This window comes from Aotus nancymaae, unplaced genomic scaffold (assembly GCF_030222135.1).
Source record: "Aotus nancymaae isolate 86718 unplaced genomic scaffold, 86718_ANA_hifiasm-v0.15.2.pri h1tg000076l, whole genome shotgun sequence".
Lineage (NCBI taxonomy): Eukaryota > Metazoa > Chordata > Mammalia > Primates > Aotidae > Aotus > Aotus nancymaae.
Genome location: NW_026988491.1, coordinates 11,517,904 through 11,644,457, shown reverse-complemented (window position 1 = coordinate 11,644,457; position 126,554 = coordinate 11,517,904). Strand labels below are relative to the sequence as shown.

General features: G+C 55.7%; 3 protein-coding genes across 7 annotated transcripts; 2 read left to right on the top strand and 1 right to left on the bottom strand.

The window, feature by feature from the left end:
• Nucleotides 1–24,800: 24,800 nt before the first annotated feature.
• Nucleotides 24,801–49,118, top strand: IL2RB (interleukin 2 receptor subunit beta). The gene is made up of 10 exons (XM_012476384.3): nucleotides 24,801–24,908; nucleotides 30,728–30,848; nucleotides 31,273–31,387; nucleotides 32,390–32,468; nucleotides 35,869–35,974; nucleotides 37,340–37,488; nucleotides 38,757–38,922; nucleotides 40,933–41,047; nucleotides 43,035–43,119; nucleotides 47,020–49,118. Exons 2-10 carry the CDS (start codon nucleotides 30,761–30,763, stop codon nucleotides 47,770–47,772), a joined length of 1,656 nt encoding a protein of 551 aa, XP_012331807.2. The 5' UTR covers nucleotides 24,801–24,908; nucleotides 30,728–30,760; the 3' UTR covers nucleotides 47,773–49,118.
• A 17,293-nt stretch (nucleotides 49,119–66,411) lies between these two features.
• On the top strand, nucleotides 66,412–109,953 carry TMPRSS6 (transmembrane serine protease 6). The gene is made up of 18 exons (XM_021676248.2): nucleotides 66,412–66,481; nucleotides 70,992–71,188; nucleotides 75,386–75,519; nucleotides 76,953–77,020; nucleotides 77,870–78,054; nucleotides 78,345–78,386; nucleotides 84,631–84,835; nucleotides 87,303–87,439; nucleotides 88,842–88,954; nucleotides 89,330–89,439; nucleotides 100,913–101,058; nucleotides 101,477–101,575; nucleotides 102,567–102,680; nucleotides 104,752–104,868; nucleotides 105,157–105,325; nucleotides 106,463–106,734; nucleotides 108,452–108,588; nucleotides 109,160–109,953. The coding sequence occupies exons 2-18, from the start codon at nucleotides 70,993–70,995 to the stop codon at nucleotides 109,316–109,318; spliced, it is 2,403 nt and encodes an 800-aa protein (XP_021531923.1). The 5' UTR covers nucleotides 66,412–66,481; nucleotide 70,992; the 3' UTR covers nucleotides 109,319–109,953.
• Nucleotides 109,954–111,954: 2,001 nt separating this feature from the next.
• On the bottom strand, nucleotides 111,955–126,092 carry KCTD17 (potassium channel tetramerization domain containing 17). Of its 5 annotated transcripts, XM_012476399.2 has the most exons (9): nucleotides 125,883–126,092; nucleotides 124,662–124,770; nucleotides 118,813–118,904; nucleotides 117,770–117,865; nucleotides 115,871–115,996; nucleotides 114,418–114,517; nucleotides 114,166–114,237; nucleotides 113,713–113,803; nucleotides 111,955–112,821 (listed from the first exon to the last, which is right to left on the bottom strand). In XM_012476399.2, exons 1-9 carry the CDS (start codon nucleotides 126,090–126,092, stop codon nucleotides 112,752–112,754), a joined length of 966 nt encoding a protein of 321 aa, XP_012331822.1. In that variant the 3' UTR covers nucleotides 111,955–112,751. The 5 variants fall into 5 exon arrangements, with proteins under 5 accessions (XP_012331822.1, XP_012331823.1, XP_012331824.2 ...); XM_012476400.2 differs by lacking the exon at nucleotides 114,166–114,237; XM_012476401.2 differs by lacking the exons at nucleotides 114,166–114,237; nucleotides 114,418–114,517 and having other exon boundaries at nucleotides 125,883–126,090.
• Between the last annotated feature and the right edge of the window lie 462 nt (nucleotides 126,093–126,554).

Here is a 126,554-nt window from a genome sequence, read left to right as displayed (position 1 = left end):
AAAACAGGCCATGCTTTATTTCTCTGAGTAAATTTCGCTTTCATTAGGCATTTCCATGGGCTGAAGTCAAAGAAATGTGGTTTTGGCCAGCTGAGATTCTTCCCCCCTCCCCCTGACATTTCCCTGCGGCTGCATCTAATTGCCCCTCCCTGCCAGCGGGAGGAGCCGGGCACTCCATGTCCACGTATCCTCTGCTGAGTTTGGCAATGTCCCGTCTGCTCTGGGCTCCGGGTCCTGCTCCCATACCTGCTGAATCATGCTCACTCCCACAGCACCTCCTGGGTCCTCATCCTTCTTGGGATACCCGAGTGCTCCCTGTACACAAATTCCTTGGCTCTCTGAGGGCTGTCTGACCCAGCCCCATCTGCCCGGATACACTCTGGGGACATTTCTTCCCTGGGGTCTCAGCCACCTTCCTAGGTTCTGCCCAGGAAGAGAGGAATGGCTCCTCTGAAGCTCAGATATCCCGAACCCGTTGGGGGTCAGCCTGGGGAAGAGGGAACAGGATCACTTTGGCCAGGAATCCCAATCCTAACACATTTCTTGTTTCCCCTCTGCACCTCCCCACCCCATCATCCAGGGGCACCTTGAGCTCCCCTGAGTGTCGGGAGGAGGCTCAAGGCAGCCTCACCCAAAGCTTCTGGAGGGACTCTCCTTGTTCTGAAACCTAAGAACCGCAACCTTTCCCCCTCTGCTTTTGGCTACGTAGCCCTCTGTATTTGTTAGGATGCTTCTGGGTGCAAGGTACACATATTCAACCCAAAGCAGCAAGAGAGAAAAGTCTCCCTAAGTCCCAGGTAGGGCGGCTTCAGGGTAGGTCAATTTGGCAACTCAGCAGCTCACGAAGGACCTGGGTCTGCCCTGTATCTCCACTCTGAGCACTACAGTTTTGCTCGTAGGCCAGTGACGTGCTCGGGCTCTGTGTCCCCGCCCGAATCTCATCTTGAATTGTAATCCACATTGCAATCCCCACATGGTGAGGAAGGGACCTGGTGAGAGGTGATTGGATCATGCAGGCGGTTACTCTTATGATAGTGAGGCGGTTCTCCTGATAGCGAGCAAGTTCTCACGAGGTCTGATGGTTTCATAAGAGGCTCTTCCCACTTCACTCTGCACTTCTCCCTCCAGCTGCCATGTGAAGAAGGCTCCTGCCTTGCTTCCCCTTCGCCTTCCACCGTAATTGTAAGTTTCCTGAGGCCTCCCCAGCTTCGCAGAACTGTGAGTCAATTAAACCTCTTTCTTTTCTAAATTACGTAGCCTCAGGCAGTTCTTCACAGCAGTGAGAGAACGGACTAACCCAGCCAGCTTTCCTCAGGGCCACAGCATGAGAGTTCCACGGTGGTGGCCATGAGATTTCTGTTCTGGGTCCAGGTGTCACATCTGGGTGTCACCCACCAGGTCCCGTTCTGCCAGTGTAGAGTCAATCACTGTGACTTGGGTTTTGCAAAAGAGAAAAGATTGATTCACAAGGCTGTCAAGCAAGGAGGTGGGAGAACAGAGTTCAAATCTACCTCCTCAAAGATAAGGTTTAGGGATATGTATGGGTTAGAGAAATGGGCCTAAGGTGTGGGGAAAGGTGATTGGCAGTGGGGAAGAATGAAGTAACTGGTTTGTTCTGTACAAGTGTAGTATTGGGATGCGAGATTAAAATAATTCACCAAGACAAAAGTATGCCAAATTGCAGGGTCTTTATTGCCGGCGACCGCGGAGGACTCACGTCTCTCTAACCCGCGGCCCCGAGGGGAGAGTGTCAAGGCTTTTTATACCTGAAAGACCACCTTGGAAGTGGGGTTGAGGAGCGGGGAGGGGGATCAACGGGCCCCAGACATTCCGAGGGCTGGTGGATTCTGTAAATCATCTCCTGGGCAGGGACGGGGGTGGGGGCCTCCGGACATTCCGAGGGCTCCGGGGCTTATTGTCACTTTAATTGCTACATAAATGATTCGCAAAAGTCAAGACAAACATTAGTTTACATATTGGGTACCAACAAAAGTCAAGATAAACGTTAGTTTACATATGGTTTGGGTACCGGTGGAAATTACAGATCTTAGTTCACAGGGGCCAAGATGAGATTAGCTTGGGCTGTGCATTCTGATAAGCAAAGGCCAGCAATTCTATCAGTTACTGATGAGAAAGGTAAACAACTTCACCTGGTGGACATTATCCAGAGCAGACTAGCAGTCTTATTTACAGAAACCAAGTCAGCAGTTATTGCAAGGAGAATGGGGCAGTTATTGCAACTCATTTTTGGAGACACAGCTTTGTCTTATAAAATGGCGTTGCTCAGGTTCTGGCTCCAGGCCAGCTATAGCACACAAGCATAGTTGGGGTTCATTGCACTTCATAGGACACGTACAGAAACAGAGGCATTGGCCTGATCAGAGGGTGGAGTTTTTGGCCTCCAGTATCAAAGGCCATCTCTTCAGCACATATACAGGCCCAGTGGAAGATTCACTAGTCTCAACAAGTTTCAGCTGGCCCGATTCCTGAAAAACAACTGACACCACCATTACCATGGTGACCTACAAATTTTTTTTTCTTTTTGAGATGGAGTCTCACTCTGTTGCCCAGGCTGGAGTCTTGACTCACTGCAACTCCACCTCCCGGGTTCAAGCAATTCTCCTGCCTCAGCCTCCCAAGTAGCTGGGATTACAGGCACAGCACCACCACATCTGGCTAAGTTTTGTATCTTTAGTAGAGACGGGGTTTCATCATGTTGGCCAGGATGGTCTTGATCTCCTAACCTCATGATCTGCCCACCTTGGCCTCCCAAAGTGCTGGGATTACAGGCGTGAGACACCGTGCCTGGCTCTATGAATGTTACCTCTGAAATAGCCAATGAAGGTTAAGTTTCAGCATTCACTGGCAAGGCTTTCAGCTCCCTTGGCCCTCAGCTTCATGGAAAGAAATCACAAAACCTAGAGATGACGAATCCTTCCGTTTCATGGATATGGCAAGGGTGGGTGAAAGAGAATCAGAGATTCTTCTGTCCAGCGGCCTCCCCTCGCTTCTCGTTGGCCAGAACTGCTCACATGACCCTACCTAACCCAACATCAGGGAAGCAAGATTTACCCCTGAACCCTGAGGGGCTGAACTGGACCTCCAGGCAAGATCAGAGTCCCACCCACAGGTTGGGGTGGGGCAGGGAGACGCTGTCCAGAGTCCAGTTGGTTCACATGTCCTAAAAGCTCTCTGGCCATGTTGTCAGATGTGGGTACTTGACTCAGCCAGGGTGTCTTGGTTCCAGGAAAGCCTCCCAGATGTAAGAGGCAGCTAGGTCCCTGAGCGTGTCCTGGTTATAGTATCTAGCAATGGTTGCCCCTGCTTATGAGGCTTCAAGCTCTTCAACCAGGGCTGGAGCAGTGCCACTGTTACCACCTCTGGGACCCCTCCCCAATCCCCTTCTGCAGCTTAGTGTGTGGTTAAGGCTGAGGCTGCTGAAGGCACTTCCTAGGTTCAAATCTGAGTAAATTAGGGCAGGTCACTGAACCTCTCTGTGCCTCAGTTTTGTCACCTGTAAAATGGGGATGATATTAACACTATCTACCCCACAGGGCTGTTGTGAGGATTAAAGGAGTAAGTGTATGTAAAATACTGGAGCGCAGGAGGTGCTCTATAAATGTTAAACATTATTTAAGGTAGACACTTTCTTATATTTATCTTACAGAAGAAGAAACTGTGAAGTACAAAGAAACTGATTAATTTCCTTCCTTCATGTGTCATTTGTTCATCCAATCAATAATTATGGACTGATCCCTATTCTATAGGCTTGGCCCTGTGCAAAGCATGGGGGGCAGTGTGGTGAGCCAAAACCCCACAGGGTCCTGCCCTCATGTGGCTTCCAGTCTAACAGGGGAGACAGACATTACACAATCACAGCAGGGCTTCAGTGTGGGCTAAGTGCTGTCAAGGGAGAAGCAAATTTGGGAGGGAGAAGTGGTCAGGGAAGGCCTCTCTGAGGAAGGGGTGGTTCAGCTGAGACCCAAAGATCAGGGAGAGATGCAGCGCAGCAGGTAGAGGGGCCAATACAGGTCAAGGCCAGGAGGTAGGAGGCTGCTGAGCCCCTCCCGGGAACTGAAAGAAGGACCCAGAGCCCAGAAGGAGTCAGGTTTTGCAGGACCTGGGATACTGGGTCTTGTCCAGTGGGCAATAATGGAAGGAAGGAATGGTCCCTGAGACAGAGGAGAGGCTCAGCCGGGACCTGAGCTATGACTTCTCAGAGGACGGCTGGAGGATGGGACACGCCCTCAAGCTCTTTGGGTGGTTCTCATGACAGGGCAGGGCTCCTTACAGGAGACGATGAGGAGTCTTGTGTCCTCAGCCCCATAGCCAGTGGTGGCTGCAGCCAGCTTGCACCAGAGCTGACTGCGGGGACGTCTTCCCAGCCGCAGGTTCACAGACATCACGATGCTAGCCTGAAATGGGTCATAGAGCAGGATATATACTCCTAGAAATTGGCAGATGTTGCAATTTGCTAATTTCTAAAGCATTTAAATTTTTTTTTTTTTGAGACGGAGTTTTTCTCTTGTTGCCCAGGCTGGAGTGTAATGGTGCGATCTCGGCTCACTGCAACCTCCGCCTCCCGGGCTCAAGCCATTCTCCTGCCTCAGCCTCCCAAGTAGCTGGGACTACAGGTGTGTGTGCCACCACGCCTGGCTGATTGTTAGTAGACATGGGGTTTCAACGTGTTAGCCCAGATGGCCTCACTCTCCTGACCTCATGATTCACCTGCCTCGGCCTCCCAAAGTGCTGCGATTACAGGTGTGAGCCACCAGCCTGGCCAGCATTTAAAAATTCATACAAAACAAGGTCTTCATTAGAAATGTGTCTTGGGTGGGATCTGGGCCCAGGAAAGAAGACACTTTGGCTGTGGCCCCAGGCTCACAAGAACTACTCTTACAGGGACCCCTCACTACCTCAGCCCCTTACCCCCCTCTCTACCTCATTCTGACTCCTATTGGGTGGTTGATGGCTCCAAGGGAGGCCCCAACTCTAGCGGGGAGGCTTGAGTCTTGCTCTGCGTATTTGGGAAGCAGGATCACAGCCAGGAGCTGATGGAGCTGAGTGCATTAGGAGGAAGAGCCAGGGATCCAGGGCACAACAGGCCACAGGGTCCTGGGGCCACCCTGGCTTGTCCTTCCTATGGGTTTGGTTGGGTCTCTAGCCCCTTGCCTCCATCCCCAACATCTCTCTCTCTCTTTTTTTTTAACTTTACCTTTAGCTAATACGAGTTGAGTTCTCTTGCTCGACCAAAGAGCCTCAACTGATACACCAAAGGTCCCAGAAATGCAAACCACCTGCTTGAGAGGGAGCATTAAAGCAGTAACAGGTTATTTCAATTCTGACAACGTCAATCACACGTTGGTCCTAGGAGCTCTGGGGATCCATAAATAGCTTGAGCAGGTCAGATCCCCTTGTGGGTTCTCAGTCCCGGGGAAGGCTCTGACCTGCAGTAAAACGAGGGAGACACCGTGTATTGGGGCTAGAAAAGAGGTTTATACAAGGTGCAGGCACAGGGAGCTCAAAGGAGGAGCATCCAACTCTGCCCATTTGTGTTTGGGTTTTGAAGTCTGGGTAGGAGTTTTCTAGGAGGAAGGGTGAAGAAGAGGATTGTGAGCAGCGTTCTATTCCATACAATCGCATCTATAAATCCCATCAATAGTCTTTGAAAGCAAGTCAAGCAGTCTCTTCTCACGTGACACTTACAGGCTAGCGTGGGCAAAGGCATGCACTGGGAATCGTGTGGCACATTTCAGGGAGTTATAAATTGCCTCATATGTTCAGGAAGTGTTCCATAGTTTTCATCCTTCCTCCGGGTCTGCCTGGCTCCCTCCTTCCTTCAGATTTTCCCATCGCCTTCTCATGAGGTCCATCTACTCTGATGGCTGTGTTTAAAATGGGGCTCCTGATTCTCTGTCTCCCATTTTTTCTTTTCTGATAGCATATCATCATCTTTCAACCTCCTATGAAACTTAGTCCTTATATGTTTCTTGTCTGTTTCTCACCCTATGCCCCACTAGACTGTAAGCGTCACAAGGGTGGGCGTCTTTGTTTTGTTCATTGTTGTGTCCTAAGCACCTAGAAAAAGAGGTTGGCACAGAGTGGCTCCTCAATAAATATTCTTTGAATGAAAGAGCATGAGGCTGGGTGTGATGACTCATGCCTGTAATCCCAGCACTTTGAGAGGCTGAGGTGGGTGGATCACCTGAGGTCAGGAGTTTGAGACCAGCCTGGCCAACATGGTGAAACCCTGTCTCTACTAAAAACACAGCATTTAGCTTGGCATGGTGGCTGCGCCTGTAGTCCCAGCTACTCGGGAGGCTGAGACAGGAGAATTGCTTGAACCGGGGAGGTGGAGGTTGCAGTGAGCTGAGATCGCGCCATTGCACGCCAGCCTGGGTAACAGAGTGAACCTCTGTTTCAAAAAAAGAAAGAAAAGAAAAGAAAAGAAAGAACGTAAGTCCTAGAATTTCAGAAAATCCATCCTCATCCATAATATCAGAAATTACACAGGCTGGCATCCCACAATGTGCCCGACTTCCAACCAGAGAAAGGCGCTTCCTGGATTTTGCAGGATTTCTTTGGATTTGCTGTGTGTTTATCTTTGAGATTGCTTCATCTCTTTGGAGATCAGCAGTAAAGTCCTAAAGGCAGCAGGAATCTGTGTGTTTGTGGAGACAAGGAGGAAAGGAACGGGAGGGGGGTGGGAGTGAGTGCGGCCCATGCAGTGAGGTGGGGAGGCCATGAGCCACATCAAGACGTGACTTTGTGGTGGAGGACCCCACATGGGGCACTCTTGGGACTGAGAGGTGGCCAGAAGCGGCAAGCCGACTCCTATAGTGCCTCCCCAGTGAGGGATGAAGGTTTGGTTTCTAGACTCTCTACCCCCAAGAGGCCATGCTTGTCATTTCCCCAGCCCCTGGGTGGCGCTGCTTCCCCCGTGGCAGACATGCATCTCTCCACGGCTGGAGGTAGCGGGGACAGCGCAGAGTCCACCCCCACTGCTGGCCTAGAGTGGAGCTGTTGCTCTTGTCAGCTGCTCGCCTGTTAGGTCCTGGGACCTGCATCTTCTGTGATGTGGCCACCACAGGGTGCATGGCCTGGGGCTTGCATGGCAGGTAAAACATACCCCATCTCCTCTGCAAAACAGATAGCTCATCTCACCCTCAACCTTGGTAAATGCCAAACTTCCTGTAGCGGCTTTGGCTTTCTTCAGGGCCTTCCTGCTGTGTTCTGGTCTTCCTGAAAGAATCTTGTTATTCTGTCCATCCATATCCACTGTCTATCCATCCGTCTCCCCCACTAGATTGTAAGCGTCACAAGGGCAGGCATCTTTGTGACATGCCCTCGAGCTCTTTGGGTGGTTCTCACAACAGGGCAGGGCTCCTTAAAGGAGTCTATGAAAAGCCTTGTGTCCTTAGCCCCACAGCCAATGGTGGCTTCAGCCAGCTTGCACCGGAGCCAACTGTGGGGATGTCTTCCCAATCACAGGTTCACAGACATCACGATGCTAGCTTAAAATGGTTCATGGTGGCAGGATATGCACCACTAGAAATTGGCAGATGTTGCAATTTGCAAATTTATACTTAAAGCATTTAAAAATTCTTACAAAACAAGGCCTTCATTAGAAATGGGGCTTGGGTGGAGACTGGGCCCAAGGAAGGAGGTGCTCTGGGTATGGCCCCAGGCTCACAAGAACTCCTTTTTTCCAGGGACCCCTCACCACTGCCCACCCCCAAAACTTCAGCCCTTTACCCCACCTCTGGGCTCATCTCTCTACCTCATTCTGACCCCTATTGGGTGACTGATGGTTCCAAGGGAGGCTTGTTCATCCATCCATCCATCTGTCCATCCATGCATGCATCCATCCATCCATCCAACCATCCATCCATCCTTCTCCCCCATCATTCCTTCTCTCCCTCCATCATTCCCTCCATGATCCCCCATTCATCCTTCTTCTGTTCATCCATCAATCCATTTTCCATTCATCCATTAACCACCCTTCCATCCACATCACAACCACTAAGCACCTCCTATGCTCCAGGCTCATACCAGGCAGCATAAAGAAATACAAAACGAAAGGGACTCAGGTCCTGTGCTTGGGGAGCACCCACTTAAGTCGGGGAAAGAAGCAAGGCCTCTGGCAGGTATCTAGCCTCATCAGAAAGCAAGGATCAAGGCCTGGGAGGCTGCATAGGGGATGCGACACCAGGGACCTGAAGGAAGAGGAGGCTGTGGGGTAAGAAGGAAAGGAAGCATGCCACATGCAGGGCAGGGAGGGGCCAAACCCTGGGGGGAAGGGGAGGCCTGCGAGTCATTCCCCTTCTGTGTGGCCATAGGATTGGATGAGTAGGGGGAATCTTCAGGAGGGGGTGCGGCCTCCAGTCAGGGAGGGCCTTGAAGCCAGACTCAGGAAACTTGGATAGGGTCCTGAGGGCAGTGGGGGCCCCTGAAGAGCTGTGTACGAGAACTGCTCTGGCTGCAGAAGAATGATATGGCAGGATCCTGTCAACAAGCATAAAGCCCTCTAAACAGAACCCCTCTATAAACGGAACCCTCTATAAATGGAACTCCTCTCTAAATGGAACCCTCTGTAAACGGAACCCGTCTGTAAACGGAACCCGCTGTAAACGGAACCCTCTGTAAACGGAACCCCTCTGTAAACGGAACCCGCTGTAAACGGAACCCTCTGTAAACGGAACCCGCTGTAAACGGAACCCTCTGTAATCGGAACCCGCTGTAAACGGAACTCTCTGTAAACGGAACCCCCTGTAAACGGAACCCCTCTGTAAAGGGAACCCCTCTGTAAACGGAACCCGCTGTAAACGGAACCCTCTGTAAACGGAACCCCTCTGTAAACGGAACCCGCTGTAAACGGAACCCCTCTGGCCCTGGGCGTGGAGAGAAGGAGATAGAGCTGGAGAAATATGAGGCTCTGGGTTCTGGTGATAACTGCTGTTTCCTGCCTGCCTTAGTTCGCCTACTCTGTGCCTTGGCTCCTGCAGTTCCCTCTGTCTCGGGCCCTTTCTCTGGACCCATCCCTGCCTATGGAACACTCGCCCCTATCCTCCCGGAGAAGAAGCAGCAGCCAGCCTTCCTCAGGTGTCCTCTGCATGCCAGGTACTGTGGGACTGGCTTCTATGTATGCACGATCTCATGCCGTCCCCATGAACCTAAGAGGTGGGGAGTAGTCCCATTTTTGAGATGCGGAAACAGAGGCTCAGAGAGGTAAAGGAGCTTATCCAAGATCACACAGCTAGGAATTGGCCACCGTGGGATGGAGCGCAGCCCTCGCTGCCTTTGCACACTGATCCACTGCCCACAGCACCGATGCCACACCCTCCGGAACCTCCCCTCTGGCTCCAGTCAAGCCAGGCTCTATTTTTGGATTTGTGTTTTTGTGTTTTGTTATTTGCATGTATTTCAACCTGGGCATGCTCTGTGCCTCTCATACTCATTATAAACACATTTTCTTCTTTTTCTTTTCTTTTTTTTTTTTTTTTGAGACGGAGTCTTGCTCTGTCGCCAGGCTGGAGTGCAGCTCAGTCTCGGCTCACTGCAACCTCTGCCTCTCGGGTTCAACCGATTCTCCTGCCTCAGCATCCCGAGTAGCTGGGACTATAGGCGCATGCCACCACGCCTGGCTAATTTTTGTATGTTCAGTAGAGACGGGGTTTCACCAGTCGATCTCTTGACCTCATGATCCACCCGCCTCGGCCTCCCAAAGCGTTGGGATGACAGGCGTTAACCACCACGCCCGGCCTATGACCACATTTTCTAAAGACAGAATTGCACAGACAGCCTGCAAAAGTATTTTTTCTGTTTCGTTACTTTATTTAATAAAGCCGTAGCCGGTTCAGAATCAAATCGCATGCATTTGAGTCTACTCTTCTCACCTGATATCAGGACTGTTCTGGAAGCTCAGGCCAAGGGTCACCACACTGACATGATTTCCTCAGTTAGAATCATTTGCATATTTGTCCTACCACCATATTAAGAGAAGATACCTTGAGTTAGAGTTCAAACCCCACACATCCTCACCATTCCCACAGTGGCCAGCACGGTACTGCAGGCAGGTGATCAGTAAATCCTTACTGAAGTCACACAAGGGGGACAGACACCTCAGCCCAACACCAAGACTGCCCTTCCTCCCTCCCGTGCCCCTTCCCTTTGTCCCTTCCTTCCCATCTTTCAACAAATGCCGTTTGAATGCCCACCCTGAGTCACACAAAGCTTTAGGCTCAAAGAAGCTGTGGGACTCCGTGCCCTTCACCTGTGGCCTTGAGGCGCCGCAGTCCAGCCAGGAAGACAGACACCAGGCAAATCCTCCCACCTATGCCCAGTGGATTGGGAATACGAGCACCTGCTCTGGGGATGGGCAGAGCAGGGCAGTGCCCACTTTAGATGTGTGGGGGGCTGGGAAGGCTGCCCTGAGAAAGTGACCCGGGGCGGAGAAAGTCTGGGGCAGAGAGAACGCAGGCAGGGGACCGAGGCAGGGTGGAGCTTGGAACCTTCCAGGAATTGCCAGGCAGCCAGGGGCCATGGGGCAAGGGAGAGAAGAAGCCAGAGAGGCCGCAGGGCTGGGCCTTCCACGGTGAGGAGAACTGGATGCTGCGTAAGTGCAGCAGGAAATGTGGGGGGTTCTGATTTTCCCTTTACAAGGGTAGTGGCTGGGGCTGAGGGCACAGGACTCAAGGAGGGACTCAGGAGGCAGAGAGATGGCAGGACGAGACTGAGGTGCCGACTGGGGCTAGGGCAGAGGACTGTGAGTGCTTGGCACTTGGTGGCAGTCAGAGCTGGTCTGGGCAGGGGCGCCATCACCCATGGCCAAGGAAAGAGATACAGGAGGGGCAGAAGGCAGGCCGGAGGCTGTCCTGGAAACTCTAAACATGGGTGCCAGGAGAAGGAGGTGAACCGGTTTCTGATCTATACCAACTAAGGGGAAGGTGAGAAACTGCTTGGGTGGAGTGTCCTTCCCTGAGTCTGGGGCTTAGGTGAGAGATGAGGAGACCTGAGAGGCTGGAGGCCAGAGTTCACACTCCTGCCCTCTGTGTGACCTGAGGCTGAGTACTGCCTCTCTCTGAGCCCAGATACATCATCACCTAGGCCCCGAGGAGCTGGATCTGAGAGCCTCCGAGACCCCTTGCAGATTGGCTGGTCTCGGCTGTCTTTCCTCGGGCTGCCCTCATGCTGTCTTCCCAGAAGCCAGGGCCCAGCTTGCTTCCCCTGCTTGTCCCTGTGGGCACTTGGGACTTCCAGGGAGGCAGCAGACACTGTCCAGCGTGGCCACACTCCTGGCGCGACCTCACCTCCCTCCTGCAGAACAAGCCCGGTGGAGGCTGGGGAGGAGCGCACACTGCCCTCTGCTGGCAACTTCTGGGCACACCGGTCGTGGTGCCCTGCTGCTTTCTAACTCAATTATTCTTAAAGCGATGATTGAGTTCCTTCTGCATGCAAAGTCCTGAGGTAGGCATGATGTAGGTGGGCAGTCCAGATGGGGGAGAAGGCATCCTTTATGTGGAGCCCAGAGCATGACTCTACGCGTTCCTGATCCCTCCCAAGGCCTGGGCACCCTCCCCCCACAGTGGGAATGGAACAGCAGTGGGGCAGAACTCCTGTAGCTGCAATGAGGGTTCAACGGCTGAATGCGTGGAGTGCATCTCAGCCTCGCTTCTGGCACAGGAAGCACAGGCTCTGTGTTTAACACACGCAGCGGCACAGTGCCTTCAAAGGGGGCATGTGGCTGTCTGCGTGGATGCGCCAATTTTGGGCTTCCTCTCGGCACGGGGTTGGGGGGGCGGGGAGGCTCAGGTGCTGAGGGGCCCCTTTCCATTGTGGTCCTTTGGTGCAGTGGAGGGTCCCCCCAGTAGCAGGGGCATTTCCAAGGATCCAAGACTTCAAGGGCCTAAAGGTGGAGGAGCCCTGTCCAGTGCAACAGAGAGACCTTGAACCTATGCGGGAAGGGGATCATCTCGCCCTGCCTAGCTATCTGCTGAGCAGGATCTGCATGGCCCACGTTTGTACAAAGGAGGTCCACTTGTACACAGGCGTTCTGGAAAGAACACACCTGTGGCACAGACACACACACCCGTGCACACCACACAGGTCATGGGCTCGCTCCTCCAGCAAGGCATGAGTTCCCTGCCATAGGGAGAATTCAGGGGAGTCTGGCACTGTGGGGAGAGGCTGTGGAGGGGAGCTGTGGCTGGGTGGCTTCAGGATGTTTTCCGCTCCAGGTGTCTGCTTCAGGCTGTTCTGCGTCGGCGTCCTCCCTGCCTCTGCCCCTCTGGCACTTGCCCTAGGTTGACCTGGCTCAAAGCCCTCTCCTCCATGAAGCCTGCCCTGAAGAGTCAGCTGCCTAGGGATTGTTGGCACATCTCATACAAACTTTAGCTGCGGTTACATTGCATTTGTTCCCATGCCTGTCTCTGCAACTTGACTCTGGGGTCCTTGAGGGCTGTGTGGGGTCTTGGGCATCTTTTGTGGCCACCATCACTCCCAGCCCTGAGCCGGGATAATACAGATGCTTGACGAATGCACCATGCTGACTGGCACGTGTTCCTACCTTCAATGCCTGGGAAAATCATGATTCACTCTCCCTGGAGAGGCCAGGGTCAGAGAAACAGTGGGAAGAACAGAGTGGGTTCTGGAAGGCCAGAGCTGCACAGCCAGAGCAGGCACAGATGCGGCCAGTCGTAGCTCAAATTCCCATGGCTCTCTTCTTCCAGAGGCAGTAGCAGCCTGGCAGTTAGGAGCGTGCACTTAGGAGCTAGATGGCCCAGGCCCATATCCCACCTCTGACACTTATCACCTGTGTGGCCTTGGGTGAGTTATTTAACCTCCCCGTGCCTCGGTTTTTTTCATCTGCAAAATAGGATGAAGGTCCTTGTCTGCAAGGGTTGTTGTCAGGATCATTGAGATAACACGGAGCCTCTCAAACTTCAGCGTGCACTTGAGTCTCTTGGGGATGTGGTGAAAATGCGGATTCTGACTCAGGGGGTCTGGGCTGGGGCCTGGGCATCTGCATTTCTAACCAGCTACCAGGGAACGCTGATGCTCTTGGACCTCAAACCGCACTTGGGATAATTGGGAATTAACACATGTACTTAGAATAGGGCCTGGTGCATAGTAAGGGCTAGAGGAGTTACCTAGTACCTCCCTGGGAAGGCTATGCTTCTAGAACTTTCTGCCCTATAGCATTCTGCCCTCTGCATCCCTGGCGGCCCTCTGGTCTCTGAAACCTTGGGATGCTGGAGCCTCTGAGGTCTCTGAGGTGGGCTGTTAGAGCCTCCTTGGTGGTCTGCATTCTGGGCCTGAGGGGACAGACGGGAGGTGAATTTTAAAAACAGGAAGATGGCCCAGTGGGGAGAGGTGACTTGCCCGGCCCACTCACTTGAGCGTCCAGGCTTGATGTGAGCTTCACAACCTAAGCCACACATCTCATAGCTTCCACCATCCGCCTCTACTGTGCCCCCCGCCGACCCCTGCCACTCTGCCCCTCACCCCTCACTCCTGCCACACTGCTTCCTGCAGGAACAGCACAGGTGACTTCAGCCAGAGTGTCAGCAGCACCTCTGGGCTGGAACCACAGGCCTGAAGCCACTGACCACATCCTCCCGTTCAAAGAGCCCCCGCACTCCCTCCCCACTCTGCTCCCCTTCTCTGACCCCTTGTGTGCTGGCCAGATCTCTTCTGGTCCCTGACACCTGGCTTGGGGAGGAGTGAGGCCGGGTTTCTCAGGTACTTTTGGAGAGGTGGAGGAGGTTGGGGGTGAAGTGGAGGGGCCGAGGGGCAGAGGGTGCAGAGGGAGAACCTTGTGTTGAGGACTGTGTGGCTGAGTGTCGCTTTCCACTCTGCTCTGCACACTGCCTCTCCTCACGCGCCCTCACGTGTGGGGGTGACAGTCTCAGGGCTGTTTCCAGGGGTCCCATGTGCAACCTACAGAAAGCGATGTGGGAACAGCAAAGCACCTTTGTGGGTGAGCAGTGGCCGTGGCACCCCTGGCCTGTGCTCCTGGCTGCCACCTGAGCTCCAGTTTGGGGCCGTTTCTTGCAGAGCAGCTCCAGGCGCTGAGGAATGAGCTGGTCTGTTTCCTCCAGACTAGCCCAGTGAGAGAGTGACAAGCTTGGGGCCCTTCGTCCCCTGCTGCTTTCGGATTTGCTCATGAGTTCCCGGAGGCCCATGAAATCAAGGTCACAGGCTCATGCCCATGTGGGTGGTGGAGAGGAGCGTCCCTCTGTTCCACTCAGGTAGCAGCCCAACCCTGCCTGGCTTTCTCCCGAATGGCGGGCCTCAGGGTGGGATGTAAAGCATCCTCATGCCAGGAGCCCCTCCCAAGGGCTGAGAAGAGTCTCTCCTCTCTTGAGGGAGGCAAGGTGCCCAGTTTGGATTCCTCCAATCAGAGGATGCCTTTCCTGGAAGAGCTTCTGGGATCATCCAACCGAAGCCTGTCCTTACGGGGCAGGGAGGCCAGGCACTTTTGGTTCCTGCTTGCTCAGCAGGCATCTGGAGCCTGCTTCTAGAAGCGGCCCCCCATTTCTCTTTGGGGAGCTACCTTCCTGCATTTGGTGAAGTCTTGGTTGAGCTGTCAATCAAAGTACCCCACCCTTTCCAGCTGGAGGGTGGGCATTTGACCTGATCTTAGCCAGTGAGACTCTTGGAATGCTAGGGAATAAAACCAGGAAATGGCTGGAGGTTGGTGCCTCAAAGGGGTCTCTGCAGCTGGACCACACTGAGCTGTGGGTGTGGCTGGTCTGCAGTCCGCCCATCCCTGAGGTCTGGGTTTTCAGCTCCCTCCAGAACCTGAGAGCCACTGCAGATCCTTTAACTAGTCCTGTTGGGCTCAAGCTACAGTGTGTTCCTGGGGTCTGCAGCTCCAGAGCAGTGACGACTACAGGGAGGTATCCTAGTGAGTTGATGGCACTGCTAAGGCTCCAAGTTAGGCTGCAGATGCTCAGTCCAGTGCTCATGCCCCTTGGGGAACCTCTGGCCTGGGGACAGGGGTGGGACTAAAACGAAGTGGAACTGAAGGGAAGAAATGAGTGTTCTCATGGTCTGAGGCTGGGGTGTGGGTGTTGGTAGTTTGACTGTGGGGCAGAGTGTGAGAAGGTGTATAGAACTAGGCAGGCAGGGGTAGGATGGGGTCAATCAGAGAGGTGACCTTTGGCCCTCACGATCCCCTGCCCCCTCCCCAGTACCCCTGACATGTGGTAGGAACTCTGATCTGGAGTAGAGGGGGTGGGGTGGGGGTCAGAGATGCAGGGTCCTCCAGGGAACAATAGTTTAGTAAACAGAGCCTGTGCCTGAGCTGATTCAGAGTAACCAGAGCGGGTTTGTGACTGTGTGGCAGAGGATTCACACTGGGACTGTCTCTAACTCACTTTGAAAGTGAAACCAGCCACTCACCAAACATGGGGGCCCCTGCTGGTTCCGAAAGCTCTGGCAACCCCTTCACTCATCAGCCACCCAAAGTAGAAACCAGTTAGCAAGACAGGTTCAAGGTCAGCCAGCCAACTGGTGTGTGCATGGGCCTCACCAGGCCTTCCAAGTGGGCATTTAGGTAGCCTTCTTGCAAGTCATTGGGCTGTGAGCTCAGGGTCAGCTCTCCCCCATTTTTGGGTCACCTACTCCACCAGTACACTAGGCAGAGGAGGTTTTTATCTTAGACCTTCTGTGCTGTCCTTGAGCATCCAGTGCCCAGACTGGCACCAGGGCCTGTGGTACAACACTGCTCCTATTCCAAGGCCCACAGAGAGAAAACCATGGGGTGGGCACACTTCCCCTTGCTGCCCTCTCACTCTGTCCACATCACCCAACATGGTCAGTCCTTGCTGTAATTAAAGATGACTTTAAATTTGACATCTGCCCTAAATGCATGCGTCCTGTGCTTGGCTAAGGCACCTGTGTCAGCTAAGAATTTCAGTTGCAAAAACTCTACTGCCTACTGTTGTTAGAAAAGGAATCATTCAGGATATTCTGAAGCTCAGGAATCTCTGGCAGGACCCGTGAGTCAGGCTTAGAGGAGCTTGGAGAGGTTTGGAGAACTGCTGCGTCTTGAACACGGTGTTCCCATGCCACCCTCACCAGCCTCGCAGGCCTGGAGCTGAGGCTTCTGACTGGGGGAGCCTGGTCACCTGCTTGCTTTCCCAGCCTGTGGTCTGGAACCCAGGCTTCTGATTGGGGGAATCTGGTCACGTGATCTCCTAGCCTGAGGTCTGGTGCTGAGGCTTCTGATTGAAGGAACCTGGTCACATGTTCACTTTCCCAGCCTGAGGTCTGGAATGTAGGCTTCTGATTGGGCAGCCTGGTCACATGCTTATGCCCTAGCTGCAAGGGAGGCTAGAAAAGCAGTTTGAGCCTACTGATTGGGGTAGGAGACTTCTAAAGAAGAAGGTGCCTCCAACACGATAAAGGTTTGCAAAGATGCAGTGCACCCATGATGTAAACTAGACATCCAGAACAGCACCTGAGAAGAAACAGGCCTGGCAGAGGGTCCCTTTGTCAATGCTGCCCTCAGCTTCGCTCCTCCCTCTGAAAGTGCCCCTTCCCCACATATGGCCCAGCTGTGGTGGCAGAGTTTTATTGCATGTTTAAGTTAGAATTAACGGCCACAAACCTGTATACATAGAACTGACGTCGAGAGAATCATGTTTTAAACTTGGCCAGGCACCTACGTGAGCAGACAGGTGGGGAAGGCTTTGGGCTGCAGACGCGGGGCCCATGGGAATAACAACAGGAGGCCCCCAAGCCAGCACCCCTGAGTGTCCCCCACGGTTGGGGGGTCCTTCTCCATAAATCCTTGTCACTGGCCTGTCACTTTTGGAGGCTTTGCCCTAATCCAGGTCTTCCCTTTCTGCAGGCTCAGTTTGCCCCTTAGTTCTGGGGAGGTCTTCTCTGCATCCTCACTGTGGTGTGTTTCAGGGTCTGCCAAAATGCAGCTGCCTCTCTCTTCTCTCGGCCTCACCTTGTTTAGACTGCTGAGATGGTAATGGAGCACAAATGCTAGGACTTTAAGAGGCAGAGACCCAGAGGCAGAGGTTTTACAGTTTCTCTCTCTACACGTTGTAGGGCCAGGTGATATCCAGATTTAGCCTGTCTTGCTCCTTCCCCCTGCCTGAAATGGGCATCTTTCTTGCTCGGGGGAGTTCAAGGTCTCCTGTTCTCCGGGGGCCCAGCGAGGCTGGCTCCTGGAACCAGGCCTGACTGGGGGCATCACCACTCCTGAGTGAGACCATGTTTTTGACCCAGTTTTTTGCTTTTCTCCAAGCAGATGTTGCAGGCAATGGTGACAGGCAGGCATCACCTTCTTAGAGGGACATTTTAATTTTTTCCAATTCTTTAATAAAAACACGAGAAAAAAAAAGCAAGCAAGCGTTACTTCTCGATAGAGAGGAACTTCTCACAGACACTTTGCAAATATCACACGTCCTTTTTCCTCACAGCAACACCTAGATTGCCTTCTGAGAAAGATCGCAGATTTTGGCGAAACCTGCCGAAGAAGAAGAAAAAGCAAAGAGAATGTTTTCACTCTACCTGTTTCCCACGGGAAAAGCAGAAGTCACTGTGGGTACTGGGAGAGGGCCTTTGGGGCTTTTTTGCCTGTCCCCGTCACAGGACGCTGGCCTGACTGTGAGGAGTCCGTCTTGCTGCCAACACAGTGTTGCGGCTGTGGACAGAATCCTCCCCTCTCTGGGCGCTCTCCGAATAGCGAAGAGGGCAGATGGGGGGTCCCACGGGTCTGGTGACTCGGGCAGTTTCAGGTTAGGAAGCTGACTGGAGGACTTGGCTGCTAGCAGTCTCCAGGGGCTCTTGGCAGAGTGGCTCAGTGCAGGTATGCAATAGTTCACAGATACGCTCCCACGCCCCTTCACAAATGCACACCACGCACAGGCCCTCACACACAGGCAGGCTCGCCTTCACACACATACGCTCCCCTTACCCCCTCTATGTTGACCTGAGTGGTCAACAGTGAATGGCGCCCCCAAACCTGCTCTCCCCTGCCTGTGTGCCCTCTACTTATATCCGGCTGCATCTCCCAGCCTCCTCTGCAGCTTGGCTGGTCATGTGACTCAAGCGTAGCCAATGGGAGATATGTTAGAAGTGTCAAGAGCAGCTTTGGGGAAGGGTCCTTAACAGGCAGAGGCGAGCCCTCCTTCTCTCCTTCCTCACTCTTCCATCTGCAGGAACGCAGACGTAATGGATGGAGCTTGAACACCTCTCTTGGTCTATGAGGAGGCGGGAGAACGATATTGAAGAGGCCCCAGTAGCGAGACAGATTTAGCTCAGGATCCTGACATCATAAAGCCACCCCACCTACCCTGGACGGCTTGCCTTTGGACTTCTTTTACGTGAGAGAGAAATAAAACCCTCTCTTATTTTAGGTCACGGTTTTCTTCTTCTGTCCTCTTTGGACACACACAGCTGAACTCCATCCTAACTGGGACACTGTTGTAGAGTGAAAGGGTGATGGGAGCAAGGGGGTGGGCTGAGGCGGAAGTTAAGGGGCCTGGGTTAACACAGGGCAGAATGATGGCAGGGTGCAAGTGTGGGCCTGGGCGTGGGACTGGTGTGGAGCAGATCGGAGGGAACAGGAGCGTGGAGGCCACAGCTCGGACCCTGACATCTCCCAGGAGGTGGAGTGGAGAGGAAGGCTGAGCGCAAGGGCCAAGCACTCCAGTGAGCAGGGAGAGGGACGGTGGGGCGTTTGGCAAATACAGGTCTGAGGAGGATGCGGTCTGGCTTGGCCCCCAAAAGGGGCAGCCCCGTGGTGGGGAGAGGAAAAATCACAGTCAGCATTGGACATCAGGGCAGCAAGACCCCAATATGTGCTTGTCCCATGGCCCCTATGAAAGAGGGGTCTGAGTCTAGCGGTGGTGAGGCTGGGTGCCTGGAAGCAGAGGGTGTGAGGTGGTTTGTTCCCAGCTGGCCGCATGAGGATGCAGTGCAGAGGGTCAGGTGGGGATGTGGAAGACGCAAGAGAAATAGTTATAGGAACAAGGCAGGGGCCTCCTGGAGGAGACTGGGTCCAACCCCCAGCACTCCTGAGACCCAGACCTGGGCAGGCCTGAGTGGGCTCTGTCAGGGCCCAGCCATCAGAGAAGCTTCTGGATTACATCTCAGGTTGCCTTAGAGAGAATCAGATGTCCTCTGGGACAGACCCAGGTTCTAATCCTGCCTCTGCCACTTTCTGGTAGGGTGACTCATGAGCCCTGGTTTCCTGGCCTATCAAATGGCAAGGAAAGAGCAGGCTCAGCACGCACAAAGCCCTGACAGAGCAAGAAAGCACAGGAGACAGGGTCAGAGATGAAGGTGGGGCAGCCCCTGCAGGACGTGCGGGTCAAGACTGAGAGTTTGGATTTTACTGTGAATGCACTGGGAAGGTTGAGTGTGTGTGATGGGGTGTGGCTAGGGGGTGAAATGACCTGATTTGGGTTTGGGAAAGGTTGCTCTGGCCACTGAGTGGAGAACAGAACAGAGAGTCCGGAGTATTAATAGAAACAGGGAGACCAGGGTGGAGACCACCATGGGCCTGCTGAGGTGGGAGATGACACGGCTCCGAGCAGGGGTGGGGGCGCTGAAGAAAGCAGGCGCACCTCTGCGCACACCCCTGCTGGTCACCCAGACCTCTGGGCTTCTGCTGGCATTCCGTCTCACCCCTCCTCACCTGGTTTCAGGTTTAGCTTTGGCACCTGGGGAACAGACTATATGAGTCAGAGAGAACGGAAACAGCAGCCCCTAGGGCTCAAAGGCCCAACAGCAAAGTTTTATTTTTTCACTCAAGTAATAGCCCAGTGTGAATTGTCTGAGGAGGGTGAGGGCCTGTCCTCCAGGGGACTCCAGCCCCTCTATCCAAAACTTCTCTGGATTCTGGCAGGGGAGGGGAGAGAGAGAAAGAGATAGAGGGATTAATAGACACAGGAGAGGTTTTTGTTTTTGTTTCTTGAGACAGAGTCTCACCCTGTCACCTGGGCTGGCGTACAGTGGCGTAATCTCAGCTCACTGCAACATCCGCCTTCCAGATTCAAGTGATTCTCCTGCCTCAGCCTCCTGAGTGGCTGGGATGACAAGCATGCGCCACCACGCCTGGCTAATTTTTTCTGTCTTTAGTAGAGACGGGCTTTCACCATGTTGGCCAGGCTGGTCTTGAACTCCTGACCTGGTAGTCCGCCTGCCTTGGCCTCCCAGTGTGCTGGGATTACAGGTGTGAGCCACTGCAAAGGAAGATTTTCTTTAGGCCTAGAACTAGAACAAATCACTTCCTCCCGCACCTCATTGGCCAGGCTCGGTCCCTGAGCCCCAGTTTACTGCAAGGGAGGCTGGGAAGCGGAGCCTAGCTGAATCCGGGAGGAAAGTGCACATGGAGGCCTGGGAATGCATTCCACCAGATTTCCCTCCTACATGCTCCCACAGGCCACGAGGTGTTACGTAGAGGATGCAAAGGAAGATTGTTCTCTGCATAGCCCACTCCCTGCCATTCCACCTGAGGCGTTCTGGGCTAGGACCCTTGGCAAAAGAACAAACCCACTCCAACCGCTGTCACCTGGGGCGGGAGACTCTGTGTGTGTGGGCTGTGCCCTTCCACATTGTGCTCCCCTTCCCTGGCTGTTAAACATTCCAGAGGCACGAGGGTGGAGAGAGCCCTGGCCCACTCCCCTGGCCCTACCCCACTGGCCTGGGCTGCCCGCCTCAGGCTTCCCATGTCTGGCCTGGCCTTTAGGGCATCTGGGATGCTCAGTAAATGTTTGTTGAATTAATAAAAGAAGGAAAGCAGGATGAGGAGGAAGAAGAGTCCTGGGCAGCATGTGCCGGGCAGATGGATGCCATCTCATGAATGAAACTGCTGTACGCAGCTACTCCTTACAAGCTGGGTCTGTGACGTCTGGCTTTGGCTGGGGATGCATTTTTTTCTTTATATATGCTTTTAAAGTTTTAACTGAATTCATTTATTTGGGTGCAGGAAATATGTTCACGCCATACAAAAGGGTCTATAGAGAAAAGTGTCCTTCCTACCCCTTCCTCACCTGGCTCTCCTCCCTGAGACAAGCAGTGTTCCTAACTTCTTGCAAAGCTTCCAGAATATTCGATGCTTAACAGATGTTGGCTATTATTCTCATGGTTGTGGCTGTTGTATTCAGTATCCTCTCCTGCTGCCAGACAGCCTTAGTCTAGGGGAGAGGGCAGGGCAGTGTGGAAGGAACAGGCCCTTAACAGCAAGCCTGTGGGCATGGCCACATTAAGTGTGTTATGCGCACCTTCTTGTCTGATTCTGCCCCTTCATTTTATAGGTGTGCAGACTGAAGAACAGGGAGGCCTGGGGCACAGCCTCGATCTCTAGTCCTGCTTCTCCTGGTGGTACTCTTCCACGCTTCTCCTTTTCCAGTGCCAGCCTTGCATATGGGAGTTGGGCCTGATTCTCTTTTTAGAATCTTGAATTCCGCTTTCTCTTGTTTGCAGAACTGCCCTCCCTGCTCTTCTCTCCCCTGAGAGAGGCAGCAGGCTGGGCGCGGTGGCTCATGGCTGTAATCCCAGCACTTTGGGAGGCCTAGGCGGGCAGATCACCTGAGGTCAGGAGTTTGAGACCAGCCTGGCAACATGGGGAAACCCTGTTTCTACTAAAAACACAAAAAACTAGCTGGGCATGGTGGTGCATGCCTGTAATCTCAGCTACCTGGGAGGCTGAGGCAGAAGAATTGCTTGAACCTGGAGGTGAAGGTTGCAGTGAGCTGAGATGGCACCACTGCACTCCAGCCTGAGTAACAAGAGCAAAACTTCTTCTCAAAAAAAAAAAAAAAAAAAAAAGCCCTGAGCTGAGCTCCCACACCACCCTTCCCGCCACCAGAAAAGGGGAAAAGGGTTAGCAACCATGACTTGAGAGGAAGATGAAGGTTCTAGAATGTTTAATAAGTGGCCGTCAAACTGTTCACAAAGTCCTGATAGTCATCTCTAGGAAGTGCTAGCAAGAGCAAACAGACAAGAGAAAGAAGGAAAGGGCATCCAAAATTGGAATGCCTAAAGACTCCACCAAAAAACTATTAGAACAGATAAATTCAGTTAAGTTGCAGAATACAAAATCAACGTACAAAAATCGGTAGCATTTCTATGCACCAACAGCAAAAAATCTGAAAAAGAAATCAAGAAAATAACTCCATTTGCAATAGCTACAAATAAAATAAAATACCTAGGAATAAAAGTAACCAAAGAAGTGAAAGATCTCTACAATGAAAGCTATAAAACGTTGATGCAAGAAATTGAAGAGGACACAAAAAAATAAAAAAGATATTCCATGTTCATGGATTGGAAGAATCAATATTGTTTCTTCTGCCCTTCCCTCTGCCCTAGACTAAGGCTGTCTGGTGGAGACAGGTCCACACTACCCAGAGAAATATACAGATTCAATGTAATCCCTGTCAAATTACCAATGACATTCTTCAAAGAAGTAGAAAAAATAATTGTCAAATTAATATGGAACCACAAAAGACATAAGAGTAGCCAAAGCTATTCTAAGCAAAAAGAACAAAGCTGGACGAATCACATTATCTGACTTCAAATTATACCACAGAGCTACAGTAACCAAAACAGCATGGCACTAGCATAAAAACAGGCACACTGACCAATGAACCAGAATAGGGAACCGGGAAACAAATCTACTTACCTACAGTGAACTCACTTTCAACAAAGGTGCCAGAAACATACCTTTGGGGAAAGGAGGAGAGTGTTTTCAATAAATGGTGCTGGGAAAACTGGATATCCATATGCAGAAGAATGAAACTAGACCTCCATCTCTCTTCATATACAAAAATCAAATTTAAATGGATTAGACTTAAATCTGAGACCTCAAACTATGAAACTACTAAAAGGAGGCATTGGGGGAAACTCATTAGGACATGGAACTGGGCAAAAATTTACTGAGCAACACCCTACAAGTACAGGCAACCAAAGCAAGAATGACAGATGGGATCACATCAAGTTAAAAGTCTTCTGCACAGCAAAAGATACAATCAACAAAGTGAAGAGTCAACCCACAGAATGGGAGAAAACATTTTCAAACTAGCTATCTGACAAGGGATTAATAACCAGAATAGATAAGGAGCTCAAACATCTTTATAGGAAAAAAATATAGCAATCCCATGAAAAATCAGGCAAACAATCTGAATAGACAGTTCTCAAAAGAAAATATACAAATGGCAGACAGGTCTGTGAAAAGGTGCTCTACATCATTGATCATCAGAGAAATGCACATCTAAACTGCAATGAGATGTCTCATCTCAATTAAAATGGCTTTTATCCAAAAGATAGGCAATAATGAATACTGGTGAGGATGTGGAGAAAAGGGAATACTTGTACACTGTTGGTGGGACTGTAAATTAGTACAACCATTATAAAGAACAGTTTGGAGATTCCACAAAACACTAAAAATAGAGTTTTGTCTTTTGTCAAATTTATACGGAACCACAAAAGACACAGAGTAGCCAAAGCTATTCTAAGCAAAAAGAACGAAGCTGGACAAATCACATTATCTGACTTCAAATTACATCACAGAGCTACAGTAACCAAAACAGCATGCACTAGCATAAAAACAGGCACACTGACCAATGAACCAGAATAGGGAACCTAGTTCTAAAAATAGAACTACCATATCATCCAGCAATCCCACTGCTGAGTATACACCCAGAAGAAAGGACATTAGTATCTGGAAGAGACATCTGCACCCCAACGTTTGTTCCCGCACTGTCCACAATACCCAGGATTTGGAAGCAACCTGAGTACCCATCAACAGATGACTGAATAAGGAAAATGTGGTACATATATGCCATGGAGTATTATTCAGCCATGAAAAAGAGTGAGATCCTGTCTTTGCAACAACATGTTCGAAACTGGAGGCCATTATGTTAAATGAAACAAGCCAGGCACAGAAAGACAAAATTCACATGTGCTCACTTATTTTTGGGAGCTAAAAATTAAAGCAGTTGAATTCATGGAGATGGGAAGGGCAATGGGGGAGAGGGGGAGTGAGGATCCTTGTCTCTTACAAAAATAGAGTTAGAATGAATAAGATCTAGTATCTGACAGCATAGCAGGGTGACTTTAGTCAACAATAATTTATTGTACATTTAAAAATAACTAAAAGCATAATTGGATTGTTTGTAACAAAAAGAAAGGATAAATGCTTGAGGTGATGGATACTCCATTTGCCCTGATGTGATTATTACACATCGTATTCCTGTATCAAAATAGTTCGTATACCTCATGAATATAGACATTTACCACGTACACACGAAATCAAAAATTAAAAAAAAACCAGTCGTCTCTTAATGCTAAACGGAGTAAGGGGCTTCCTGGAAGGCAGGGTAAAAAGGGAATCTCCAAAGGATGGTGTGTTGCAGGCTGGGAGGAGGGTGAGGCGCTGGAGTCACCTAGAGGGACGGGCTTGTGTGAAGCCTATGTGTTAGTGGGTATGTGTGTGACCGGATGGCGGTGCCAGAAGTGTGGGGTAGCCTGTGGGAGTTGGTGTGGAGGTGATGTAGGAGGGGAGAGAGGGAGGGTCCAGGTTCCCTTGGCTTCTGTGTGCAGCTAGGCCCCTATTTGAGAGTAAGTGAGTGTGTGTGCCTGTATGTGTGTGTGTGTGTGTGCGCGTGTGTGCCGCCCCCAGCGTAGGAGGCAGATCTTTATCTTGGCCCGGGGTGCTTGAGGAGTTTCAAGCTTTCTCATAAGCCTCATCTCCCCGCCTCTCCACCCCAGGCCTTGCCCCTCTATGCTCTCACAGGAAGTGGGCTGGCCCTGGGCTTTTAGTCTTTAGCCGCAGCCTTCTCCTGGGCCAGAGCTGAGCAGGGCCCTGGGGAGATGGCCACGGTCCCAGCAGCGGGGAGGACTGGAGAGCGCGCACTGCCACCGCCCCATGTCTCAGCCAGGTGATGCCCCCCTCCTCCCTCCCGGCCCCTGTGGACCAGCCAGGGGGCTGGGAGTGAAGGTCACAGAGAAGACTTTCAGCTCAGACTCAGTTCACCCAGCAGTTTCTGCCTGAACTCCCATCCCCCAACTTTATCTTAGAATTCCCCTGGGGAAGGAGTGGGGCCAGCTCTCAGGGCTCCTGGCTGGAGAAAAAACCAGTCCCCAGTCCCAGGTCACCCCTCCTTCCCAACCCACCCAGGGGAGGCTAGGCACTGCTATGGGATGAGGGGCTTCCCTGGACCCTGTGTGCTGGACCCCCACCCTGGAGAGGTGGAGGAGCGGTGGGTGGATAGCCAGGGTGCCCTGAGAGCGTGCTGAGTATGGGGCGGGACAGGCGGGAGCCCCTCCTGACCTCTCTGGAATGGGGCCCATATACTGGGAGAGGCATCTCTGTGTTGAGCACTCATCAGGAGGCTGGTGGGATAAGCGGGGAGAGGAGGGTCCCCTTGGAGAGCCAGCTATGAAATGAAGTGTGCTGCGTGGCCTCTGTGAGCCCCAGGCTGGAGGCAGAGCCCTGAATTTGAGTCTGGGTTTGTCCCTTCCTTGGCTGCATGACTGGAAAGGTCAGTAGCAACTCCAGGCATTGGGGATGGGACCCCATCTTTGGGGCTGCCTCGAGCTCATGCTGTCTTCTCTCCTGGGGGCCGAAGCCTCCCACCCTTAACTGTGTTTGTAGCACCTCGGGGGACGGGGGGATGGAGTGAGGGGCTGAACTATCCCCAAGGTCCCCTTCCTTCCCCCACAGCCAGGGTCCCGCACCCAGCTGGGAAAGCCCCTGAAGTTAAATAGCAAGAGACAAACACAGTGTATGGGGGCATCGGGGTGGCAGGTGGAGGTGGCCAGAGGGGACGAGGGTACATGCGCCCCATCAAGTTCAGAGGTCAGGTGGGACGCACCATGGGCTCCCGAGCTTTACCACCCTGCCCCAGCCACCATGTACTCCTGATGGCAGCAGGGGCCCCAGACTGCATCCGACCAGGTTCAAATCCCAGCTCTATGCTCTTCTTGCCTGGGCGAGAGGCTGACCTGTGCCTCAGTCTTCTCATCTGGCAAAAAGGAGGAATACCAGAGCCTCCACATAGGGCTGTTGGGGGGTGCTGAATGCTGAACTACCCCTGAGAGCTCAGGACAGAGATGGAGCGGGCACCAGTCCCTGTCCGCAGCAGCATCTCACTGGCAATCAGATGGCTGGGGTCAGCCGCTCCGGGCTTCAGTTCTGGCATGGATCAAATTGGGAGTCGGGGGAGTGAGACCCACCTTGCAGGGTTGTGGTGAGGACATAGGCATCAGTGGGTGTGACCGGTTTTGAGTCATGAAAGACAGGGCATGTGTGCGTGTGCTCGAGGACCCAGGCGAGGGAGATCTGGACTTGAGGTCCTGTGCTCCACTTGCTGTCACCTGAGCCTGGGCTCCTTGCTGTGCAACCTTGAGTGGGTTCCTTGGCCTCCCTGAGGCTCAGCTTCCCCTTTGCAGAATGAGGGTGCAGCCTCAGTGACTGCCAGGCACCCCCTCAGCTCTGAGCCCCTCTGGCATCCCCAGACTGTCCTCCCCTGGACTTTGCTCTGTCTGTGCATCGCTGCAGCCCAGGCAGCGGGAAACAGACTCCAGACAGCACTTTCTCTGCCTGCCTGGCTGCCTCTAGGCTGGGCCTGTGGTTTGCCCCTAATCTTCCTTTGACCTTGTGCCCCTTTGTCCCTCGCCACCTTCCTTCCACCCTGGGGCTCTCTGAAGGTCCTATCCTGGGCATGGGGTCATCCTGAGGCTGGGCCCTACCTGGGGCAACCAGGGGGACCCCCACACAATACACTGGCGGTGCCCTTGCCCAAGGGCCAGGCTGGTGTGATTAAGCATGAAGGGGCACAGGGGCTGTGGGAGTTCGTCCCCTGGTTGGGCTCTCAGAGGCTGTGGGAGTCCCCTGGTTGGGCTCTGCACTCTTTGGGTTCCCAACTCTGTGCCCTCTGCTACTGGAGGATCCCAAGAAAGAGGTGAGCAGCCTCCACCCTGGGGAGATCATGCTCCCATGGAGATGATGGGCCAGGCCAGGGCGGGCCCATGGTACCCAGGACATGCACCTGCTGGTCTGTCTGTGCCCTGCTGGGCCCTGACTCCCAGGGCAAGGAGGGTGGCAGCCTTACCTTTGGGACCAGTGTCTGGCAGAGTGGGACAGCATGAGGGAGTGAGCCTGGAATCCCTGCTCCACCTCTTGCTGTGTATGTAATCCTGGGCAAGTTAGGGGCTTGGAGTCTTGGTGTCTTCATCTGTGTAATGGGATAATAAAGCCATTGGGCAGCTTATGTGAGGCCGTTGGGCATATGTGAGGCACTTGGCCCCAGGCCTGGCACAGAGTAAGTGCTCAGTGCGTATGACGAGTATTAGTAGGTCACCAGTGCGTGTTTACCGTCGTGTGAGCTGTTGTGGTGGGAAGGCGCGTCCGGGAGTTCCCAGGGGGAGGATCCCTGCCTGGGAGCCAGGCAGTCTGCCCTGGCTCAGATTCCGGAAGGGCATCTTATCCGCTGCATGACCTTAGGCAATGTACTTCACCTCTGTGTGCCTCAGTTTCCTCATTGGAAAATGGAGATAATAAGAGCATTGCCAGCAGAGGTCCTTACTGCAGCATTTAAAGAGATTTAAGTGGAGTCTGGCATACAGTAACCTGTCAGCCAATGGTTTTGGTGTGGTGAAGGGGGTGCCAAGCAGCGTGGAGGGGGGTTCTGATCCCAGCTCTGTGCTGGGCTCCTGATGTGACCTTTAGCAAGTCTGTTCCACTGGACCTCAGTGTCCCCAAATGTAGAACAAGGGACTGGGCTTGCTCAGAGAGCCTTTGCAGCTCTGACGATGTGTGGGCCTCTGACTCATTCCTGTGACATCTGCCTTAGGAGATGGAACCCATGGCTCTCAGGGCCAGGGTGAGGGTCCCTGCTCCATGCTGGCTACAACATAAGCTGTGAGACTACCCAGGGCCACCCAAAGCGCTCTGCTTTTTTTTTGCAGTACTGAGGCCACTGAGGCCTCTGACCACACGCATTCATTTTACTGCTTTTATTGAGCACCAACTGTGCACCAGGCCCTGTGCCCAGCAGTCCTTGGAGCGAGTGCCCTGCTGGGCCAACCCCTGGCCAATGCTGCCCTGCTGCTGCCAGCCTAGAGAAAGGAACAAGGCGCTCAGAGGAGCAAGACCTCATCCTCCATTGTGGAAATCAGGGAGGGCTTTGTGGAAAAAGGCATGAAGGGCTGTTTGAAATGGGTTTGAAGGATAGTAGGGTCTGTAGGGGACCCGGGGAAAGGATAGACTTGGGAAGGACCTTTGGAGGATGAGCATCGGTCTCCTGGCCACCTGGAGCCACTGGCTCGTGCAGGCGGGTAGGTGCGGGGTGTGTGTGCTTCTGCTTGGGCACATGCCCCTGCTTCTGTGAGGGCAGTGCCTGGAAGGGTTCGCTGTTCTTGTCCCGGTCCCAGAAAGCCTCGAAAGCGGGAATTTAGGCTTTGATTGCAACAGGGCCACTGCCGGTTTCTGGGCAGGGAGGTGGGTAGATGGGCTTCAGGGAAGGCAGGTGACAGCCTGCCGATGGGGTGGTGCCATCGCCTAGGCTGGTACAGCACGGGGCTGGCCCAGTGAGGGTGAGGAAGAGAGAGCAAGTTGTCATTGGACTGTTCTCCTGTGTATGGAGTGTCCAGGCTGGCTAGGTATAAGGACAAAGTTTCCCTGGAACAGGAAGGGTACAATTGTCCCAGACCTGAAAGTCAGACAGGAGAAAAGCTGGGGTTGAGCTGGGTTTTTGCTGGGCACAGGAGCATCCCCTGTGAGGGGGTCCTGCAGACCATCAGGAGAGACGTGGGGGCTTGGGGTTGAGCTGGAGAAAGACCCTTGGCAGCTGAGGGCTGAGGCCATTGAGAGACTGAGAGAGAGAAGGGAAGGGGAGTGAGAGCTTGAGGTGGGAGCCGCTGGAGAGGGAAGAACAGGAGGCAACAAAGCCCAATGCGTAGGGGCCTTGGAAGCTCTCAGGATGGGAGAGCAGGACGGAGGGAAGGACGTGCCACCTCCTCCCCAGCTCTCAACTCATCTGCCCCTTTCCCCTCTGCCCCTGCCCCTCCAGCTGGAGCCATCCTCGTCTTTCCCTGGAAGCCCCCTCCCCATCTCCCTGCCTCCCCCTTTGCCTGCTCCAACCAACTCTGCTGGCAGCAGTCCCCTCACCTTCCCGAAGTGACCGAGTGCTCACTTTCTCATTCCCCTCCACACGCCCAGCCCCTGCAGGGGTGGGAGCAGACACATCTCTTGGTTGGCCGTTTCCCCTGCGACAGTGGTGGTCGCCTCACCTGTGTGCTGAACGGAGCTTCCACGGTGGGCTAGGGGTTCCCTGAGAAGAGGCACTGGCAGACACTGTTTCTTATTGGGCCTCAAATATGGGGGCCCCTGGAGGGGCCTCTCTGGAAGTCTCCTTGGCAGGAGAGCAGCATCTTGGCTGAAGTGGGAAGGTGGTTCCCCAGGCGCCAAGGGCCATGGCGGCAGGCACTCTTGGGTGCAGATCCTGGAGAATAGGAACAGGGAAGGTGACCTGGACTGATGCCTGTAAAAGCACCGGCCAGGCCAGCCTCAGTGGCTCACGCCTGTAATCCCAGCACTTTGGGAGGCCAAGGCAGACGGATCACCTGAGGTTGGGAGTTCGTAGACCAGCCTGACCAACATGGAGAAACCTTGTTTCTACCAAAAGTACAAAATTAGCCAGGGTGGTGGCAGGCACCTGTAATCCCACCTACTCAGGAGGCTGAGGCAGGAGAATTGCTTGAACCTGGGAGGCAGAGGTTGTGGTGAGCTGAGATCGCACCATTGCACTCCAGCCTGGGCAACAAGAGTGAAACTCTGTCTCAAAAAAAAAAAAAAAAAAAAAAAAAACAGAAAGAGAAAGAAAAGAAAAAGCACCAGCCAGGGGCCAGTGTGTAATGGACACTCTAGGAAACTTAGAGATTTCATGTCTCTTTCCTCCCTGGGGAATAACCTGGGTGACCAACCTGGTCCTGCCTCCAGGGAGCTTCCAGGCAGGTAGGGGAGTACCAGCATGTACAAGGTCCTCCATAAAGGCTACTGCAGCTGCAGCCCTCTGTGCCTCAGTTTCCCCTGTTCTCTAGGGCTCTTCAGTCTTGAGGTCAGAGCTCCTATCTGCTTTTCCGCTTCTCTCAGTTCACGTCCCGATGCCTTCACACCATTGCCTCAACTCCCTTGAGGGAGAGCGAGGGGCAGAAGCAGGCGCTAGCCTCGGAGCCCTCTGGAAGCCCCTCTGCCTGCTGACTTTAGCTTGCTCTGTTTTTATTCCATCACTTGTTTGTTCAAGAATTTTTTTTGCCAGATGCCTACTATGTGCTGGGCACTGTTCTAGGAATTGTGGACCTTGCAATGAACAAAACATAAAAATCCCTGTCCTCAGTGAGCTTACATGACTCTGTGTTTGTGAAGAGAGAGAGAGGAAAACATAAATCAGTCAATAAACAACAAATAAATAGTGCCGTGATGAAAATGGTAGGGTATAGTGAGTAGGGTGCTTCTTCATGCAGTCTAGTCAAGGAAGACCTCTCGGAGGAGGCGGCAATGAAGCAGAAACTTGAAGGAAGGCTGTGAGCATGTGTGGGGCAGTGGAACGAGCAGGTACAAAGGCCTGGGGCTGGACTGAGCTGGCACAGGGCAGTGCAGACCACGCATACTGAGGGGGCAGCCCAGCCTGCCTCTGGGGTCAGCAAGGCCTGGGGTGTGTATTTACGTGGGCTCTCTCTCCCTCCTCTCCCCCAGGGCTTCCTTCCTCGGCTCCACCCTGTGGATGTAATGGCTGCCCCTGCTCTGTCCTGGCGTCTGCCCCTCCTCACCCTCCTCCTATCTGTGGCGACCCCTTGGGCATCCGCAGCGGTGAACGGTAAGGACCCTGGCATTTGGACAGCTGTGCTTTCCCTAGGGGAGGTGGCTAAGGCCCTGCTAAAGCCTCTTCCCAGAAGGAAAGGAGGGAGAGGTGATGGGACTGCCTCCTGCCTCACCCTCTGTCCTGGAGCCCCACCCTGACACATGTGCCCGAATACACACACACACACACGCCTCTCCAAGCCACAGGCACGTGCTGCTTTCTGTCCCTGCCCTGCCTTAGCTTGCCTATGGGAACTTGCAGGCTCTGGGGCTCCATGTCCTCCCCTCTAAAGTGGGCCCACAAATCCCTTCTCCGCTAGTCAGAGTTACCCGCCTCCTCCTCCTCCGGCAGATGTGGGGGCCAGGTGCAGGGGCAGTGGGTGTGCCTCGGGGGTCCGTGGGCACTGCAGTTAGCACTTACACCTTCCCTTGCCCGACAGGCACCTCCCAGCTCACATGCTTCTACAACTCGAGAGCCAACATCTCCTGTGTCTGGAGCCAAGCTGAGGCTCTGCAGGACACCTCCTGCCAAGTCCAGGCCAGGCCAGACAAACGGTGAGCGTGTCCTCCTGGCCGCACTGCAGAATCTTAGGATGGTGGGAGCTCATAGTCTGGATCCTATGCATCGGACTCCATGGAGTCCGCATTTACAGAATCTTGGATTAATAGGACCCACAGACACTTCGAATCACAGGAGGTGGGACCCAGGCCTGGAATCAAGGGATTGTTTAAGAGATTTTTTGGGAGTCAGCTATTTAGACTTCTAGTACCTGGGTGGAGTCCAGGCTGCAGTAGAGGGGCTGGGGATGAGCTAGACAGGGAAGTTTGGGGACATTGAGCTACAAGCCTGCTATGCCAAGGCTGGACTCCACTTTAGAGGCAAGCGGAAAGGAAGTGGGGAGAAACGGGGGTCCCCAAGCATTTTGGGTAATCTCAGATTTTGAGAGACCCTGTGGGCAGCCGTGGGGACAGGGAACCTGGGAGTGGCTGGGGTGCCTGGGAGCTGGGGGACAGATGTCATTGTGATATAAACATCCAGGCGGCCAGTGAGTGAGGGACTGACCCCAGGTAGGCTTGATGGGGTCAGGGAGAAGAGGAAGGCCACAGAGAGGGGGCTGGGCCCAGGTGGATCCCATGGGGTGTGGGGTGGGGAAAATGGGAAGGGAGATGGAGGGGCGGGGCGGGTTGGGGGTCCTGGCTTCTGGGTGAGTGGTGACTCCACAGGGCTCTGAAGGCCTAATTAAGGACCTAAGCCTAATTAAGGGAGCTCTGGAGGGCTCTGGGTGGGGAGGACCGCCTGTGCTGACCTGGTTTGTTTCAAGATGACTGCAGGTGCCGTGGGACCAGGCTGGGGTGAGGGGCAGGACAGGCGCCTGTGCGGGAGGAATACCGGGAGACAGAGGGGGAGGTGGTGCCCCTCATGGAGGTTGGCACAGGGGCCGCAGACCGGCCTTGCTACCTGGAGCCACCCTGGCAGCAGAGAGATCTGAGAAGGTGGCTTGGGCCAGCTCTGTGGGTCCTTCCTGTTCTTCTAAGGAGGTGCTTTTGCCTTGAAAGGCCGTGGAACCAAACCTGCGAGCTGCTCCCTGTGAGCCAGGCATCCCGGGCCTGCAACCTCATCCTCGGACCCCCAGATGTGAGTAGCCCGCCCAGGGAGAGATTGCAGGGAGAGGGCAGCCTCCCAGCTCCAGGTTGTAGTCTCAGGGTGGGCCCAATGCAGGGGAGGAGCTGGGGCCCAATGGCTGGGACTGAGGCCAAGCAGAACGCCCAGCACGGAGGAGGAGGCGGAGAAAAACACGTGACACCCCAAGGTGTGGCCTCAGGGCTGCCCCAGGGGCCGAGGGAACCTTCGTCTGTGAGGCATCCACCACTCTGCCTCTGCTCCTACTGTCTCCCCTGCGCTTTGTGGGTCCTATGACACTTGTGTTCCTTATCAAGTAAGATGGCCCCCGGTAACTAATAATGACCACACCTGCTCTTCCCGGAATCTTGGCGGTGCAGCGCAGTGTGGGGGTGAAGGCTGCAGACTCAGGAGCTGGATGCTCCAGCCCTGACTTCACCTTACACCAGCTAGGTGACACTGGGCAGCCCCTGTGCCCCAATTTCCCCTTCTGTAGAATGGGCATTATAATGGTACCTACTTGCTTGGGTCAAGGCCCAACAAAGGCTTTGTTGTTCAGGACCTCCCCAGCCTGAAGGTGGGAACTCACCAGGGACCCGCCCCCTTCTGCCCAGGCTACTCGGGCCAGGGGCACCTGCAGGCCAGTGCCAAGCTGTCCCCAGTGCCCCCTTGGCTTCTCAAAGTCCGGGGGGCAGAGGGGGCGAGTCAGCCAGGGCCAGTGAGTCAGTGCTGCCCTAAGCTTTTGCATGTCTGGCCTGGCTGTGGCAGCGCCTGGGCTTGGCCTTGCTCTGAGATTGGAGTGGGCACAGAAGCAGGGAGAGGCCAGACAGTCGGAGCAGATACCCCCAAGCCTGTGGGGGCAGCGGGGGTCCTCTTGTGGACCCTGAGAGCACAGAGATGCCTGGGTCCAGGCTTGGGTGGCTGCGGCTGCACCAGGGGAGCTCCTGGCTACTTTGGAAGGGGCGGGGGTCCCTCTTGTCCCCAACTTGCACTGGATCCATGGAGCGTGCAGCCCCGGCTGTGCCTCCAGGATCGGATCGGGTGCCAGAATCAGGGAAGAGGCCAGACAGTGGGAGCAGACACCTCTGAGCCTGCGGAGGCAGGGGGGATCTTCCCAGCCCCTGAGAGTGCAGGGATGCCTGGGTCCACAGCGACTTGGGTGGCCGCAGCTGTGCCCAGGAGGGCAGGTTTCCTGCCCAGTCCCTGCTTGCAAGAGCACCTGGAGGCTTGGGTTTCTACCTGGTACCCTGAGAGTGCAGGGACGCCTGACTCTGCAGCTGTGACTTGGGTGGCTGCAGCCGCACCCAGGAGAGCGGGGGCTCCTGCCTGATTGCAGCCCCCAAGAGCACCAGGAGGCCGGGGTCCACAGCCAAGACTTGGGCAGCTGCAGCTGTGGCTGGGAGGGCAGGGCTCCTACCTGTTCCATGGAGCGGGAGGCGCCAGCTACACCTCCCCACTGCAGCCAGGGTTTTAGCAGCGGCCACTCCAGACAGGCAGCTGCTGCCATCACCTGCAGCCCCATGGGCGAACATCAGCACTGTCCCCTTTTTACCAATGAAGACACTGAGGCTCAGAGAGGGATGGTCCCTGCCCAAGGTCACACAGCCAGGAAGTGCAGAGCTGGGATTGAACCCAGGCCTGCGGGCTCCCAGCTCGGGCTTTTGACCATTGCATTAGGCTGCCTCTTGCCTCTTTCTCAATACCTGTCCATGTCCGTGTGGGTGTACATCAAATTATTGTCTGTCAAAGCCTCCTGGGCAGCAGCGGGCTCTGAAGACACCCAGACCACATCTTCCACCACCGTCGGGTTATATGTATTCTCGAGGGGCAGGAGAGTGTGGAGATGGAGTCCCACAGTGGAGCTGATAAACTCAGCCTCTGGAACCCGATGCTGTGTCCAGGCAGGGAGCTCTGTAGGTGGCCTGGTTTCTGATCCTGGCTCCACTATTTCTTAGCTATGTGATCTCGGGCAAGTCCCTAAGCCTCTCTGTGCTTCAGTCTTCTCAGCTATAGGATGGAAATAGTAACAGTGCCTGTGCCCAAGGGTGTTGAGAGAATTAAATGAGATAATATATGTAAAGTGCTCTAAAGAGCGCCTGGCACAGTGTGAGTGCTCAGGAGAATGTGTGATTGGCAATATTTTTACAACAATGATAATAGGAATAATAATGATGAGACCATATTATCTGGGAAAATCTAGCCCCCAGAGCAGCTATAAGAAGGCTAGGACAGGATCTATGGGGTGGAGAGGAACTGGCCAGTTTGCGGAATTCTAATGACCAGGTTCAAGGTTTGCTCATCGTGGGTCTTACGCAGGTCAGAGGGACTGTGCCCATGCTCCTGGCCCTGAAATTGGCGTCCTGGACCTCAGATCCTGACAGGCCTGCATTAATGCTTCTCAGATCCAGGCCTCTGGTCCAAATGTGGCTGTGGACCCAGGCGTCCCTGCACTCTCAGGCTCTGGGAAGATCCCCCCTGCCTCTGCAGGCTCGGAGGTGTCTGCTCCCACTACCTGGCCTCTTCTCTGCTTCTGGCACCAGATCTGATCCTGGAGGCACAGCCAGGCCTGCATGCTTCATGGATCCTGCACTAGACCTCCCCTAAGCCACTCACTCGGCAGCCTTCTGTCAGGCGTGATGGGCCAGGACTGCGGAGATGCAGTCATGCTGCAGGACACAGAGGGCCTGGGTTTAAACCTGGGCTCCCCTGCTGTCCAGCTGCATGACCTCAGGCAGGTCCCTTGACAGCCCAAGCCTCAGGCTTCCCACCCACACCATGGGATGGATGCTGTGTGCATTGAGGGGCTGGGGCATCTGAGCAGTGCCTGCTCACAGGAGATGCTCAATATCTGGCCATTTTCTTCCAGAAAATTCAAAGCGTAGGGGTGGGGAGAGGTGGGGGAGGAGAGGGCCTTTCACAATCAAAAATGTTAAACAGGTATAATTCCAGACCTGTACCTTTGTGGTGGCTTACCAGCTTGCACGCCTCCTGTGACAGGGAGTTCACTCCCTCTCAAGGTAGTTTGAGGTACCTCTCAAGGTAGCTCAAGACCTAACCTGATCATTTTAGATCAGGTTTTGGTAAACTACCTTGACCCATGGGCTACATCGAGCCCACTGCCTGTGTTTGTAAATAAAGTTTTATTGGAACACGGCCCTGCTATTCATTTATATGTTGTCTGTGTCTGCTTCACACTACAGTGGTAGAATTGAGTCATTGTGACAGAGACCACATGGCCTGTAAAGCCAAAAATAATTGCTATATATGGCCTTTTATAGAAAATGTTTGCTGCCTCTGCCTTGGGTGGTGGGGGCGTGTGGAGAAGCTCCCGTCCTCCCCTGGTCATCCTGGTGGCCTCCCCCTTCCCCCACACCCAGCTGCCAGAAGCTTCACCCCTGCTCTCCTTCCCCTGCAGTCTCAGAAATTGACCTCAGCGGACATCGTCAACCTGAGGGTGATGTGCCGTGAAGGGGCGCGATGGAGGATGATGACCACTCAGGACTTCGAACCCTTTGAGAACTGTGAGTGAGGAAGCCAGGCTAGGGCTGGGGCAGGACTGGGCACCTCCTTTCCCCAGCCTCCTCTGGGATCCTCCCTGCTCCAGCCTCTCCCCCGCAGCTTCCACACCTACATCTGACCACCTCACTGCCCACTGTTCTCAGGATGAAGTCCTGGCTCCTTACTCTGGCATTCAAGGCCGCTCAGGCTCCAGCCCTGGGCCTCCTCCCTCGCACTCCTCTTGAGGCCTGTATTTCTGCTACAACCAAAGGCCTTCTCTCCACACCCACCTTGCCTACCCATGCCTCTGAGCCCTTGCACATGCCAGTCCCACTGCCTGGAAGGCTCTTTACACCTGGAAAATTCCCTCTCATGCTTCGAGGCTTAGTCGAGAGCCACTTCCTCCAGGAGGCCTTCCTAGACTCCCCTAGCTCTTTGTACCTCCTCTTTCAGGGACTGTCTGTCCTGGGTTGTCACTGCCTAATTGTAGGTCTGTCTCTTTCACTGGGCTGTGAGCACCCTGAGGGCAGAGTCTCTGCCACCCCTGTGTCTCCTTGCCAGGCACCCAGCACTAGGTCTCATCAGGACGGCGCTTTGGGAAGGTTTGTTGAATGCCCGAGTGCCTGCCTGATGGCCTTGGGAGCCATATCCAGGGAAGCAGTGGGGTAGAGAGTCAGGCCTGAACTGGATGCAATCTGACTGGCAGAACGTCGGACCTGTCTGAGCCTGACTTCTGGGGAGAATCGGAGTCATCAACCCCACAGGCTTGTAAGGCATTTTTGAAACAAGACATAGAAACTGCTTACCATGTAGTCAGCACTCAACATCTGCTTATCACTTACGTGGTTCTACAGAGTCTCCGAAGTATAGAAACTGAGACTCAGTTAACTTCAGAATCACACAGTGTTATAAACATCACATTTCAAATAAGTGAGATGATCCATGTAAAGCTCTCAGGTCACTTCTAAGTGCAGAGAAAAGCTGCCGTGAGCCATTCATTCAGCAGATACTGAATCAAATACCAGGTAATATTCCAGGCGCCAAGGACACAACAGACAACCAAGTCCCTGCCCTCAAGGAGCTCACAGTCTGCTGGGGGAGACAGAAAGTGAATAAAGAAACCAAACCACCTATTTCACAGGGCAGGTGATGATAGATGAGCACTGGGAATAAAGATTCAGCAGGCGAGGGGGATGCCGGGTGGGGGATGCTCAGGGAGGGTTTCTCTGTAGAGGATCCTTGAGAGGGTCCTGGAGGCAGGGAGGGAGCGGGCCCCGGGGCTCTGGGCATGGGGGTGGTAGGACATGCCAGGAGGGGGGAGTGGCAGGTGCCAGGCGTGAGGTGGAGGTCATGCCTGGCTGCTCTTCCTTCCCCACTCTTGTCTCCAGTTCGCCTGATGGCCCCCATCTCCCTCCAAGTCGTCTACATGGGGACCCACAAATGCAACATAAGCTGGGAGATCTCCCAAGCCTCCCACTACTTTGAAAGAAAACTGGAGTCGGAGGCCCGGATGCTGTCCCCAGGCCGCACCTGGGAGGTGAGAATGTGACCCAGTCCCCAGCTGCTCTGATTCCTCTTTCCTGTCCTGGTCCATGTCCTGTCCCTTTGTCATTTCGGCAAGATCCCTTCAGCCTCAGGTGGACGGACGGTGAGTGACTGAGTCCAGCCCTGTGCTCTTTCTGCCCTGCCTGGGGCGGCCTCCCCTCCTTCCACGTCCTCCTTATCTAGCCCCCTTAGCCCTGGGGATCCGGCTGGCAGCAGGTTCCAGGCTGACACCAGGGAAAGATTCAGACACCCAGGAGGCAGGCAGCTGCCCAGCCCCATGGGCTTTCAGAAGCCCGGGAACCACCCTCCGTGTGTCATAGCCCATCTGCTCCAGGTCCATGTGGGTCTGTTGCTTATTCATTCACCTTATACTCATGTCTTTATTCACTCAATTGCTCACTCAACAAATATTTGCTGAGCACATACTATGCGCTGGATGATGGGGAGAGAGCGGAGGGTGAACTCAGCAAACTTCTACTCTCAGGAATCTCATGCTGAGGCGGGGCAGGCAGGCAGTCAGCAGATTCATCAACAGGCTCTGGGATAGTGACTGTATGGGGTAGTGACAAGTTCCATCAGGAAAACCAAATGGGGCAAGGTATTTGAGAGTGACAGGCCAGGCTATTTCAGAGTCAGGCGACCAGGAAAGGCCTCTCTGACACCTGGGGATCCAGAAGAGTTGACCTGCAAAGATCTAGGGAGAGTTTTGCAAACACAAGGACCTGCCACGCAAAGGCAGGATGGCGCTGTGTGTCTGGGGAGCAGGAGGAGGCAAAACGAGTGACCCAGGGTGGGAGGGCTGTGTGGAGATGCCCTGCTTTCTGGTCTTCTGGAGAATAGACTGCAGCGGGGCATGGGTGGGAATCAGAGAGCAGCTGCAGGTGTGGGAGAGGGAGGCAGCTCAGGCCTGGGTGGGTGCAGCGGGGAGAGATGCGGATGGTTCTGGAATGGCTCCGGGGGTGGAACCAGGCTCTGGGGGTGGAACCGGGTTCTGGAGGTGGAACCAGGCCCTGGGGGCAGAACCAGGCCCTGGGGGTGGAACGGGGCTCCGGGGGTGGAACCAGCTGATCAGCTTGACGGCTTGGGCTTTAGGCGATGAACCTGGGGTTTGAAGCTCCAGCAACTGGGTAATGAGGGGGCTTTGGGTGGGAAGGGAGTGGGGTGGAGCTGGCAGGGGACGAGGAGGGTGCTGCGGTGCTCAGCCTCCTGGCCCTGCCATGGTTAGTGAGGTGGGCACTGACAGTCCTGTCTCTGCCCCAGGAGGCCCCCCTGCTGACCCTCAAGCAACAGCAGGAATGGATCTTCCTGGAGATGCTCACCCCAGACACCCACTATGAGCTTCAGGTGCGGGTCAGGCCTCTACGAGGCAAGCACACGACCTGGAGCCCCTGGAGCCAGCCCCTGACCTTCAGGACGAGGCCTGCAGGTACTGGCGGGCAGCAAGGGTGGAGGGGGCTCAGGCAGGAGGTGTAGGGCTGAGGGCCCCACAGGGTCGTGGGGTGAGCCTTATGCTGTGCTGAGGCGCAGGATCCGAGAAATAAAGAGACAGGACACAGAAGTACAAGGAAAATGCAGCTGGGCTTGGGGGACCACGCCACCTATAAGCGGAGTCAGGCAAGGCCCCGAATGTCCAGAAGCATGAGTATTTATTGTGTATAGGTTAGGGGGCAGGGCAGTGAGTGAAATCATCTTTAAGGATTGTGATAGGGTCGTGAGCAATAAAACATGGGGTCCACCCCCATTAGGTCACCTAGGCCAGGAGGTGGACAGTGCGCAGCAAGGGGCCCTTTCCCACGAAAGCAAGGGCCGTGTGCAGTAAGGGGTCCACCCCCATTATGTCACCAAGGCCGGGAGGTGGACAGTGCACAGCAAGGGGCCCATTCCCATGAAGGCAAGGGCCGTGTGCAGTAAGGGGTCCACCCCCATTAGGTCACCGAGGCTTGAAGGTGGGCCGTGCACAGTGAAGAGGGTGCAGTGTGCAATACTTCTATCTATGGGCAGACTACTTCTAAGAAGATTTATAGGAGGATGCTTTAAGTCACACAGCAGTGACAGAGCTGTCAAGGTTACCGCCACCTTCTGGCAGCTTCCAATGGGTTCTATGGGAAGATGCTTTTCAAGCAGCACAGTAGCAAGAGCTGATAAAGTTCACAGTCACCAAGGTGGATTGCCGGTCTGAGGGCAGCCTTCCACAAGAACTGGAGCAAGGTCCTACAACTCCTTTATCAGGAGGAGTGGCTCTTGCCCCAAGCCTGCCACACAGCGGGTATCTTTACGATACTGAACGCTGATGCCTAGGCCATGGATTCTTGTCCTGGTATAACTGTTTTCCCTTAAATCATGCTCTGCACTGTGTCCACTCTAGGCATTCCTCCGATTATGAACTAAGATATAATTATAGGTATATATGTAGGGAAATATTCTTTAGGCACTCATACTATCAACTATTATATGATTATATATAGAGGATTATTTAAAGGGATTCTTCAAGCCCTAATTCTATAAACTAATATATGATTATGTAAAGGATTATATAAAAGGAAATAGCTGAGTAGTAACACTATAAAGTGAGATATTCCTCAAGCCCTAACTGTGTCAGAGTTCTGCTTAGCTCTCATTCCTCGGTGCTTATATGGGGGGTTACCCACAGGAGGGGTGGCTGGGGATGGCCCTGGGGGCGGCTGGGAGAGAAGCTGCTCCATTCTTCAGAGGGTACAGCGGTCAGCTCCATCCCTCACTTGCTGTGACCCTGCAGGGGGCCCGGTTTTCAGATAGGAACGGGATTCAGTGAGGGGACTGGGCTTGCCATGGGCCCTGTGAGTTGGGGAGGGGTAGAAAGTCTCTTTTCACTTCTCTCCACCCTGAAATGTCAAATGCCCGGTTTCTGCCGGGGCTGGGGGCAGTTGCTTTCACCTCTTGGCCTCATCTGTGAAATAGGTACGGTGGCAGCGAGGCAGGCCTGCTGTGAGGAAGGCGTGCAATGCCCTGGGAGCCTGGACCTCAGCAGGTTTGCTGCATGCCTGTCCCTCATCGCATCACATTTTGAGTTCAAGTGCAAGCAAGACCTGGGGTCCTTTAAGTGGTGCTTGGAGGGAGGTGGAGGGAGGTGGAGGGAGGTGGAGGGAGGTGGAGGGAGGGGTGCAGCCAGGTGGAGCTCAGGCTGCCATGGGGGCAGTGGGGGTCTGTGGGCTTGGCAGGTGGGCCCATGGGATCCGTCTGGAGCTGAAGAAGCTCTTGGAAGGCCACCGTGTCATTTCTTTTTAGCATCAGATCTGGCTTCCCAGAGAGGACAGGCTTAGCAGAACCCTGTCTGTCCCCAGCTCCCCAGACGCAGGCCTGCCTGGCAGGGCCCTGGACCCAGGTGTTGGGGTGACCCAGGGTGAGTGGGGGCGCTTCTCTAACCCTTCTCCTTGCTCTTTCTCCCGCCCCTGGGCAGCCCCTGGGAAGGACACCCTACCTTGGCCCGGCCACCTCCTTGTGGGCGTCAGCGGGGCCTGTGGCTTCATCATCTTGGTCTACTTGCTGGTCAACTGCAGGAACACCGGACCATGGTAAGAAGGTTCTCCTCCCCTTCCTTTGTGCTCCCACCCCCCAACATGCACACACAATGCACATGTACACACAAGCACACACATGCACACAGGTGCATGCACACACATGCACACACAAGCACAATGCACGCACACACCCATGAACACACACATGCACACACACGTACACATATTCCCACCCAACACGTACAAACGTGCACACACACACATGCATGCACATGCACATGCACACACAATCACACACATGCACACAGGCACACACACCCATGAACACACACATGCACACACATGCACACACACGTACACATACTCCCACCCAACACGCACACATGTGCACACATATGCATGCACATGCACACAATCACATGCACACACATGCACAATGTACACACACACTCCCACCCCAACACATACATGCACACATGTACACACATGCACATACACATACACAAACACATGCACACACACACGTACATGCACACATGCCACCTTACCGGGTCAGATTCTGGACAGCCTCCTGCTCTGATACACTCCTGCTTCTTCTTCCTTCCAGAGAGTCCTCCCTGTCCAAAACCTGGCCTTTCCCTGTGTCCGGTCCTCACAGGGGAAACCTGTGGAACCAGCCCAAGGGGAAGGTGGGAAGTGCAGCCCTCCAGGGAGCGCCCCCGGGGTCCTGCTCAGAGCGCTGCTCTCAGGACTGGGGATGCCCACGTGCACATACATGTCGGCCGTGTCTGTGTCTGAGTCCCCGCCGGTCCATCTCGGTCTGACTGTCATTGACTTATTCCCATATGCACTGAGTACCAACTGCATGCCAGGTGCAGCTCAGCATGCTGGGAATGGTGTCAGGCCATAGGCGTGTGCCGCAGCTCCATGCAGCTCACAGCCCAGAGGGGAAGGCAGATAATCACACACTGGGGTCAGGATGGCAGAGGAGGGTGCCGAAGTGTTGCCATCCCTCAGGATCCATGGGGAAGTGGTTCCAGGACCCCCCCTGCCCCGCAGATACCAAAGCTGGTGGATACTCACTCAAGTCCCTGAAGTTTTTTTTCTTTTTGATGGAGTGCTGCTCTCCTGACCCCCATCCTGGATGGGTGGTTATTAGCGGTGTTCGGAGCCCGTTTCCCCTTTCCTCCCAAGAAGACAGGCATTCCTCCACCCACCCGTCCCCTCCCCCAGCTCCCTGCAGGCTTTCAAGGGAAATGATGTCCCTGCAGGGTGAGAGGTCCTCTCCCAGGCGTGGGTTCAGTGACCTCCAGACTGCCATCCTCCTTGTCGTTCTTGCGCCCCTTCAGTCCTTTCTTGACCATGTCATTCTCCTGTTTAATGCTCTTCAGAGGCTGCCCATTGCACCGAAGTACACCCCGGCCCCTTGAGGGCCTCCACCAGCCATGTGGAACCTTTGTGCAACTAAAAAATGGTGCCTCTTTCTTCCAGGCACTCAGCTTGGCAAGCAGAACATGCGCTACAATTCAGCCTCACTCACCACCACCTCTCCTACTCCTGGCCCAAGCCTAATGCCCTTGGGCAGTGCATAACCTGAACCACCATCCATGGCAGCCCTGATAAGGAAGCTTCTCTCTTCTCTCCCTCTTCCTGGTTCACTCCACTTTTTCTGGCCATCTCCCTCCCTGACCCTCTCTCTGGCGTGTGTGTTTGCCCCCACAGACCCCCACCTCTCCATCTCATGTAGCACCCTGCTCTGTCTCCACAGAACGAACGGTGATGTTGCACACATGCTTTGTATCTGTCTCCCCATCAGAATGTCGGCTCCTTGAGAGCAGGGACCTCCTTTGCTGGCCATTCTTGCCTCCTCAGTGCCCAACACAATGTCCTCCCACAGTGAGCACTCAGTTGGTATCGGCAGAATCCATACGGAAGTAAATGTGGCGTGGCTCCGTGCCCTGCATCCAGAGCTGTGGTGCTGACAGCAGGTCGCCATGGCCCTTCCCATTCTCACCCTCCTTCCCTCCTCTCCTCTGTCCAGGCTGAAGAAGGTCCTGAAATGTCACATCCCAGATCCCTCGAAGTTCTTTTCCCAGCTTAGCTCAGAGCATGGAGGAGATCTCCAGGTAGGAGGCCAGGGTGGGGAGGCAGAGGAGGGCAGGGGTGTGAGTGGGATGAGGGGGTGGCAGGGGAGTAGCTAATTTTGTGTTTTTCGAGAGGGGACAAAACGCTGAAATGAGCAGCCTCCTGGGTGGGCATGGGTCTTTTCTCCAGCTCTGGCACTTTCTGTCTGAGCTGAACCGCCTGGGTTCTAATCCCAGCTCCACCACTTTCTGGTTGCATGACTTTGGGCCAGCTATGGAGCCTTTCTGGGCCTCAGTTTCCTCACCTGTTAGATGGGGAGAAAAACAAACAGTGTTACTATGTGTCCTGCCCTGAGAACATGGCCCGGTGCGCAGTAAGTATTCAAAAGGACCCTATCTGGTATTACCGTTGCCAGTCTGCTGAATGAACAGAACCTGTCAGTGCAAGCTCTCTCCACCCTACGGTCTGTGCACACGTGCCCCGTGTTTCTCCTGTCCCTGCCCAAAATTCCTGAGCAGGCTCCGTAACTTAGCTCAGATGCTAACAAGTCTTCCGGTCACTTTGAGTCACAAAACACCGACCTCACTTTTTTTTGAGACGGAGTCTCACTTTGTCACCAGGCTGGGGTGCAGTGGCACGATCTCGGCTCACTGCAACCTCCGCCTCCCAGGTTCAAGTGATTCTCCTGCCTCAGCCTCCAGAGTAGCTGGGACTACAGGCATGCACCACCATACCCAGCTAATTTTTGTATTTTTAGTAGAGACAGGGTTTCACCATCTTGGCCAGGATGATCTTGATCTCTTGACCTGGTGATCCACCTGCCTCAGCCTCCCAAAGTGCTGGGATTACAGGCATGAGCCACCTCGGCCACACTGGTTAGTTTTTTTTTTTTTTTGGAAGAAAGAAAGAAAGAAAAGAATGAAGAAGAGGAAGAAAAAGGAAGAGAAAGAGAGAGAGAGAATGGGAGTATTGCTTTCTTGCCCAGGCTAGAATGCAGTTTAGTAATGGGTATTGAAAACCTCTTTTATACCAATTTAATGATGTAGACAGGAAGGAATAAGGGAAGAAAATAACAAACAAGCAGCCAACCAATATTTCATTTAAACCTATGAAATGCTATGCAATTACTGAGGAGTGATTTACTTCCAATTATGTAGTCACTTTTGGAATAGGTGTGAGGTGGTAATGTATGTTTTGTGTATTTGAAGTGGTTCATTTTTAAAGTACCGGCTCACAGAGCAGTAATGCTCTGAACTCCGTTTCAAATTCAGTTGTCGCCTCTTCCCCAGCCCATGCCCCTTCAGACAGGAAGCTTCAGGAGTGAAGGGGGACGTGTGGGGTACTTTTTACCACCCTAGTTCCACTCTAGGCTCCTAAGATTGGGAGGTGGCGATGAGGTAGGGGCAGAGGGAGGTCAAGAGGAGTGGTGGGGAGGAAAGCCACGCTGGACCAGAGCTTTCAGGCCTGGCTTTGGAGCTCTCTATCAAGGCTGACCAAGGGCCCCTTCTGGAATTCCTTGGAAAACTCCCAAGACGAGAATATCTTAGTTGCAGTATCTTTTTTTTTTTTTGACATGGAGTCTTATTCTGTTGCCCAGGCTAGAGTGCAATGGTGTGATCTCAGCTCACTGCAACCTCTGCCTACCAGGTTCAAGCGATTCTCCTGCCTCAGCCTCCCGAGTAGCTGGGATTACAGGCACACACCACCATGCTCAGCTAATTTTTGTGCTTATAGTAGAGATGGGGTTTCACCATTGGCCAGGCTGGTCTCGAACTCCTGACCTCAGGTGATCCACCCACCTTAGCCTCCCCAAGTGCTGGGATTACAGGTGTGAGCCACCGCGCCTGGCCATCACTTGCAGTACTCTTGGTATGCAGGAATATATCTCCTTAAAATTCTTCCCCCAGCCTTGAAGGTAGCAAGATTCCCATCTATAAGGTACTCAAGCAAGCCATGGCTGCCTGTGTGTCAGAAGCATGGTGGAAGAGAGTCCCCATTGAACCGGTCGGAGGCTGGACTAGCTTAGCTGCGTGCTCAGATCCTTTCTAGCTTCAAGTCCTGATTTTATGGGCCTAGGACATTGTGAGGTGGGAGGGTCCAAACCATTCCAGCCGAGGGCATCCTTAGGTCTAGAAGCCTGCCTGGGCCTAGTGTGTGGAGCGCACTAGGAGGAAGGCATCATGCGGCTGGGGGTTGGGGTTGGGGCTGGCCAAGCGGGCCCCACTTCTTCTGCATCTGGGTGAGAGACCTACCCCTATCCTCTCTACCCCAGGGCCCACAGGGGCCATAAAGCCCACACCCTGCTTCCCAGGGGATCCTGGAATGTGTGTGCGAGTGTGGGAGTGTGTGTGTGGGGCATGAACTTCTCCTGAAGCGGCCTTCAAGGCATTGTGGGCAGAGGACAGGCCCGGGAAGTGGCTGGCTGCAGGCAGTGGGCCTGGCTCTCCGGCGCTGGCCACAGGCCTGGCCAGTGCCTCTCTGGCTGCTCACTCATGGCTGCTGCCCGGCCCCGCCATAGTCCCAGGTATCATGAACCTCCCCCGACCCATGCTTCTTCCTCTCTGCCCAGCCAGTGACTCCTCTTTGCCATCTTCAGTTTACCCTTTCTGTCCCTCTCGGCCTTTTCTTTTGTGACATAACTCCTGGTTGCGGGAAGGGGGCAGATTTAATTGAGTGATATGTGCATGTGTGCATGCATGTGAGTCTGTGTGTGTGTGTGTGTGTGTGTGTGTCTGTGAAGCAGCTGGTTCAGCCTCAGGGACTCCCCCTGGAGAGGAGAACTGGGCGTTCACTGCTGGTTCATTAATTCATCTGAAATAGATCCGTGAGACCTGCCAGCCCCGTGCTGGGCATGGCCCCTGTGCTTAGGGGGCCATAGTCCAGCTGCTGAGGGCTCCCGGGATGGAGGGTTGGCAGTGCCCCCAACTCACCCACCCGAGGTCCCTGCCACATCACCGGGAAGTCCCACTGTCCCCCACTCTGCTGTGCAGTCTGCATCTTACCCCGTTTTGGGTGTTTACATCTCCATTTGCTTACCTGACGTCTCCCTGGTGACCTGATGGGTGACAGCGAGGAAGTCAGGAGAGACGTGGCTAACTGTTGTGGAAACTGAGGCCCAGAAAGGTGCAGGAGCCTGCCCAGGGTCACGCAGTCAGTGAGTGCCAGGACCAGGGCTAGAACCCGGGTCTCCCCACTCCTTGCCAGGGCTCTCTGGATTCCTGAGCAACTGAGAAGTGCTCTGATGGGCACTTTCCTCTCTCTGTGTAGGGAGGGGATGGAAGGCAGAGGGGGTGGGGGCTGCAGGGAACTGGGGGAGAGGCTAATCAGGAAACCATCAGCTCCCCCAGAGACGTTCCCACCACAGTGTGAGCCGGGCCCCTGGGTCCGTGATGGGGCCAGGGCATGTCCCCTCTCTGGGCATCTGTAAGGTGTGAGTGGGGATGCCTGCTGGTCCATGATGGGGCCAGGGCATGTCCCTCTCTGAGCATCTGTAAGGTGAACAGGCTGTGCTTTCAGTGCCTTTCTGCTTTGGCATGGGTGGATCGATTCACACACTTGTGCTTGTGCCCGCTGGCCAGTCTGAGGATTCTCTCCTTTGCTGTGTCCCCAGCATCTAGAATGCCAGGCTCACTGCAGGTGCTCCATAAACAGTCACTCTTGAGCAAGTAAATATTCCTGGGCACGACTGGGAGCCAGGCAGGCCTGTGCAGGGCTGTGGGTCAGGCAGTCTCCCTGGGCGGGTGGCCCAGGGGGCTCCCCAAGCCAGTGGGTGGGTTGAGGGAGTGCAGAGCTACAGTCAGGGAGGGCTTCCTGGAGGGGGCAGCCCTGGGTCAACTGCTTCAGGAGGACAAGGAGGAGTCACGAGCTGTTGAGAGTCCAGAGGAAGGGGTGGAGGGTGAAGGACGCCCCAACTTACCCACCCCTGGCCTTTCTCCCACCAGAAGTGGCTTTCCTCGCCCTTCCCCTCATCGTCCTTCAGCCCTGGCAGCCTGACGCCTGAGATCTCACCGCTGGAAGTGCTGGAGAGGGACAAGGCGATGCAGCTGCTCCTCCAGGAGGCCAAGGTGCCTGAGTCCACGCCCTTAAGCAGCAAGCGCTCGCTGACCAGCTGCTTCACCAACCAGGGCTACTTCTTCTTCCGCCTCCCGGATGCCCTGGAGATCGAGGCCTGCCAGGTCTACTTTACTTACGACCCCTGCGCGGAGGAAGAGCCTGATGAGGGTGGGGCCGGGGCGCCCACGGGGTCTTCCCCCCATGCCCTGTGGCCTCTGTCAGGGGAGGACGATGCCTACTGCACCTTCCCCCCTGGGGATGACCTGCTGCTCTTCTCCCCGAGTCTCCTCAGTGGCCCCAGGCCCCCAAACACTGCCCTTGGGAGCAGCGGGGCCGGTGAAGAGAGGCTGCCCCCTTCCTTGCAGGAGAGAGTCCCCAGAGACTGGGACCCCCAGCCTCTGAGGCCTCCCACCCCAGGAGTCCCAGACCTGGTGGATTTTCAGCCACCCCCCGAGCTGGTGCTGCAAGAGGCGGGGGAAGAGGTCCCTGACCCTGGCCGCAGGGAGGGGGCTGGTTTCCCCTGGGCCAGTCCTTCTGGGCAGAGCCAGGTCAGGGTCCTTAATTGTCGCCTGCCCCTGAACACCGATGCCTACTTATCCCTCCAAGAACTCCAAGATCAGGACCCAGGTCACTTGGTGTAGACAGATGGCCAGGGTGGGAGGCAGGCAGCTGCCTGCTCTGTGCCGGGCCTGAGCGGGGGCCTGTTGAGGACTCTGTACCCAAGCCTAGTCCACTGGTGAGGACACCCGGTGTCCAGTTGCCTCTGGATGCCTCCACCCAGATGGCCCCCACCCCTGCACACTTGGCCCATCCATTTCCAAACCTTCATTGCTGCTCCCTGGTCCCACTGCCTGAGCTGGGAACTGTGTGTGTTGCTGGGGGAGGTAACACCCCAACTCCCTCTTCAATCACCCAGTCCCATGAGTTTAGTCTCTGAAGCATCGCTCCTCTCCAGCCCTGCGGCTATTCCCCATCAGTCCCCGAAGCTCTCCAGGGCTCCTCGCCCTACCTCTTCCCTGGGTTTTCTACCCCAGCCTCCTCCCGTCTCCTACCCCTCCATAGGGCAGCCTGAGCATGCTTTCCAAAACCCAAATATGGTCATGCTCCTCCCTGGTTCAAAAATCTTGCATGGCTCCTGCTGCCATCAGCCCCGCTCCTCAGCCTGGCACCTGCACTCAGCCTGGCACCTGCACCTCCCGCATCATGTGAGGACAGTCCCTTCGGCAACGCTCCCTACAGTTCTGAGCTGCTCAGAGCTCCAGCACACCCTCTCTGTCACACCTGCTGTGCCCTCCCCCTCATCTAGGTGACAAACTCCCCTGGAGGGAAGCACTGCCTCCCTTAATCTGCCAGAAACTTCTAGCATCAGTGCTGGAGGGTGAAGCTGTCAGGGACCCAGGGCGACTGGAGAAAGAGGCCCTGTTACTTGGGATCTCTGAGCCCTCAGAATGCTTGGCTGCTGCATCCTTCATGCTGGGCCCCAAGTATGGTCACAGGTCCCCCCACAAAGTACACGCCTGCTGCATCTTCCCACAGTGGCTTCACAGACCCACAAGAGAAGCTGCTGGAGAGTAAACCCTGGGGTCCGAGACCCAGGCAGCAGCCCCTCCTGGTGCTGGGCCCTGATGCTGACAGGCCTGGGACCTCCCACTCCCCCCTCCACCGGAGGGGTCTCCTCTGCAGCTCTGCAGGGGTTGGCACACTGGTCTCAAAAGGGCAGCTCCACAGGGCAGGGTCTCATTATCTTTTCACTGCCCTGGACACAGTGCCCAGCACCCCATCATATACCTTGGATGGAATTACCTGGCACCACCTTGTCTGGGCTCCCTGCACCTGTCATTCACACAGACAGGCAAAGTCCCATACCCATGAGCTCTGGCATGCCCCCTTCTGCAAGGGGCTCATCCACACACCTCACAGTCTTCCCCCTCTCACGCAACTGGCCCCTTCCTTCTCGTGCCCCACCCCTCCCCTCCCCTCCCCTCCCCTCCCCTCCCCTCCCCTCCACTTCACTTATCTTTCCTCTGCCCCAGGCAGATCGCATTGCACCTGCACTTATAGGCCCTGCTCACAGCTGATTGGGCACTTGACCACATGTCCCCATAGGCTGAGCAGTAGCCTATGAGGGGGCTCGGCACCAAGCTCTGTCCAATCAGGTAGGCCGGGCCTGAACTAGCTAATCAGATAATCTCTGTCTTGGGCATTTGAACTCAGGGAGGGAGTCCCCTAGGACCAGGTGATTGTGGACTAAGCTACCTGGAGAAGGTAGACAAGAATTGAGCCACTGAGCAGAGGACCTTGGGCTCCCAATACAAAAATACCTACTGCCGAGAGGGCTGCTGACCATTTGGTCGGGATTCCTGTTGCCTTTATATCCAAAATAAATTCCCCTTTCTTGAAGTTGTCTGAGTCTTGGGTCTGTGCCTTGGAAAGAGCTTACTCACAGGACAGTGTCACCTCCTGCCATAGGGTCCTGCATGTTCCAGACCACAAGGAGCTCCACACCTTTGCTGTGTGTCCTAGGGCAACCTACTAAACCTCTCTGCAAGTCATTTCCTCATCCCCCAAAGGGAAATTGTATTTGCCTGCTGCGGGAGGCTCCCACATCTTGGGAGGGTTACATTTTTTAAGTGTTAGTCATTCGTGATCTTAGTATCTATACATCTGTATCTTTTAATGATCTGTGTGTACTATCTTTGTGATTATTTTCTGAATATTTTTTCTTGAAGTCAATTCATTTTTTGTTAAAATACATTTATTTAAAGAAAAATATATTACTCTGTAAATGAAAAGAAAACTATTTTCACTATAAATAAAAGGTAACTGTACAAAGTACGTACGATGCAACAAAACAGTGTTGATATCCATTGCCTGCTGAAAATGTGTTGTCGCTTAAAGGGGAAATGAGAAGCAGCTGGGAAGCTGTTGAAGGAATCCCAGGGCCAAATGCAAACTTCCTCCCTTCCTCCTTAAGAGGAAGGAAGAGGATTGTAAAGGGAATATCTGTTTCACTAATAGGAGTCAGGTGTGTCTTATTCTGTGTTTAGGCATCATCTCGTGTCCATATCCCACAAGTCTATGCCTGGGGAAGTATTGCACTTGATGACAGACCTCTCTCTCTCTCAATCTCTCTCTCTCTCTCTCTCAATCTCTCTCTCTCTCTCTCAATCTCTCTCTCTCTCTCTCTCTCTCCCCCCCCTCTCGGTAAATAGATAGATACATAGATGGATAGAGCCCTGATAAAAGTTGGACCAGATCATGGATGGCAATTTCTGGCATTCATAAAGCCATACTCATAGCAGACATTGCTAATCAATTGCACCCATGCATGGCAGACATTTGTAATCAACCACCACCGTCTTGCACAGCCTGGGTACAGCTTCAGAGTCTGCAATGCTGTGCTATAGGTAGCCTCATCAGCTGATATCTGATGACATCTCTGGACCACATAATTCCTCAGGTTCCTAACACAAAAGGAGCTCTCATGTTTCCCAACTCCGACTTCCCAGGCAGGGAAAACTGAGGCTGATAGGATGGAGACGGGAAAGCTGAGAGGCATCTGCGAGAGGCAAGCCCAGGGAACCCAGCTGTCCCCACCATGCCTGGTGAGAGAGTTGAGCTGGCAGGGAGCGGAGTCAGGGCCACCGTACGCCAGGTGCAGATGGAGGGATGGGTCAACGGTCACTGTGTGTCATGTCCAGTGTGGGGCCGAGTGTGGATCTTAGGTGAGAAGACAAAGGAAGCAGCTGGCATCGGGGGTGGTGATTAGATCACAGGAGGGGCCTGGGTCAGATTCAGGAGAGAGAAATAGCACCAGCTGGTGGCCAGGCAGCGTCCGCTGGGGGCCTGGAGAACCATCAGGTGCAGAGCGGGAAGCAGGAGGCAGCAGAGCGGGAAGCAGGAGGTAGCAGCGCAGATCTGGGGGTAAGAGAAAAAGGAGAGGTGTGGTGGGCGGCTTCTAGGCTCACATGTTTCCTCTTTGTTGAATTGGGTTTGTTCCTTTCTTCCCCCGTTCCCCCACCTCCCGTCTCTCATTCGAGCAACTTCTGGTGCCTGCATTTCCCAAGTAAATTATGGGGGAAACTGTAGGCCCAGTCTAGGATGAATCACCCACCACTGTCCTCCTCATCACTGACAGCTGAAAAAACAGACCAAAAAGCACAGTAAGAAGGGGAAGAGCCCCATAGTTACGTTCTACACGTTGTGCCAGCGTGGTCTGAGTGTTGTCTTTCATTGCCTGGAAACAACCTGAGAAGCAGGAGCTTCGTTCCCCACTTTGCCAATTAGGAAACAGGGGCCCAGGGAGGTGGAGAAACGCAGCTGATGGTTCATAGTGCCAGGATTCAGACTCAGGTACATTTGACTCCAGAGATTTTGGTCCTTAGCATATAGAAGGCTACACAGGAGATGATTACATGAATGGGAAAATACCTAGTAAATATCATTCTCAGCTTCCTGACAGTCAGCCTAGGGGAAAAAAACAAAAAATACTACCATCCATAACTGTGATTGTGGGAGAAAAAGCAAAGCCCTTTGATAGCTTGGCAGGTAGATGGGGCTGAACGGCGGCCAGGAGAGGAGGCTGAGGGCAAAGCAGGTTGGTCAGGCTGAGGTGGTCTTTCTCCCTCCTCCTCCTCTGTAACTGAGCCCCTCCTGCTGCCCCCACCCCCGCCAAGCTGGCCCAGTGTCCCTCTGGGCTAGCATTTCACTGGCTGCTCCCATCCCGACCCTGGTGACCCCTGTGGCACAGACCTGACACCCTCACCCCTTGCTCGTATCCCTGCTCAGTCTCCTCCTTGGTCTGCCTGTCCCCACGGCCTCCTGCCCCTCTGATCTTTCCACCTCTGAGCCCTGCCAGGCTGACCTGGCTAAGGGTCATATCTGGCCACACCATATCCGTGCTAAATCTCCAGTGACCCACTGTCATTTTCAGGAGAATGGCTGAGGTCCTCTATGACTTGGAGGACTTTGGGGGAGTTCCCATTTGCTCTTATGCCTCAGTTGCCCCATTTGTGAATTGGGCAGGCCGATTGGATGATTTCTTTTTCTTTCTTTCTTTTCTTTTTTTTTTTTTTTGAGATGGAATTTTGCTCTTGTTGCCCAGACTGGAGTGCAATGGCATGATCTTGGCTCACCACAACCTCTGCCCCCCAGGTTCAAGCGATTCTCCTGCCTCAGCCTCCTGAGTAGCTGGGACTACAGGCACGTGCCACCATGCCCAAGAAATTTTTTGTATTTTTAGTAGAGATGGGATTTCTCCATTTTGGCCAGGATGGTCTTGAACTCTGGACCTCAGGTAATCTGCCCACTTCGGCCTCCCAAAGTGCTGGGATTACAGGTGTAGCCACCGCACCTGGCCTGGATGGTTTCTAAGTGCTCTCCTAGCCCTGATAGTCTGTGGTTCCAGGTGCCACAAGGAATATGGCTTGAGACCTGTACTACATGTATTTTATGTGAAGAGTGGGCGCTGGGGTTGGGGAGTGGGGATGAGAGTAGCGACTGCAGCTGACTCGTTTGCCTTGGCACCTGCTGATCCCTGCGTTTTCAGTAGCCCTGTCGCCCAAATAGTCTACCCTCAGGTTCCCATGCATCCCTCAGAATCCCACCCAAGCATCTCTGCTTCTGGAGGCCCTCTGATTTGCCCCCAAGCAGAGTAGGTCTCTTCCTCCTGCTGTCCCCCTCCTGAGCTACCTCCATTATAACCAGCTGTTGTGCTGTGCGTCAGACCCTGGGCTAGATTCTGGGGACCTAAGGGTGATACTAATAGCTTTGGAAGAACATCGGGCAGAGCCCTATTAGCGCAAGCCGTTAGTCAGAAAAGCCAGGCACAAGAAGACTCTGAAGGGGCCTTCTAATTGGGGAAGGAGCGGGGACTGTTGGGTTGTACTTTGGCAAGGGGGCTCAGCTGAAACTCAGCTGGTTTTGAATGTAGTTGGTTGAGGATGGTGTTTTGAAGAGAGAGGAATCATTCTTGCAGATTAGCAGCCACTATTTGACAATTTGGGTTTTATCAACAGGTGGGGGGCGGTGGGGGTGGGGGGAGGGACAGCTTTGGGGTCAAGGATCTGTGAGAGCCACTGTGGAATGTTCTCGGTCCTTCAAAATCTCTTCAAGAACTGCATGTATGGAGCACTTAGAGGTGTCAGACTCTGTTCTAAGCACATTGTGTTATTAACTCGCTGGATCCTTAAAAGAATGCCATGAGGGAGGTACGATTCTTAGCCCATTTTATAGCTGAGCCTGTGGCCCAGCGTGGTCAAGTGACTTGCCCACGATCACACAGCCAGAATGCAGTGAAGCAAGGGGTTAGACCCTGGCAATATTTAGCGCTCACATGGCACAGCTCCTCACCGCTTTTAAAGTGTGAACACCCCAGGTGTCCTCTACAATCACACAGTGACCTAGCAAGACAGGAATGACAGAGCTTCTGAGTCCTGTTCAGCTGTTGAGACCCGGAGGCCCCGAGAGGGAGATGGTGCCGTGTCCCAGGCCACACAGTGCGTTTGGTCGTGGGGGAGGGAGTGTTGGTTACATTTGAGCTCACCACCGGCACCTGTGACAGGCCTGGGACATCCCCTAGGCTGACTTGCTCAGAGAGATTTTCCACCACCAGTGCTATGACACACTTGAGGCTCCCATCATAGAGCCTGGCAGAGAGTCAGGCAGGAAGCGCTGAGTGGTGAGAGACGCGGGTCGGGTGGTGGTTGGTGTGTGTGGGGGGGTGTGCCCAGTCTGCGATTCCAGGAAGCCAGGATGCAGAGGGAGGGAGGAGCGGAGCTGGCAGGAGGTGTCTCATCTTCCATTCCTCTCTTACCTGGCCTCACGCAGGGCAATGGCCATAGAGAGGAGGCTGGCTATGGCTCTGTCCACAAAGTCTCCAGCGTTGTCTGGGAGCGGGGAGTGACCCTGGAGGACACAGACAAGTGGACCAGCAGTCACAGCCCTCCCTCGGTGGGAAGAAAATCAACCTGGCCCTGTGAGCACAAACCGTGATCAGGAAATGTGCCGTGAACACACTGGTGGAGACTTCTAACCTGGCCAGGGATGATGGAATGCCATGCAGGGCTTTAGCGAGAAGGGCTCAGCCAGAGTTCAGCTAGTTTTGGGTAGTTGGTGGAGGATGGTTCTTAGAAGAGGGAGGAATTGTTCATTCACTTATTCGTTCAACAGACACTTAGGAGGGGCTGCTACGTGCAAGTCATGTTCCGGGGGATCCAGCTGTGGGAAGTGAAAAAGTTCCTCTTTAAAGTTTCCTTTCTTATTAAAGAATAAGTGTGCTAATAACTCAGTTAAGCCCTATCCTATGTAGCTGACAGACAGGCCATACTTACAGGCATGTAGTACATTCTATGTCCTTGTACTTTAACCAAGATACGTGTGCTAGACGTGCTCACAGGCATGTCCCAGCTCTCCATTGCTTTTACCTGTTTAGAAAAGTTTTAAATTATTAGCCAATCCTTTGTCTCAGTGCTAATTTTTCTTCATGGCACTGAGCATCTATTTCCAACACAGCAGTAAACAAAATCCCCTTCGTTCTGCCCTTTCAGCCTTTGTGGCTGCCTTGGGGCAGTGTGGTGCAGTGGTTATAGCTTTAACTCCGGAGCCCCGCAGCCTGGGTTAGGTACTGGCCCTGCTGCCTACCAGCTGTGACTTGGGACAAATACCTAAGCTTCTCTGTGCCTCAGTTTTCTCATCTGTAATAAGGGAGAATACCAGGACTGTCATGAGGATGAAAGAAATAAGTGAATGTGGCTGGGCACGGTGGCTCACACCTATAATCCGGCACTTAGGGAGATCCAGGTGGGAGGATCACTTGAGCCCAGGAGTTCGAGAGCAGCCTGGCCAACATGGTGAGACCTAGTGTCTACAAAAAATTAGCGGGGCATGGTGGTACACACCTGCAGTTCTAGCTACTAAGGAGGCTGAGGTGGGAAGATCCCTTGAGCACCGAAGATTGGGGCTGCAGTGAGCAGTGATTGTGCCACTGCAGCCTGGGTAACAGAGTGGGACCCTATTACAAAAAAAAAAAAAGAATAAGGTGAATGTAAAGTACTTAGGAGAGAAGAGCCACCTTAGGAGAGACAGCTAGGGACAGGGCTGTGGCCGGGCAGCCCAGGGGCCACAGCCGTGGAGGCTGCTGACTTGCCGGCTGGCCTTTTGGATATCCTGTTGCTGTCTTGATGATGGCTGCTTGGGGCAGGTGCTGAGCTGGACACCTGCAGACTGGCTGTCTCTTGCCACTTCCCTGCCCTTTCCAACCTCCTATCCCTGACAGCTCATTTCCCTCAAGCACCTGGGTAGGTCTTGGGGGATGATGGTTTGAGATGAGGCCCAAATCTATGAAGACAGGATTCTAGGAGGTATGACAAACACTGAAGGAACCCGATGGGATCTTGTTCTGACCTCTCAAATCCAGCCGCGCTGGCGGCCACCAACCTAGTTCAGGGCTAAGGATGTTGTGCCCCTCCCGATTCTGTACCACTTGGCCCCTTTGAGCCTCAGTCTCTTCATCTAAAATAGGGTGAAGTAATGAAATTTCAAAGGCTGTGTGCGGTGGCTCATGCCTGTAATTCTAGCACTTCGGGAGGCCGAGGTGGGTGGATTGCCTGAGGTCAAGAGTTCAAGACCAGCCTGGCCAATATGGCGAAACCCCTCTCTACTAAAAATGCAAAAATTAGCTGGGTGTGGTGGCCCGTGCCTGTAGTCCCAGGAAGCTGAGACAGGAGAATTGCTTGAACCCGGGAGGCAGAGGCTGCAGTGAGCTGATTGTGCCACTGCACTCCAGCCTGGGTGACAGAGCAAGAATCTATCTCAAAAAAAAAAAAAAAAAAAAAGAAAGAAATTTCAAGGTCTGGTAGCCCACCCTGTGCCCAACTACTACTCAGTCATTCTAATCTATTTATTGAGCTTCTACTAGGTGCACTGGACTGTCCAAATTGAACATTTCGGTTTGAGGGAGCTGGGATTGCTTGGAATGGGCTTGATGGCCAATCCCAGTGTTTGGGTGGTCGGTCGTTCTTGGTCAATGGTCCAGTGATTCTCGTAACAGTGGGTATAGGAGAGCACCCGTTACAGTGTCGGTCTGAGCAATCAGCCAGGAACAGTATGTGTTGGCCAGAGAATTCTGTTGTGTGTGATTTATGCAAATGTGAAACTAACAATGAAACTCTCGTTGCTGGGCTCCCAAACTCAGATGCTGACAGGCGCTGGGATTTGGGTACAAATTAGCCACAGTGATGAAATGCTGACAGTGAACACTCAGCAGATGCCCTGTTCTAAGTTCCTTACATAGATTCTCTCTTTTAATTTTCACAACACTAGGGCTGATTGTCTCATTTTTCTACATGAGGAAACGGAGGCCCATTAAAATCAAATACCCTGTAGCGCAAGGGCTTGTAAAGGCTAATAAGTGGTGGAGCCAGGACTCAAACCCAGGGTCCTGACTCTAGTAACTGTTTTTAATCCATGCGGTGTGATACAATAGGGAGTGGTGGGGTCTGTGTCAAACTGAAATTGCTCCAGGGCGGCCACCGCTGATTGCTGCCATGTTGGGGGTCAGGCTAGAGCTTCCACATTTTTAAGAGCAGCTGAAAACTCAGTTTTTCCTGCAAAGTGTCCTTATTTTTAAATATTAGCCAATGTTCTTTTAAAAACGGGAAACAAGCAAGTCCAGCAAAATGCATCTGCACAGTGGAGAGGGTGGACGGACAGCCACCTACGGGATTTGTTGTAAAGATCACTTCTTCCTGACCTCGGCTGTGCTGGCTGCTGTCCCCCGCCCCCGTCTCCTGCTCTCACTCTCCAGGTCACCATCCTTGGTGACCCATCCATTACCGAACCCCGGCACCTGCCACAGGATGGTCGTTGAATGCATGTGTAGGTTGGTAAATGGGCAAAGGGGAGGAAGGAAAAAAGAAAAGGAGAAAGGAAGGAAGGAAAAGTGAGCAGGGGGCAGTTACATAGAGGCTCTGAGAACCTGAGTGAATGGGTCTGGCTCCCTGATAGGGTCTGGCTGTGTCCCCACCCAAATCTCATTTTGAATTGTAGCTCCCGTTATCCCCACGTGTTGCGGGAAGGACCCGGTGGGAGGTAATTGAATCATGGGGGCAGGTTTTTCCCGTGCTGTTCTCATGATAGTGAATAAGTCTCACGGGATTTGATAAAGGGCAGTTCCCTGCACACGCCCTCTTACCTGCCACATGTAAGATGTGCCCTTACTCCTCCTTCACCTCCACAGCCATGTGGAACTGTGAGGCCATTAAACCTCTTTTTCATTATAAATTACCCAGTCTTGGGCATTTCTTCATAACAGCATGAAAATGGACTAATACGGTCCCCCTGTCTGTTCTGGGAGCCCCACCTGCTATAATCCCGCAGCGGAGGGGAAGGTCAGGCTGAGTGATACATGCAGGGTTTCCATTTTGTGTCCCCAAGGTGGCTTGAAGCAGCCCCTCACAAACCCCAAACCCCTGATTAGCATCTGTACCCTGACCGCCCCTCTGAGAAAGAAGCACTGGGCAGGCCAGGGCCTGGTGGTAAGTGTGACCCAGCCACATCTTCAGACAGAGGCCAGGACCCAGGGCTGAGACAGAGGGTAAGGGCTCAGGAAAGGTGGCGAGGGCAGGGGAGAGGAACACAGAGACAGGAGAAGGTGGCACTGGGAAGGACAGCTGGCTCTGAAGTCAGAGGGTCCTGGGTTTGAATCCAGCTCCTGGCACTTCCTGACTGTGTAACCTCTAGCAAATCACTGCTCTGAACCTCTATTTTCTCACCCGTAAAATGGGGGTGAAGTGACCATTTTTCTTATTGGAGATCAGGCCTACCCTGGGCCTGGCTAGCTGTGCTGTAAGCCATAGAGTGCTCTAAGCCTTAGGACCCTTGCGTCCCTGTACAGACAGAGGAAGAAAAGCCACCGGGACAGGGACTCCTGAGAGGTCTCACACCTGAGTCAATGACAGCCCATTCTGGCGGGTTCTTCTTCCTCCACGCACATAAGAAGCATCTCCACGTACTGCCGAGGGTCCTGTCCTCTGCCGGGTGCTGTGACACGGGGGTGGGGGGGCCAGAAACACCATGGCCAAGCGTCTGTCCCACTGTCTGTCTCCCCAGGCTTGGCTGCTTTCTTCAAGGGCAGCAACTGAGCCTCATTCTATTTCTTTTTCACTCTGGTTCTTGTTCCTTCTCTTTTCATTCTTGTCTGAAATCAAAGTGTTGGCAGCCTCCTTCCTTCCCCGAAGGCTCTAGAAAAAAATCCTTCCCCAGCCTGGCCAACATGGTGAGACCCTGTCTCTACTAAAAATACAAAAACCACTGGCCATGATGGTGGGTGCCTGTAGTCCCAGCTACTTGGGATGCTGGGGCAGGAGAATCTCTTGAACCTGGAAGGCGGAGGTTGCAGTGAGCCAAGATCACGCCATTGCACTCCAGCCTGGGCAACAGAGCAAGACTCTGTCTCAAAAAAAAAAAAAAAAAATCTTTCCTTGCCACTTCCTACATTCTTTAAATTTTAATTTCTTTAGAGACAGGGGCTTACCCAGCCTGGAGTGCAGTGGCACGAGCATGGCTCACTGCAGCCTCAACTTCCTGGGTTCAAGCGATCCTCTCCCCTCAGCCTCCCAAGTAGCTGGGACTACAGGCACACACTACTACACTTGGCTAATGTTTGTATTTTTGCAGTGTGCAGGAGCCCGGGAGGAAGCTGGACACAGGAATAGGCTTTGCACAGCATTTACCCAGTACCAGTGCAATGGGTCTTGCTATGTTGCCCAGGCTGGCGTTGAACTCCTGGCTCAAATACTCCTCCCACCTTGGCCTCCCAAGTGCTGGGATCACAGGCATGAGCCACCTCACCCAGATTCCTTACCCTTTTCATGTTATTTTTCTTGTTCTCTTTCATGGCTACGTTGAGGCTCAACACCAGTTCCATGAATGAGACAGTGAATTGCAGCAGGGACACCGTGCATTGGAAAGAGGTGGCAGAGGTGGCCTCTGGGGACCCTGCCTGGGTAGCCTCAGGAAAGGTGCATCTATTGAGCAGTTCAGGCTTTAGAGGCCCGTGGGAGGTGGAAGGAAGCAGGTCAGAACTGTGATTTTGGGGGAGGTGATAAGGATGGTGACAGCTCGGGTGTAGACAGAGGATACACTTCAGAAGTGACTTGAGGACTCAGGGTCATGTGGAACCTGTGGGACACTTTCCCGTAGCATTATCAACAGCCAACCTGCTCCTGCCCACCTCATCCTGCTTATTATGGACTGGATTGTGTCACCCCAAAAGATACACTGAAGGCCTAACCTCTGGACCCGTGAGTATGACCTTATTTGGAAATAGGGTCATTGGTGAATATAAAGAAGATAAGGTCCTGTGGGGCGCGGTGGCTCATGCCTGTAATCCCAGCACTTTGGGAGGCCGAGGCGGGTGGATCACCAGGTCAGAAGTTCAAGACCAGCCTGTCCAAGATGGTGAAACCCCATCTCTACTAAAAATACAAAAACTAGCCGGGCACAGTCAGGTGCCTGTAATCCCAGCTACTCAGGAGGCTGAGGCAGGAGAATGGCTTGAACCCGGGAGGCAGAGGTTGCAGTAAGCCTAGATCGTGCCGCTGCACTGGGCGATAGAGTGAGACTCTGTCTCAATAAAAAAAAAAAAGAGAGAGAGAGAAAAAAAAGAAGATAAGGTTCTTAGGGTTGGACCCTAATCCAGTGTGGCTGGTGTCCTTAGAAGCAGAGGAGAGGAGGCCCGAGACACACAGCGAGAGCCGTGAGATGGCAGAGGCGGAGACTAGAGGGACGCTGCCACCAGCCAAGGCACACCGGGGACTGCCAGCAACCACCAAAGCCAGGAAGAGGCAGGAAAGATCCTCCCTGGGAGATACCAGGGAGGGGGGCGGTCCTGCTGCCACCTTGAGTTTGGACTGGCCGCCTCCGGAACTAGGAGAGAGTGTCTGTTGTTTTGGGTCACCCTATTGGTGGAAGTTTGCTTTGGTGGCCCTGGGAAGCTCATACCCAGCCCTGGAGCCCAGAGGAGCCCCACGCTTCCAGCCACTGTCTAGACTGTGTCTGGCTGGGGCACACAGAGCCCGCCCCTCACCTCCTCACCGCAGCCCCTGGGCCTCCCCCGCAGGTTTCAGAGACAGGCTCGGCTCAGCAGAGAGTGGAGAAGGTGGTAAGGTATTTATCACAGCAGCCTCCTTGAGCTCTGAGATGTGGCTAGCCCTCAGGACAGGGGGATGAGGAGGGGGTTGCCCTCCTGCCATCTGATCCCTTCTTCCCACCCAGAATAGTACCATCCGTTCTTACATTAGGACTGAACAGTGTCCCGTCAAAATTCATGCCCACCCACAACCTGTGAAGATGACCTTATTTGGAAATAGGGTGGGGCCGTCATCCATGGTGACCGATGTCTTCATAAAGTGTGTGCAATTGGACACTGAGACAGACACACAAGGAAGAAGCTCGTGTGACGAGGGAGGCAGAGATTGGAGCATTGCACCTCCGAGCCAGGAAACACAAAGGTTTGCCAGAGGACCCAAAGCTAGGAAGAGGCAAGGAGGGATTTTTTCTAGAGCCTCTGGAGAGAGAGTGCACCTACCAACACTTTGATTTCAGACATCTGGCCCCAGAGCTGTGAAGGAACAAACCCCTGCTATTTCAAGCCACCCCCGTTTGGGGTCATTTGTTAGGACAGCCCCTGAAAACAGCGACACACCCCCATCAAAGAGACCAGGCTGGCATCCACGTTCCACCCGCAGTGGGCTGTGGGACCTGGGGCAGGCCAACGTCTCCTCTCAGAACCTCAGTCTCCTCTTCGACTAACTGGAGGCATGTGTTCCCACTCTAATGCCTGGATTTGCAGCATGATTGAGATTGATTATGTTGGAGGGCCCAGCTCTCAAAACCCTTCCTGTTTATCATCCAAGGAGTTAAGTAACTGTCATTTGTTCATTCCACAAATATGTATTCCTCCTGTGTGCCAGGCACCGTTCTAGGCTAAGAGTGATGAGGGGGCTGATGTCCAAGATCCGGGTGTCGGCAGGTTTGGTTCCTTCTGATGGGGTGAGGAAGACTGCTCCAGCCTCTCTCGGCGACAACTTATAAGACTGAGCAAGTCTTCATGGGACTCACAGTCTAACGGGGGTGGGGAGAGCAGAGAAAGAAACAAACCCCAAACTGGATAATTTCAGAGAACAGGTGCTGTGACTTCGGGGTTTGTATATAAGAGCTGGGCTGTTGCGTTCTTCTAGGGCCTTCTCTGAGCTCAGGCAAGGTTACCCCTAACCCTTCTCTGCCTGAGCATCCACTCCACGGCTTCAGGCATCACGCTGCCTGGAGGCTCCCGATAAACAGACAGATAACCTGCCTCTTCGGTCTCTTCAATGGACAAGGAGTGAGTGCCTGCCGGGTGCAGGAGCCCGGGAGGAAGCTGGACCCAGGAACAGGTGTTGCGCAGCATTCAGTATCAGTGCAATGGGCATCGGCTTCATCGGCTACGGCTGCCTTCACAGGACACCGCACCCGGGAGGCCCGTGTCTCGCAACAGAAACGTGTCTCACAGTTCTGGGGGCCAGAATCCAAGATCCGGGTGTCGGCAGGTTCGCTTCCTTCTGAAGGTGTGAGGAAGACCACTCTGGGCCTCTCTCTCGGCGTCTGACGTCCTGCAGGCAATCGTTGGAGTTCCTCGGCTTGTAGAAGCATCGCCAACGCTCTCCGCCTTTGCCTTCACGGCATTCTCTCTGCATGCGTGAGGCTGTGTCTCCAGATTTCCCCCTTGGATAAGGACACCACTCATATGGACTAGGGACTCACCCTACTTTTTTTTTTTTGCCTGCAGCAACCCAGCTTTATCACCCACAGTTCATAGGCCATCAGGTAGTAGCTTGGGGACGTCTTGTGGGTCACCAGCAGGTGGAGGGAATGGGGTTTTGGGGGGGTCTGCCCACTCTCCAGCCCTCGGCTGGATCTTGGTGATCTGAGTGTGGTGGGCACACCAAGGCCTGGTCTGCCCTGCGCTGCCGGGTCAGACCTGTGCTCCCCACTGCCCAACCCCCACCATGCCCAGCCTCCCCTCACCAGGCCTCCAGGAGGCTTCTCTGTCCTTGGAGAACAAGGAAGCTGAAGGCCAGTGTTAGGAATGCAGATTCCCAGAGCAGCAGGGCTTCCGTGCCATCTGTGTAAACGCATCTCTCTGCTCCAAGGACAAGAGTTTCCCTTATTGACAGAGGGAGTCCCTGACGCCTTGGCAGGTTGTCCCCCACCGTCATGGCTCTCTGGGACCCTCGTCCCTGCTTTTCTCTTCTCTTCTTTCCTCACCTCTTCTTCTTCTTTTGAAGACAAGGTCTTGTTCTGTCCCCCAGGCTGGAATGCAGAGGCACAGCTCACTGCAGCCTCCAACTCCAGGGCTCAAGTGATCCTCCCTCCTCAGACTCCCCTAGTAGCTAAATGTGCACCACCACATCCAGCTAATTTAAAAAAAAATGTTTTGTTTTGTTTTGTTTTGTTTCATACAGACAGGATCTCACTATGTTGACTAAGCTGGTCTCAAATTCCTGGGCTGAAGGGATCCTCCCGCCTTGGCCTCCCAAAGTACCTGGATTACAGGCGTGGGTGTGAGCCACCGCACCCAGCCACGTCTGAGCTTTCGAACACCTCTCTCAGCATTTTGCTGCTGCCTGCTCAGTGCCACCCCTCCCCCCAGGGCCATGGCGGATCGATGACCAGGCAGCCACCAGGTCTAGAGGACGTTGATTGTGCAAGATCTGCTTTTCAGACTGTGAGGCTAGCAGCTGGCATGGGCCTCTTGATCTTCCCAAGAACAGGATGGGTACAGAGGCTGGGCTTGGGGTGTCTTCATCTACCCCCCACACTATCCCTGCTCTGTCTCAAGCCCCTGTGCCTCGGAACGTTTGCAAAGTGGGGGCCAGGGCCTGGGAAGAGGGGATTTTGGGGGGAGGAGGGAGAGTTGCTGGGGCTGGGACGAGGGACAGTGGGGCAAGGCTATGGTTTTCAGTCTTAGGGTCGGGGTTAGGCTCATGGGCAGGGGCCAGGGCTCTGGGGAGTGCTACGGAACAGGAGAAGGTGAGGGAAGGGGCCCTCAACCCAGAATCCTAACCAGCCCCACAGTGCGCCCTCCTGCCCTGGCCCTGCCTGGAGGTGGTGCTGTACTGAGCTCATGCCCAGCCCCCATGGGCACGGGCCTTCACACCTCAGGACACATGGGTGCCCCCTAGGCACATGTCAGGGAGTCCCCGCCTACTGCCGCAGGCCTCCTTAGGGAGCACACACCAGACAGCATGGAGCACGTACGTGCTTGAGACAAGGGTGAGGGACCACATGGGTAGGCACCACACATGCGCAACCTTCATCACCTGGACTTCAGTGCACACGCAGACCTGGCCTGACACACCGGTGTGGTGAGGAGGAGAGATCCCCTCCGGGCCACCCCCACAGTGCTGGGCCTTCACATACGTTTCCTGTTCATCAAGAAGGGGTGAACTTTTTTTTCAAAGAAGTGCATCTCAGAAGTCAGGGATTCTGCCCAGGTTCCTGCAGCTAAACGGGGGCCAGGTTTGGTCAGGGAAAAGCCTGGGCGCAGGGCCCTGTCCCATTCCAGCCAGACCCCACACATCTCACACTTCACACCCACTGCACACTGCACACACACCTCACACTGCACACACACCTCACACTGCACATACACCTCACACTCCACACACCCCTCACACTGCACACACCCCTCACACTGCACATACACCTCACACTCCACACACACCTCACACTGCACACACACCTCACACTCCACACACGCCTCATGTTCCACACACGCCTCATACTGCACACACGCCTCACACTCCACACACCCCTCACACTGCACACACGCCTCACACTCCACACACACCTCACACTGCACACATGCCTCACACTGCACACACACCTCACACTCCACACACGCCTCACACTCCACACATGCCTCACACTGTGCACACACCTCACACTCCACACACCCCTCACACTGCACACATGCCTTACACTAAACACACACATGCCTCACACTAAACACACACACAGCTCACATTCCACACACACGCCTCACACTCCACACACCTCACATAACACATGCCTCACACTCCACACACATGCTTCACACTGCACACATGCCTCACATAACACACGCCTCACACTGCACACACACGCCTCACACTGCACACATGCCTTACACTAAACACACACATGCCTCACACTAAACACACACACAGCTCACATTCCACACACACGCCTCACACTCCACACGCCTCACATAACACATGCCTCACACTCCACACACACGCCTCACACTGCACACATGCCTCACATAACACACGCCTCACTGCACACACACGCCTCACACTGCACACATGCCTCACACTCCACACACACGCCTCATACTCCACATGCCTCACATAACACATTCCTCACACTCCACACACACGCTTCACACTGCACACACGCCTCACACTCCACACACGTCTCACACTCCACACACGCCTCACACTGCACACACACCTCACACTCCACACACACGCCTCACACTCCACACACACGCCTCACACTCCACACACACCTCACATTAAACACATATGCCTCATACTCCACTACACATCTCACATTACACACATGCCTCACACTAAGCACATGCCTAATACTCCACACACACCTTTTACACTGTGAGCATGCACACACACACATACACACACTTGTATACAACTCTCATGCTTCACACACAACTCACACCATACGTACCTCATAGACACACACACCTTACACTGTGCACACTCCCAGCACCTACACTGGGTACACATACACAGTCCACACACCCACAAACCCCACTTGACACACACCCCCACCCCACACCATACGCCCCTCACACAAGTCTTTTATGTTTTTTTTTTGAGGCGGAGTCTCTCTCTGTCACCCAGGCTGGAGTGCAGTGGCATGATCTTGGCTCACTGCAACCGCTGCCTCCCAGCTTCAAGTGATTCTCCTGCCTCAGCCTCCCGCGTAGCTGGGACTATGCGCACCACCAGGCCTGGCTAATTTTTTGCATTTTTAGTAGAGACAGGGGTTTTTCCATGTTGGTCAGGCTGGTCTCGAACTCCCGACCTCAGGTGATCTGCCTGCCTCGACCTCCCAGAGTACTGGGATTACAGGCGTGAGCTGCCATGCCTGGCCAATAATAAATTTTATTTATCCCATGATCGCCAAAGTGTTATTTCAACCTGCAATCAATATAAAAATTGTTATTGAGTTGATTGACATCCTGTTTGCACTTGGCCTTGGAAACCTGGTGTGCACTTCTCCCCCATGCAGCTTTTCTCAGTTCAGACTGGCTCAAGAGCCACGGGTGACCAGCGGCTGCCATTATGGACAGACGGCAGAGCGCTACGGAACCAGGTAGGAATTCACACTGGGCGCGGTAGCCTCACACCTGTAATCCAGCACTTTGGGAGACCGAGATGGGTGGATCACCTGAGGTCAGGAGTTCAAGACCAGCCAACATGGTGAAACCCCGTCTCTTCTAAAAATATAAAAATTAGCCGGGCGTGGGGGTTCGTGCCTGTAATCCCAGCTACTCAAGAGGCTGAGGCAGGAGAATTGCTTGAAATCCGGGAAGCAGAGGTTGCAGTAAGCTGAGATTGTGCCACTGCACTCCAGCCTGGGTGACAGTGGGTCTCCATCTCAAAAAGAAAAAAAAAAAAAAAAAAAAAGAGCCAGGTAGGCATTCAAATAATTCCCAGCTAAACAGAAAATAGCATCCAGCCCCACCCCTGCCTCCCCTTTCTCCTCTTCAGTCCCCAGAGTGCATGGGCCCAGCCTCCTTTTCTCTCTCTCCGGCCAGTAGCTCCTCTAGTCTCGTCCATCCAGGTAAGCAGACCCGTGTGAGCCCCTGCGCTCACCTGCACCAGCCTCTGCACAGTCCTCGGCCACCCCTACCTCATGCTCTTGGGGTCCAGGGGCTGTAACCAGGCAGGCACGTCACCAGGCAACAGGCGTCGGGGGAGAGCTCAGATCTCCGGCACCTGCCTGCCAGCCTCCGGGGTGCCCATGAGGGGGGGAGGAGGCGGGGTAGGAACTGCCTTCTCCCGCCTCCTGCCTGTTTACCTGTAGTCAGCCACAGTGCCATCCCGGACCCAGCAGGAGGAGCCCCATTGAGCCTGGGGCCACAGGCCACAGGGGACAAGGGCCAGACACCCTGGCCATGGCTCTGGGCCATTGATCCAGCCCAGGCAGGCCCGGTGGGGGTGGGGAGGCCTTGGCCTGGACAAACAGAGACTCCTGCGGCCTGCGTGCAGGCGCGGCACCTATCTGCCACTCCCAAAGGTAAGTAGGGGCCTCCAGGAGAGGGGACCGGGATCTATGAATGACCTAGTGACAGTGTCCACCCTAAGAGCTGGGCCTGGTTCCCTGGGGCCTGAGTCACCTACCCTGCTCTGAGGCCAGGCCTGCAGGGCCTCATCAGCCAGAGAGTGATCGGTGAGCAGAAGGTGAGGGGCCCACAGAGCTGGGGAGGGGAGGGACCATGCAGAGTGACACCGGTGTGGGGACAGGCACAGCGTCAGTGCTGGGCAGATGGTGGCCTGGGGTTCAGGCGGCAGAGACAGGAGGAAGGGAGAGGCCACCCTACCCCTGCCTCGCAGGACTGGACGTGCTGCCCCCTCCATGCCCAGTACCCCCACCTGGGCCTTCTGGTGTAGCAGGCAGGCCCAGAGCCCCACATTGCACCTGTGTGCTGACTTAAGCACGGGACCTGGGGCTAACAGGCTCAGAGCTGGTGTGTGTGTGTGAGAGTGTGTGTGTGTGTGTGTGTATGTGTGGTGTAGGAAGGGTATGCATCTATGAGTTTTTTTTGCTGTTGTTTGTTTGAGATGGAGTCTCACTCTGTTGCCCGGGCTGGAGTGCAGTGGTGTGATCTCGGCTCACTGCAACCTCCGCCTCCTGGGTTCAAGCGATTCTCCTGCCTCAGCCTCCTGAGTAGCTGGGATTACAGGTGCACACCACCACACCTGGCTAATTTTTGTATTTTTAGTAGAGACAGGGTATCACCATGTTGGTCAGGCTGGTCTCCTGACCTCATGATCTGCCCACCTCAGCCTCCCAAAGTTGTGGAATTACAGGCGTGAGCCACTGCACATGGCCGCATCTATGAATTTTTGTTATGAATAGCTGTGCATCTATCCCTCCACATGTCTCCATCCATGCACATCTGTGGGTCTGTGGGTGTGTTTCTATGTGTGGAAGGGACCCCCATCCAGTCTCCCACACTCAGGACTCTGGGCCCTAATGGCTTCACTGAAAGATGCCTCTATGGGCCTAGCTCAGAGTCCCTGCCCTGCTCTGCTCTGCCCTGGCTGAGGGACCTCGGGTAAGTCATATTACCTCTCTCTACCTCAGTTTCCCCAGCCATTAAATAGAGTCAGAAAAGCCCGCATCCCAGGCTGCTGGAGGCTGCAGCAGAGTTTGCAGCACTGCCTAGCACAGGGCTGGCATGTGTGGAGTTCACACACAGTGGTTGAATCCAGATCTGCACTGCTGGGGAAGTGACAGCCCCGCCCCAAAGAGGGAGACTCACCTGCAGCAGGGAGACCCGAGACTCTCCAATGGCCAGAAGGGCAGGAGGAAGTGAGGAGCAGGTGCCAGGGTGGGGTCCAGGTGCTTAGAACTGGGGACAGCTTCAGGGCCCTGCGGCAATTGGGGCACTGTCTCCCCTTCCAGGAGCTCAACGTGAGGGGCAGAGAGAGTGCCCACAAGGTGAACACACATTGCGAGGGTCAGCCGCCCCTTCTAGGGCACTCTAGGAGAGCTGCCAAGAGGTGAGGTCCGAGCTGAGGTGACGGGGGCTGTGTAAGAGCTGGCCAGGTCGGGAGCTGGGGGCCCAGGCAGAAGGAGGACTGTGGGGTGCCTGGCTATGAATAAGCACTGACAGGGCTCAAGGTCCAGGAGGGCTCTTGGTGCCGACCAGCAACCTGCTCTCGATCCGTAAATGTTCGCTACCAGCTCACTGTTAAAATTCCTTACCAGGAGAAGTCCGGTGTCCCTGGGTGCCACAGGGAAAACAGAGGGTGGGGATTTGAGGAGATGGATGTGAGGGGCATTTAGAGGGAGGCAAAGTCCACATGCCTAGGACAAGAGGCAGCTTTGCAATGGGGACTCGACCTTGCTGTGTGGCCTCAAGCAGGAGTCTCAGCGCCCTGTTAGTTACTGGTCTGTTTCTTGCCTGTTTCTCACCAGGGATGCTGTGAACATTTAGGGAAGTGGGCGGGGCTGTCCCACCCATTGCAGGACATTTACCATTCCCTGGCCTCGGCCCCATTAAAGCCAGTAGGGCCCACCCATATGCAGGAATATCCCAGCTTCGGGTGTGGAGGCGAGTGCCATGCCCAGTGAAGGTCCCCTGGAGTCCCTCCCTTCCTTGTATCTGATGGGGGCTGCTCACCAGAGTCACTGTGGCTGGACACCGAAGACCCTTAGCTGGGAACAATGCCAAGGGGAGCTGCAGGGAGTGGGGAAGCCGGGAGAAGGGCTAGGGTCCTTCAAATCTATCTGGGAGGTCGTTGAGCCCTGGACTGAGTTATGACTAGAACACTCTGGGTCTCAGTTTCCTCATCTGTCCAATTACTAAGGAGCCCTACTTTTGGAAGCCTGCTGTGTAAAAACCCCAAGACACAGCCCAAAGGAAGCCCCCGCCTACATCTAGGGTACATTTTATTTTTTAATTTTTTTTTTTTGAGACAGAATCTTGCTCTGTTATCCAGGCTGGAAGTACAATGGCAGGATCTTGGCTCACTGCAACCTCTGCCTCCCAGGTTCAAGTGATTCTCCTGCCTCAGCCTCCCAAGTAGCTGGGATTACAGGTGTCTGCCACCATGCCCAGCTAATTTTTGTATTTTTCATAGAGACAGGGTTTCACCATATTGGCCAGGCTGATCTCAAACTCCTGACCTCAGGTGATCCATCCACCTCGGCCTCCCAAAGTGCTGGGATTACAGGCATGAGCCACTGCACCCAGCCCTGTAATGCATTTTAAAGCTACACATATTTATGGATATAGTAAGAGGAGACGAACTTCCCAATAGTCTGGAATGCTTGCTCTCCTGGTAGGTAGGTCAAGGGCCTTCTCTGTACTGTGGGGAAACCTGCCTGAAAGGCTAAACACATTGGGATGTTTGCTTGAAAGGGTCTCAAAATAGAGCTGCAACCCTGGATCTCGGAGAGAGGTGACATTCAGTTGCTATTTAATCATGATTTGTTAATTAACAGCTCATTTATGGGAGGCATCTTAGATTAGTAGAAAAAGCAAGGAGTCAGACATCCAGACTCAACCTCCACTTTCCTGCTGTGTGACCTTGGGCAAGTGGCTTCGCCACTGGGCTTCCAGTTTTTTTAATCTGTAAAATGTGGTTGGGAGTGAATGCCAGGTTTTCATAGGGAAAATGAGGGTAGGAAAAGCCCTAGACTGAGTTATGGCTGGAACACTGTGGGTCTCAGTTTCCTCATCTGTCTGATGGGTGCAGAATTGGAGGTTTAAGTGAGATAACGCAGTGTGGGCATTAGAAAGAAAACATGGGACAATGGTTCCACATCCCTGTGTGGCCTGAAAACTACATGCGAAATGTCTCATGAGGGCATGAAATGAAGACTCGTTTTTGATCCCTTCCTCTGCCCCGAGAGACTTTGAGAGTGGGGAGGCGAGAAATACTGTAGAAAGCAAAAAGTTCTTCTTCAAAGTTTCCTTTCTTTTTAAAGAATAATAATAATAAAGGTTAGAAATAATAGTTTGTTGTAAAGGCTTTCTTCAAAGCCTTCTTATCTTCTTATTTTTTGCTGGTAACTCTTTGTGAAGCCCTATCCTATGTAGCTGTTTGACATACTCACAGGCATGTAGTACATTCCACGTCCTTGTACTTTAACCCAGATATCTGTGCTGGAGGTGCTCGCAGGCATATCCCAGCTCACAGCCTATGCCCCTTCCTTATTTGGACTTCCTCTTTTCCTTTGTTCTCCATTGCCTTTACCTATTTAGAAAAGTTTTAAGTTGTTAGCCAATCAAGTTTTAGTTTAGATCGTGAGGACTCCAAGCAATGGAGATCAGACACAGCAGTAAAGACCCAATGCATAAGGAATAAGTATGCCTGCCTTTCCTTTGTTCATTGTACTCTTGTGGCAAGATATGGCTGACAAGAGCACCCTTTCTGCAGAAAGTAAAATTGCCTTGCTGAGAGAATTTTGTCTGAATGCTAATTTTTCCTTGCAGTATCTAGGAACGAGCATTCTGTCTCTAACAGAGACGGTACTCCGTGAAGGAAGGCAGACCCTGGCCCAACACAGTGCCAGCTCAGGGGATTCTGGGGCAGGGGCTGAGTGCATTGACTGTGTGAGTGTGGTGAGAAGCTCTGTGAACCAGAACCAGGAGAAAGGAACAGCATTCTTTGCGTGGAAGGGAAATGAGGGCAAGAGGTCAGACGCCTGCAGAAGCCTGCACCCCAGGTACTTCAGTTCTGCCTGTAGGTGCGGCCTCTAGGGAGTGGGTATGCAGGCACTGAGCCCTCTGTCTGTCCTCTGATCATAGGGAAACCAGTGGGAAGCAAAGGTGGGGTTCTTGAGCCAGACCCAGTCTAGCTCAGGTGCCTGCCCTCTGGGGCGAGCTGCTCTGAGATGCATTTCCCTCCTTTGTGAGCTGTCTCAGGGCCCACTTCCAGTCACTGCCACCTGATGTTGTTACCCTTCCACTCTGAAAGGCAGGGAAGTCCTGCTTCCATGCACCACCAGTGCCCAGCAGAGGCTCCCTTGCAAATGTGAGGCTGTTTTCAACTTCAGTCTGTTTCCCTGGCAGGATGCCCGTGGCTGAGGCCCCCCAGGTGGCTGGCAGGCAGGGTGATGGAGGTGATGGCGAGGAAGCGGAGCCAGAGGGGATGTTCAAGGCCCACGAGGACTCCAAGAGAAAAGCCCGGGACTACCTCCGCCTGGTGCCCCTGTGGTTGGCCCTGGTTGCGCTGGCTTTGGTGGGAGTGCTACTCTGGTATTTCCTAGGTAATGTCGTGGGACTGCCCAGGAGAGGCAGTACTTGGGGTGGCCATAGCAGGCACAGCAGCACAGAACTGGGTTCCAGGCTCAGCCATGCTTAGCATGTTGATGTGTGACCTTGGGCAAGTCCTTTCTCCTCTCTGGGTCTCCCTCCATGTCCTGCCAGCTGGAGATACTGTCAGATCCTGGTTCCAGGTCCTATGGCTCAGGTCTGCTCCCTGCTTGGGCAGAGTGCTGCAAAGCTCCCCACCAGGTGGGGAAAGAGGGGTCTCCTAGCACCCAGTTCTTGTGAACCAACCAGCCCAGGGAGCATAAACATTGCCTTCTGTCCTCCTGGGTTGCCCCAGAGGCTTGGAGCCAACCCAGACCTGAAGAAGGAGGCCAGAGGCACTGATGGTTCCTGGTACCAATTAGTGCCTCTGCTCACTTGAACCCAGCCTGGGTTCTCCTCTAGGGTGGAGACCATAGTTCTATCCTCTCTGGGTCTTCAGGGCCCAGCATGAATAGGGGATGGAGTGGGCAGCTGGAGAGCAGCCAGCCTTGGGGGCCTCTCCCACGTCTTTAATTATGCCCCCTGATCCCTGATCTCACAGCCCTCAGTCAGTCCCCTGGTGCCCCAGGAGCAACTGACCTGTGCTCTGGGCCCATTCATCCAGGCTTCCATTCATTCATTCATTCATTGAATAAACACTCTTGAGCAACTCTTACCTTTTTCTAAAATGGATGAAGTCTATCCTCTTCCTTCTGCCTTTGATAGTGGGAAGTAGTGGCGAAATCAAATTGGACTATGCCTATAAAATGCTTCCCGTACACTGTAGGAGACTCATTCATTTGTTCATTTAGTCAGTGCTAAGCACGTCCTGTGTGCCAGGTTCTGGGGATAGCCCCTGTCCTTGTGATTTAGCCAAGGCATCAGACCTGACACTTACTCTAAAGTGCAGCATATACTGGGACAGAGGAAGGTGAGGGCTGGGAAGCCACAGCAGGGAAAACCCAGCTTGCCTGTCTGATCAGGGGTATCCCATTAAACACCCTGCAAAGGTTAGCTAGTGCTCTTACTGGCTGAATCTACTGGTGGAATTCCAGGCCTGTTGAAAGCAACCTGGGGACCAACTTTGGAGCGGTGGAGAGAAATCCACGTAGGCCTAGATCCAAGGGGGTCAGGGTTGTGGGTGTCTGTAAGCAGCCTCTGGGAATGACCCTGTCGGGGACCCCAGGCCTGACATGGGCCTGCTTGCGATGACTCACAGTGACAGTAGATGCTGTGTGCATTTCAGCACCGGCAGGAAGCCAGTGCCCCAAATAGCACAGGGCTGCGGGGGCCTCCTCAGGTAGCGGGCTAATTAGTCTTCAGGGTAAACCACAGGGCACTGGGCTGGAGGGCCAGGAACTCACCTGCAAATTGTTTCTCTTTGCAGAGGAGTTTAATTCCCCCTGATTATGCTCCTGGGGTAAATCACCCCCCACCCCAGGAGAGGTGCTCCATGGGGCTGATGACCCAAGGGGTGAGTTCTCCCAAGCCTCGTCTGGGGGAAGCCAACAGCCCCACAGAGAGACCAAGGGCAGAGGAGGCACTTCGGGAGCTGTTTGAAAGACTCCTCTCACGTGGACCAGGCTGTGCTCCTGGGACTGGGTGCTGGGCAAGGAGGTGGATGAGAGATTCACATTGCCTGGTCTGGAAGAGGAGGTGTGCAAGTGGCCAGTGACACTGGGGCAGGACAGGCCCCAAGCAGGGAGGGCAGCCTGGCCCGAGGAGAGGGTGGGGCCAGCTTCCCAAGGAGGATGGTAGCAGGGCCCTTAATACCACCAACCATACATATTTCCAGGTCCTTTCCCTTTCCTGTTCTCCCAGGCAGGAGTTTTCTGTGTTCTCAAGTCCCCAACACCTGCCTGTCGCTGTCTCCTGCTTCAGTGAGAAAACAGAACAGCTTAGAGAGAAGCCCCGTACGTGTTGGCGCACCTGCCCCCCGGCTGCACCACATACTCTCCTCCTGGGCCCCAGATCCCACCCCCTCTGCCCACACAGTGGCCCGAGACCAGCAGAGATGCCTTCTCTCCCCCAGCAGCAGCATCTGCCAGTGTCCCCTGAGGTACCTCCCATTTCTCTGCTCCCTTGACAGCAAACTCCTCGAAGGAGCTGTCAGTCCACATCCCCAGTCTCTCTGTGCCCTGTCCACCGTGGTTCCCCTTGCCCCCCAACTCCAACAGCCGTTGTCAAGGTGGCCAGCATGCCAGGCTGCTAAATCCAACGCCCAGTTCTCACTTTTCATTGCACTTTACCCGGGGGCGCACCCCCACCTCCCTGAAGCCCTTTCCTCCTTTGACTCAGGGCCGACATGGGGTCCTTTCCGCTCAGTGGGTTGTCCCTGCTGATGGGGGGGCCTCTCCTTTCTCTCTCCGCCCACTCCCTTCGTGATCTCATCCGCTGCCCTTAGCTTCAAGTGCCCCTTCTACCCTTTCTACCCTGAGGACACCCATTTCTAGCCTGGGCGTCTCCCTTGAGCTTGACTCTGGAGCTGTCCCTGCTTTTCCTCTCACGTGTCTAAGGAGAATCTCACACCCCACATGTTCAGACCGTGAGGTATCTGCATAATTCTCCACACCTGCACCTCTCACACCCCAGGTGAAGACCGCTATCTTCTTTCTGGCACCTTCCCCTCACTCCTCTCTTTCTTTTCCACCCCAGCCTTAATTTGCCAGCAAACCTGGTCATCTCTAATTCCAAAACACATCAAAAGTGGCTGATGCCAATCACTTCCCACCCTCTCCTCCACTGCAGCCAGGGCCAGGCTCTGTCCCCCTGGACATCCGTGCCCCGGGGCCCTGCCGGCGTGTCCTCGATGCTCTCTCTGCCTTTGACCTGCCTCCTTAGGGCCTTTCTCCACATAACAGCAGAGGGAACATTTGATAAATTAAACCAAATTTTCTAACTTTGCTGCTTAAAACCTTCCATGGCTCCCATCTTACCCGGAGTGAAAGACTGAGTCCTCCTAAGTCTGGCAAACCCTACCTGGCCTCTCTCTGTCTCCATCTCATCCCCTCCTGCTGTCCCCTTGCTCACTCTTTGCTGTTCCTGAAACACACCAGGCAAACTCCTGCCCCAGGGCCTTTGCACCTGCCCCTGCCTGGGATACTCTGCACAGATACACATCACTTTCTTCCCTGGGCTCCGCACCACAGCCCACCCCACGCCCTGATTGCCACTGCACGGACCGCCTCTAACCTGTTACACACCATGTGCTGTTTACCATCTGATTCCTTGCTAGTCTTCAAGCTATTAAGGCAGTTTTTTCCTGTATTCTGTTCATTGTTTTGCTCTTACAGTCCAAAGTGCTTTGGCTCAGTCCCTACACGGCGCTGCTCACATGTGGATGCCGCATACTGTGTGGTTCCCAGAGCCACGCCTTTCTTTTTGTTGTTGTTTTGAGACAGATTTTTGCTCTTGATGCCCAGGCTGGAGCGCAGTGGCACAATCTCCCCTCACCGCAACCTCCGCCTACCAGATTCAAGCAATTCTCCTGCCTCGGCCTCCCAAGTAGCTGGGACTACAGGTGCCCACCCCCACGCCAGGCTAATTTTTGTATTTCTAGTAGAGACAGGGTTTCACCATGTTGGCCAGGCTGGTCTCAATCTCCTGACCTCAGGTAATCCACCCACCTGGGCTTCTCAAAGTGCTGGGATTACAGGCGTGAGCCACCGAGCCTGGCCAGAGCCACGCCTTTCTTACCCACCACCATCAGCTTCCCGAGGGGAGACACATCTGTCTTAGTTAACTAGCATACCCCACATAGCAGGTGCTTAGCTCACGCCTGTGGGATCCCTGGACGGCCTGACCAGTGGAAGGATTCCTCGTGGGGCTGACCCATGACCTTGGCCTTCTGAACCTAGGGGATGTCCTGGCCTTCATGTCATCCGTGTCCTGGACTGGTTGCTGTGTCAGCCTCTCACTGGGAGCATGTAGGACACCATCCGGGGCCTCTCTCCTCCCTGGCAGCTGGCAGCCAGTTTGCCATCAAGTAAGCTTTAGATGACCATGATGACAATGGCAGTGACAAAGATGACGACGGTGACGATGATGGTATCGTGGAGACCGAAGACACTGAGGCTGAGCTGAGGGTGTGGGTGGCAGGAGAAGGCATGGAACAGACAGGAGCCTTTTCCATCCGCTTCCTCCGGTAACCCTGCTGGTTCCTTCCTGGGCAGGGCACAAGGCGGAGGTGACGGTCAGCCAGGTGTACTCAGGCAGCCTGCGTGTGCTCAATCGCCATTTCTCCCAGGATCTGGCCCGCCGGGAATCTAGTGCCTTCCGCAGCGAAACCGCCAAAGCCCAGAGGATGGTAGGAAAGGGTTTGGGGGATGGGAGGGGGGAGTGTGGGAGTGAAAAGAGAGGGGTGGGGTCTGATCACAAGGAGGCAATTGGTAACCCATCTGGAGCACTCACGGGGACCACAGCCCTGCCCCAGGTTGAGGGTGATGGGAAAGTCAGTGGGCGCTTGGGTCAGTGGCACTCGGATTAGATCCTGATCACGCCTCTTACCAGGGGTGGAGCATGACCTTGGGAAAGGTCCCGAAGTGCAGCTGACACTGTCGGTGACCCACTCCCGCCCCTCTGTTACAGGACGGTGGCCCCCTCCCGCCCCTCTGTTACAGGACGGCCCCCTCCCGCCCCTCTGTTACAGGGCGGTGGTCCCCTCCTGCCCCTCTGTTACAGGGCGGTGGTCCCCTCCTGCCCCTCTGTTACAGGACGGTGGTCCCCTCCTGCCCCTCCGTTACAGAGCAGGGGTCCCCTCCTGCCCCTCCGTTACAGAGCAGGGGTCCCCTCCTGCCCCTCCGTTACAGGACAGTGGCTCACTGCACGGAGGCTGGTCTACTGCCTGCCACTTTCAGGCTACAGGACCACTGGCCAGCAGGGTAGCCCAGAAGTGCTAGAACAATATTCTCAGGAGCACCCTTGAGCCGTGGGCGCTGGCATGGGTGGATCAATACCGCAGCTTCCTTGGCCCTGGCAGGGGGGCGGTTCAGAGGAAGTTCCAGGCTGTCTCCCAGAGGTGTCCTGCTGGGCTGAGCTCAGACGCTCTCAGCTCTCCCCTGTACATTCACGGCCCGGGTTGGTTGCCTACTTTCCAGCTTCTCTCCCCCTCCGAACTACTGTTTCCCAGAATCACCTCCAAATCAGCCACTTGCTCCCCCTTCTCAATGGCAGGTCTGCTTCTCAGGGACCCAGCCTGAGGCCGTTTCTTCCTCCATAAAGTAGGGGCAATAACAGCACCCGGCTGCAGGTTCGTCGGGGGTTGCAGTGAGGCTGAGATAACAGAACGCTATTCCCACGCTGTGCTAAGGCTTCAGAGCCTGCAATCCTGCCGGCCGCACCGTAGTTGCAGATGTGTAAAAACTCCAGCCAACTGTGCCACTCATCAGAGCCACTGGCTTGTCCCAGGCTACGGGAGGAGGCGGGGAGGGGACCCAGAAGCCCAGTGGGGTTTTTCAGAGTGGAAGACTGACTTTTGGCAAGGGGCAGAGAGGTCATTGGCAGTTCGGGTGGAGGTAAGTGCCAGCTGCAGTGGGAGGGGAAGGAAGGGGACGGGGTGTGAGTTTCATGCATGCCCTGGCCTGGCCACGGAGTGCTGTGTGACTGTGAGCAAGCCTGTCCGCCTTGCAGGCTCCTGCATGGAGCAGGGCTGCCAGGAGGAGCAAAGAGCACCCCGAGGTAAGAAGCAACTTGGTCTGCCCTGCAGAGGGTCCCAGGGACTCTTGTCTTCCCTCCTCACAGCTCAAGGAGCTCATTGCCAGCACCCGCCTGGGAACTTACTACAACTCCAGCTCCGTCTATTCCTTTGGGTGAGTTGTCCTTGCTCCTGACCAGCCCCTGCTAGGATCTGAGATTCGAAGAATGGGAGGGGGCTCTGTAGGCTTCTGATGCAATGCCTTCATGTTTAAAATGGGGAAACTAGGCCAGGCGCGGTGGCTCACGCCTGTAATCCCAGCACTTTGGGAGGCCGAGGTGGATGGATCACGAGGTCAAGAGATCGAGACCATCCTGGCCAACATGGTGAAACCCCTCTACTAAAAATACAAAAATGAGCCGGGCATGGTGTGCACGGCTGTGATCCCAGCTACTCGGGAGGCTGAGGCAGGAGAATCAGAATCGCTTTAACCTCGGAGGTGGAGGTTGCAGTGAGCCAAGATTGCACCACTGCACTCCAGGCTGCCGACAGAACGAGACTCCATCTCAAAATATAAAAAATGGGGGGAAACTAAGGCACAGAGAGGGAACTTGGCTTCCTGCATGTGACCCTCCCTTCATTGACCTCATCTGTGGAATGGGAACATGGGTGTGATAGGTTCACACCAGGCAGTGACTATGATGGCTCATCAAAGTCCTGACGCCGTCAGGTGAGGCCATGCTGCGGGGGATGGGGGTAAGAGCATTGGCTCCAGGGCCCAGCTGTCATGTTCACATCTGGTTCTGCTACTTGCAGCATAGTCTATGGCACGCAAGTTAACCTCTGGTGCCTCAGTTTTCTCATTCGTAAAATGGGGATGATAAGAGTGCCTCCTTCAGAGGTTGCTAGGAGCCTTCTGAGTGAAGACTGGAGTGCAGGCAGCGCTCAGCGTGCACGAGCAGGGGCGGACTGGGGCCAGACCTCAGAATCCTTCCGTGGCCCCTCTCACTCCTGCCTGCTTCAGGGAAGGACCCCTCACCTGCTTCTTCTGGTTCATTCTTCAAATCCCCGAGCACCGCCGGCCAATGCTGAGCCCCAAGGTGGTGCAGGCACTGCTGATGGAGGAGCTGCTGTCCACGGTCAACTGCTCGGCTGCCGTCCCCTACCGGAATGAGTATGAGGTGGATCCTGAGAGCCTAGTGATCCTGGGTCAGTGCTGGGAGCGGGAACATGGGGTCAGCCTCGTGAGGTTGGGGGAAACAGCTGTGGTGAGGCCCGGGGAGGCTGCCTGCCAGGGCTGGGGTGCTCCCAGGGCAGGCCCCCTGGAGAGCCCCCCAGGTAAGGGAGCAGTGCCATTGCATACAAGCAGCCAGGACAGAAGGCGGGGTGAGGGGCGCCTGGGGTGGATCTCAGACAAGGCTGACTCCAAGAGTCTCTTTTATTTGCATTGTATTTTCTTCTATTTATTTCCTCCTTGTTTATTTGCTTCCTTTTAACAGAAGCCAGCGTGAAAGATATAGTTGCGCTGAATTCCACGCTGGGTACGCTCCTGGTTTGTTTTTCATTCCGCACTTTCCTTTCGTGTTGGTGTTTTTCTTGGCTTTGTTGTGTGTCAGGAGGCCACAGGGCTGCCACAGTGGGTGCAGGGAGCCCGGGCCAAGACTCACCGGGGGGTGCCGTGGTGGACTCAGTGATGGGTCCCAAGCAAGTCTTGAGCAGGTGCGAGGAGAGGAGGTGGCGTTGCGCACGCGTCTATTTGTGTGTGTCTTGTAGACGGGTGTGTATGCGTTCCTGTGTGGGCGTGAGGATGAACCAGGTTTAGTGGTCCACAAATGTGACTCTCCTTCTCTATCACTGACTTCACCCTGCCTCCAAGCCACTGTTTGCACTGATGGTAGAAAACCATCTTGCCGATTCACGGTTTATCAGTCACGTTGGTTTTAATACTTGGCCCTTTGGAGGTAGCGGTGCCAAGGCATTCAAGAACGCTCCTTCCACTTTTTCCTTTCCTTCCCAGTCAGGCTCGTCAGCCCTACCTCCCTACCTGTTGTCATATTGCTAGAGTCACCTTGCTTTTCTCCAAGCAGACCCACAGTCTTTCAGCTGACCAGCAGAGTCGCCGCGCTGCACAAGCAGGAGGTGCGGTGCTAAGTTGTAGTTTGTGTGAGTTGTGCAGTGCACCCACTGGGCTGCTGGACTCTGTGGCCCCTAAATTCTCAGATTCCTCCTACACTATCTAGCGTTGTCACCTGGAGCCAAGGTGGGGGTGAGCGTCTCAACCCCTTCTCAGGGAGGGAGGCGGAGTTTAAATCCTCCTTACACTTTTCCTTGCCTTCCCCCTTCCCACCCTGCTGGCCAAATGCTTCCTTGTTGGGGGGAGGTGATGAGGTCAAAGTACAAAGATAGATATTCTCATACAAAGATAGAGTGACCATGTGTCAAAGATCTATTTAGCTGATTAGTGGGAGAACCAGTGGACTGGTAAGGAATGTAAGAAACTGATCTATCTATCAATCTATCTATCTATCTATCTACCTACCTACCTACCTACCTACCTACCTATCTACCTATCTACCTATCTATCTATCTACCTACCTACCTATCTATCTACCTACCTACCTACCTACCTACCTACCTATCTATCTACCTATCTACCTACCTACCTACCTACCTATCTACCTATCTACCTATCTATCTATCTATCTACCTACCTACCTATCTCTCTGTCTGCCTGCTTGGCTGCCTGCCTGTCTATCTAGTTATCTAGCTAGCTAGCTGTCGATATGTCGATCTGTTTGTCTATCTGTTATACATATATCAATCGATCTATCTCTGTCTACCTAGTTGTCTATCTATCTATCTGTCTATCTATCAATCATCTATTTGTCTGTCTAACTACTTACCTATCTCCCTGTCTGTCTGCCTAGCTAACTAGCTAGCTGTCTGTTTATCTATCTCTCTCTCATGAATCATCCGTGGAAAAAGAGAACCGCTGGAACAACATTACGAAGTTAGATACAAACCTGGTTAATGTCCTACCAGGCAAGAGAACTCAAGCCTTCGGGGTTGTCTTTTCTAATGAATTAAAATCATTGACAGCTTATTATAGTGTTCTGAAAGTTAACATCTACCTCCACAGAGTCCAAGGCTTGATAATCAACATTCAATAGTAAGTCAGAATTATTACTCCTGAGAGCCTCAAGGAGACTTAATCAGACAGTGCTTGGGGACAGAGACTGGCTCACTGCAGCCTGCACACCACTGAATCTGGCCCACCGCTGCCTGATTTTGGAGGGCGCATGAGCCAAGAATGACATATATACACACACATATATATATGTGTATATATATGCGTGTATGTGTGTGTGTGTGTGTGTGTGTGTGTGTATACATATATATATATATATTTTTTTTTTTTTTGGAGATGGAGCCTCACTCTGTCACCTAGGCTGGAGTACAGTTGGGTGATCTCGGCTTACTGCAACCTCAGTCTTCCAGGTTCAAGCGATTCTCTAGCCTCAGCCTTCCAAGTAGCTGGGATTATAGATGCCTGCCACCATACTCAGCTAATTTTTGTATTTTTAGCAGAGAACGGGTTTCGCTATGTTGGCCAGGCTGGTCTCGAACATCTGACCTCAGGTGATCTTCCCGCCTCGACCTCCCAAAGTACTGGGATTACAGGCATGAGCCACTGTACCTGGCTGACTTTTATACCTTTTAATGATTGAAAAAGGTTCTATGGGGCCAGGTACGGTGGTTCACGCCTGTAATCCCAGCACTTTGGGAGGCCAAGGCGGGCCGATCACCTGAGGTCAGGAGTTCAAGACGAGCCTGGCCAAGATGGCAAAACCCCATCTCTACTAAAAATACAAAATTTAGCCGGGCATGGTGGCCAGTGCCTCTAGTCCCAGCTCCTCAGAAGGCTGAGGCAGGAGAATCGCTTGAATCCAGGAGGCGGAGCTTGCAGTGAGCCGAGATGTGTCACTGCACTCCAGTCTGGGTGACAGTGAGACTCAGTATAAGAAAGAAGGAAGGAAGGAAGGGAAGGAGGGAGAGAGGGAGGGAGGGAAGGAAGGAAGGAAGGAAGGAAGGAAGGAAGGAAGGAAGGAGGAAGGAAGGAAGGAAGGAAGGAAGGGTGGGTCCTATGGAAAGTTGTTTCTCTCCTGTTACAGAAGAGCCTGTGTCATAGCCTCATGTTGCCTCGTGCCTGTGTGTCCCCATGTTCCTGGCAGTTATTCTGTAATTATCTGTGCTCAGTGGGTGTTCACTTCATGAGTGAACAATTGAACAAATGAATGAATGCATGAATGAGGAGACTACTTCAGTGCATGTCCAGAGCACAGAGTCTTAGGGGGCAGAGATAACCACTCAAATCCTTTAAGTCGACTTTTGGAGCACTTCCTCCACGCCAGGCCCCATTCCTGCTCTGAGGACACCAGGATGGCCATGTCCTCACCCCTGCCCTTGGAGGAGCTTCAAGCCCCATGAGGGAGACAGACACATAAACAGATTCTCATAACAAGTGCCAGTGTGAGAATGGAGGCCCCAGAGGTGGTGGAGAGAGGGAATTGTTCCTTCCAAAGCAGAGGGGGTGTGTCACGGGCCTCACACAGAGCCCCAGATCTGCAGGTAGAAGGGGTTGCTCCTGACTGGAGGATCCTGGAAGACTTCATGGAGAGGGCATCAGATTTGGGCACAGGCTGGGCATGGTGGCTCACGCTTGTAATCCCAGCACTCTGGGAGGCTGAGTTGAGCTGATCACCTGAGGTCAGGAGTTCAAGACCAGCCTGGCCGAGATGGCAAAACCCTGTCTCTACTAAAAATACAAAATTAGCCTGGCATGGTGGTCCACTCCCGTAATCCCAGCTACTCTGGAGGCTGAGGCAGGAGAATCGCTTGAACCCAGGGGGTGGAGGTTGCAGTGAGCCAAGATCGTGCCATTGCACTCCAGCCTGGCGATAAAGTGAGACTCCGTCTTGGGGGAAAAAATAAATTAGCTGGGCATGGTGGCGTGCACTTGCAGTCCTAGCTACCTGGGGGCAGAGGAGGGGAGGCTAAGGTGGGAGGATCACTCGAGCTCAGGAGGTCAAGGCTGCAACGAGCTGTTGTGTCGCATCACTGCACTCCCGCCTGGGTGATGGGCTGTCTCAACAAATAATTTCAAAAAGAAAAAGAAATAGATTCGGACCTGGCAGGGGGTAGGGGCTCCCTGGGCAGAGGGAATAGCAGGGGCAAAGTCTAGGAGAGGGGAACACCCCAGGCATGTTCAGTTACTTCCTCCCAGCCCCCAGAGGGGTCAGGCTCCCTGAAGGTATTTCTGATTAACAAGAGGCTAGCACACACCTCTCCACTGAATTCGCCTCAAAAAAAAAAAAAAGTAATTATTAAGTGGCAAGAGCAAAGAATCTGCTTGGAGCAAGATTTAAAGAACACAAAGCCTTGGAAGAGCCAGGCGTCTTTCCCCAGCTGCTGGTGGCGGCCCTGTCCCTTCCCTAGGCAGATACTGTTGGTCTCTCCCTGGGAAGGTCAGCTCCCCACTGGAGTCAGGACGGAAGGGGTGGGGGGAAGAGCCCGAGCCACAGGTGGCAGCCTCAGAACAAAACGTATTCACCTCCATTCCCTTCCTGGTCCTTGGCACTGCCCAGAGGAGGTCGTAGGACAGGGATGGTCATGACATCCATTTGACAGAACGTGGAGTGGCTAAGCCACTGGCCCAGACTCACATAGCTGCTGAGTGTTAGTGCTAGGTGGGGAGGGTAGTGACCCTCCCCCCTTCTCTCCAGTTTCCTCCCCCTACCTACTCTCACCTGGGGGCCCAGCAGATGGCTAGTCTGGGGGGCTGCCCTCAGGCTGACCAACCTGACGGGGTGACCTTTGCTTGTCTGTGGCCTTCCAAAGAAGACGTTTTAAAGCAGAGAAAATAGACTGAAAACTCAGATTATTTATTTATTTTTTTTTCGAGACTGAGTCTCACTCTGTCGCTCAGGCTGGAGTGCAGCAGCACGATCTCAGCTCACTGCAACCTCCGCCCCCACCCCCCCCAGGTTCAAGCAATTCTCCTGCCTCAGCCTCCTGAGTAGCTGGGACTAAAGGTACATGCCACCATGCCCAGCTCATTTTTATATTTTTAGTAGAGGTGGGGTTTCACCATGTTGGCCAGGGTGGTCTCAATCTCCTGACCTCCTGATCCACCTGCCTCGGCCTCCCAAAGTACTGGGATTACAGGCGTGAGCCACTGTGCCTGGCCAAAACTCAGGTTTTATAATTTCATGTCACCAGGCTGCCTTCCACATCCCAGGTTCATTCCTAAATCCCCACTGACTCCTGGAAGAACACCAGGCTTCTGGGGAAGTTTAAATGAGACACTGGATGATCCACGAGAGAGGGTATGTTCACTGCCAGACCCTGGTGCCTAGATCAAACACATAGTAGGGGCACAGTCACTGTTTTGAATGAATGAATGAATGAATGAATGAATGATGCAGGTGGTACTGCTTTGTAAGTTCTGGCAGCGCATCAGAGCTTATGAATTAGATGGAAGAGCAGAGGCTCACTGGTGTGTGGGGTAGGGTGTGGTGGCGAAGGAGGTGTGAAGTGAGGCAGCTGTGAGATGGGCTAGGTCTGAGCCTCAGGCGGGGCCAGCTGCAGGGTGGCAAGTCACAGGCCTTTCTCCCCAGCCATACCTGCTCCCTCTCCCTCACACCCACCTGAGGAACAGGCACTGCATTTACTGAGCCCCTACCGTGCGAGGCGCTCTGATGGGCACTCAAAGGTGCATCATCCCACAGCCTGCTGGCGGTCCTGCCAGGGTTGTGTTATCGTCCCGTTCTACAGATGAGGAAACTGAGGCTCAGGAAAGATCAGGTGGTGGCTCTGCAAACCCAGGTCTGTGCAACGGGCACAATCATTGCAAGTGTCTCATAGGGCTGTTGTGGGCATTCAGTGAGACAATGAGTGGAAGACATTCCGCTCCGTTTCTGGCCTGTAGCAAATGCTTGATAAGTCCTTGTTTTATTCTGATAGCTTCACTATCAGTAGCTCAAAGCTCATGTCCTCCCACCAGGGCAGCCTCCTAGACCCCTCCTTTGGGCACTCCCTTCTCTCTATGGGAAGTGAAGCCCTCATCCCCTCTCCTCTTCACTGCATGTGGCCTCACTGGTCTCCACAGTGTAGCTCACAGCAGCCAGAGGAGTGTGTGGTCCAAGCCAGCCCATGTCCCAGCCTTGCCCAACCTTCCGTGGCTCCCCACGGCTGCAGGAGAAAGCGGCGCCCGTCCTGGGAGTGGCCTGGGCCAGGCCTCCCTGCCTTTAGCTTGTCCTCTGGCTACACATGCCCTGTGTACACTTTCCTCAAAGCCGCCCAGCTCACCCCAGTCTCTTTGCTCATGCTGGGACCCCCAGGATGCCCCCAGCCCACGGGCCGGGTTTGGAGCCGTCACCTCCTGAGCTATTCTTGACTCTTCTGCATCTGTCTGTCCCTGCTGTTGTCCATGGCCCCAGGCAGCGACTGGATATTTACCTGGGCACTCAGAAGGCACGAAGCTCAGTGGGTGTCCATTCCATGAGTGAATGACTGAAGCAATGAATGAATGCGTGAATGAGAATACTGACAAGGGAACGCAGCCAGGAAAGGGAAGGATGTGGGCTGGAGCGTGTCTGTCCATCCCCACCAGGCTCCCCTGCCCACCCCATCCTGCCTGGGGGAGGACCTCCAGAGATCTGGCTCCCAGGGTCCCCTCCTTCTGGCTCACAGGAGTCAGGGGCTGTGCCCCTCTCCCCGCTCCAGGCTGTTACCGCTACAGCTACATTGGCCAGGGCCAGGTCCTCCGGCTGAAGGGACCCGACCAACTGGCCCCCAGCTGCCTGTGGCATCTGCAGGGCCCCGAGGACCTCATGCTCAAACTCCGGCTGGAGTGGACGCTGGCTGAGTGCCGGGACCGACTGGCCATGTATGACGTGGCTGGGCCCCTGGAGAAGAGACTCATCACCTCGTGAGTCCCTGGGAAGGAGGGCGGGAGGGAGGGCTGGAGAGCGGACTGGCTGATGGGGCGGGGGTCAAAAGTCACAGGCAGCATTCTTAGACAGGGTGGTAGGAACTTAGGCCTGGGTACCTGGGAGCGCAGCAGGGATAGGGGAGAGGAGGCTGGAGATGGTTGTGTACTTCAGGCACTTTCCCTCGCCGAGCCTCAGTCTTCCCGTCTGTAACAAAGCTGTTGTTCTATATGACCGGTCAGGTCAGCTCTGGGAGGCACCTGGCTTGTGGGCATGCTTCAGGGTCTGGGCACAACCTGGACTTTCAACCTCCGGGCTCATTCCTAAACCCTGACTGCCTCCTGGCCGAACACCCACCCTCCCTGCTTCCCAGCTCCTGGTGGGGTTTAAATGAGATACTAGATGCTCCATGGGAGGGGATATCTTCACTGCCAGACCCTGGTGCTTAGACCAAATGCACAGTAGGTGTGCAGGGTCTGTTTTGAGTGAATGAATGATGTAGGTGGTGCTGCTTTGCAAGTTCCAGCAATGTACCAAAGCTCATGGATTAAATGTAAGAGCAGAGAGGCTCACTGGTGTGTGGGTGTGGGGGTGTGACGGGGAACTCCCTGCCTCCTAGCTGTGTACCCTAAGGCAAGTTACTTTGCCTCTCAGCACGTCGATTTTTTTCAACCTGTGAAATGGGTTCACAATCATGCTTACCTTCGAGGGTCACTGGAGGATTTAAATCAGACTATCTGTGCCATGATCCTCACACCCAGTAAACGCTAGCCATTATTGCTATCATTATATATAGTCTAATTGGGGCTGGCCACAAAAGGCATTGAGTGGCAGGAGCACTTTGGGCTTTGATATTTGCTAAGTGGGGAGCTATTGATAGTTCTTGAGCAGAGGAATAGGGCTTTAGGGCATGAGATATGGTGTGGAGGGCAAGTGGCAGGGGGTGGGGAGCAGGGACTGGAAATGGCCTTGACCTTCAGGAGCCTGGTCACCCTCCCACTGGATGGGGAGACAGGTGTTGGCCTGCAAAGCTCTGTAGGAGATGGGGAAGATGCTGGTCTGGGTAGTTCTCAGCGATTGTTTATTGAGCACTTACTTTGTGCTGGGCGCCAGGCTGATGCCTCTTCGGTCTCACCTGGGCCATGGACAACCTCCCGGCAGATGGGAGGAAACCAGCGTGCTCAGATCAAAGGCAGTCTTTGAACGTGAGCTGGCAGACGTTCTTGCCACATCCCACCCCCAGAACCTCTCCGGGCTGCTGTCTCCTTGCCACCATTCCTGCTGCCCTGCTGGGTGTCACCTCGATCTGGGGGCGTGTGTGGGCTGAGTTCCTGGAGGGCTCTGGGAAGTGCAGAGAAGACAGACACCATCTGACTTCCAGGTCCAAAAAGGGTAGGGATGCTTAGGGGTTTCCCCTGGGGCTTCTCTGGGTGTCCCTCAGCCTGAGGTTGGGAGGGGACCTGACTGCCAGGCCCAGCTCTGTTCCTACTCACTGTGGTTCCTGGTGGCTCCCTGGTCCCAGACCTTTAGAGAAGCTCTAAAATGATGGGTCAGGCCCAGGGGCTGACACACAGTCAGGGAGGCTATTGGGTCATCCACTCAGAGGGAGGCAGGGTTGTTAGTTTCTTATAAATTGGTCCATCGGATGAGCTGGGACTCCAGAGAGTGCTGTCTTGGTGCTGGGAGGCTTGGTGGAGGTTGGTGAGAGGGTGAAGGGGAGCTGGAGCACCCCTCTCTGAGATGGGCAGACCAGGGGCACCTGCGTATGTGGGAGGGTACCAGCCATCAAGGGCAGTGCCTAGCGCGGGCCTGTCTCTGCCACGGACTGCCGGTGGGGCCTCAGTTTCCCCATCTGGGAGTCATGCAACTGACCTCGACAGTGTCACCAGGGTCTTTTCAGGGCTGACATTCCAGACTTCTAAAAGCCCAGAAGTCTAAGATACGGATATTTGTTCTTGAGCCTCCCAGGCACCAAGCTCTGGGCAGATTTCTGGGGTACCCTGGGGGTCACCAGACCACACCTGCTTGCCCCATCCCGCCCTTGAACAAGGCCAGGAGTTGCAGTGCGGCCAGCCAGAAGGGGTGGTCACTGCAGATGCCAGTCTAGTCTCTCTGCCAGGGATGCTAGGGGTCACAGTGATTCTGTAGCGGGGGGAGGGGGCTGGGGAGGGAGCATGAGACTCAAGCCATCATCATCAAACTGTAAGTTCCAGAAGTCTGGGGAACCTCCTGGCCTCTCTCCCCTGAGGAGCTGGACTAGCCCTTGGAGGACCCTCCATCTGTCTTCTGGGGCCAGGGAGACACAGACACCTCCCCATGGACAGACAGCGGTCTGGTAGCAGACCTGGGCCCAGAACCCAGATGTCCAGACTCCCACCCGCCTCCCCCAGCAGCCACCTGCCACCCTTCCTGCCACTCCCCTCCCAGGCCCCGGCCCACCCTTGCTGCCTCGCTCTGCTCCGCCAGGGTGTATGGCTGCAGCCGCCAGGAGCCCGTGGTGGAGGTCCTGGCATCGGGGGCCGTCATGGCGGTGGTCTGGAAAAAGGGCCTGCACAGCTACTATGACCCCTTCGTGCTCTCCGTGCAGCCGGTGGTCTTCCAGGGTGAGGGGCCAGGGGTCTCTGGGGCAGGGGAGGGGTGTGGTAGAATCCCAGGGCCCTCCGCTGGGCTCACTCCTCACCTTCTTTGCACACACTGAGGATGGGATGGGGAGAGGGAAGGTTCTGGAAGCTCCTGCTGCTTTCCACTCCCCACCCCGGCCCCCCTTTTCCTTCCACCATTTGCGATTCCACCCCCCTCTTCTCCCTCACCCTCCACCCATGTGTCCGCAGTCTGCCTCCTTCTCCTCCCTCCTCTCTCTCTCCCTCCTTTTTTCTGCTTTTCTCTTTTCTCTACTGACTGCCTCTCCTCCCTCCTCACTCCCGTGAACCTGCGTCCCCTCCCCTCTGCTCCCCACCCCCTCCCAGCCTCCTCCCCCACCCCCACACCCACCAGTGGCTGGGCCTGGAACGCGAGTCTGTTTGCAGCAGGACCTAGAACGCCTTTGATTCCACCCTAGACAGTCCGTGCACAGCCAAGGCAAGAGGGCGCTTGAGGGGCGATGACAGCACAGCCAGGCCGTGGCCCCTGGTGTGGCGGGTCCCTACTGCCTCCCAGCCCCCACCCTCCTCCTGCTTCAGGACCTCCCTCCTCGCCCCCTTCCTGGGAAGGGCAGGTCCCACCCCACGCTGGACAGCTGTTCTGGGCCTGGGCCAGCGTGCCTCTGGGCAGGAGGCTCAAACTTTGCCATTTCTGGAGCTCGGGAGGGGAGGGTGGCAGAGAGGAGGCCACCGAGTGTTGCTGCTTCTCCCCCACCCCTCTCCCCACTCTGCTCCCTCCCACTCCAGGTCCCCACCCTCTCCCCGGTTCTACAGCACGCTCTATGTCAGGGACCTGGGTGGGGCGCTAAGTGGGTAGCAGAGTTGTTCTCTTGGGAGTTTGACAGGCTCCAGCGCGGAGGGAACAAGGGGCTTTGGGATCCCAGCCCCATGGGGAGGTGGCCAAGGCAGCTGAGGATGCTCCTGTCCTGCCCCGTGGACACCTCAGCCTCTCCCTAAGTAGCCCCAACCAAGACACCCCTTTTCTGTGAACCTCATCTTCAGAAGGGGGCACAGCTCTCTCTCCCGCAGCAGCATACCATGAGGCCTGTGCAGGTGTGAATGCATTTTGTAAACTGGCGAGTGCTGTCCCTCGAATGTCAATAACAAACACAGATCGAGCACTCACTACCCGCCAGGCTGTCTGAATGTTTTACATCTATTCAGTCCACTCTACCACCCTATGAGGCGTGTGCTATTACTGTCCCCATTTTCCAGATGAGGAAACTGAGGCCCAGGCTCACACAGTCACACTCAACCGCAGAGCTTTGCTGGCAGAGGTGGCAGGGGCGGTGGGGTTACAAGCTGCGCCTGCCTGCTGGGAGGTGCGGCCAGGGGACCCTGTGTAACAGCTGCTCTCCTGGCCCAGCCTGCGAGGTGAACCTGACGCTGGATGACAGGCTGGACTCCCAGGGCGTCCTCAGCACCCCGTACTTCCCCAGCTACTACTCGCCCCGCACCCACTGCTCCTGGCACCTCACGGTGAGCCCTCACCCTGCCTGACCACCTGCCCTCTGCCCCAAGCACCCCCCAGGTCCCTGGGGACCCAGGATGAGAGGGGATAGTGTCCCACCTCTGCTGAAGACACCACAGGCTGAGCCCTGGGTACAAATCCTGCCAGGACGGAGAGGGGTGTGGGCAAGGTCTCCCTCTGTGGGTTACAGCAATGCCTGTTTGTTGAGTGACTGATAGACCATATCCCCACCTGGGATTCTGTGTCTCCTTCTCTTTGTTTTAAGGAGTGGGTTCACCAACCTGGGCACACCCCATGGGCCACCTGATGGCCCACCAGCCTGGTCACACCCCACGGCCACCTAATGGCCCTCTCCTCCCTCATGGCCCTCTCCTCCCTCCCAGGTGCCCTCGCTGGACTACGGCTTGGCCCTCTGGTTTGACGCCTATGCACTGCGAAGGCAGAAGTCCGATTTGCCGTGCACCCAGGGCCAGTGGACGATCCAGAACAGAAGGTACCACTTCCTCTCCTCCCTCCCCCTCCCTCTCTTCCCTCCCCTAGAGGTGGCCGCCCCACAGTGGGAGCCAAGTCCCCAACGTCAGAAGGGCAGCAGGGGTGGCAAGCAGAGGCTGTGGCTGGTGTCGGGCCTGTGGCCCTTGACCTTGTCCTCATCCTGGCCCCTGCCCTGGCCCCAGCTTCCCCTCCGCCACCCCAGAGGTCTCAGACACACGTTTGGTCGTCAGACACCTTGGATACTGATTCTGATTACAGTAACATGGTCTGATTTCCTTGGGTGCTGTAAGCCCCTCTGGCAGCCTCGATCCTTCAATAAAATGATTCCAGAGCCAAAGGACTCATGGGCACTTCGGTGTCGTCCCTCTAAACCCACAGGAGTACAGTCAGAGGCGCCTCTCCCTTACCGTGACCCCTTGCTGCACAGCCAGGGCCCAAGGCCATTTCACAGGCTAATGTGGAAATCAGGGGTGCCCTGAGCCCCCCCAGTCTCCAACGGGGCACTCGCCCTCTTCCCTGCTCTTGCCCTTGCCCCCTTTGGTAACTAGTTTCGGACAAAGAAGTGAGTCCTTCCAGGGACGTGAGCAGGAGACAGTGGGGTCAGGCTAAGCGACCACCGTCACCAGCCAGGGTCACTATGGGATGAGGCCGGCACGTGCCCACCAGGTCTGGCCACCGGAAGGCCATGGGTGGTGCCGACAGCTTCAGAGGCCTGGGGTGGGCAGGGAGGCAGGGAAACAGACACAGGGAGTATGGACAGGTTTTCATGTGTCTGAGAAGAAAAGAGAACTAGGAAGTTCGAGGAAGGGGGCATTTAAGACGAGAGAGATTCCATATCTAAACTGTGTGGATCACCCCACATCCCCAGAGGGGGAGAAGGAGGCTCGGGGGCAGGTAATATTGTTAGAGGGTGGAGGGTGGGCGAGGGGAGAGGGCGGCCCGGGGAGCGGAAGGCCCTCGAGTGGCTCCATTGTTACGGGGCAGGGTTTGGAGAGAGAAGAGGAATATTAAAGAAGAGGTGGCAGAGCCAGGGACTCCCTTCCCCCTGGAGTCCAGAGTGAAGAATGTCATGTCAGGGTCAGGAAAGAGGAGACTACCCCTCATCGCAGGCTGGGCCTCTGCCCTCCCAACCCCGGAATTCTGGAGGTCTAATGAGTTAAGAGTCTAGGAGGCAAGATCTGTCATTTCTTGGTTTCACAGAGTTTGAGAATCCAAGGCACCAGTCTTGGGAGATGCCAACATTGGAAGGCTCTGGGACTTCAGAATTCCTGGGTTTCCGGGGTCTGTGTCCCACACACCAACACTTGGCCTTTGCTTGTTGCTTGATCCTATTCGAAAGGATCATCCAGACACGAGGTGACAGAGAATGGCAAGGTTTGCTTGACTCCTTGTTGCAATTTCTCTGGGACTGGGATTGTAAGAAAGGAGAAGAAATATCCATGGTATGATTTAGCCCTGTGCTGTTGGGGTGACATGGGATGTGACTTCAGGCCTGTGCTGTTGGGGTGACATGGGATGTGACTTCAGGCCTGTGCTGTTGGGGTGACATGGGATGTGACTTCAGGCCTGTGCTGTTGGGGTGACATGGGGTGTGACTTCAGGACTGTGCTGTTGGGGTGACACGGGGTGTGACTTCAGGACTGTGCTGTTGGGGTGACACGGGGTGTGACTTCAGGCCTGTGCTGTTGGGGTGACATGGGATGTGACTTCAGGCCTGTGCTGTTGGGGTGACATGGGATGTGACTTCAGGCCTGTGCTGTTGGGGTGACATGGGATGTGACTTCAGGCCTGTGCTGTTGGGGTGACACGGGGTGTGACTTCAGGACTGTGCTGTTGGGGTGACATGGGGTGTGGCTTCAGGACTGTGCTGTTGGGGTGACACGGGGTGTGACTTCAGAACTGTGCTGTTGGGGTGACACGGGGTGTGACTTCAGGCCTGTGCTGTTGGGGTGACATGGGGTGTGACTTCAGGCCTGTGCTGTTGGGGGTGACATGGGATGTGACTTCAGGCCTGTGCTGTTGGGGTGACATGGGGTGTGACTTCAGGCCTGTGCTGTTGGGGTGACACGGGGTGTGACTTCAAGACTGTGCTGTTGGGGTGACACGGGGTGTGACTTCAGGACTGTGCTGTTGGGGTGACACGGGGTGTGACTTCAGGCCTGTGCTGTTGGGGTGACATGGGATGTGACTTCAGGACTGTGCTGTTGGGGTGACACGGGGTGTGACTTTAGGCCTGTGCTGTTGGGGTGACATGGGGTGTGACTTCAGACCTGTGCTGTTGGGGTGACACGGGGTGTGACTTCAGGACTGTGCTGTTGGGGTGACACGGGGTGTGACTTCAGGACTGTGCTGTTGGGGTGACACGGGGTGTGACTTCAGGCCTGTGCTGTTGGGGTGACACGGGGTGTGACTTCAGGCCTGTGCTGTTGGGGTGACACGGGGTGTGACTTCAGGCCTGTGCTGTTGGGGTGACACGGGGTGTGACTTCAGGCCTGTGCTGTTGGGGTGACATGGGGTGTGACTTCAGGCCTGTGCTGTTGGGGGTGACATGGGATGTGACTTCAGGCCTGTGCTGTTGGGGTGACATGGGGTGTGACTTCAGGCCTGTGCTGTTGGGGTGACACGGGGTGTGACTTCAGGACTGTGCTGTTGGGGTGACACGGGGTGTGACTTCAGGACTGTGCTGTTGGGGTGACACGGGGTGTGACTTCAGGACTGTGCTGTTGGGGTGACACGGGGTGTGACTTCAGGACTGTGCTGTTGGGGTGACACGGGGTGTGACTTCAGGACTGTGCTGTTGGGGTGACACGGGGTGTGACTTCAGGACTGTGCTGTTGGGGTGACACGGGGTGTGACTTCAGGCCTGTGCTGTTGGGGTGACATGGGGTGTGACTTCAGGCCTGTGCTGTTGGGGTGACACGGGGTGTGACTTCAGGACTGTGCTGTTGGGGTGACACGGGGTGTGACTTCAGGCCTGTGCTGTTGGGGTGACACGGGGTGTGACTTCAGGACTGTGCTGTTGGGGTGACACGGGGTGTGACTTCAGGACTGTGCTGTTGGGGTGACACGGGGTGTGACTTCAGGACTGTGCTGTTGGGGTGACACGGGGTGTGACTTCAGGACTGTGCTGTTGGGGTGACACGGGGTGTGACTTCAGGACTGTGCTGTTGGGGTGACACGGGGTGTGACTTCAGGCCTGTGCTGTTGGGGTGACATGGGGTGTGACTTCAGGCCTGTGCTGTTGGGGGTGACATGGGATGTGACTTCAGGCCTGTGCTGTTGGGGTGACATGGGGTGTGACTTCAGGCCTGTGCTGTTGGGGTGACATGGGGTGTGACTTCAGGACTGTGCTGTTGGGGTGACACGGGGTGTGACTTCAGGCCTGTGCTGTTGGGGTGACACGGGGTGTGACTTCAGGCCTGTGCTGTTGGGGTGACACGGGGTGTGACTTCAGGCCTGTGCTGTTGGGGTGACATGGGGTGTGACTTCAGGCCTGTGCTGTTGGGGTGACACGGGGTGTGACTTCAGGCCTGTGCTGTTGGGGTGACACGGGGTGTGACTTCAGGCCTGTGCTGTTGGGGTGACATGGGGTGTGACTTCAGGCCTGTGCTGTTGGGGTGACACGGGGTGTGACTTCAGGCCTGTGCTGTTGGGGTGACACGGGGTGTGACTTCAGGACTGTGCTGTTGGGGTGACACGGGGTGTGACTTCAGGACTGTGCTGTTGGGGTGACACGGGGTGTGACTTCAGGCCTGTGCTGTTGGGGTGACACGGGGTGTGACTTCAGGCCTGTGCTGTTGGGGGTGACATGGGATGTGACTTCAGGCCTGTGCTGTTGGGGTGACACGGGGTGTGACTTCAGGCCTGTGCTGTTGGGGTGACACGGGGTGTGACTTCAAGACTGTGCTGTTGGGGTGACACGGGGTGTGACTTCAGGACTGTGCTGTTGGGGTGACATGGGGTGTGACTTCAGGCCTGTGCTGTTGGGGTGACATGGGATGTGACTTCAGGACTGTGCTGTTGGGGTGACATGGGGTGTGACTTTAGGCCTGTGCTGTTGGGGTGACACGGGGTGTGACTTCAGGCCTGTGCTGTTGGGGTGACACGGGGTGTGACTTCAGGACTGTGCTGTTGGGGTGACACGGGGTGTGACTTCAGGACTGTGCTGTTGGGGTGACACGGGGTGTGACTTCAGGACTGTGCTGTTGGGGTGACACGGGGTGTGACTTCAGGCCTGTGCTGTTGGGGTGACATGGGGTGTGACTTTAGGCCTGTGCTGTTGGGGTGACATGGGGTGTGACTTCAGGCCTGTGCTGTTGGGGGTGATGGAGCTGTGACTTCAGGCTTGTGCTGTTGGGGGTGACATGGGGTGTGACTTCAGGCCTGTGCTGTTGGGGTGACATGGGGTGTGACTTCAGGCCTGTGCTGTTGGGGGTGACATGGGGTGTGACTTCAGGACTGTGCTGTTGGGGTGACACGGGGTGTGACTTTAGGCCTGTGCTGTTGGGGTGACATGGTGATACAGTGACTCAGAGCTTTGCTTTTGGTGGTGAAATGCTGATGGAGTGTGACGTCAGGCTTGTGCTGTTGGGGTGACATGCTGGTTCGGTGGCATCAGGCCTGTGCTGTCTGGAGAGCAGCAGGCATCTGTGCCATGATGGGGCATCTCTGGACATGGCTGCCCTGAGCACTCATGGTGCGCCCTTGGGGCCTCCTTGCCACTCACCTAGGCTGAGCGTGGCTGGACTCAACCCCACACCCCTGGCGCCGCCGGAGAACACAGAGTGACCCTGAGATGGATCCACGATTCCCAGTTCTGCGAATGATGAGAACATGTTTTTCTGTCTCCCTCCCTACCCCAGAGCTGAACTTTACATCTCAGGGAGGCCCAGAAAGGAGAAGGAACAGTCTTGGGTCTGACACCCCCTGTCTCATCCCCCACCCCCATGGGGATTCCATTTGCCAGAGACAGGGCCCCAGCATTTGGGGGTTCGGTGGTGTGGAGTTAGGTGCCAAGACGGGTGTTCAATGTGTTGGCCCGACGTCCTGTGTGGTCATCAGCGCCGTCCCCATTCCCCAGAGGAGGAAATCAAGGCTCAGCAGGATTAGGTGGCACGCAGATGGGTCCACAGTTGGGGTCTCTCCCATACCCCCTCCAGCCACAAACAGCAGGACAAAGGAAGCCCCACCCCATGCTTCCTGTGGGAGGGCCCTCCCCCTCCCCCTCCCTCCCCCTCCCTCCCCCCTCCCTCCCCCTCCCTCCCCCTCCCTCCCTGATACAGTCGGGCAGGGGTCTGGATACTGGGAAGCCAGGGACTTCATGAGCTACCATTGGGTAATGACAGAGCGAGTGTAGAATACGGATTGGGAGAGTCTTTTCCCTTATCGAAAGGAATGCTGCCTCGGCGGTGAATTTGAGGCACCAGGACAGCTTCCAACGGGGTGGAGGGATCTCTCGAGAGTCTCTGAGCACCACTGAGCTATAGATGTGTGGGCTGAGCCAGTCCCAGTGCCCAGCCTGGGGTACAAGTGGGGAAACTGACCAGCGAGGGCTAAGGACTTGGCCTCTCGTCCCTGCCTTTTCTGCCTTTCAGTGGTGGGGATGGACTTCAGGGTGTAGCCAAATGGTGGGTGGGTGGTGAGGGTGAGGCCTGGCGGCTCCCCGTGTCCCCACAGCTCCCCTCCCTCTGTCCAAGCCCCCCTCACCACGTGAGGATGGGAGTGCTCAGAGGGGTCTGTATGAAGCTCCAGATGCACCCCCTTCCTCGTCTGTGAGACGAGGGCCTCAGGCCAGCCCAGGGCCCCAGCCTTTGATTATTTACCCATCAGGAAGATGCTGTCTCCTATATGAGTTGATTCATTCCTGGCCAAATGCCATTCCAAGTCAGGCTGGGGAGGTGGACAGAGTTCAGCACCTGCCTCCTCAGCTTCCTACTCGGGTGAGGACTTAGATCCCCCAGCCTCAGATAACTCATCTGAAAAAAGGGCATGAAAGAGCCCCCTGCCCCGGGAGGACTCAGTGAGACGATGCGTGGAGAACATTGTGCGTGCAGGCATGGATCGGGCCAGCGACTCCACGTTCATCACCGGCTCTCACGCCGCTCTGGGCAGGCACAAGCCGAGGGGTTTATGGTGCTGGCTCCTCCAACCTCAATAACCCAGCGAGGAGGCAGGTGCCTGTACTGCCTTCATAGGCCCGTGAGACACCCAAGACACAGAGAGACGAAGTAATCGGCACACAGTCACCCAGCTGGCTGAGGCAGAGTTAAGGCCAGGCAGGCTGATCCAGAGTGCACGTGGGCGCGGACGCGCGTTGTGTGTGTGCCTCCATGCATGTCTGTGCACGTGTGCGATTCTTCCCTCTGAGACTCCAGCGGCCCATGCCAGCTGGGGACTCCTTCAGCCAAGGCATCCCCAGCCAACCCCCTGGCATCTGGGTGGGGGAGAGTCGACCATTTCTGTGTCTGTCCCGCCAGTTCCAGAGCGACCTGGGAAGTCCCAGCCCTTTCTTCTCAGACGTTCATTCAGGGTCCAGGGTCCCCAGGGCAGACTCTCGTCCCCTCGCTGCTGACTCCCTCTGTGTGTGAATGTGGAGGAGAAGGCAGGGGTGGTGCCCGTGAGCCATCCACACTGGGCCATCACGCTCTCGAGTTATGATCACAGGTGATAGTGATTGGTCCCATGTAGATAATGGGACATTCTTAGAATGAGCGTTTGTTGGAAATCTGCTTGTGTGGGTGGCAGAGACTTGAGAGGTCTGGGGAAGAGCAGATTTTCAGACAAGGACTTACAGGAAGGGGGAGGTACAGCCCTTTGGCCCAGGATGGCCACTGATGGAGAGGGCGGGTCAGGGGAGAGGGTGCCAGCACAGTGACGAGGAAAGGCTGACCTGGACCCTCCACGGGCTGAGCACCTTGAGGCTCCTCACCTGACTCCTCTGAGCCCGTGGTGCCTCCTCCACCCCTCGACCTGCCTGCTTTCTTTTTATTTTATTTTTATTTTTTTAAAGATGGGGTTTCACCATATTGGTCAGGCTGGTCTCGAACTCCTGACCTCAGGTGATCCGCCCACCTCAGCCTCCCAAAGTGCTGGGATTACAGGCGTGAGCCACCGCACCCAGCTAGACCTGCCTGCTTTCTACCTAGCTTCTCCCAGTGCCCACGTGAGCCCAGCTGAGGCCTCAGGCCCTTGAGTGGCCTGAGGGTGGTGGAGGGACTGGCCCAGGAGATCTGCCCACAGCTGCTCAGTTTCGCAGCAGCCACTCTCCTCTCATGGGGCGCCACCGCAGCACAGGCTCCCCCCTTTCTGGGAACCTGCCTCCTGCCAGCTTCCCCTCCTGTGTCATCACTTCCCTTATGATCCTCCCACCATGTCCACTCCCTCCCAGCCAGTGGGCACAGACAGAACCGTGGGTTCCCTAGGCCAGCTGGAGCCACCCCTCAACCTGGCCTGGCCTGGCTAGGGGGTGGCCCTGGTGTTCTCCGGAGCCCTGGTGGCCAGCACTGTTGGCAGCCACAGACGCTCAGTGGGGACTTCAGAGCACCTGACCTTGGCTGGGCTGGCCGTGCAGAAGGAGGCGGCAGCTGCTGCCCTCCATGAGCTCACAGCCTGACGTCAGCAAGCGCTTCAAAGAAGTCATTTCCTATGCATGCCTTAACCCATGCCGCAAGGGAGATATGATCACCCCTGTTTTACAAATGTGAAAAGTAAAGCTTGATGAGGGTGACCCAAGGTCACACAGCTTGTTCCTGGGGCAAAGCCAGGCTGCAGATTCAGCTCTGCAGCCCAGGTCCAGGCGGGGGGTGCTGTCTTTCTCTCCAGCGCTTGCCTTCTCTGACCCTCCTTCCCCTTTAACCCGTCTGTAGGTAAGGGCACGGGGGCTGCATTCACCCACCCACGCGCCCTGCCTTCCTCCCTTCCTTCCTTCTTCCTTCTTGTGTTCTCCTCCATCCCCCACCCTCCCCTCCATCCACCCATCCATGCATTTATCCCTCCAGGAAGAACTTCCTGGCAGGGTCCCTGCCAGCCTCCTGAATGAGGCCAGAAGGAAATAATTCCCATCTCCAGAGAGGTGAGGAAGCAAGGCAGGCCACACGGTGTGAAAATGTGCCTTCGGACGCTTGGTACTTTGTAGCTGAGGTGAACTGGCAGGCAGCGCAGCTGTCCTTCTGATGCTTCTTGCAGAGGGCTTCAGGGGAGCACTTGATGGACGGGGACACTGGAGAGCCAGAGAGTGGGAACCCTCCCCCAGGAAGCTCCATAGAAGAAACCGAGAACTCAGATGGGCCAAGGGGCCAGGCCAGGGCTAAAGTCTATGACAGGGGGTAGGGCCACCAAGGCCCTGCCTAATTAGTTCCAGTGGTGTTTCAGGAGCCAACCCGTCCCCTTCCCCTCCCCTACTCCTCCTCCTCCTTCTCTTCTCTTCCTTTTCCTTCTCCTTCTCCTCCTCCTTTCTCTTCCTCCTTCTCCTCCTCTTTCTCTTCCTTCTTCTCCTTTTCCTCTTTTTCTTCTTCTTCTTGAGGAGCAAGAATCTGGATTATTACGTGAAATTTGCTGGCAACTCAATGAAGCAATTTCTACACACCGCGTAAACAGATTATCTTTGCACTGAGTGACTCAGCTTGGGCCACTAGATTTCAGCTCCCGCCTTGAAGTCCTCTCTGGCCCCTTCTAAGCAGAGGCTTGCCCCCGGAGTTCCACCCTCTCCACCCCTGCTCCAGGCCTCCAGAGTGAGAACCAAATGCTGCCCAGGCAGACAGGTGCCCGGGTTATGCGGCGAAGCCTTGGGGAAAGGCTGCTGCCAGCTACAGGCTGCTTCTAGGACTCTCCCTGGAGGTTAATAGAGAGAACTTCCTGTGGCCGGGACAGGTGCCTTTGCCTTGCAGCCCCTGCCCAAGGCTTGGTGACACTGCAGCTCTCCACACAGTTGCTTTAGGGCGAAATGTCCCACTCCCCTCCAACCCTGGCTTGGGCTCCTGCTCTGTCTCTCCACAATCTCCCTGTGACTGTGGGAGGGACACCCCAAGGTCCGTGGGATGCGCTTGACTCCTCATTTGCGGGATCAGTACTTCCCAACGCCTGGCTCCCCTGTGTACTTCCTGTGGCCCTTCTGTGAGGAAAACAATCCATGATAACTTTATAATAAACAAACAGGCATCAAAACCTCTTTCCTTCGTTTTACCAGGTGAAGAGGGCTAGACTTGCTCAGGGGCGCCCCCTGGCGGTGCCTCGTCCCCCACCGGCCCCGCTGAGCTGGGGGAACCATGGTGGGGTCCCAACCTGTTCTGTCTCAGGAGTTACTCTCTGCAGAATGACTGAGCACCCTAACGCGTTTTTGTTTCTATAGATCTATACTTACAACATTAGAAATTAAACAGAATTTTAAAATGTTTATTAATTCCTTTAATGTAATTAGAAGCCCGTGACACATTTGAATATAAATACCATTCTATGAAAACTAGTTGCATTCTCCAGCACTAAAAACATTTAGTGGCAAGAGTACTGCCGTTTTACATTTCTGTACCTTTCTTTAACAACCGGCTTCACAGAGCACATGCTGGACCTTCCCATCTCCCTCCAAGTTCAGTCAGTCCCGACGTCACACATCACGTAGTCTCTGGACAGCTGTTCTGTCACCTTATGAGAGAATGAGGGCAAAAAAGGCAATGATATCTGAGTGTTACTATTAAAATGAATTTTGAGCCGGGCGCGGTGGCTCACACCTATAATCCCAGCACTTTGGGAGGCTGAGGTGGGCAGATTATCTGAGGTCAAGAGTTGGAGACCAACCTGACCAACATGGAGAAACCCTGTCTCTACTAAAAATTAGCTGGGCATGGTGGCATATGCCTGCATTCCCAGCTACTCAGGAGGTTGAGGCAGGAGAATCGCTAGAACCTGGGAGGCGGAGGTTGCAGTGAGCCAAGATAGCGTCATTGCACTCCAGTCTGGTTAACAAAGAGTGAAACTTCATCTAAAAAAAAAATGACTTTTGGAGCCCCGGGGGTCCCCTGACTGCTCTTTGAGAACTGCTGGTTGGTGTAAGGGTAAGATCACGGTCACTGTAGCTGGATAGACCTTTGGGGGTGCCAGAGTCTAGGGCAGGTCTGTGGGGGACATGGAGGAGGCAGGGGGCTCAGACCTCAGAGCTCATTTTGCAGTGGGAATTGGGGTTCCTTCCCCCACGCCCCTGCCTCACACATTGAGATGTTTAAAAAGCCTCAAAGCTCTTCTTCAGCTGTTCAGTGGCTAATGAATTAACTTATTGAACGATGAAGTGCTTACCACATTCTAGAAGTTCTGGGGAAGTGCCTGGCCCCTGGGAATCACGGCCAGCTCCGTGGGGTGTTGGATCTGCTGTGGGATGTCAGCCTTGGGGGGGGGGGAGCATTCCCGCTGCTCTCTGGATTTCCTTTCGCTTTCTCTGCATGGGGCATTTTCAGCTTCTGGAGACTTTCAACCTGCGCCCTTCGTGTGATTCCCCCATCTGCAAAGGCTCTCTGATTTGCTCTGTGGGAGCACTTCCTTCCCTGTGGGGGGCATTTCTAGGAGCTGATGGAGCTGTCCCCATCTGTTCTGCAAGGGTGTCCCACTGTTCTGGGGGCGTGGTTGTACCCACTCTGTGAAGGTGCGCCGGTGCCCACTTGCTCTGTGAGGCAGAGTGCGCTGGATTCTCTGCAGGAGGAGCCTCTGGGCCCATGACCCGGAGATGGGGAGACGGGAGGGGCTCCTACCTGTTCTCTGGTAGGAGAGAAAGACTCAGACTCTCTGGAACTTCCCCCGCCTGCTCTGTTTGAATAGGGGAATGTTCTTGGTGGCATTGTGGCAGGGATGTGAGGGTGCTCCCGCAGCTGGGGGTGGCCCCACCCCACGTGGCCATGCTCGGAGAACGTGCTGCTCATCAGGACTAAGCTACCGGTCATGGGAAAAGGACTGATCCTTCCCTCAAGCCCACAGTGTCACCGGGAGGCAGGAGGGTTGGTGTCTCAAGGGGAGCACTGCTGCCCCTCACACCACACCAAGCACAAGGCAAATGACCGTGCCCATCTGCAGACGGTGGGCCAGTCAAGGGCTTTTGCCTCTACTGACCCATTGAAGCCTTTTGTCAGATTCGAGGTCAACAGAAATAATACCTTTCCTTGTTTTACAAAGGAGGAAAGTGAGGTTCAAAGAAAGACCTTGACTTGCTAGAACCTCACAGTTCACAGGTGATCATGACTAGAATTGAGTTTTATCTGGCAGGCAGTAGGGAGCCATTGAAGCTGTTTGAGCAGGGGAGTGACATAGCCAGACTGCTTTCTAGAAGATGACTCTGGGGGTGAGCAGTCACCTACGGGAGAGAGAAATCAGGGCAGAGGCGGCGCAGTGGGGGTGCAGCTCCCCCTGCCTCTCTGGCTGCCCTGTCCTTGCTCTGGTGGTACACCGGACCCAGGAGACCCACCAGTGTGGCCCTGAGTCATCTCTGGTCCCCGCAGGCTATGTGGCCTGCGCATCCTGCAGCCCTACGCCGAGAGGATCCCTGTGGTGGCCACGGCCGGCATCACCATCAACTTCACCTCCCAGGTCTCCCTCACCGGGCCCGGTGTGCAGGTGCACTACGGCTTGTACAACCAGTCGGACCGTGAGTATGGGCAGCCCGGGGAATCCCTGCAGCGACTCCCTGCCTTTTGGCCATCCCTGGAACCACCAAGGGGGTTGTGGGCAGCTGTTTATGAGGCTGAACAAAAGGAGTATGTGTGTGTATGTGTGTGTGTATGTATGTGCTTGCACAAATTTATGCAGCTTTGTGTGCTCACGTGTGCAAGGCAGCCACATGGGTTTGCAGAAACACACACTCACACATATCCACGTACGTGTTGTGTGCATGTGTCTGGATGTGTATGTCTGCTTGGACTGTGTACACAGGTGCCCGGAACACGTATCTGTCGGTGCCTGTCCGTGTGTGTGAGCACACAGGAGCGTGCGTGTCTGTGTGACTTCAAGGTTATGCATGGCCTAACGGCCCCTCCCTGCTCCCATGGTCCCCTGTGGTTTCGCAGCCTGCCCTGGAGAGTTCCTCTGCTCTGTGAATGGACTCTGTGTCCCTGCCTGTGATGGGGTCAAGGACTGCCCCAACGGCCTGGATGAGAGAAACTGCGGTGAGCAGCCCACATGCCCATCCCTCCTCTCTCCTCACCTTCTCTGCTCTGAGCTGAGTGGAGACCCCACCCCTGAATGCAACTTCCATTATCAGCACCCAGGAAGTGGGGTGCTCTCACTGTGTGGGGGTGGTGAGATGAGGCAGAGCAGGAATGTGGCCTCCCCGGGATCACCCCGTGGGGCAGTGGCAGGGACAAGTGGGGAGCCAGGTCTCCTGACTTCCAGCTCAGGGCCATCACTCCCAACCCCTGTCCCAGCCAGCCTTCCAAGAAGGAACAGAATGGGTGAGGGAGATATCACCCCTCCTCTGCCCTGTCAAAGTTCTAAGTATGTGGGAAGAAGGAAGTAAGAAGTTCATGCAAGGGTCGGGGATAATCCTGCCACGGTGCTGTGGAAGGCACCTCATATTTGGAAGCCAAACATCTGGCTTCAAGTTCTGGCTCAGCCAAGTGACGTCGGACAAGTCACTTTGTCTGTTTCCACCAATGAAATGGGGTATCTCACAGGGTTGCTGTGAAACTTTGGGTGTAAAGTAGCAGAGAAAGAGGCCGGGCGCAGTAGTGGCTCATGCCTGTAATCCCAGCAATTTGGGAGGCCGAGTCAAGCGGATCACCTGAGGTCAGGAGTTCGAGACCAGCCTGGCCAACATGGTGAAACCCGTCTACTAAAAATACAAAAATTAGCCGGCCGTGGTAGCACACACCTGTAGGCCCAGCTACTCAGGAGGCTGAGGCAGGAGAAAGGCTTGAACCTGGGATCTGGCGGTTGCAGTGAGCCAAGACTGCGCCACTGCACTCCAGCCTGGGTGACAAGAACAAAAATGTCTCAAAAAGAAAAAATAAATAAGTAAACAAAGATAAAAACAAAAATAAAGTAGCAGAGAAAGAGATTTGTGATCGGTAATGTGCGATACAGCACACCCACAGGCATCGCCGAGCCCCGCTGGCTCTTCTGGCTTCCCCCACCTGTCCCCGCTCTGTGTCTCCACAGTTTGCAGAGCCACATTCCAGTGCCAAGAGGACAGCACGTGCATCTCACTGCCCAAGGTCTGTGACGGGCGGCCTGACTGTCTCAACGGCAGCGATGAAGAGCAGTGCCAGGAAGGTAGGGCAGGCCTGGCTGGGTGTCTGGAGGAACACCAAAGACAGTCTAGGCCTGCTACGTGCTTCAGCAAAGGGTTCTGGCTTCTCATCATCCCAACACCCACAACCCCTCTGTATCTACACATGTATGTCCATCCATCCATCCATCCATCCATCATCCATCCATCTTCTGGTCTCCAATCACCCTGTCTGTCCATTGATTCGTACAGCTACCCATTTATCCATGCATCTACTGGCCTGTGCAACCATCAATCTCCCTATCATCAAACTGTCAATCTACCCATTTATTGATTTGCCTGTCTGCCTGTATGGCCACTGTTCCATCCATCCGCCTATCTATCCCTCCATCCACCCGCCCATCCATCCATCCATCCATCCATCCCTCCATCCACCCCTCCATCCACCCGTCCATCCGTCCATCCATCCATCCCTCTATCCACCTATCCATCCATCCATCTATCCCTCCATCCATCCATCCCTCCATCCACCCACCCATCCATTCATCCATCCATCCCTCCATCCACCCGTCCATCTGTCCATCCCTCCATCCACCCGTCCATCCATCCATCCATCCCTCCATCCATTCATCCATCCGTCCATCCATCCATCCCTCCATCCACCTGTCCATCCATCCATCCATCCCTCCATCCACCCATCCATCCATTCATCCATCCCTCCATTCACCCGTCCATCCATCCATCCCTCCATCCACCCGTCCATCCATCCATCCCTCCATCCACCTGTCCATCCATCCATCCATCCATCCCTCTATCCCTCCATCCACCCGTCCACCCATCCATCCATCCATCCATCCACCCATCCATCCACCCATCCATCCATCCCTCCATCCACCCATCCATCCCTCCATCCACCTGTCCATCCATCCATCCATCCCTCCATCTACCTGTCCATCCATCCATCCATCCGTCCCTCCATCAACCCGTCCATCCATCCATCCATCCCTCCATCCCTCCATCCACCCGTCCATCCATCCATCCCTCCATCCATCCCTCCATCCACCCATCCATTCGTCCATCCGTCCATCCATCCATCCCTCCTTCCACCTGTCCATCCACCCATCCATCCATTCATCCATCCCTCCATTCACCCGTCCATCCATCCCTCCATCTACCCATCCATCCATCCGTCCATCCCTCCATCCACCCGTCCATCCATCCATCCATCCATCCCTCCATCCACCCATCCATCCACCCATCCACCCATCCCTCCATCCACCCATCCATCCACCCACTGATATCCCTAGCCCCCCGTTTGTCTACTGGTCCTTACGTCCACTCATTTGTTCAACCTTCTAGCTGTTTGTCAGTCTCCCTAATGGACCACCACTCCACCCATTAGCTTTTCTGCCCAATCTTCTGTCTGGGTCTATTTATCCATCCATCAATCTACCCATCCAACTGACGAACCAACCAACACTTCCAGACTACCCAGCAATAGGCCAGGTGCAGTGAGGAAGCAGGAATAAAACACCAGAGATGCAGCCCCTGCCTTCCAAGGCTTATCTGTTAGTAGGAGGATATGATGGGTGACTCTCCTGCAGTGTGGGAAGACTGGAGGGCAGGGAGGAGGTCCGACATGAAAAGCTTACTAGAGAAAGTAGGTGTTTGGTCCTTGATGAGAGCTAAAACTTAAATAAGCAGGCGGAAGGGAGAGAGGCAAAGACCAGGTGGTGGGGCGTAAAGTTCTTTAGTGAAGAGCAGGGAGGAGAATGTGGGCAACGGGGAAGAGCCTGGGGGACTGCCAGGCTAGGTGGGGACCTGGTCTGAAAGTAGAGGCACAGTTCTGCCTTGAAGTTCCACACCGGAGGCGGGGGCATGACCTTGTGGTCAGGAGCTCCAGTCTGAGAGGGAGACATGTCCTGCGCTCAACAGACCAGTCTGAGAGACTGGGGGTGATGGACATGGCCTGCTTTTAGGATACCCTAAAGGAGACTCAGAAAAAGGCTCTCCAGTCCCCTCCTGGCTCCATCGTTCCTGCACCCCAGTTTGGAAGGCTCCCTTGGGGCTCAGAGACCCACCTTCTGTGCCCTGTCCTCATCCCCTCTGTCCCAGGGGTGCCCTGTGGGACATTCACCTTCCAGTGTGAGGACCGGAGCTGCGTGAAGAAGCCCAACCCACAGTGTGACGGACAGCCCGACTGTAGGGACGGCTCAGACGAGCAGCACTGTGGTGAGCCCTACCTGGCTGCCCAAGGCCCTGGAGCTCGGGAGGGAGGGGGCTGCCCAGAGCAGGTAGCTGGAGGGAAACCTCACTGTTGTCCCCTGGTCTCTCTCTATCCCATCCTCTGCCGCCTCACCTGGGTCCTGATGGTCTCTGCCCGTCCCTGGTTCTCCTGTTCTCGGTCTCTCCATCTCTTTCCTTTGCCCCTCCTCTCTCTCTCTCTCTCTCTCTGCTTCTCATTGGCCTCTCCCCTTCCCCTCCTCCTCTGTTCACCCCACCACCTGCCCCCATCTCCAGACTGTGGCCTCCAGGGCCCCTCCAGCCGCATTGTTGGTGGGGCTGTGTCCTCCGAGGGTGAGTGGCCGTGGCAGGCCAGCCTCCAGGTTCGGGGTCGACACATCTGTGGGGGGGCCCTCATCGCTGACCGCTGGGTGATAACAGCTGCCCACTGCTTCCAGGATGACAGGTGAGGGGGAGGGCATGGGGACCTAGGCTGTAAGACACAAGGGCAGGGAAGGCCAGGCGGGAGGTGCACTGTGTCTGAGCTGTTTGCAGATAGAGGGAAGGGCGGTGGAGCCCCCAGACAGGCAACTGCGACGTAGGTTCTAGTCCTGGCGCCAGCAGGACCCACTGGGGCCCTGGACGTGTTGTTCCACCTCTCTGCCATCTACTTTTGGTATCTTGCTTTAAGTTGGGTCAGTGATTCATTCATCCATTCACCTCATTCACTCACTCAGCAATAGTGGTTGTGCTCCTACTATGTGCCAGAGGCTGTGCTAGACGCTGGGGATGCAGTAAAGGACAAACTGCCCAATCTGGTCATAAGCTATGACACTCCCCCAGGTGTGACACGGGGTGGTGGGCGGGGCTGCAGAGCCCCCAGGGGATCTCATTAGGCCCCATGGCCATCTTTCCCATGTGCATGGTGGGCTGAAACCTCCCCCAATCCACCCCCAGATGGATCTGGGCCCCGGACCCCACCCCAGGCCTTGCACAGGGATCCAGCCCCCTTTGGTATCCTCTCTGGGGTGCAGGGTGCTCTGACTACCCAGCTCTCTTTAGCCCCATCCCAGGCTCCCCTCCCCCCCAGCCTCCGGTAGAGAGACCCGAAGGCTGCCAGCCTGCCACCCAGGCAGCTGGCTGACTCAGGCCAATTCCTCCATGCTCGATTCACACCCCCTCCCCGCCAGGACCCACCAGCCTCAGGGAATTCAGAGCAGCCTGGGTCTGTAAAGTGCACACGAATATGTGTCTGGGGCCAGGCACTGTGCTACATTTTTTACATACACGGTCTTACTAGATTCTCTCAAGTACATTCGAGTAGAAAATGCCATTCCCATTTCTCAGATGAGGCGGCAGAGGCTTTGAGAGGCACACACGTGTCTAGGGAGGGATGGAGCTGGGCCGACTAGGACCAAGGCTGAAGGCTGTTCCACCAGCTAGGCGGCCTCCAGGGAGGGAAGGGAGGGCGGGTGTGGAGGTCATTGTCCCAGGCAGGGAGCTGGCTATTCTGAGGGTCTCTGGCTGGGAAGAGGCAGTCCCAGAGCAAAGACCCCACCCCATCCCACCTCACTTCCTCCCACCCCACCCCACCTCGCCCCAGCATGGCCTCCCCGGCGCTGTGGACCGTGTTCCTGGGCAAAGTGTGGCAGAACTCGCGCTGGCCTGGCGAGGTGTCCTTCAAGGTGAGCCACCTGCTCCTGCACCCGTACCACGAAGAAGACAGCCACGACTACGACGTGGCGCTGCTGCAGCTCGACCACCCGGTGGTGCGCTCAGCCGCCGTGCGCCCCGTCTGCCTGCCCGCGCGCTCCCACTTCTTCGAGCCCGGCCTGCACTGCTGGATCACCGGCTGGGGCGCCCTGCGCGAGGGCGGTGAGCAGCAGCGGGGACTGGCGGCAGGAGGCGGAGGGAGACCGTGAGGATGCGCCCCGCAAAACGCGGCCTGGAGAGGGGCGGGGCTGGGCGCCCTGGGGCTCCACCCACGGGCCCTCTACTCCTGGGATCCAAATTGGGCTGAATTTTTACAGTAGAAAACCACCATTTAATGTGGCCCATAGGCCCCCTGCCCCTGCCCCTGCCCTCCCAGCTCTTCCCTTCCTTCTGGAAAGGCGTTTCGTGTGGGGCAAAGGGGCAGGTCTGGGACCACGTGCAAGCTCCACCGGCTCCTCCTGGGGCTGCAAGGGCGGAGGTTCTTAATTATTAGCACTTTCCACATGAGGCTGGATTTTAAGAGAATGTGACTTCATATGATCCACCCAACAGCCCTAGGGGCGGATGCTGTGGGCCCATTTTATGGATGGAGAAACCAAGGCTCAGAGACATGTTGCTGTAAGTCACACAGCCAGAGAGGACTGGAGCGGAGATGGGAACCCAGGACTGGGGGCCTCCAGAGCTCCCGCTCTTCCTACTTCTGCTCTCAGAAATGGGGTCTCTCCCCTTTCTACCTCCACTGACCAGAGCTGGCCATCCCTGGAGGCCACCGCACAGTTCTGTGGACACAGGCCCAGCTGGCAAACCTACAGCCATGCCCTGCAGCCTCAATGCTGGTGGCTTCTGTACAATGACTTACAATCTGGAGGCAGGCAGGGCCGCAGAGATATTTTAAGGGGGAAACTGAGGCTCAGAGGAACAGTGACTTGCCCAGGGGGATGGCAGAATCATGGCAAAGCACAGGTTGGTTCATTCACTATTCGTCTACTCATTCAGTCACTCAGTGACATGTTTCTGAGCACCAACTATGTGCCAGGCATGGTGCTAGGGGAAGGGTATGTAAGGATGAAGAGAACATTCTCGGGGGAGACAGACAGCGATAAGGGCTGACATGGATGGGGAGGTGCAGGGACCGTGGAGACACAGAGGAGGCTCCTGACCAGGTAGGGTCAGGGAGAAGCTTCCAGAGAGAGTTGTTTAAGCTGAGGTCTGGAAGATGAGGTGGCAGTGTCCAAAGGGGAGACATTCAGGTGAAGACACAGGTGTCAGGACAGGAAGACCTGAGAACATCCGCAGCCTGCCAGAGGGGTGGAGGTGGCGGCAGGTGTGCCCCGGCAGCCAGAAGGGCAGTGTCAGGATCTTGGACCAGGAGCTCTCTCTCCCACCTGTACCTTAGAACCTTGTGCGGAGCCTCAAGGAACACCCTGCGTATCAAGGCTCCCTGGGGACTGTGGTGTGCAGCCCTCATGGAGAATCGCTGGGGTGGACTGCAGAGTTAGGGTGCTGCAGAGTTCTAAGGAAGCCATAGGGGGTCAGGTATGGGCTTCAGCAACACCCCCAGGTTCTGTAACAGGGCATTGGGGAGCCAGCCAGAGCCCAGAGGCACCTGAGCAGGCAGAGGTGGGGGATAAGAAGCCAGAGGAAGACACTCATCCACATGGGCTTTAGTGGGGGGCTCTGTCACCATGATCCCCACAGAGAAAGAGCTAGAATAAAGTAACAGGGAGGCAGAGGGGCAGGAGCGACCCTAGTAGGGGAAAGGGTGGGCAGAGCAGGAGAGAGGCAGGCTCCTGAGATGCAAAGGGAATAGCTTTAGGGAGAACAGAGAACAAGGGCTCCAGGCAAATGAGATCTCACCTCTGCCCTTGACCACGGACAGGCCCCACCAGCAACGCTCTGCAGAAAGCGGATGTGCAGCTGATCCCACAGGACCTGTGCAGCGAGGCCTATCGCTATCAGGTGACGCCACGCATGCTGTGTGCCGGCTACCGCAAGGGCAAGAAGGATGCCTGCCAGGTGAGTCCCCCGGGCGTGGGAGGGAGAGGATGCTGCTCACTTCACCAGGGTCTCGCCCTTTGCTCACATCGGCCTGCTGAAGCCTCCCATCCTCCCAGCAAGGTGGCGAAGGCCGCCCCCACTTTACAGAAGAGGAGACTGAGGCTTGGGGGAGGGGTCGAGGAGCTTGCCCAAGGTTGCAGAGCCATAGACCGGAAGAGATGTTGTGACGGGCAGGTGTTAGGCTCAGACGCGGTTCCGCTCCTTGCCCATCACAAGGCACTAGGCCCACAGTGAGGTGGACACAAGGAAGAAGAAAGGGGTGTCAGCCACAGAGGGGAGGCAAAGGCAGAGGGGGGCATGGGGACACAGCACAGGTCCAGGAGGGCCCAGACTGGCTGGAGACTGTGCAGGGCTGGCTTGGGCTCCCTCCGTTTAGCAGGTGAGGGGAAAGCAGAGCTTCAAGACCGAAAGCGCCTCTCTGGCACCACCCGGCCAGTTCCCAACAGTCGGAACTCAATCCCCATGGCCCCTCACCTAGAAAGGGGGTGCCCTTACCCTGCTTCCGTCCTCTCTCCTTTCCTCCTTGCAGGGCGACTCGGGCGGTCCGCTGGTGTGCAAGGCACCCAGTGGGCGCTGGTTCCTGGCGGGGCTGGTCAGCTGGGGCCTGGGCTGCGGCCGGCCTAACTACTTCGGCGTCTACACCCGCATCACAGGGGTGATCAGCTGGATCCAGCAAGTGATGACCTGAGGAACTGCCCCCTGCAGAGCGGGGCCCACCTCTTGGACTCACAGAGCCCAGGGCAACTGCCAAGCAGCGGGACAAGTATTCTGGGGGCAGGCAGAGGGGCCCTGTAGTCGCAGGAGGTGGCATCTTGTCTTGCCCCTGACGTCTGCTCCAACGATGGCAGGAGGCGAGGAGTGCCAGCAGCTGGAGGTCAAGACGTCCCCTGAGGACCCAGGCCCACACCCAGCCATCTGCCTCCCGATTCTCTCTCCTCTGTCCCCTTCCTCCACCGCTGCCTATTGCGGGGAGGTAGCTCAGCAGCAAGAATGCTGGTTCCAGGTCCCCGGGAGTGTCTGAGACGTACCCCACCCTGTACAGAAGTTACTTGGGCTGCCTTAGCTCCAGAGAGCAGATTCCAGCTTTGGAAGCCCCCGGCCTAACTTGGGATCTGGGGATGGAAGGTGCCTCCATAGGAGGGGACCCTCAGAGCCCTGGAAACTGCCAGGTGGGCCAGCGCCACTGTAAGCCAAAGGGTGGGGGAGCCCTGATGCCAGGGTCCTTGCCCACCCCTGCCTGCCACCTGGGCCCTCACAGCCCAGACCCTCACCGGGAGGTGAGCTCAGCTGCCCTTGGGAATAAAGCTGCGGATCCCAGCCCTACTGCTGGAGTTTGAATGGGGACCTGGGCACCAGCCTCACGCCTTTGATTGAAGCAGCCCCTGCTTCCTGCTCAGCCTGTTTGACAAGTGTCCAGAAGGCCAAGGTGGGCTCAGTGGCAGCAGGCGTGGCCACTGAGGGTGGGGCCTCCAGGGTAGCTGCCCAGGTCCCAGGAGAAATGCCTGGAAGGCAATTGTTTGGGGACCATCGGGTCAGGGTGAGGGATATGAGGAAATATGGTCTTTTGGGAACTTAGGAGGAAACTGAGGCTCAGAGAGGTGGTTAACATCCTCATGATGGCACTGGGGGTTAGGAGTAGAGGAGGCACGGACTCCTGCCTCCCAGTCCTCATCTACTATGGCCCCCTCCAGCTCAACACTCACTCCCTTTGGATTCTTTGAGTCACCGAGTAAAACCTCGGGCTCCAACCATGCACCAGCACTGTGCTGGGACCACAGTGGTGAAGGACCTGACTCCTGACCCCAGGAGCAGTGAGGATGATCCAGTGGGAAGGGGCCAGCAGGTAGCATGGACCAGGTAAGTCAAGGCAAACTGCTTGAAGGCCGTGAGACTTGAGCTGGTTTTCAGAGGTGGTCAAGGTGGGCACATCTAGGAAGGATATTCCAGGCAGGGGAAGAGCACGTGCAAAGGCACAGAGTCCTGGAAGGATGAGGCACACTGGGACCTAGCAAGCTGAGCCAGTGTGTGTTAGAACAGAGCTAGAGAGGGGAAGGGCTGAAGGATTCAGAGGGGCAAAGTGAGGTGGGATAACAGACCCTGAAAGCACTGGGGAGCCATGGTGGGCTCTATAGTAGAGGGGTGACATGAGTGGACGCACATTTTGGAACCACCCACTGGCATGAGTGTGGAGGGAGTGGCAGGCAGGGAGGCTGGTTAGGAGGCCACTGCAGGACTCCAGGAAGGAGAGGATGGGCCCAGACTGAGCAATGCCATGGGATGGACTGGAGGATGGTTTTGGACCCCTGGGGGCAGCGGAGATGGAGCCGGGGGCCAGCTGGAGGTGAGGGTGGGTGGTCAAGTGTGGACAACTCTGGAAGCCTAACAGAGCGGGAGAGAGGGGTCCTCAGAGGGGCCTGAGACTTAAGAGGGGGGTTTTCCAACATGGGCACTGCTGCCAGGTCTGTGGGTGAATGAGGCAGAAGGGGAAGCAGGGATGGGGAGCACCCACCTGGGTCCCGTCAGGAGGAGCCCGGGCAGCCGGGCGGGCAGGGCGCATCTCGAGTGGGTGTGCACAATACACACACGATCCCTTTGGTGATCCGGAATCACCCTGGGCCTACCCCAGTCTTCATCGGAATCCTGGAGGGGCGGAGGGTCATCTGCTCTCCTAACGAGCCTCCTGGTGACTCTTTTGCAAGGAGAGTTGGACCCCAAAAGTGAGGCCAGCTTTGGAGTGGCGTGTCCTCCAGGGAAGTGGCAAGGCCCTCCAGGCTGGAGCTGGCAAGAGGGAGCCCCCACACCTTAGGGGCCTGCTGCCCGGCAGGATTTCCTCAAGCCACATCATGGAGACACTCAGCAGGACTGGGGAGCTGAAGGAACCGGCCAGGGTAGGTGAAGGGCCTGGGGTCTGGGCTGGGGCCAGTAGACTCAGAGAAGGGAGAGGGTGAGGGGTTTATAGTTCCTGGGATTTAGAGCAGAGGGGTGGCAGCAACGGGGAGAGGTGGTGGTGGCCCGGGTGTCAGAGTAGAAGTGGAGGGGTATCCTGAGAGGGTTAGGATGTGGCAGAGGCAGCCCGGGACTCTGTCTGGGGTTCTGTTTCCTGGCTCCCAGCCAGGTAGAACGGGTGCTCTGGTATCCAGCCCCAAGGCAAAGGATATAGCCAGTTCCCCGAGTCCTCCCCGAAACACACACGGGAAACTGACAACAGGGCAGAGTCCCTGGGCTTCCGGGAGAAAGCTGAGTTCCTTTGGGCCAGTCTACCACACCTTGAGTTTAGCCCCATCCCCAAAAGTGGCTCAGAGAAAGAGAGGGCGACAGCCAGGCTGGGCTGTTCCTTTGGGCTTTATTACATGGTGGGGTCCAACACAGCTGAGAAGCAAGGGCCCATCCCGGGAAGTCAAACTCAGGAGGGGCCCCTGGCTCAGCCATCACACCCACTCTCCCCTGGGCACTTCCTGAGTCCTCCACTGCCCCTGCCCAGCCCCTTCTGCTGCCTCTCCCCGCCCTCCAGGCCAGGTGCTGGGCGGGCAATGCAAGTGGCTGTGGGTGGGATCACCACGGTGAAGACTGAGCCAGCTACCCCTGCTCTGCCAGGCCAACTCCCCACACCCTGCATCCCCAATACCTGAATCTCCATTTGCAAACAGCGTTCTGCCCAGGGGTTGGGCTGGGTCCTTTCCCTCCCGGGGCAGCTGAAGGGGGGGCGGCCCCTATATACTACCTGAGGGCCTTCGGGGACCTGGCTCCTCCATACACCCTCACAACAACCCTGTGAGGTAGGTGGGGTGGGAGGAGTTACCCCCTGGACTAAGGCTCAAGGAGGTGCTGTGACCGGGCCAGGAGGGAGCACATCTGCCATGCAGCAGGGGGACCTGGGAGAGGGGGCGTGGGGGCTGGAGAGGCACAGCCAGGCAGTGTCACATGTCGGCCACAGGCAGTCGGTTCTGCCCAGGGGTCCTGGGGCCCACCTCAGGCCTTGAGAGGTCCCAGGGGGCCCCCGCCCCGCCCCTGGAGGCAGGGGTAAGTCACAGCCCCACGGATGCAGACAGAGGAGGCCAGGGAGAGGGCACTTCTTCCTTCTCAGGCCCGGGGCCCACCCCATGGTACAAAAATAAAGGATTTCAGATGGGAACCCCAAGTCCCTGGAGGTGATCTGGGGCCTCACATCCAGGTGCCTCTGGCTTGTAACAGCTAGAAAAAAAAAGAGAGGAAGGGCAGGAGGAGGGGAGGGGTGGAGGTGGGGCCGGTAAGGAGAGGGTGATGTGGGGCCGGGGGCAGAGAGGAGATTGAAGGGCAGGGAGAGGGAGAGAGAGAGAGGCAGTTGAGTCAGTCACAGGCTTTCTTCTGGAGGAGGGGGTGGGGCTGAGGCCCAGAGAAGGTGGATTCAGAACTGAGCCAGGGGGAGCAGGAAAGGTGCCCCAACTAACCCGTCCAGGAGCCCTATGCCCCATCTTGGGTTGGTGATGGCACCTACAGAGGCCGGATTCTGCCAAGACTCTGAAGGGGCTGGGGTGGTAGGTGGCCAGGGCTGGGAGAGGCACTGATACTCCAGGCGAAAGGAGCCACAGAGAGCAGCTCTCTGTCCCCATTTTAGAGGCAATTGTGGCCCAGAGAGGGACAGTGACTTGCCCAAGGTTACACAGCAGGCAGAGAAGACTGGGGTGGGGTCCTGTGGGCACGCGGCCAGGGCTTTTTCTGCCACTCTGCAATCCTTACGGCAGCTCTGGCTGACACTTCATGGGCCAAGGGTATTCCAAAGTGGCCTGTTCTCCCCATCCCCACAGAAATAGGGGATACCACAAGGCAGTGACACAGGAGCTCCTGGATGTGCAGGACTCGGCCAGGGCCTTGGGCTTCAGCAGTCCCTCCCTCCTCCCTAGTCTGGCTCAGGTGCTGAGGGTTGGTGGGAAAGCTCCCACTCCCTAACTTTCTTCTCTCGGAGCCTCACCCCCAAGGCCAAGGTCAGATGAGAAACTTTGGTGGGTGAAGATAATTAGCCGAAAGCTCGGCTCAAGTCCAGGGATCAAGAGATGAGCACCCTCCTCACTCCACCCCTCCCACCAGCACCGCCAAGCTACAAACCAGGGATGGCAGCTCTGGGGGCGGGCGAGGGGCCGAGGAGAAGCCCTCACGGCAAGCTCAGCCTCAGGTCTGAGAGGGTGCGGGCGGAAACCTGCAAGGAGGAGACGTGAGGAGGAGGCGGGAGGAGGAGAGGCGGGGCAGGGCCTGAGGCCGAGGCCTAGCCTCAGAGGTGCCCGGCAGGGTTGGTGGGCACAGAGGAGGTGCAGCTGCGCCCCTCCTCCCCAGGCTGGGAGGCAGGAGGTACCAGAAGGGGCGCAGGAGGCGGCAGGCAGGATGGTCTGGGATGCAGGGCCAGGGGGCCTGCGTGGAGGGCACGGGAGGCTGGGACCAGGGCAGCCCCAGGATGGAGGCGTGAGCAGGCAGAGAGAAAACCCGGACAGGGGCAGAGAGGGAAGAGGCAGGGTGCAGATGAGATCCAGGAGGAAGAAGAGGTGGATGAAGATGAGGCAGGACCTCCAGCGGGAAGCGGAGGAGGAGGCAGTGGTGGGAGGGAGAAAAGGTTAGCGGGATCCTGAGATGACTGGGCTGCAAAGAGAAAGTGAGAGAAGGGATGGTTATGCGGGTGAGGCGCCAGGCAAGTGGCTGAGCTAACCCTGGTGCCCCCCAGCAGCCCCCGGGCCCCCAGTTCTGCAGCTGGCTCCAGCAGGGGGTGGGCGGGAGGCTCCGGCTTTGCTTAGCAATCATCCTCCTGGGGCGTGGCTGCACCTTTCTCCTGTGCATCTGCCTCCACCTGCACCTGCTCCACCTCCACCTCCTCCACCTCCTCCTCCTGCTGCTGCTGCTCCTCCAGCGGCTCCTCCGTGCTCTGTGAACCAGCCGGCGGACCCAGGGAAGAAAGAGTGGAGACGCTAACAGGGGGGCCAGGGCCTGCTGGCAATCCCCAAAGACCCGGTCTCGGGCAAGGCGGAGGGACCTCAGGAGAGGGGAGGGCTCCAGCCACAGAAGCTGGGGTCATCTTCTCCAGTCCCCAGGGCAGCTTGGGAGGCCTGGGAAAGGAGCTGAGGATGGGGCGCTGTGGGCATGCTCAGGGGTCAGTCTGGCTGCTGTTCCATAGAGCGAGGCTGGAGCTGGGGTCGAAGCGGAACAGGGAGGGTGTGGGACTACGGTATCCCTGAGAAGTGCCTGGGAAGGCCTTGTTTGGAAGGACTGATCCTGAGTAGAAATGTGGCCAAGCCCCAGGGCGGACACCACCTAGATCTGGGATGCCAGCCAGTCTCTGACAACCCAGGTCCAGGGGCTTTGGCCCAGAGAGGAAAAATGAGCAAACTCGCCCTGTACCCTTGCAGGGCAGTGCCAGCTCTGGCGGTGGTGGGGTGGGTGGGCAGGCAGGGTGCATCACAGCAGGACAGGGAGCAGACAGACAGACAGACAGGAAGCCAGAGGTAAGCCTCCACTGCACAGGGGTGGGCCCCAGGAGGAGCAGCCTCCCTTCTTCTCAGCCTGGTTCATGCCTGCTCTGTGGCTCTGCCGAAGGCCCTTGGGACTTCCCACAGCAAGGGGTCCAGGGTGGCAGGATGCCCGCTCAGCCCCCTCCCCACAGTGGGCAGATGCTGCCAGGGTGCTCTTGGGAGGCTGACTCAACAGGCCAGGCAGACACACAGGATAGGCTGCCACCAGGCTGCCCCCATCCTGCAGAGCGGCCAAGGAGGGAGCCTGGGACAGGGGCAGGATTTACAGCAGTGGCTTCCCCATCCTGGCTCAGGCCAGCTGGGGACACGCACCCATCCCTGGGGAATCAGGGCATCTGGGATCCCAGAAGTTCCAGGCTCCAAGGATACCACAGAGAGTATGTGGTCCTTCCCTCTCACTTCACAGAGAATGCGGCAGAGGTGCGAGAGAGGACAAGCTTTGTCCTAGGTCACACAGAGAGTACCACCCTGTGCCCTAATTCCCTAGCCCATGCCACAGTGCCCGGTGGCCACTACGCGGCCCCCTTCACGCGGCCTCTGAGTCCACGCTGGCTGCACCCTAGGGATGCTCTCATCTCACTGCTCCCAGCCTGGGCCTGGGGAACGGCGGGTGGCATGGGATGGATGGCGGTGGCTGTGACAATGGGGAGAGAGGAGGAGGGACGGTGCAGGCGCAGGGGCAGGAGGGGCGGGGAGGTGGAGGGAGACAGAAGCCTTCTGCAGACACGGGCTGAGGCGGGTGGGCTCACCTTGGTCTTGCGGCTGGACTCGGAGCTCAGCCCGTTCGGGGAGCTGTGGAGCTCCTTGGACACCACACACAGGAACTCAGCCTGGTCCTCGCTGCCGTAGCTGTAGGAGGAGCCGATGTTCACCAGCTAGAGGGGTAGAGAATGGGGGGAAGACGCAGGTTGGTGTTGGGGGCCGTGGGGCAAGGTGGGGCAGGCCTCAGCCCCCATCAAAACACCAGCTCACGTCCTGATCTTGCAGCCCACTCCTGGGGTTGCAGAGGGCACCTCTGGGCAGGAAGGTGGAGTGTTTCCCCTCGAGACTTGTGCCCCAGGACCAGCCTCTCCACCTGGCTTGGCTGGCCCGATCCCTGGTGGAGGGTGGCAGCATTACTGCCATCCCACCACCACCCGCAGCCTAGCCCGAGAGCTAGGGGACACTTTTTGAAATGCAGACAGAGGCCTCTAAAGGACGGCTGTCCCCTGTTCCAGACGTGGTTGACGCAGCCCCAGGACAAGGTTGCATGGTGGATTGGCGAGGTGGAGCCCCACAGACTATTCCCTTCACTCCTGGAAGCAGAGGTGGGACAGGTGGTCCACTCCTGAGACCAAAGGGCAAAGGACCAGTGGCCCCTGGCCTGCTCACTCAGCCTCTGACAGCCTGTGCAATTGACAAAGATGCTCAAAGTTGCCTTGCCTCTGTTCCGGGGTCCCTAGAATAACCACGCCCACAGAGCCCTTCTGGCTCACAAAGTTCCTGCAGGTGACGGGTCTCATTCAGCTCTCAGGGACCCTTCTTTAGCAGGCAGAGAGGAAAATATCACCCCCTCTGGCAGAAGAGGCTTGGAGAGGTGGTGGCCTGCTGAAGGCCTCACAGCTAGGGAGGGGTGGACCAGGGAGTGGCATCGGGGATCCCACGTCCTCTCTGAGTGCTGCAGACTTCAATACCGACTTCTAGTGATCTGCATGACACTAGTGCCAACACAGAGAGCCCCACCGAGGGCCAGGAACTCTACTGACGGCCCTTCTAATCTTCACAACCGTCCTACAGAGGAGGTGCCGTTAGCCCACTTCACAGATGAGGAAACTGAGGCCCGTGGAGGAGATGCAACTTGCCCAAGGTGGCAGGCACATCAGTGGTGAGGCCTAGAGGTGATCCAGGCCTCTGGCTCTGCACTGGGCCCATTCCTCCATCCCCCCGGCCATCCTGGGGGCCCCGACCTTCTGCCTTGTGCCAGGGAGCATGCGGGTGAGAGTGGAGGAAAGCTAGCCAAGCCCGTCTCCTTCTCTAAAGGCACATTTGACCTTGGGCTAACTTTCTGGCTCTGCTCCTCTGGAGACCTCAGAGGTGGGAGGTTTGCTGCATAACTAGAAATAAAGTCCCTTGGGATAATGACCTCCTGATGGGTAAACCACATCTGGACTGGGAGGAACCATCGTTCATAAAGACCTCACGGGAAACCACTGCTTCGGGCTCCCCGGCCTATTGCAATGCTGGTGACTGGGCATGTCCCCTGTAGAGACCCTGAAAACTGCATCAGGAGCTGCTGCGCTGGCCTGGTGTTGGCTCCACTCACCTGAGTGGGTCTCTTCTCCTTGCCCCTGGGCTGCCCCTTGGGGGCCAGAGACTCGCTCATGCCACCAGATAGATCAGCAGCTGTTTGCTGTGAGGACTCCTACCAACAAGGACGCCCTGTGCTGCCCTGCGGCCACTCAGGCTCCTGTCCTCTCTCTCTCCCAGTCAACCTGCCACCAAGCGTGGTCTCTCTAACCTTGTTTAGTTTGATTTAAGAAGACCTCCGGGGCCGGGGGGTACTGTGAAGGGGAACCCAAGGCTGAGGCTGCAGAAAGGGAGGGGCCTGCTTGGTTGGAGGCTGGGAGGTGCCAGGGTGGGCCTGTAGTATGCCCGTGTCCCCAGCCTACCTGCTCAAAACGCCAGCCATCAGACATAGTGGAGACCATCTGCGTGAGCTCCTCCTCCTGGCACTGCAGCACGCGGTACACGTGCTTGGGTGGGACCTGTGGGCAGAAGGGTCACATAGAGGGCACCTGTGGGAACACCAGTTACTGCTGCCACCCCCGCAACATACCCAGAGAAGAAGAGAGAGAGAGAAAGAAGAGGTGGGCTGGGGGAGGCAGCCATGCTCTGGCTCTGAGCGCCTGCTCCTCGCCAGGCACTCGCCGGGCACCATCTCACCTAATCCTTCCAAGAAGCCTAGGCATTAGAGGACTTCCCACTGAGGCCCAGAGAGGTCGTTACTTGCCCAAGGTCACCTAGCTCAAGGGTGGAGGAGACAGAACCGGAACACAGGTAATTCAAGAAAGAACGAGGGTGGGGCTTGGGGAACATTCTGGGTCACCAATGGAGTCAGGCCCTCAAGGAGACCCAGAGCCTCCCCTCTTCAGTCCGCTGGGGGTTGGAGATGGTTCCTCACTACCTGTCCCCAGCCCTCACACCTCCCCAGAGTAGGCGGAAAACCTCCCTCCCTCCTCCTGCAGACTAACCAGGGAGGCTTGGGCTCCAAGCTCACCAATGCCAGCCCCAACAGCCTGCACTGTGCCCACCAGGTGACCATCTGATCCCACGAAATGCACAATTGGCTAACTCTGCACTGCCCTCTGCAGGGCACCCTGCACCTCCACACTGACCCCCTCCTGCCAGTGAGGAAGGGATGGGTGTGCAGCTTCCACCCCTCTCTATCCCATAAGAGGAAATCAAGGTCCAGAGAGGGCAAGCCCAGCCCAAGGTCACACAGCAAATGAGGCTGAGCAGGGACTGAACCCCAGGGTCTGTCGCCCAGTCTGGGGCTATGCTGGGCAGCCTGGGAGTCCAACAGTCACTCCTCTCCTTACAGGCCAGCTAGGCCTCCCCATGATAAACACGGGTCCTGTCTCTCCCAACCTCCTCCGCCTCCCACTCCCCAGCAGCCCCTGCCCCGGCCATGGGTGCTGCCCCTGCTCCCCACCTGGGTGACCGTGTAGTCCTTCTCTTCCATCCGGTCTTTGATGATACGGATCAGCGGGCCGATGTTGTAGAACTCGGCTTCCTCCAGGACCCCTGGCAGACAGAACAGACCCCAGTCACTCCTTCCACCTCCACACCCCATTCTCCTCTTGTTCCCACCACCCCGAAACCCACCTCCTGCTCCGATCACCCGCCCTGAGGATGAGCTGAGGTCTGTGAGTTCAGGGGTCAAGCGAGAGGGAGCATTTCCTTCCTCGGATCCCATACTTCCTGTGGCAGGGGCTGAGACACTGCCACATAGCTCTGCTGTGCTGAGCGGTATGACCCGGGGCACCTGCCAGGCCACAGTCTGGGGCTGCTTTAGGGCTATCGAGAGACAGCAGGCTCATTGGGGCTGATCCCCAGAATGTCACCATGAGCAGGGCCTTGCCTGACCCCCGGTCATGTGCTTCTCTTTATGAAGCACATTCTAAGTGCCAGATGTGTTGCATTTTTGAATTCTCAGAACTGGAAGGAGGTACTTTCATCATCCATATTGAACAACTGGGAAAACTGAGGCTCCCAAAGAGAAGCGGCTTGTCAAAGGTCACGCAGCCGGTAAGTGGCAGAGGGAACTCAAGCACCACAGACTCCAGAGCCCATGTCTTCCCACTGCAAGTACATACCCTTGTGTCCACACTCCCCCCAAGCACCGCACCTTACAGTTTGCACTACCCCGCACAAGCTCATCACAAGTCCCAGGGGTATGAGGAGAGAGCCGGCATTACCGTCCTCATCTTGCCGTTTAATTAATTTGGAAGATCAAGAAGTCAGCCCACCAGTACAGCAATGAGCTTATAGCTGGTTCGACTCTCCGAGGCTCCCAGAAGGCAGGGGACCTTCAGACCTTTTCCTTGCCTGGCCTCTGGACTCCCTGGGGACAGGGCTCATTGTGAGCTGAATGTTTGTGTCCCCCCAAAATCCACCTGTTGAAAACTGTGATGGGATTAGGACGGGAGGTGATGAGGTCATGAGGGTGGAGTCACCAGGGTGGGATCAGTGTTCTCATAAGAAGAAGCTGATTGGATGTAAGGGCGATCTGGCTGAGACATCTGTCACGCCACTGATCACCAGGGTTGATGTGGCTGATCTGGCTGGCTGGGGGCATGTCCCCTTTCTCCCTCACCACTCCAGGTGTGTCTGTCCCAAAGCTGCGTGCTCCGTCAAAGAGGATGACCACCCCCGATAGAGGAGGGCCGGTCTTTGGTCAAGCATATGCAAGTAGCAGCGCTCACCTGCTAGAACCTCCAAACAAGCTCTCAAGAAGAGGCCGGGGGACTAGTTCCCTCTCTTTCTGCCATGTGAGGACACAATAAGAGGTCAGGAGTTTGCAACCCAGAAGAAGGTCATCATCAGAACCTGGGCATGCCAGTGCCCTGATCTCGGATTTCTAGCCTCTGGGACCATGATAAATAAATTTCGGATTTTCATAAGCCACCCAATCTATGGTACTTCATGATTACAGCCTGAAATGCCTAAGATGGGGCTCACATTTCTGATCTGCCCTCTGTCCCTGGTGCCCACACAGGACTGAACACAGCACAGGAGGCTGGGTGGGGAGTGTTGCTGCCTGATTGTGAGAATGATCCCCAGGGTCCCGGGCAGAGCCCTGCAGGTGACAGACAGTGAGCACCACATCCCACATCCTCTGGCCAGGCACTGAGTTCCATCTGGCCTCACAACAGCTCAGTGGGGTGGGTGCTATGGTTCTCCATTTCACAGATGGGGGCATGGAGGCACAGATGGGTTAGGTAACTTTCTCAATGTCACAGAGATAGTAAGTATCCTCCCAGATCTCCTATCCCCTGAATGGACTCTAACCCTGTGTGATCCCCCAGTACTCGATAGCTCTGTTTGATCCCCTAGCCACCAGTAGCCCCCTGCCATCCCCTAGTCCCTGATAGCCCTGTGCCATCTTCCAGCCCCCAATAGCCCCGTGCCATCTTCCAGCCCCCAATAGCCCCATGCCATCCCCTAACCCCGATAGCCCTGTGCCATCCCCTAGCCCCTGATAGCCCTGTGCCATCCCCTGGCCCCTGATAGCCCTGTGCCATCTTCCAGCCCCCAATAGCCCCATGCCATCCCCTAACCCCAATAGCCCCGTGCCATCCCCTAGCCCCGATAGCCCCGTGCCATCCCCTAGCCCCGATAGCCCCGTGCCATCCCCTAGCCCCGATAGCCCCGTGCCATCTCCCAGCCCCGACAGCCATGTGCCATCCCCTAGCCCCCAATAGCCCTGTGCCATTCCCTAGCCCGGACATACCTGTGCCATCCCTGAGCCCGAATATCCCTGTGCCAACCCCTAGCCCCTGACAGCCCTGTGCCGTCCCCCAGCCCCTACATAGCTCTGTGCCATCCCCAGCACCCGACAGCCCTGTGCCATCCCCTAGCCCCCACATAGCCCTGTGCCATCCCCCAGCCCCCACACAGCCCCGTGCCATCCCCTAGCCCCTGATATCCCTCTGCCATCCCCTAGCCCCCACATAGCCCCATGCAATCCCCTGGCCCCCGATATCCCTGTGCCATCCCCTAGCCCTCGATATCCCTGTGCCATCCCCTAGCCCCCGATATCCCTGTGGAATACCCTAGCCCCTGATAGCCCTGTGCCATCCCCTAGCTCCCACGTAGCCCTGTGCCATCCCCTAGCCCCCAATATCCCTGTGCCATTCCCCTAGCCCCCACATAGCCCTGTGCCATTATCTAGCCTCCAATATCACTCTGCCAACCCCTAGCCCCCACACAGCCCTGTGCCATCCCCTAGCTCCCACATAGACCTGTGCTATCCCCTAGCCCCCAATATCCCTGTGCCATCCCCAGCCCCCACATAGCCCTGTGCCATCGTCTAGCTTCCAATATTGTTCTGCCAACCCCTAGCCCCCACGTAGCCCTGTGCCATCCCCTAGTCCCCACATAGCCGTGTGCCATCCCCTAGCCCCCAAATTCCCCTGCCATCCCCTAACCCCCACACAGCCCCATGCCATCCCCTAGCCCCTGATATCCCTGTGCCATCCCCTAGCCCGACAGCCCCATGCCATCCCCTAGCCCCCACATAGGCCCGTGCCACCCCTAGCCCCCGATATCCCTGTGCCATCCTCTAGCCCCCACATAGCCCCGTGCCATCCCCTAGTCCCCAATTCCCATGCCATCCCCAACCCCCACATAGCCCCGTGCCATCCCCTAGCCCTCAATATCCCTGTGCCATCCCCTAGCCCCCACATAGACCCGTGCCACCCCTAGCTCCCAATATCCCTGTGCCATCCCCTAGCCCCCACATAGCCCCGTGCCATCCCCTAGTCCCCAATTCCCATGCCATCCCCAACCCCCACATAGCCCCGTGCCATCGCCTAGCCCTCAATATCCCTGTGCCATCCCCTAGCCCCCACATAGCCCCGTGCCATCCCCTGGCCCCCGATATCCCTGTTCCATCCCCCAGCCCCCACATAGCCCCGTGCAATCCCCTGGCCCCCGATATCCCTGTGCAATCCCCTAGCCCCCGAGATCCCTGTGCCATTCCCTAGCTGCCACATAGCCCTGTGCCATCCCCTAGCCTCCAATATCCCTGTGCCATCCCCTAGCCCCCACATAACCCCATGCCATCCCTTAGCCCCTGATATCCCCGTGCCATCCCCTAGCCCCCACATAGCCCCGTGCCATCCCCTGGCCCCCAATATCCCTGTGTCAGCCCCTGGCTCCAGATATCCCTGTGCCATCCCCTAGCCCCCACATAGCCCCGTGCCATCCCCTAGCCCCCAATATCCCTGTGCCATCCCCTGGCTCCCAATATCCCTGTGCCATCCCCTAGCCCCTACATAGCCCTGTCCCATCCCCTAGCCCCCAATATCCCTGTGCCATCCCCTAGCCGCCACATAGCCCTGTCCCATCCCCTAGCCCCCAATATCCCTGTGCCATCCCCTAGCCCCCACATAGCCCTGTGCCATCCCCTAGCCCCCAATATGCCTATGCCATCCCCTAGCCCCCACATAGCCCTGTCCCATCCCCTAGCCCCCGATATCCCTGTGCCATTCCCTAGCCCCCAGATAGCCCTGTGCCATCCCTTAGCCCCCACATAGCCCTGTGCCATCCCCTAGCCCCCAATATCTTTGTGCCATCCCCTAGCCCGACAGCCCTGTGCCATCCCCTAGCCCCCACATATCTCTGTGCCAACCCCTAGCCCCCGATATCCCTGTGCCATCCCCTAGCCCCCAATATCCCTGTGCCATCCCCTAACCCCCGATATCCCTGTGCCATCCCCTAGCCCCCGATATTTCTGTGCTATCCCCTAGCCCCCACATAGCCCTGTGCCATCCCTTAGGCCCCTATAGCCCTGTCTGACCCTCTGGGCCCTGGACAGCCCTGTCTGATGGTGTGGGAATAGCAGGGCTTTGAGGACTCAGAGCCTGTAAACAGGTGCTGGCTGTGACGCAGCTGGGGTGTTTACTTCCCTCTGGTGGGGCCTGCTCCTGAGCCTAGGCCACGCCCATGGTATCTGTGCTCCCCTAGGGATGATCAGGGAAGCCTTGGGGCCCTGCAGGGCCTGGCACCTACAGTGGGCTCTGCTGTTGCGGCCCTGACCTACTAGAGCCTTGCTGGGCCTCCAGACCACTGTGTCCCATAGGGCTCAAGGAGGGCGGACCACGGCCCAGAGCAGGAAGGCACGCACAGGTGCAAGTGCTGTCTGTGCATGGGACTCATGACATCTCCCTCCAGAAGCCAGATCACCACCCCCATTTAACAGATACCAGTGGAGACGCAGTGAGAAGTGACATGTGTAAGCTGGTCCGGCTGGATCAGCTGACCCAGAGCCACACCCTGTGTCCCAAAGAAGAGTTAACTTGGCACTGACTGTATTCCCTGCCCCTGGCTGGGGCTCTGCTAACAGGTCGTTCTCCCAGACAGGGCTGCCTCACTGTTTGTGAGGCCCAGATATGGTTATATACAGGGCCTCAGCCACCTAGGCCTGGGAATAACCAAAGCCCCACTGGGAAGCAGACTGCCCCCTCCCCTGCCTCCACCCACAACCAGCACTCTGCTGCAGAGACTGCCAGACTTAGTGAATAGTCACCCGTTCCACCCACTTACAAGCCCTCACCAGGCAGAATTTGAGATATTGGATCAGCCAGAGAAAGAGCTCTTTCCATGCCTGTCAACACCGCATTCCCCTCACCCCAGCCTCTGGGTGTGATGGTCCACACCTGGCTTCCTGGGAGGCCAGAGAGAAAGGCGTCACAGCCCACAGCAGAGGCCCCAGGGCCTCGCTGATTTCCTCTATCCCCCACACGTGTATCTCTCCATCACCTCCCTGACAGTACCTCTGGGTGTGACGGTCCACACCTGGCGTCCTGGGAGGCCAGAGAGAAAGGCGTCACAGCCCACAGCAGAGGCCCCAGGGCCTCGCTGATTTCCTCTATCCCCCACACGTGTATCTCTCCATCACCTCCCTGACAGTACCTCTGGGTGTGACGGTCCACACCTGGCGTCCTGGGAGGCCAGAGAGAAAGGCGTCACAGCCCACAGCAGAGGCCCCAGGGCCTCGCTGACTTCCTCTATCCCCTGCACGTGTGTCTCTCCATCACCTCCCTGACAGTACCTAGGGAAAGCTTGGGCCTGTCTGCTTGGCAGAGCCCCAGGCTTGGTGCCGGTAGACGCCCAGGAATCCATCCCGTCCAGGTGGAAAGAGTCAGGAAACAAGGAAGCAGGCAGATGTCCGTCCTGGCTGTCCAAATGGCTTGGGGCCTCCACAGAGGGCTCTGGCAGACGGCAGATGGATGGGCTAAGATGTGAGCCCCAGGCCAGCCCCCTGGACCAACTCACCCTCCTCAGCCATGTCCTTGTCCAGCACCAGCTTGCCATGACGGAGGAAGTTCAGGATGGGCCCGAAGTAGGTGGGGTCACGGTCAATGAGGTAGGCCCCGGTCTCATCCTATGGAGGTGAGGGATGCTCAGTGAGAGAAGAGTGAGGCCTCTCCCTGGCTAAGCCCGCACATACACAGGGAGGGACGGAGGGTCAAGGGAGAGCTCTTCCCTGGATGGAGCAGGCACGAAGGAGCAAAAAGGCACTGCGGTCAAATGGACATGGGTTCAAACCCTGCTTCTGCCTTTTCCTGAACGTGTGACCTTGGGCTAATGATCTGGCCTCTTTGAGCCTCACTCCTCTCCCCATAATTAGGGGTCACTGTGAGCATCCAGCGAGAGGAGGTCTGAGTGGCACCTGGCCCAGCACAGGCCCGGCGAGTGTCCCTCTTAGAGGCTGTCCCCTGAAGCCAGTCCCACCGTTGCCCCAAGGTCTCTAGTCTTTCAGGGGATGTTTACAAGTTTCCAAAGGAGCCACTATCTCACTGGACACTCTCGAGGGCAGGGAGGCAGGGTGGGCTTCCATGCAACTCTACAGAGAATGGAGACATTGAGAGGTGAGGTCACGGATGGGGGACAGGAGACCTTAGAGGGCATCTTCAGACCAGCCCCTCGTATTACAGATGAGGAACGAGGCTGAGTGTAGGGAAGGGTCCGACCCAAGGTCGCGAAGGCAGTGTGCAGCAGAGTCAAGGTGGGTGCTCAGAAACAGCGCCCACCGGGCCAGCGCTCCTCCTAGATTCTGCCCAGCTCAGAAGGCGCCCCAGGACTCCTCCATCCAGCTCCCTGCACCCCTGCGCCACCCACATCCCAAACGGCGGGAGAAGTAGCCTTGTCGACTCCTTCCCCAGAGCAGGAGTCCCCTCTCGGAAGGAAGAAAGGCCCCAGGTCTCTCCCTGCCCACAGCCCCAAAAGAAAGGAGAGGCCTCGACCCAGGGCGGCTCGAGAGCTTACGATGGCCGCGGCCTGCGTTGTCCCGTTGCCAAGGCAATGGGCACATCCCTCATGCCAGACCCACCTTCCCCTCCCCTCCTCCTGCCGGTTCTTCCCGCCTCCAGGTCCTCGGAAATGGACCCAGCCGGGTCCCCAGCCTGGCGGGCGGGCCAGGCCGGACAGCCCCGAGTCGGACGAGCGGAGGACCCACCGCCGCCCCGCGTCCACCGCCCACCCCGGGGGCCTCACCCGGTCCGACTGCAGCTCTTCCCCCTGGCACAGGCGGCTGAGGAAGGACTTCTGCTCGCGGCACAGCGTCTGCCGGGTGGTCAGGAACACCGTGCCCCCCACGTTGAGCCGCACCCACTTGCCCCAGCCGCCTGCAGCGCGGCCGCCCGCCCCCGCCGGCGGCGCTACCTCTCCGGCCTCCATCCTCATCGCCGGCCGCGGCGTCTGCATCCTCCTCCCGGGCGCGGGGGGCGGGCGGGGACCGCGCGCGGGGCAGGCCGGGAGCTGTAGTCCGCGCCCCCTGGCTCCGCGTGGGCTGCGGAGAGGGTCCCGCCCCCGCGCTGCTTCCGCTCCTGACCCCGCCCCACTTCGCCCTTCCCGCAGGTCCGCACGCCAGGCTGGTGAAGAAACCTTCTGGCCAAACTGCTGTGGTTGGGGAAGTTGGACTCCCAGCCTCTGGGAAAAGAATGAGGGCTTTCCCAAATCTGCAGTCCTCCCATTGGTCCGGGCATTCTTGTTTTCCTTTGTGCCGTTCAAGTCATCTAACAGCTGATAAGGGAAGAAACTTCTCCTCCAGGAATCCCCATAGCATTGACCCGCATGTGTTTCGTCATGTTTTGTCATTTGCCCTTTGTGTGTATAGGGGTGGGGGCGCGGGTGGCTGGGAGTAGGTTTTTCCCCTACCTGAGTTAT

Excerpts from the sequence above, each read along its gene's own strand:
- TMPRSS6 (XM_021676248.2), top strand. The coding sequence starts at position 70,993 with ATGCCCGTGGCTGAGGCCCCCCAGGTGGCTGGCAGGCAGGGTGATGGA. Across the intron at positions 78,055-78,344 it reads TGAGAGCCTAGTGATCCTGG|AAGCCAGCGTGAAAGATATA; the intron begins GTCAGTGCTGGG and ends TCCTTTTAACAG. Across the intron at positions 88,955-89,329 it reads ACTGCTCCTGGCACCTCACG|GTGCCCTCGCTGGACTACGG; the intron begins GTGAGCCCTCAC and ends CCTCCCTCCCAG.
- KCTD17 (XM_012476398.2), bottom strand. The coding sequence starts at position 126,092 with ATGCAGACGCCGCGGCCGGCGATGAGGATGGAGGCCGGAGAGGTAGCG. Across the intron at positions 117,866-118,812 it reads AGGACTACACGGTCACCCAG|GTCCCACCCAAGCACGTGTA; the intron begins GTGGGGAGCAGG and ends TTCTGCCCACAG. Across the intron at positions 115,997-117,769 it reads ATGGCTGGCGTTTTGAGCAG|CTGGTGAACATCGGCTCCTC; the intron begins GTAGGCTGGGGA and ends CTACCCCTCTAG.
- IL2RB (XM_012476384.3), top strand. The coding sequence starts at position 30,761 with ATGGCTGCCCCTGCTCTGTCCTGGCGTCTGCCCCTCCTCACCCTCCTC. Across the intron at positions 37,489-38,756 it reads CCCCAGGCCGCACCTGGGAG|GAGGCCCCCCTGCTGACCCT; the intron begins GTGAGAATGTGA and ends TCTCTGCCCCAG. Across the intron at positions 38,923-40,932 it reads CTTCAGGACGAGGCCTGCAG|CCCCTGGGAAGGACACCCTA; the intron begins GTACTGGCGGGC and ends GCCCCTGGGCAG.